Consider the following 144,179-nt stretch of genomic DNA (forward strand, 5'->3'; position numbering starts at 1 on the left):
ATGCCCACTGGAGATACAAAGTTTTGCAATTGCAGGCTTGCTGGTTGCAGAAGGCTGGTGCAACATTTATGTTCCATGCAGAGTTTCTACTGTGTTTGTTGTTTGTACTGTATAGGCCATATCATAATAACGAGGTATTTATAAATTCCTGCCTTCCACAATAACAAATAATCCTTTACTGATCCCAGCTGGTCCGAGTGATGGCAACTTGAGGAGTGTAAGTACAAATCAGTGTGAGTGGGCTTACGATAAACAGAATGTCCCAGGGAGCTGTCAATCTTCTGTCTAACTGAAACATCCAGACAACCATCTTTCTCTAATTCCATAGTAAATCAAATGTTCTCATGAATGGAGTTACGATGATGTAAAAACGCCATTAACTTATCATCTCCATGGGGCCACCCTATGAAAGTATCATCCACATATCTACAAACAACAGTTGGTTTAGTAGCCACTGATTCAAGTGCTTTTTACTCAAAATCCTCCATAAAAAAGTCAGCCACCATGGGAGACAAGAGGCCACCCAGGGCAATGCCATCAGTCTCTTCAAAATATTCTTAGTGATCATTCTTCCTGTACATAGTATCACTAAGTATGTCATACATCTTCCCCAAATACAAACTAGGAGGCAGCAAAACATTTGAGTTACCTTTATCAGCCTTGAGCATCATTATGTCCAGAACCTCACGGTGACAGTGCAGCCCCTTCTTCAGAGGTTATATTACTGTGTTGAGGAGTAACTTTCAAAAGAGCACAGTAAGTTTCCCTTCTCATTATCCTCAGCAACATCCATAGAAGGCATTGTACAGCTTCTTCAACACCACTCACGAAACTTATCAGAGGTAGTGCACTAGATATAGATGCAAAATTGAATCATTTACCCAATACAGACGTCAACACATTGTCCAAATTCTTCTCAATGAAGTTGACAACAGAAAGTTGTGCAGTTATTCCCTGTGGTGACAGTTGTTGTGGCACCAAATGATTGAATTTTGATATCAGCTGAGAACTTGATCCTTATATATTCAGCCAGACTTCTATTATATATTCAGTCACTCTATGAACCCAGTCCCATGATATCGACTGTACAACGTCTTCCAATGGACCCTGCTCAGGAAATAAGAAGGGAAACTTGCCATCCTCTTTGAAAGCTTCTTCTCAATGCAATAACATAACCTCTGATGAAAGGGATACATTATGCAATCACTGAGAGGATCTGGATATAGTGGTGCTGAAGGCTGATAAAGGTAATTCATTTGGTTTGTCACCTCATAATTTCTGTTTGGAGAAGATGTATGGTGTACTTAGTGATACTATGTACAAGGAGACTGATCACAATCCTACAATACGTGTGCAATGAAAGACGTGTACACTCCTGAATTCTTCCTCATTACCTCCAGAGATCAAGAGCAGTTAAGAACACATGGCAGTGTACCACCAAGACTGTATGATCTACCTAAGGTGCACAAAAATGGTCTTCCTTTATACGCCCTATATATTGACACCCCCACATGTGATTTAGTCAAACATCTTGCTTTCTAGCTGAAACCAAAATTTCCAAACCATATACAGAACTCAGCTGATTTTACCAACAGAGGGGGAGGCTCTCCACCTAAGTAGTTCAGATCTTATAGTGAATTTTGATATAGTACGTCTTTTAACAAAGGTACCTCTTACTGACTCCTTGGCATTAATTGGTAAACAGTTTCAGGTTAGCATCACTGCTTTGTTTCAGCATGTTCTTTCCTCAACCCATTTTATGTTTAACCAAGAATGTTTCCAACAGACTGGCAGAATTGCCATGGGCAGCCCCTTGTCTGCCAGGGTGGCTAACTTTTTTTATGCATGATTTTGAGTAAAGAACAATTGAATCAGCAGCCATTAAACAAAGTGTTTTTTGGAGATATGTGGATGATAGTTTCATAGTGTGGCCTCACAGAGACATCATCTTAACTCTATTCATGAGAACATTTGATTTTCTGTGGAAGTAGAGAAAGATGGTTGTCTCCCATTCTCAGATGTTTTGGTTAGACAGAACTGTAATGGCTTTCTGGGACATTCTGTTTATCGTAAGTCCACTCACACTGATTTGTTCTTAACTATTCAAGTTGCCATCACCCACCCCAAACCATGAATGTGCTTAAAACCCCTGCTCACAGAGTCCTTACAGTGTTAGATGAAGATAGTTTGCCTGAAGAGCTTGCACATTTAAAGACAGTGTTCAGAGACAATGGGTACTCTACCCAGCAAATTAACAGTGCATTCTCAGCTAAAACCAAGAACTGGGAAATGGATAAAGAGGAGAATGTGGAGAATGCACCAGCAAAATCCATAGCTTTTTTTCCCTTTGTTGGAAATATTTCCTTTAAAATAGCAAGCCTCCTTAGTAATTTTCAGGTGACAGTAATTTTCTGTCTACCATCTCATATTGTGGACCAGCTGGGATCAGTGAAGGATAATTTGTTATTGTGGAAGGCAGGAACTAATAAAATACCTTGCCAGTGTGATATGGCCTATATAGGACAAACAAAATGCACAGTGGAAGAACACTGCATTTGCCTTCTGCAACGCAGCAAGCCTGCAATTTTGGAACATTGTATCTCCAATGGACATTCAATGGAGTATGACAAAACATTAATTTTGCCCACAGCAACATCTTTTTGGGTCTCTATTATAAAAGAAACCCTTGAAATGTGCATCATGAAAAATCTAATGAACCGTGACAGTGGCTACTAGCTGGATAATGTGTGGAACCCCATCATCTCAGAGATTTGCTCCAGATAAAGACGCCAGAATACTCCAATGACTTAGTGAGTGGCAGCTGATATTTGCAGTTCCATCAGCGATGGCACTGCCACTGGGTTGTGTGGTCCTTTTATCACAGTGACTCTGACACATGCACAGCAATACTCTCAGCATCCTGTATAAGGTAGAGCAGAGAACCTCTTCGTCAGTTTTCGATGGCTCACCTGAAGATGACTGGCTGCAATCCAAAAATCTCTTTGAACATTTAATTTTCCAAGAAAATTTTTAATTTCACACAATTCGCAGTGCTAGTGTGAACATGTTAACATAACACATTCTCCAATATGTTATTTTGGGAGTGCAGTTTTCTTGGAATTTCTTAGCCTTTGCTGCTCCCAGATGGTATTTGTTGTCTTATAAAAGGCCCATATAGAGGAAAAGACTTCACCTGGAGATAGTTTAGGTAAATTGCAGGTTGAGTGCAAGTGGATCATTTTGTGGAGTGTGACTCCTATTTTCTCGTTCATTTTGGTTTTCTATTTAGCTACTACAGGAAGGAGAAATTCAGCAATTGATGAGCATTTTCACAATGGTTCAGTTTACTTACTCAACATGGATACTGCATTCACATTTGAGTTCAATAAGTAATGCTTTTTTTTTTTTTTTTTTTTTTTTTTTTTTTTTTTTTTTTTTTTTTTTTTTTAAAAAAAAATAATGCGTGTTGGTTTCATTCAGGATTCCAATACACCATATTATACCCTGTTCTCCTGGCTACAAAAAACTGTTTTTTTAACATAATCTACATTCAATGTAATGGCGTTATGTCACCTTACTGGAAGGGCCTGTATGATTTATATCAGAGTAGATGCCTTGCTACATCAATTACTTCTCCACCACCCATGTACTGCTTTCCTTTAGATTGCATCCTTTGTTGGGCCAAACAGATGGATGTCAGAAGGTGGGAGATCTGGGCTGTGGGTGAATGAGGAAGAACAGTCCAATGAAGTTTTGTGAGTTCTTTTCAGGTGCACAGATTGTGTGAGGCCCTGCATTGTATGGAGAAGAAAAACTTTGTTTGCATTTTTGTGGCGACAGATACACTGAAGCCATTTCTTCAATTTCTTGAAGGTAGTACAATAGACTTCAGAGTTGATCATTGCACCATGAGGAAGGACATCAAACAGAATAACCCATTCAGAGTCCCAGAAGACCATCGCCATGACTTGACCAGCTGAGGGTGCAGCTTTGAACTTTGTCTTCTGAGGAGAGATGGAATGATGCCACTCTGTGGATTAACGTTTTGTTTCCAGTTCTAAGTGATGAACCCGTGTTTCATTGCCTGTGACAATGACTGACAAAAATTGTCACAATCAGTCTTGCAATGGGCCAAAAGTTCTGCTAGATGGTCCTTCATTGCTCTTCATGGTTAGGTGGCAAGGAACCCAGCAGGTACATGCCTTTGACTACCACAACTAGTGGACAGGTGTGCCAGAACTATCATCAGAGACATCTAGTTGTGGTCCATGGATCACCTTGAACGAGAGTGTCTGAATGTTCCAACATTGCAGGAGTCACGGCCGGCTTGGGAGAGGTTGGACAGGTTTGCACGATCTTGTTGCAATGATAACAGATGCCTTGCCCAATGACTCACTGCCAGGTCTTTGTATATCTTATGCAAGTGCCTACGAATATCTGTAATGCCCTAGATTTCCACCAAAAGAAACTCAATGACAGCTCTCTACTTGGAATGCCCCTCTGTCTCAGACACCCTTTTGAAGTCTATTATAGCAGCACTGCCTATTATAACTTGATGAAACTATAGTGGCTGAAGTGATAATATTCCACAATATCCCACAACAAATTTTAAATCTTTTCAACTGAAATAAGCCATGTCGTGTGACTAGGTAGGCCATTCACCGGGTGCAAGTCTTTCAATTTGACGCCACTTCGGCGACTTGCATGTCGATGGGGATGAAATGATGATGATTAGGACAATACAACACAGTCCCTGAGCGGAAAAAATCTCTGACCCAGCCAGGAATTGAACCTGGGCTCTTAGGATTGACATTCTGTTGCGCAGACCACATAGATACCGGGGGCGGACAAATAAGCCATGAAAAAACGTATTGCATTACTTATTAAGGCCCCTCATGCATTTGTTGTTTTATTTCCCAGTAAAGTATTATTTTCAGACATATGTAACAAAACATGTTAATATAAATTGTTGCTGATGTGATATGAGAAGGGCAGTAAGTGAAGGAAACTCCCTTTATTAATATTTGTGGTATAAATCTGCTTCATATTGCCATCAAAGAACATGCGAGCCACCACATCACATCCTGAGAGATCCATCAAAGAACATGCGAGCCACCACATCACATCCTGAGAGATAGAGTACACAGAAACCAATGTTGTGGTGGAGGCATGGAATAATGGCCATGGAACAAGAGAATGGAGACCACAACCAGCCATTGTTTTCTGAAGAACAATGACTAAAAATTGTATGTGTTAATTCTGGACTGTCTAGGTTACCATTGCGTCAAGAGTTTGCTGGTATTCTAATCTGTTAAGAGTCAGCCAGAAGTTTAATAATATGAGATGCACTCTGTGTAACTTTAATCTAGAATATACCTGATTTTATTTTCTCAGATATTTTCTTCTTTTACCAAGTGATTATATGGGAGAATGTGTGTGTCTTATTTTCAATCAGTTTATGTAATACAGTTTTAAATTCCAGTCAGTGAAGCTATGAGAATTATTTATTCTCTGTTTTATGATAGAGTATTCTGTGGATTTGAGTCACACTCAGAATTTCAGGACATTATTCACACAATCAATGCGTATTCTATGGGCCCATCATGATTTTTTTGCCAGTAAATTAACATTTATAGGGGATTTTCCCTTTAAACCCTTATTTATGGTTCCGACCAAAGTCAGACATCATGAAACCTCCAGTCTTTGAATTTTAGCTGGAGTTATAAACTTTATTTCAAATTTACTGGAAATGAGAGTTGTCACACTGGTGATCTTTTTTGCCAGTATAACTGGAGTTAAACAGCGATTTCTAGTAGAAGTTTCTGGACTTGGATTAGCACTGCCAGTATGAGCTGCACGAGTGATGCAGGACTGCTGCTCAACTCTCACTGCATCTGCTGTGCATTTCACAAATCTACTGAATTATGCAAAACCAGCTGTTCAGACAGTGGCCTGGTGATGACTGCAAATAAATGGAGGTAGGAACCAGTGGCACAAACATTACATGCTCTGAGCTGGATGTGAGCTCATTGGCCTGCTCACATTGATGCGGTAAGAGGAGAGTTCTCATGTTGTCGATCAGGAAGGGATGTAGTATTAATTCTCACACTCATCAGCACATGAGATTGTCTGACAGATTGGTGCCTTCACAACCAGGGACACATCTTCAGCATCCACATTTAGCGGGGCACTGACAGTGGTGTTCACACTCCAGCCCCTGACTGATTCACACAATGGCTGCACCATGACTACATAGCAAAGTATAGTAAGTTGAGTAACTTTTTTTTTTTAAAATAGTAACCAATAGGAAATGTGAAGAGGGAAGAAGGCTCAAAAATAAAGATATCTGATTATTCAGTAGTATCAGAGTGGAGGGAAGTTGACAGTGATGAATATAAAGTTGAGGAAGCAATAGTGGAAAATAAGGAGGAGCCCAGTAGGATTGGTTCTAGGGATTCAGGAGATAGCGAAGCTTCACGTTGGTTCCAAGATATATTCAGAGATGCAAGTACCCAACTAAATGCTTGATTAGAGACTAGCAGCAGAGAACTGAAGTTGGAATTAAAGTCAGAGACTAATCTATTAGGATGCAACCTTTTGAATTAAACAGTAAGCTTGGAAAAACTAGGCAAAAAGTAATAAATACTTGTATGGAAAATCTTATTAGGTTGAAGGAAGAAACAATTGGATGTTTAGCAGTAGGATGTAAACGAATAAGTAACTTAAGTACTAAAACCTCTGTGGCTGGAATTAAAAGGAAACAAGCTAAAGCTATTTCATTGGTTAGGGAAGAAATCTCTAAGTTAAAGTGCCATTGTGAGACAGCTTACAAAAACCAAAGTATAACAGTTGAGAACATAATTATCTAGTAGTATAAGTCAAGTAAAATTTGAGCTGACTGAACAACTGGAGACAGTGGAAAAAAGAGGTTGTTTACAAGCTGATGGAATGAAATCCTGTTTAGAATTTATTATGTTAGACTAAGGGAATGCTCTCAGTACTTAGCGAATGAGTAAGAGGAGTGAAGAGTAATGTAGTTACTTCAAATAATGTTATGTTTCAAACCAAGCAGTAGGTAAGTACACAGTTAACAAGATAAAAGAACAAGGTTTAAATGGAACTACTGTGGTTAAGGGTGTTATGACAGAATAAGAGGAATTAAAATTACATAATTTTGCTCCGTATGATCCAGCTGGTGGTTTACAACCATTTATATTTTTAAAATCGTTTCACGGTGTATTCTCTGATGGTTTGTTAGATGAAAGGAAAATCAGATTTGTTGTGAATTATCTAAGAGCTGATGCTCTGCAATGGGGTTTCAATCAGATTTTCAAAACTGATTTTGTTTGGAGGGAGCTCAGAACAGATTAAATATAAAAATTCTGATTTCTGGGGAATATATTAATAAATACGGTGATCATAGCCCTTATTTGGAAACATATATGAATTTGGTGAAATATTAAGAGGGAAGTTCTAAACATCTTGTACGTATTCTAGTTACGTCGATTGCCATATTCAGTAAGAGAGAAGATTACAGATACCTCAGTGATATGTAAAGCTCACTGGTCTATTAGATTGACTAGATATGTTAGAAAAAAGCAGGCTAAAAGAGGAAAATTATGGAGGGACAACCATTAAGAATAGATATTTCCCAAACCCGGAAGGGAAGGGCCAGTGACCTAATAGAGAACTAAATGGGTTAATTAACAACAAGGAAGCCACACCTGACAGTGGCAATATCAGACCAAATAGCAGAAAACAGTAAAAGAGAAAGCAAGGGATCTAGGGGCAGATGAGGAAATGCCCCTGTTTGTGGATGGAAGTCATTTAAGGATTGCAACAAGGGAGTATAATATGTTGACTTATTCAGATATTGTTAGGGATTTATTGTTTCAGGAACTGATTTGAGAGTCTGAATAGATAAGGCAACCTCTAGTTATAGTTGACATAAATGAAACAAAGGAAAATGCAGTGCTCAACTTGGAAGCAAAATAAGACTCCTTAGTGGTTCCTTTCTCGAGTATCCTAAGGCTTTGGGAACAGGGCAGAATATCGGCAATGACAGATGGTTGTTGGTCTGATTGCAAGTGTGTCACTTCATATTTTCATTGTGACTCATATATTTTTCCTTATTGTTCAAACCTCAGTATTACCCCAGACATCAAAGTTATGGACCTATGATTCTGGAAAAAATGAATTCAGCGATGGTAAGTATACCCATATTGCGTATCTATTACTGAGAACTCAATTAAATGCCAGAAAATAAACATAGGTAGATCTCAGTGTCCCAATAGTCTAGATTCTGGACCAATGTCACCTCAGCAAATTGGCACAAATGCCAGTTTCCTACAGGCTAGTCACGTGGTTTGTGGCAGTCAGCAACTTCAGTAATGGCCCATCTGGCAGGGTTGACAATTTCTATGTGGTCGGCTGGCAATGTAGCCACGATGCTGAAATGGCAAGCACTGTCAAGAGTTTCCTGGTTTGCTGGTCTGATGGGCATCATATTCTGATTTGTTGCATATTTTGACAAAAGGGCATACGCCAGTTGTGCAGTTCTCAGTCTCAGTTGACAATAGACTAAACTGGTAAAAACGTATATTTTCTGTCCTTAGTATTATTTTTTAATTGTTGGGATGTAGATTATAATATATTTTTGGAGCAGCTTACCCATTTATTACATAAGTTTTCCACATTTACAAAAAATTATTGTTTTTGTTCTCTTCTTTTCTTTGTAAAATGTACTATCTGCTAAGCTAATTAGTTCAGTGCACATTTTTGCCTTTATCTACCCCATCCCTATCACCGATGAGATATTCCACTGTAGGGAGAATTGACATGTTCCACCATACCAACAAGAGTTTTAACTGAATGTGCTTTCTTATACCAGCACCTTTTATTCACACAGTTATGGTTGATACTTTGTTCCTTCATGTGCAAGAACAAGGCAAGTTGTAGATACTTGTGTTCCTAGTGTATGCTTACGAATGCTACAATTGTTTTCAGGTCATGTCTTCACAACAAACTTTATAAAACATTAAATGTATTGTGAGGCAGTTGTTAATATGCTCAATATTTTGAACAGTTGCTTACATGTTGACTGAGGGTGAAGAATAAATAGTAACCGAAAACTTTAGATAAAACCTCATTTCACTCAAATGTAAGTTCCCCAATCATACCGTAATCATTGGTGGAGATTTTAATCTTCCAACAATTAAATGGGAAAATTACAGTTTTGTTAGTGGTGGGCACGATAAGTCATCCTGTAAAACACTACTAAATGCCTTCTCTGAAAGCAACCTAGAACAGATAGTTAGGAGCCCCACTCATGATGGAAATATGCTGGATCTAATGGCAACAAATAGATCGACCTCTTTGAAGACATCCACAGCGAAACTGGTAACAGTGAGCATGACATGGTTGTGGCAACAATGATAACCAAAGTACAACTACAACAAGCAGAAAGATATACATGTTGAGTAAACTAGATAAAAAATCAGTAGTGTCCTATCTTAATGAGGAATATGAAACTTTCAGCACAGGACAGGAGCATGTAGAAAAACTCTGGCTCAATTTTAAAAGAGTAGTTGATCATGCACTGGATAGATATATACCCAGTAGAACAGTTCATAATGGGAGAGACCTTCCATGGCATACAGTCACTCTAAACAAACTTCTAAGGAAACAGAGATTACTGCATAGTACGTGTAAAACAAAGGGTAGGGCTATAGATAGAGAGATGTTGAATGAAACATGTTTGGCTGTCAAGAGAGAAATGCGTGATGACTTCAATAACTACCAATGCAAGTGACCTTTCACAGAATATTCAGTTGTAAATATTTGTCATGTATTATTCTTTTTCTGACGTGTTCAACATCCTGGAGGACTTTCTCACTACAGATCAGTTGGAATGAAAGTAAATCAAATCTAATCTAAAGAAATTCTGGCTGTATCTAAGAGCTGTTAGTGACACTGAAGTTGGTGTGTAGTCCCTAGCGAATGAGACAGGAACTGGAATTGAGGTTAGCAAAGCAAAAACTGAAATGGTTAACTCCATTTAACTCCATTTTTGAATGATCCTTTACATAGGAAAACCCAGAACAGTTGCCCCTGTTTAATCCTTGTACCACTGAAAAGATGAATGAAATAAGTGTCAGTGTCAGTGGTGTTGAGAAACAGCTGAAATCGTTAAAATTGAACAAAGCTTTAGGCCTTGATGGAATCCCTGTCAGATTCTATTCTGAATTTGTGGCTGAATTAGCATCTCTTGTCACTATAATCTATCCCTCGAACAAAAAACCGTGTCCAGTTCTTGGAAAAAGGCACAGGTCACACCCGTCTACAAGAAGGGTAGTAGCAGTGATTCACGAAACTACTGTCCAATATCCTTGACATAAATTTGTTGTAGAATCTTAGAACATATTCTGAGCTCAAACACAATGAGGTATCTTCAACTGAATGACCTTCTCAATGCCAACCAGCATGGATTTCAAAAACACTGATCATGTGAAACCCAACACGCACTTTTCTCATATGACATACTGAAAGCATTGGATCAAGGCAACCAGGTAGATGAAGTATTCCTTGATTTCTGAAGACCATTTGACTAGTACTGCACCTATGCTATTGTCAAAAGTATGATCATAAGGGGTATCAAGTGATATTTGTGACTGGACGGAGGACTTTTTGGTAGGGAAGACACAGCAAGTTATCTTGGATGGAGAGTCATCATCAGATGTAGAAGTAACTTGGGTGTGCCCCAGAGAAGAGTGTTGGGATCCTTGCTGTTCATACTTTATATTAATGACCTTGAGACTTTATTAATAGTAAAATCAGGTTTTTGCAGATGATGCAGTTATCTATAATGAAATATTATCTGAAAGAAGCTGCATAAATATTCAGTCAGATCTCGATGAGATTTCAGCATGGTGCTGAGATTGGCAACTTGCTCTAAATGTTCAGAAATATAAAATTTTGCACTTCACAAAATGAAAAAAATGTAGAATCCTATGATTATAACACCAATGAGCCACTGTTGGAATTGGCCAACTCATACACCTGTACCGTATAGGACTACAGGGAATAATTAATGTGTGTAGAGAACTGCGGTACGAATGGTCACAAGTTTGTTTAATCTATAGGAGAGTGTTGCAGAAATACTGAAGGAACTGATCTGAAAGGCTCTTGAAGATAGGCATAAGCTATCCCAAGAAAGTATATTAACAAAGTTTCAAGAACCGGCTTTAAATGATTACTCTAAGAATATACTACAGCCCAGTATGTGTCACTCAGATATGGATCATGAGGATAAGGTTAGAATAATTACTGCACACACAGAGACATTCAAACAATCATTCTTCCCGCACTCCTTGTATGAGTGGAACAGGAAACTCTAATAAGTGGTACAATGTGATGTATCCTCTGCCAAGTACCTCGTGGTGGTTTGCAGAGCATAGATGTAGATGTGGATGTAGATGTAACCTCACATTTCTATGTGATGAATATTTTTTTGTGTACAATTGGAATTGCTCCAGAAAATTTTCCAGTGGGAGTATGCAACATAAACTAATTTTTATTGTTTTCGACAACAAAATCAGCAGTTACACAGAGAGCATATGTTGCTGAACTCCTATTTCCAAGATCTATAATATGTGAGTTCCAATTCAAGTTCCACACCCATGAATCAGTTTTATGTAATTTTTTGCCTGTATTGTATTATTATTGATGAGGATATACACTGAACAGCCAAAGAAACTGGTACATCTGCCTAATATCATCTGGGGCCATCATGAGATAGCAGAAGTGACAAAACATGATGTGGAATGGACTCAACTAATGTCTGAAGTAGTGTTGGAGGGAACTGACACAATGAATCCTGCAGTACGAGAGGATCTCTTCTGAACTGCATGTTGCAATGTATCCCAGATATGCTCAATAATGTTCACGTCTGGGGAGTTGGTGGCCAGCAGAAGTGTTTAAACACAGAAGTGTGTTACTGGAGCCACTCTGTAGCAATTCTGGACATGTGGGGTGTCACATTGGACTGATGGAATTTCCCAAGTCCGTCAGAATGCACAATGGACATGAATGGATGCAGGTGATCAGACAGGATGCTTACGAATGTGTCACTTGTCAGACACATATCTAGACGTATCGTAGGTCCCCTATCACTCCAACTGCACACACCCCACATCATTTCAGAGCCTCCACCAGCTTGAACAGTCCCCTGCGGGCATCCAGGGTCCATGGATTCATGAGGTTGTCTCCATACCCATACCCATACCCATCTGCTCAATACAATTTGAAATGAAACTCATCTGACCAGGAAACATGTTTCCAGTCATCAACAATCAAATGTCAGTTTGACAGGACCAGGTGAGGCATAAAGCTGTATGATGTGCTGTCATCAAGGGTACATGAGTGGACCTTCAGCTCCAAAAGCCCATATTGATGATGTTTCTTTGAATGGTTCACACACTGACTCTTGTTGATGGCCCAGCATTGAAATCTGCAGCAATTTGCAGAAGGGTTGCACTTCTGTCACATTGAGTGATTCTGTCCTGTTCTTGCAGGATCTTTTTCCGGCTGCAGCGATGTCGGAGATTTGATGTCTTACTGGATTCCTGGTAGTCACAGTACACTCATGGAATGGTTGTAAGGGAAAATCCACCCTTCATCACTACCACTGATATGCTGTGTCCCACCACTCATGCACCAACTATAACACCACGTTCAGACTCACTTAAATCTTGAAAACCTCCCATTGTAGCAGTGGCAACTGATCTAACAACTGCGCCAGACACTTTTCTTATATAGGTGTCGCCAACTGCAGTGCCGTATTCTGCTTGTTTACATATCTCTGTATTTGAAAATGCATGCCTATACCATTTTCTTTGGTGCTTCAGTGTATCTTGATCGAACGGAATTGAATGAACTCTGATACTTTTGAATATTTCACTTATTGATCCTTCTGTTGGGCTTGAATATGATGCTTGGATAATCAGCAGAGACCACTATTCATGCCTTATCAGTGCAATATGGAAGGTCATTTATATACAGTAAGAAAATAAGTAGTCCCAGAATTGAACTCTATGGAACATCAGCAGTAACTTGACCTCATTCAGAAAGTTCATCATAAATCTGCACAAGTTATTTAACATGGTCCTTTACTTCCTATCAATTAAATGGGAAGTAATCCACAACTCATTGTATCCTGAAAGCCATAAATGCTCTCCAAAAGTATGTGACTGGAATCACATTCATTCGTTAGATCAAAGGTCTAATTTCAGTTGGAATGCACTGGAATGGCATTCCGGCAATTCCTGGGGAATTTTCATCAAGATGTATTACAGGGACATTCTTCTTCAGCTGTGTTGTTTATGTGTAGTAATGAATATGAACTTACATCAGTCCAGTTGTAACGCAATCAATGACCAGAAGACAAATGATATTTACACCAATTACAAAACATCTAAATCTGTGTCTCATGTCACGTCATGTTTTGTTTTTAATAACTCTTTGGGAAATTTATATTATACACGACACTGATGGGCCAAGAATATTTTCATTGTCATTCATCACTAAATGCTTTACTAGCTGATACAGGACACACAATCACCAAGAAGCTAGAATGCAACTGTTTGAATGTTGTGGCTGGCAGCAGTTGAAAACATGTTGTATCACAAAGACTACCAACTTGTGCAGATATGTATCGAGCATAACAAGGAAGCAAAGTGACACAGCTACAGGAAGAGCACCTGTCGTTTTTATTAAATTTTATGGTTTTATTATTTTGATTACAAGAAATTTCAGAACACTAGATTGTAAAAGAAAAGAAACGAAAAAAATAGGTTTTTATCGTAAGTTTTATCACAAGTTTTCAAAAATCTAAACTTGCGATTTTCATAGAAAGTATGTTGTATGTTTGACAAGGTGTGGTACAGACCTAAAATTTTAGAAATTAAGCACTGGGCAGATCATATAAATCTGGTAGGTGAAATCTTTTCATTTAGATATTTTTTTATCCCTCGTAGTACCATGTGGTCAATATGACCCCATAAGCACACTGGAAATATGTACCTCCCCTGTTTTCAGAACTATTGTTTTCAAAATGTATGACTTTCTCTCTGAGGTAATTGTATCCAATGATGGTGTGTCTTCATTTTTATATTTACTGCACATTAAAATTTAATTGTGGTTTTCTTGGCATTGATTACCACTAGGATCAATAAGGCCCCAACCTAAACTTCTTTTTCTTTCTTGAATGTAACATTTACGAAAAAAGGAACAACTGTTACACTGGATACCCGTAATGTATGCTTTTATGTTACTTCGTTAAAATACAACCAATATATTCTTTCCACATTATTTAGGGTTTTCATGACCTCAGTGAAACAAAAAACTCCTGGTGGAATGAGGTTAATATATGCTCAGTGAAATATAGCATATTCAGCTGAGAGGCCCTTCTGGTTCCAAATTGTAACTGATTGAGAATCTTGTGTCTGCAGATATGCTCAATCATGCTGGGATACATGACCTTTTCCAAACCTGTTGAAGGGGAAGCTATGGCAGAGTACAGTAGCTATAGTAGAGGAAAATGCTTTTAATATTTTGCTTAAAACGTTATAGAGTATATTGTTATCCTGGAATCTCAAATTGTTCTAATACTTTTAGTGCTGATCGTCACATACAGTGCAAAGTTTTTCCTTTGTATGCAGAAAATGGTTGCTAAAGAGGTTTGCTGTATATTTGATTTCATGGTACATACATTACCCTCTGATAACACTTTCCCGTTTCCCTTCTAAGTACACGCCACAGTGTTTTGATTTTATTTTCAGAATTATTAAATTCAGACATGACAGGAATAATTTTTGATTTCCCTTAATTCTTGTCAATAAAGAATATCTCTAATATGAAAGTAGTCATTCTTATAGTGACCATTATGCATAGTACTCTGTTTCTGGTGCCTGATATTTCACTGGCACCTTTTATTTTTTGGTACACTACTGATGAAACATTTCAGAACTTTCATTGAGAGACTATATGTTAAAAGCATCAGTACTTTCTGCCTCTGCCTGTAAATCATATTTTTAGATGTAGACAAGAAACATATATAGGTACCAGGGCAAGATGATGATGAGGTCCCATACTCCGAGGAGCGTAGGAAACGATGCGGGAGACCCGCACTGACGACTGGGCAATGTCCTAGCGGAGGTGGTTTGCCATTGCCTTCCTCCGACCGTAATGGGGATGAACGATGATGATGGAGATGACACAACAACACCCAGTCATCTCGATGCAGGGAAAATCCCTGACCCCGCTGGGAATCAAACATGGGACCCCGTGCGCGGGAAACGAGAATGCTACCGCAAGACTACAAGCTGCGGACCCAGGGCAAGAAGGGAACTTATTTCAACAAGTGAAATGTGGCAGTATTTGATCAGTACTGCTCTCTGCCTCAGGTAGAATGAGCTAGCCAGTGCTGCATCAGAAGAAAAACAACTTTTATTTACCCAGTTATTTTCATATAAGAACTTTCAGATACAAAACTTAACTTTCATTTGACTGCTGCCACTTTGTATGCTAATCAGTAGTTAATTACAATATCCACTGTATTTGTCCCTGAACTGATAAAACATTCAGTCGTATTTTAATTTCATATTGATGCACATTGATCCACTTACCTTTGCCCAGTATTTGGCAAACAAAGTATACCTGAAGTGAAACCAATGACAAGGTGAGTGCTAGGATTGTGACAATATGATCACCTGTAGCAACATTGGCTAGTGTAAAAACAACACATACTGTGTTATTTCTATTATTTTTTCTGCTTCTTGATTTACTCAGTAAGCAGACCTGGCAACATGTGGTAATGTTATGTCAACTCACATGTGTTGATATGAACACATTATGCATACATGTTTCTCTTGTTTTGCTATACTCCAAATCATTCTCCTATGATCTGTTAAAAAGAACAGAGATAGCAAAGCAGTGATCAACAATGCTGGCTTAGTGTATTACACAGCAGATTAGTCAAAGTTGTTAGCCCTCTTGTCTACTGAACAGGCCAAGGGTTCTGAATTGTCTGCTCATTCTGAGGCTTCTCGATCAAAGGTAAACTTAACTGCACGCCATTAATATGTTAACTGCCACGAGGCAACAGTCTTACACCTGATGCCGTGTGGCTGCCAGTGGCCACAGCAGAGCCTTGAACCATGGCTTGGCCAGACAGTGAAACATCCATCACCCTGTGTCCGACAGTCAAAAAACTTTGTTAACACGTGATGACTTCATTGTTATGAGAGATACTGCATGTGGGGAACTCAGTATACATTTAAAGTGCCACTTCCACTCAAAGCACAACACAAAATATCAATTTCTAACAAATAGTTTGAGAATTTTTTAATAGCAACTGAACTTTACTTATCTGCTTTGTTACTGTACATGTCAACAGTTTTCAAAACAAAACAAGCAACAATAGCAACTTGTAATGTTACACATATTCAGGCAAGCTAATCGGCCACCCAGAATTACTATGAGGTAAGATGAATTTGTTGTACGGCTGAACGCTAGCAGGCCCAGGACACAGGGCGCGCTGTGGCCAGCCCAGCTAGTTGGGCCTTTCTGGCAAGCCACATTCAGAGACAATAAGTTCATCATCATAAATGGGTAAACACCAGAGCTGAGAATTTGGACAGCTGATGCTCGCATTGCTTTTGTACAGAATATGCTCCAGGAAATGGTGGAGTATCAGTTACTCTTCAAGATGGCTAAGTTACAGCTCTTTGAGATTCCACAATAGCTCACATCAAATCTTAATGCAAATCTGAAAACACTGGTGATCTAGGATAAGTGAGGTGTATCCAATGACACAACAGCATTTCAAGACAGAAATTAATATTTCACATTGAATAAACATTTACACAGTGAGCCTCAATAACTTTTAACAACTTCATGTGATTTCAACATACAATATATCAGATCATAGCATTGTGCTACAGCTGTCATCCAAGCAAATGTGTCAGGACATCGTATTCTCCACATTTGCACAGCAAATGAACACGTAAGTACCTCACATATTGTTATACTTGTGTTATTATTCAACATTTTTATATAACTTTTTAATATTTTACCAGTAACTTTATTTAATTGTTGACTGCAAAACTGTGCTTATTTAAAAGTGGTCAAACACATGTGTTAGCAGACACCGCAATTGGAAAAAAAGTGTCAGAAAACGCTCCTGTCAAGCAGGCATAAATAATTGTTTAAGCAATATTTAGTGACAATCTGTTGTCATTTAACATAAGTGCACTTGCACAAGAATATTGGCTTTTTTATTAATGAACCAACTTTTATTTATAAGTATTGGGAATAATCTGAGGGGAACCGAATGTTTATGATATTCCTTTATTTAAATATTGTTGTAATGCATTAGTTTAGTTAAGAAAGTGGTTATATTGACTCAAATCACGTCTTTACAGCCCAAGAATGATGTATTTTTGGTGGGGACAGCCTTCAGCCAATGAGAGTTGGACAGTGGTGGAACAATGCTGGTATGAAGTAGAGACTGGTACTTTTTGAGGGAAGAGTTCAAAGGAGCAATTGTGGATACTTTTACATGATTTCTGGAAGAAGGCAGACCTGTTTGCAGTAACACGAGTGATTCAGTCGTCTATAGATGACTGATTCTGGGTGGTGAACAGCCAGTACCATACTTCAACTTCTGAAGGGACTTTGTATTTTGAGGGATCTGAATGTGCTCCAGAGTAAGAAATCTTTTTCCTCTTGAATTACAGAATTTAGAATAGAAAAGGATGGGTTACTATTCTTTGTATCGCATGTGATAATTTGTAAATCATCATACTGAACGCTTATCTTGAATGTAAGAGAACCTATAGAACTAAGCTTAGAATGGCAAAAAGAACAGCATACAAAAGATACATTGAAGGGGCTCCTACTAAGTGCAAAGCTGCATGGAATGTTGTTGCACAAGAGCATTGCAGGAATGATGAACATAGCATAGCTCTTGACCTGGATAAAGTTAATTGTTTTTTCATCGACTCTGTAAGTGATATTAGGAACAAAACTGAAACAACAAACACTAATGCAAGTGATCTACTTAAGCAACAACAACCTGCAAACAATATCTTTAAATGGAGGACAATCACATCCACTGAGATTACAAAGGTAGTGGCAAAGTTCTCAAACTCCAAGAGCATGGACTACTCTTGGTTGTCCAATTACATAATTAAAAAAAACAGTGCATATAATTAGTGAACCATTAGCATTTCTGTTTAATAGGTGTCTAGAGTCTGGAGTCTATCCTACAACTCTAAAAATATCGAAAGTTATCCCAGTGTATAGAAAAGGGGACAAACATGATCTCAAAAATTACCGACCACTAAACTACTACTTTGAGTCGCATAACTTACTCTCTAATAGTCAATTTGGCTTTTGCACGGGAAGAAATACCACCACTGCTGTTCTTTCAATTGTAAATGAAGTAATAACAGTCTTCGAGAATAAAAATAAAGCCTCACTTCTTTTAGGTGATTTAAGTAAGGCACTTGGCTGCATTTCTCATGATATCTCACTTGCTTAACTCAAATTCTATGGTGTACAAGACACTGTATTGGCAGTAATTGAATCATACCTAAACAATAGGAAGCAGTTTGCCTCTGTCAGAAACAAAGACTCACAATTAGAAGTTAAGACAGGAGTCCCACAAGGTTCTGTCCTTGGGCCCTTCTTTTTTATAATTGCAGTCAATGATTTACCCCATTTACTGTTATTTGTTATGCTGATGACACAACTTTGCTTGCTCAGCATGAGAACATGTAAGTTCTGCAAGATATGATGCAAGATGGCCTGGAAGCAGCATTAAATTGGTTCTCATCAAATACACTGCTTTTTCTATCCTGATAAAAACCAACAGATTATACTAGGATTGTCAAAAGAGGTAGAGGTGAAAGCAGTTAAAATTCTAGGAATTCATGTAGACTCTAACTTAACGTGGGAACACACATCAACCATACCTGCACAAAATTGTCTCGAGTTACGTATTTAATGTGGAAACTGAGAAGCCTGGTGACAAAAGAATATTTAAGAGTTATTTATTTTGGACTCTTTCAGTCGCATATAGAGTATGGACTGCTGATATGGGGACACTCTCTTCACATCATTGAAGTTCTAAAAATTCAGAAGAAAGTGCTATGGGCAATGAGCAATTCTGGTAGATCAGAGCACTGCCAGCCACTGTTCATTCAGCTGAAAATATTAACAGTTATTAATCTTTATATATACGCCTCAGCATTGTATGCAAAAAACAATATAGCAGATTGTGAAATGAGGGAGAACATACACCACCATAATACCAGAGGCGAAACAAAATTAGACATACCTAGGCACAGGCTGACAAGAACAGGGAATTTCCATCTAATCAATAGTCTAAAAATATTTAATAAACTTCCATTTTCTTCTTGGTCGGCTCACATAAGTAGCTTCAGGAGCAAGCTACTAAACTGCTTACTAATCAATCCTTTTTACAATATAACAGAATTTATGAATATAAAATCAACTCACATTAATTTTTAAGGATTTCATTATGTGATGTCACTGAATGTATTTATCTTATGTTATCATCTATGGGCACTATTTGCAATGTTCATTTAGCTTTAAGGTACTATTCAAGGAAAATGTTATATGATATCCATGTAAATTGCCTATTCCACCTCAGGTGGTCAATGGTGAATAAAGAATCTGAATCTGAACTGTTTTGCACTGAAGAATATCATGATTGTGAAATGGACTTGCCTTTCATGTATCTTTGATGACTATTTAATTTGGGAATTTTGCTGCAATTCTCATAATGCTCTCAACGTAACTTTACTGCATTTGATTGCCTGTATTTTTACTGAATATTGTAGGATCAGTTCCCGTTCTTTTGAGGTGTCCTTTCTTAAATAAGCATTATCCATCATAATTCTCTGTCACCTACATCAATTACAGATGTTAGAATACAACCTTTTTGTTAAATTATTCACTTAGATTTTATTTTTCTGCGTATTTTATTAATTCTGGCCAGCGCATTGACTATTTGACTGCAGGATAACAGCTACAGGTTATTATTTGCAGTAAATTAGTTGTTGGGCATGAAAGCAGATGTGCACGGCTTGACCCTATGACTACATTCAGCTATTCTTTTCGAACAGAGTTGTGCATAGCTCAAGTACCCAAAGCACAAGTAACCACAGGTAAAGATGCAAGTGGTTCGCTTGTATGAGAAGCTGTTTAGAAGAGCAACTACTTAGCAGTAACCATTAGGCACTGTCTCAGATTAATTATTGTAAGCTACTTTTAGGTTTATAAATCGACAAGCAAATCATTTTTCCTGCAAGACTACTTTATGGAATAAAGTTCGTAATTCACAATTGACAAATTGTGACATTGTGTTTTTCTAGGGTGTTATTACAGACTGTACTACCTGGATATTAAAACTCTCTGCCAGACTCTAACTCAAACCTAGGACCTCACCTTTCACAAGCAATGTTCTTTCCGACTGAGCTATCCAGGCACAACTAATAAACTGCCCTCATTATGTTACTTCCACAAGTACTTCTATTCTACTTTCCAAACTTCATAGACGTTCTCCAACATATCTTGCTACACTAAAACTTCCAGAAAAAAGGTTATTGCAGTCTACTTGCTAGGCCACAGCCTAGAGAATTGTCTCCCAATGAAAACAGCACGCGCGCACACGCACACACTATTGCAGAGCGAAAATTTCATTCTGGAAACAATTCCCTAGCTGTGACTATGCTATGCCTCAGCAATACCATTTCTTCCAGGAGTTCTAGTGCAGGAAGATATACAGAAGAACTTTTGTGAACTTGAAAGATAGGAGAGGTGTTTGTGGAAGTAAAGCTGTGAGGATGGATAGCTCAGTCAACAGGAGAACTTTTATGAACTTGAAAGGTAGGAGAGGTGTTTGTGGAAGTAAAGCTGCGAGGATGGATAGGTCAGTCGGTAAGAGCACTGTCAGTGACAGGCAAGGTTCTGTGTTCGAGTCTCTGTCTAGCACACAATTTTAATCTGCCAGGGAGTGCACACTGCAAAGTGATAATTTTATCATTGAGATTTTGCCATGTTTGTAAGCCACTGGAAACAACATATGTTATGGATATGGTTTGATGAACTTTCGGGATTAAGATTACATTAAGAATGCCACATATTTCCAATGTCTCATGAATACTATGTATGATTTGTCGAACCACTATGCTCAGTTATAAACAATGAAAATGCAATTGTCTAACTGTGAAGAACAAATTTTGTTCGACAAAATATGGCCTTGCAGGCAAGATGTTTTTTTATTCACTTCATTATTACTACGAAATTTAATCTCATACTGCTACCTGTATTACATTCTTGTTAATGTGCATTTTTTTTGCTAGCATGCATACAAGAAGGTAACCAAAAATGAAACTCTTGTTGCTTTATCATCACAGTCTTCTCAGTTGTTCCAAACTCTGTGCCGAACAAATTGTAACAAGAATATATCTGCACTAGGGATAAATATTAAATGTACTTTTGAGTATGAAGTTTATAAACTACTCTAAAATAGTTTTAAACCAATTGAAATGTGTGAAAGTGAATGCGCTTACGTTTGAGTGAGAAAATACAAGCATTATGAAACAAAAAATAGTAATTCTTAGAATTGATGGCCAGTCCATACACAAGCACACATTTACCATTGGTTATTCCCTTTTGCTGCTGTGGGCATGTCTACATGGCCTGCTACACCATTCTCCAGCTGCAGTGGATGTGTATATATGTGCTGCATGGGTTTTCCTACAGTGCTATAGACGGCTGAATGCGTCCTGGACTGCCGACCTCTCACTGCTGTGGACGAGTTACTCCCACAGGATGGCTATTCAAACTTGGAAAAAAGAATTCCCTGAGTATTCCAGGTGTGGGGAGGAAGATACTGTTAAGAAGCTCCTGATAAATTAATGGTGAGTTGGACAGGTAGGAAGGGGGGTCACGAGGGGCAGCATACCATAATAGACACACTTCTTCCCCATCAGCCTCCACTCACCAGCCATAAGCAGTAAATTAATTGCCGTTTTTAAACACCAATAATTTATATGACATAATATTCATATAAACAACACACATTGAAATATTAGGCCTCAGCATTTTTGAAATTTGTGGTTTATAAAACTCAATAAAATTTAATTTCAATGCTAGATTAAAAAATAAAGAATTCCCCGAGATTTTATGAAATGCCTGAAATTCCCTGATTTTTCCAGGTAAAACATAATCCCCTGAGAAGTCCCAGTTTTTCCATAATCACTATCCTGTTTCCATATATCAGTGAATAAAAACGTTTGGAGTATTTATCATAAAATGTATGTACCTCATTGTGTGCTATCATTTGCAGAAAATCTCATTTCAGTATCTTGACTCATATAAGAGATGGCGATTGTTATGACCGCAATTCACGGTGCACAAGGATGTGAATGGGGGCATTATGCACGATCATCCTTCGCACCTAGTAACAATTGAATGATAAATTTTTCATACCGGCTGGAATGCCATCTCTAAGCCCAGCCACCAGTATCTAGTGAGCAGCACAGTCATAACAAAAGCTGCCTCAGCACGGAATGTAAGGAGCACATCTGTAGCAGAGAAAGAGTTAACATTCAACATATTTTGCTACATCCTACACATTACAAAATGCTGATATCATCCTCGGCATGCTGCTTGACAGTACCTCTCCCTTGATGTCATGCAGTTAAGTGTTTCAGTTTGTCCTGAGAATAATCAACAGGGTTCATGTCAAAACATACCACAGGCCATTCCATTTAGTCAACTTCTGCCTCCTGAAGGAAGGTATGCATGAGATGTGCATTGTGTAATAGTGCATTATCCACTATTCCAGGTGTTCCCGCAACCACCTCTTGTGGGTTCGTACTGTCGTTCATAATGGAGGAATATCATATAAATTAATCAAGTGAAGACTTGCATATTGTGTGTGTCGTTATAGTCCTCCCAGTTGCCTCCAAACACACATCTCACAATCCTGTTGCATTCTTCTTGCAGTACCTACGAGCCGTATTTCACACCAACAGTCATCTGTGAGTAATCTCTACATGGCAGAGCGAATAGAGCATACAGACTGCACGTCCTACTCATGACTGGAGAGAGAAAAAAAACTTTAGTGAATTGCATTGACGCTGCAGATTTACTTTTACACAGCTGTAAGTAGCCATTTTTTATATGGTCAAAAGAGTATGCCGTGGTGGCATGCCGTGAGAGTGAGGCAAAACTTTTCAGTAACTTACTTTAATTCTCTTGTTGTGAGGCAGATAATTGGACTTTGTCCCTCCTCCCTTGTTCTGCAGCCTGGACTAAATTGACAAGTTCATTATTGAATTCTTGATAAAACATGACTTCTTTCTCTTTTTTTTCTTTTCTTTTTTACACTGTGATCAGGTAAATTACCATTTGCAGTATCTGATAGCCTTTTCAAAATTAACTGATGTCATCTTTTTTTTCAATAGCTGTATTGTATTTACTGAATGCAAATGTTGCATACGTACTCCGACAAGTCAAAACACTGACAAATGAGTTGCAGATGAGTGACAAATTTGAGGGGAGGAGAGACAAATGGGGAATCACTCTATCAATGTTAGAGGCCACAAATAAGTAAATCCATTGACGTAAGTGACTTACTCGAACTACGGTCTTGAAGATGATCAACAGACTGAAATTACTCGTTGTGGTCTTCAGTCCGAAGACTGGTTTGCTGCAGCACTCCACACTACTCTACCTGTGCGAGCCTCTTCATCTCCGAATAACTGCTACAATCTACATCCTTCTGAATCTGCTTACTGTATTCAACTCTTGGTCCCCCTCTATAATCCCCCCCCCCCCCCCCCCCCCACACACACACTTCCCTCCAATACTGTTGAATACTGCCCAAAATATGGGGTACCTAGGAAACATGTTTTCTTGGATCAGTAGACAATTCAAGAAAATCGTATTAATGAATTTTATTACAAAAGGAAATGATTACAATACTTTACAGATGTGCCGCAAGCAAAGGGCAACAGACAAAATAAACAATGGTTTTCAGTATATACAATGCCTAAGTCGCTGTTCTTGAAGTGCCTAATCTTCATGCTGCTGTAGAAGTGGTCTACGACCAGCCAGGGTGGCGTCTATGTCCTCGTCGTATAGAGGGTGCTGCCACGGCGTTATTGTCCTGGAGAGGGGTCAGTCAGCATGCAATTGGCTGACATCATCACAGCCTTCTCTGCTCTCTAATTTCTGACTGGCATGCCAGCACTAGACTTTAAGCTGGAACAAATACTAAATTGGTTATCCCTTGGTGTCTCCAAATGTGTCCTGTCAATCAGTTCCTTCTTTTGGTCAAGTTGTGTCATAATTTTCTTGTATACTCAATGCTATTCAGTACCACCACCACATTAGTTAAATGGTTGACCCATCTAATCTTTAACATTCTTCTGTAGCATCAGATTTCGAAAGCTTCTATTCTCTTCTTGTCTCACTGTTTATCATCCATGTTTCACTTCCATAAGTGCCTACTCTCCAGACAAATACCTTCAGAAAAGTCTCCCTAACATTTAAATCTACATTCAATCTTAACAAATATCTCTTTTTCAGAATTTTTTTTCTTGCCATTTCCAGTCTACATTTTATATCCTCTCTACTTCACTGTCATCAATTATTTTGCTGCCCAAATAGTAAAACTCATCTACTTTAAGTATCTTGTTTCCTAACCTAATTCTCTTATCACCTGGTTTAATTTGACTACATTCCATTATCCTTTTTTTGTTCATGTTCATCTTATATCCTCCTTTCAAGACACTGTCCATTCCATTCAAGTGCTCTTCGAAGTCCTTCGCTGTCTGTGACAGTAATAACTCGAAGTTTTTATTTTTTCTCCCTTGACTTTAATTCCCACTCCTAATTTTTCTTTTGTTTCCTTTACTGCTTATTCAGTGTACAGACTGAATAACATCATTGATACGCTACAACCCTGTTTCACTTCCTTCTTAACCACTGCTTCCCTTTCATGCCCCACAAGTCACAGCTGCCATCTGGCACCTGTTCAAGTTGTAAATGGCCTTTCGCTCCCTGTATTTTACCCCTGCTACTTTCAGAATTTCAAACAGTGTCTTTCAGTCAATACTGCCAAAAGCTTTCTCTAAGGCTGCAAATGCTGTGAACAGAGGTTTATCTTCCCTTAACCTATCTTCTAAGATAGGCTGTAGGATAAGTATTGCCTCGTGTGTTCCTACATTTTGCCGGAATCCAAACTTATCTCCCAAAGGCTAGCTGCAACCAGTTTTTCCATTCTTCTGTAAAGAATTCTAGTCACTATTTTGCAAACATGACTTATTAAACTGATAGTTTGGTAATTTTCACACCTGCAGCTATTTTCTTTGCAATTACTACATTATTCTTGAAGTCTAAGGGTATTTCATCTGTCTCATACATCTTTCACACCAGTTGGAAGAGTTTTGTCATGGCTGTCTCTCACAAGGCTATCAGCAGTTCTGATGGCATGTCATCTACCTCTGGGCCCTGTTTCGACTTAGATCTTTCAGAGCTCTGTTAAATTGTCCTCACAGTGTCATGTTTCCCATCTCATCTTCACCTACATCTTCCATTTCTATAATATTGCCTTTAAGTTCATCTTGCTTGTACAGACCCTCAACATCCCCCTCCTACCTTTTCCTTCTTTGCTTAAGACTAGTTTTCCACCTGAGCTCTTGATACTCAAACACCTGCTTCTCTTTTACTCAAAGGCCTCTAATTTTCCTGCAGGCAATATCTACCTTTCCCTTAGTGAAACTGCTTCTAAATCTTTACATTTGTCCTGTAGCCACTCCTGCTTAACCATTTTGTACTTCCTGTTAATCACATTTTCTAAATGTTTGTATTCCCTTTCACCTGCTGCATTTTTAAATTTTCTCTCGTCATCAAATTCAATATCTCGTGTTACCCGAGGATTTCTACTAGGCCTTGTATAATACCTACTTGATCCCCTGCAGCCTTCACTATTTCATCTCTTAAAGCTGCCCATTCATCTTCTACAGTATTCCTTTCCTGCTCTAGTCATCTGTTGCCTAATTGTCCCTAAAACTCTCCACCACCTCCGTTTCTGTCATCTGTTGCCTAATGGTCCCTAAAACTCTCCACCACCTCTGTTTCTGCCATCTGTTGCCTAATGGTCCCTAAAACTCTCCACCACCTCCGTTTCTTATCCAGGTCCCATCTCCTTAATTTCCTACCTTTCTGCAATTTCTTTAGTATTAATCCACAGTTCATAACCAATAAATTGTCAGATTCCACATCTGCCCCTGAAAATGTCTGAAACATTCCAGCATCTCAAGGTCTCTTCCACATCTACAGCATTCTTTTACAATTCTTAAACCAAAATTCAACCAGGTGGCTCTCTCTTTCACTCCTTTCCCCCAGTCCATATTCACCTATTATTTTTTCTTTCTCTTTCTTTAAATCAAATACCCGGTGTAAAATACTGTTGTCTGCAAACTGAATAAATATGAGAAACATTACCAAAGGACAGATCATTACAGCCTGGCATGTGGATATGGGCATGTCAAACATCTAAGCCAGTCAGCTGTTCACATACTACAGTTATATGAGACTCTGAAAAATGGTTTAAGGACAGTCAAATCATGACTTGGTGACAGAATTTCACAGCCACACCACATTACAGAATGTGGAGGTCCGAGGCTTGCTTACTCTAAAGGAGGGCAGGCAGTGTGTGTGATCAGAGGCAGATCTGACACCCAAGTACAGTCCTAGTATAGGCACAAGTGTTTCGGAGCACACCGTTGAGCGCACGTGGTTGAACACAGGACTCTGTAGTAGACAATCCATACAGTTCCATGTTGACCAAATGACATTGTCAATTATGACTATTGGGCAAATTATCACTGAGACTGGACTGTGGATTATGTTGTTTGGTTGGAAAAAATACTTTTCTTGTTACATCACATCAATAGCCATGTAGCCATTTCCTGATGAGCTGTCATCCAGGCAAACAATTCCCCGAAACATCATGAACAAGCTGCTGTAGCAGTATTACGCTGTGGGCGAAATTCACCTGGGCCTAAATGGGACCTATGGTAGAAATCTAAGGCGGCACGACAACTGTTGATTACGTGAATATGACTGTGGACCACTCGGTTCCTTTCATATTTGACATCTTCCTCAATGGCAATGACATCTTCCAGCAGGACAAGTATCCACACCATAAAGAAAGAACTAAATAACTTATTTCTAAATGGGGAGAACTCGTGACTGAAATTATTCAGGAGGAGGTATCTCAAACCGAATGACCACTGCCACAATAACCAACAAGGATTCCGAAAACATCGATCATGTGAAACCCAACTTGCACTTCTCTCATATGAGATACTGAAAGTTTTGGCTAAAGGCAGTCAGGTAGATACAGTATATTTTGATTTCAACAAAGCATTCAACTCAGAACCACACCTACGCTTACTGTCAAAAGTACGATCATATCAGGTGCCAAGCGAAATTTGTTACTGGATTGAGGACTTTTTGGGAGGGAGGACACAGCATGTTATCTTGGATGGTGAGTCGTCGTCAGGTATAAAAATAACTTCGGGTATGCACCAGGGAAGTGTGTTGGAACCCTTGCTGGTCATGTTGTATATTAATGACTTGGCAGACAATATTAATAGCAACCTCAGGCTTTTTGCAGATGATGCAGTTATCTTAACGAAGTACTGTCTGAAAGAAGATGCATAAATATTCACACAGATCTTGATAAGTTTCCAAAGCGGTGCAAAGAGTGGCAACTTGCTTTAAATGTTCAAAAATTGTGCATTTTACAAAATGAAAAAAAAAAAAAAAAAACAACATAGTATCCTATATCTGTTGGAATCTGTCAACTCGTACATGTATCTAGGCTTAACACACTGTAGTGATATGAAATCTAAAGGAGGTGGCAGACTTTGGTTTATTGGTAGAATACAGGGGAGGTGCACTCAGCCTACAAAGGTGATTGCTTAAAAATCACTCGTGCGACTGGTTCTAGAATATTGTTCAAGTGTGGAGGACCTGTACCAAATACAACTACAGGGGATATTGAATGTAACAGAAGGGCAGCATGAATGGTCACAGATTTGTCTGATCTGTGGGAAAGTGTCACAGAGATGCTAAAGGAACTGAGCTGGAATACTCTTGAAGAAAGGTGTAAACTATTCTGAGGAAGTCTATTAAAGTTTCAAGCACAGGCTTTAAATGATTACTCTAGGAATATCCACTACAACCCCCTATGTATTAATAACATGGGGATCGTGAGGATAAGAATAGAATAATTACTGCAAGCACAGAGGCATTCAAACAATCAATGGGGTTGGTAGAAAACTTATGTTATGTTTTGTTTTGTTTTAGGGTGTAAAAACAACTAGGGTCATATGCGCCCATGTCAGAACTGTAGGACACAAAGATAAAGAGAAAAGTTAAAAACGACTACACATTAATCCCAAATGATGGAAGAGAAGATAGGTAAAACGAGGGAAGTGGAGAAGGGTCTATAAAATACGCCAAAGAGAAACAGAGGTCCTGAACTAAAAACTGAATAACCTTTGCCATACTGCTACGGCGGAAAAAAAGGAGAACACCATAGACAGTCTGTGCTTTGATTGCTAAAACGGCTGATAACACAGACGGCATACACAAACAAGAACTTAAGGGGTTAAAGAAGGGCATTCTGCCAGGAAATGGACTGTCAAAGATTGGGCACAGTGATTACAAACTGGTGGGGGAGCACCACTTAACAAATGGTGACGGCTTGAAAGACATGACCTGACGTGCAACCAAGCTAAAATGATCTCCCCATGCCAATAGGAGTCATCCAAGCTGCTGGGAGAGGCTTGATAACCCGGAGCTTGTTCCTATGAAGGAAGGACCAATAGTGATGCCAAAGTGATACCACTTGTTGACAGACAGCAACACGGAGATCGTTGGAGGGAATGTAAGAACTAGTGGGCTGAGGTACGAGGATTATAGCCTCGGCAGCAGTGTCAGCTGCCTCATTTCCTGTCAGACCGACATGGCCAGGAACCCACATAAACATCACAGTGGCTCCATCAAGAATGAGCAAGTGCCAGCTTTCCTGGATCCTTTACACTAAGGGCTGGATGGTGTACAGCACACCAAGGCTTTGAAGGACACAAGAGAGTTGGAGCAGATGACACAATTGAAAAGCCTGTGTCGCTAGATGTACTGCATGGCCTGATACAGGGTGAAAAGCTTTGCTGTACATACTAAGCAGTGTTCCAGAAGCTGATACTGAAAAACGTCAGTGCCAATGGTGAAGACACCACCCTACACAACAGTCAGTCCCAGAGCCATCAGTTTACACAAAGGTACGCAGGAGGGTGGTATGATTTGCTCCCCCAGGAAGTAACACTGAGGACATGTAGGACATTGAGGGACTGCATACAGTAGGCTGCTGCGTAACGTGGGAGGACCAAGGAAGTTTCATATCGAGCACAAACACCAGGAACTTCATAGTTTCAACTAACAGAAAATCAACAGGCCCAAGATAATTGTGCTGCCAGAAATTCATACAAACAGTTTTGTCAGTGGAAAAAAGAAAGCCACTGTCTATGCTCCCTGGGTGAAGGTGATTCAGACATTGCTGAAGAATGAGAGAAGTCTGTGGAGAACTGCTATAGATGACAAAATCGTTAATCAAAATGGAGCCGGAGATACCCAGTCGGAGACAGGCCTTGATAGGGTTAATGGCGACAACAAAGAGAATGACTCTCAGGATGGAACCCTGGGGCACGCCATTTCCCTGAATAAAGGTGTCAGACAAAGCAGAATCCACAAGTACCTTGAAAAATGGGGCAGGTGGCCGCAGTAGCCCCATATGTAGAGTGTACAGAGGATACCAGTCCTCCAGCAGGTGCCATAGCCTTTCTCCAAATCGTTAAACAGAGCCATTCTGGGATTTCTGCAGAAAACCATTCATGACATGGGTGGATAAAGTGATGAGATGGTCAACTGCAGAACAGCGCGCTCGAAATCCACGCAGTGCAGTGGTTAGTAATTTGCAAGACGCGAGCCACCATACCAGCAGGGCATGAACCATACGTTCCATAATCTTGCAAACACAATTGGCGAGAGAAATGGGGGCAGTAACTAGAAGGAAGGAATTTGTCCTTACCAAAACAGATTGGGAAGAAATGCAAGAGCTCAAAGTGGCCATGAGAATGCAATTTTGTTTTCTGGAAGCAGAGACCAAGCAGACAGCAGGATTCTAAGAGCAGCTGTAAATCCATTTTTTTTTTTAACGAAGGCCACAAACGTTCCATTGAAGGAGAGCCATAATGCGGAAGGGGGAGAAAGCAAAAAATGAAGGTGTCACCTCAGCAGCTCCCGAGCGCCAGCCTTCGAAGACCCACTGTTACAGGGCGCAGAGGCTGGAGGATCCTGCTCCGCGAAATCTACAGAGGCATCAGCATTCTCCCTCTGTTGATCTACAGAGTCGGTGTGCACAAATAACATGGAGTTGGGCCAGACGAGGGTATCGCATGGCGACACCATCGAAGAGGATCTCAGAGTCGGCGAAGGAGAAGACTGTTTCCCTTTGTTTGACTTCTTGGAGCCTTTCTGGTTGGCAGAGGAAGACTCAGATATTGCTGGCCAGAGGGACATAGGAAGTCTTCGTGGAAGTGTTTCTTCTGTCCTTTCTGGCCTGCCGGTTGTGTAGCAGGTGACTACCCCAGGAGGCGAATGTTTGGTGGCCTGTTGCACAGCTGTACGAGCTGACGGAGATTTCACATCAGTGCTGATTTTGAGGACACACGTATGTGTGGCCATGTTCATCAGGGGAGATGATACAAGAACAGTACTGTAAGTGCCGAGCAGCAGGACGCAGGGTTTGCAACTACCCAATAATTTTGAGCGACCGGATAAGGCACTTTTTCCTTTTCCTGGATCTGGTGGACAGCCCACTCTTCGAGATACACGGGGACAATCTCGAAAGGAGGCGAAATGGTTGCCATTGCAGTTGATTCAGCAGGGAGGAGGAGAAGGAGGCAGAAAATCGGCGTCCTGAGCATCCCTACCAGAAGTTACACATTTGCCTGTGTGTCGACAAGACATTCAAGTGTGGTTGAATCGAAGACACCAGTAGCAGCACATCGAGTTTCGAATGTACAGTCAGACTGCAATAACTTCATAGCCATCTTTGATCTTGGTCAGAAGCACTATGCTTCCAAAGATGAGAAAAAGAGTGCATGTGGGAACTAATGATACATCTACCTTTTTCATCATCTGATGGACAGCAATGACATCCTGATCAGAAAGATATATTTTGATTTCTGCCTCAGTCAGACCAAGTAGCCTAACAAACGCCACCACAGGAAGAATTCAGAGTTCTACTTGCCTTGACACGAACAGGATAGTCATGGGAAAGCGAAGCGGCAAGCAGTAGTCGTGCTTGAGAATCAGAAGTAGTCTCCAAAAGCAAAGTAGTAGTAGTAGTCTTCAGTCCTGAGACTGGTTTGTTGCAGCTCTCCCTGCAAGCTGCTTCATCTCCCAGTACATACTGCAGCCTACATCCTTCTGAATATGCTTAGTGATTCATCTCTTTGTCTCCCTCTATGATTTTTACCCTCCACACTGCCCTCCAATACTAAATTGGTGATCCCTCACTGTCTCAGAACATGTCCTACCAACCGATCCCTTCTTCTAGTCAAGTTGTGCCACAAGTTCCTCTTCTCCCCAATTCTATTCAATACCTCCTAATTAGTTATGTGATCTACCCATCTAATCTTCAGCATTCTTCTGTAGCACCACATTTCGAAAGCTTCTATTCTCTTCTTGTCCAAACTATTTATCGTCCACGTTTCACTTCCATACATGGCTACACTCCATACAAATACTTTCAGAAACAACTCCCCGACATGTAAATCTATACTTGATTTTAACAAATTTCTCTTCTTCAGAAACGCTTTCCTTGCCATTGCCAGTCTACATTTTATATCCTCTCTACTTTGACCATCATGAGTTATTTTGCTCCCCATATAGCAAAACAACTTTACTACTTTAAGTGTCTCATTTCCCAATCTAATTCCCTCAGCATCACCCGACTTAATTCGACTACATTCCATTATCCTCGTTTTGCTTTTGTTGATGCTCATCTTATATCCTCCTTTCAAGACACTGTCCATTCCGTTCAGCTGCTTTTCCAAGTCCTTTGCTGTCTCTGACAGAATTACAATGTCATCGGCGAACCTCAAAGTTTTTATTTCGTCTCCATGGATTTTAATAACTACTCCAAACTTTTCTTTTGTTTTCTTTATTGCTTGCTCAATACACAGATTGAATAACATCGGGGAGAGGCTACAACCCTGTCTCACTCCCTTCCCAACCACTGCTTCCCTTTCATGTCCCTCGACTCTTATAACTGCCATCTGGTTTCTGTACAAATTGTAAATAGCCTTTTGCTCCCTGTAGTTTGCCCCTGCCACCTTCAGAACTTGAAAGAGAGTATTCCAGTCAACATTGTCAAAAGCTTTCTCTAGACTACAAATGCTAGAAACGTAGGTTTGCCTTTCCTTAATCTTTCTTCTAAGGTAAGTCGTAAATTCAGTATTGCCTCACGTGTTCCAACATTTCTACGGAATCCAAGCTGATCTTCCCTGAGGTCGGCTTCTACCTGTTTTTCCATTCGTCTGTAAAGAATCCGCGTTAGTATTTTGCAGCTATGACTTATTAAGCTGATAGTTCGGTAATTTTCACATCTTTCAACACCTGCTTTCTTTGGGATTGGAAAGTGCAAAGTGCCAATGCATAAATGAGAGCAGCATTTCACAGGGCCGCCAATTGGTTCTTCACCTTTGTGAATCAGAAACAGATTTACCGTTGCAAAGGACTGACGGTCTTAAGTACGTGAAACCATGAGGAACCGAGGTGCAGCTGGGATGGTCTTTGAATTGGGATCTTCATTCTGTTTACATTTGGTAGATGTGGACTGCAATGCTGATGAAAACCCCTGCCTTTGGTGATTGCTCACACCTCAGGTCACACCTTCCTAAAACCTGACAGAGGGACCAATTGCCGAACTGGGAAGGTAGCAGCACAGGCAGTCACCCCTACCTGGGCCTGGCCTGTACCAGTGGGTACGTGTGAACCCTACCTGTCAAACCCAGGGCTGGGAATTATGCATTACCCAGTCACCTGTTAGGTGTCAGATGCGTGGACTGGCCTTCAGGAGCACACAGGGAGGAAGAAGGAAACGAGGAGCCTCATATGCCAGAGCAGAGAAAGGATAGAAGAAGGTGAACAGAAAGAAAGAAAGAACAGTGGCGAGACTGTTCTTATGTCAGCTACAGAAACTGCGTAACGTTACCTGAAAACACCCCAGACATGTTCCCCAAGGGAGAGGAAAAAGAACAGGAAAAGGGTAGGCATGCAGCACAGAAGAGAAAAGATGCTGCAAAGGCTGGAGCCCCATGGCAGCAAAGCACAAACCCACCAAAGAACAGTAAGCCCACTGGCGGGAGGGACCGAGGTGTAAAAAAACTTGGTACCTGATACAATGGGATATACCCTCTGGCAGGCACATCAGTGGTTTGCAGATATCAGTGGAGAAGTAGAGGGAAAAAAATTCCGCATCAAATGTTTAATAATTTAATTGACTATTTCTTATTGTTCTATGGAACACTTTATTTCCTGGTCTGTGTGAGGCTAATATTGCCTTATCTGAAAAATATTTATAGCTGCTATGGTGATTATCACCTGGAGGTTTCCCCTTACAGCAATAATTACGGAAGCAAATATATCCTAAGAAACTTATAATTAATACAGAGTATTTTGAGCACTGTAAATGTAAGGTAAAGTAAATACGTCTGTCTTAAGTGTTTTATTACATAGAAAAATCCATCATTACTGTACATAATCATGTTATGAAACAGATTTAAGTAATAACCAAATAATGTAGATTCTAAATGGTTTTCAACCTAAACCACTCAATATGTGTTACACTAACTTTATACATCTGGCCAGTGTGTAGACACCCTGGGCCACATATGTCTGGAAAAACTACAAGCAACTTGTTGAGTGTCCAATGCAGTATCGCTGCTGTATTGCAATTCAAAGATGGATCAAAAGAATATTAAGTAGGTGGATATAATGTTTTGTTTGGTCAGTGCAGCACGCGCGCATGGGAGTGAAGAGGGGCAGGGGGTGAGGAGAGAAAAAACATTACTTGTACTACATGATGGCATTTCAGAGCTATTAGCAACAAAATGAACATTCTGCTTAAAGTACTTGCTGTGAGGACAGACATTGTGAAAAAATATAAATAGGAAAAGACTGATATGATGATATACATTTATTTGATATAACTAATGCATTATGAGTGGGCACTGTGATGGCCATTTAGATTAAACAGTTGACAAGGAAACAGAATAAATATAAGAAAAAATTTCACAAGTAGCTAACCTGAAAACTGTGCCCTGGACTTCGTTTGAGCAAAACAGTCAATATTTTTGTCTACTTAAATAATAGCAATATTTTATTTTTTGGTCTCACAAAATATGTTTATAACTGCCTTGTAGTTAAATTTACTGTGCCATCAATTATAGACAATGAGTAACCATTCACAATCTCGTAAATAATTCAATGACATCTTGACATCAACAAGCTGACAGACAAGTGTAACATTGCTATGCAATGAAATCTGTTAATGTGATTTTTTGTTGTTAATTTTTATCTTGAAAGATAATTCTGAGAATGACCAACAACACGTCGTCGTAAGAACTTTGAAATAAGCTTAGTTTGAAACGGAAATGTCAAGAAACTAATAAATGATAAACAAAATATCATAAATTCTACTACGCAAACCATTTACTGTAACCAAGTTTTTCTATCAATAATACAAAAGCTTTGGGAAAAAAAACCTTCCTGTATGGTAGTAATGGTGGACAATTCACACAGTCTTCAATGCAGACAAAATGATAGACAAATGAATATATATTAGAAATAAATTTTATTTTGTACATACAATATTGTTTATTTTAAATTGAAAATGCATGATTAGATTCAATAAAAAAATTTATTAAATTCATATCTGTGCATGTCGATGACATCTTTAATGGATGTGTGTCGATGTGAAAAGGGAATTTAAAATAGAGATCTGAACTTACTGCAGGTATGATGATGAAATGTTTGTCTGAATTCCATACTATGAACTGTCAAGAAAATATAAGAATACGTCATTAAAGCAGTATTTATAACAGTCAATCTGCAACACCTCAAACTGATTTTTTTTACAATGTTGGCTCACTATATTACAGGAAGAATGACACTCTGTAAACAGTCTGTACTCTCTCTGAAAAAACGCACGATACGAGTACAGCTTCAGTAGTAATTGTAATTGCCCCATCCCTGGTTGTAACCTCCATACCCAGTTTGTGAGTATCCCCAGTTCTGATAGTTTGCATAATTTGGGTCACCAGACTGACTATATTGCTGATTGTATGGAGGTTGGCTATAGGGCGTGGGCGGCTGCTGTGCAGGATATTGTCCCCCTTGATAGCTGCTGCTTGCAGCGGCACCTGTTGCTGTTGTTTGAGAATAGCCACCACTCTGTGCGTAACTAGACTGTGCGTACTGTCCTGTAGTCGTAGCTGCTACTGTCGTTCCTGCTGTAGTGGCCACCGCACCTGAGACTGCCTGGGAAGCTTGCTGTGAAGCCACCAATGCATCCCCTGTTTGGATCTTTGCCTTCTTTGCACTGTCACTGAAACATTAATATTTTACTTTAATTGCAAAAAACTACTAACACACAATAGGCAACAGATAAGAAAGGTTAAAATAAAGTAACTATCAAGGAAAGGTGTAAATCATTTCTGTGCTGTGTAATAAGTACAACAGTTTATGACAATGAATGATGGTATGCACAACCACCCAACAAAATAGTAATCCTGACTTCTTTCTTTTCCACTATACTGATTCACAGCTATAGATATGTGCCCATAAAATAACGTGAATATCCCTAAAGAGATGAAATAAAAAAAAGGGTAGATGGAAGTGAGACCATGTCAGGGGATATAAATATCTGGAAAAAGGCAAAGGCAATGATGTAACATGTAATGGGCCCAATATTAGTGCAGGCTGACAAGAGGAAGAATATCATCAGTAGAATTTGAAATTAATTTGGTACAGACAATCCTTCAGTGAATCCTGTTTATCTACAAATGCAGGAGAATTCGGCGTAGCATAATTAAAGATTAGTTTGTTAAAAATCACGAACTGCTGCATGCCCAAAACACTTTCAAAGTAAGAAACTTCCTGGCAGATTAAAACTGTATGCTGGACCGAGACTCGAACTCGGGTCCTTTGCCTTTTATTGGCAAGTGCTCTACCATCTGACCTACCAAAGCACAACTCACGACCCGTCTTCACAGCTTCAATGCCACCAGTACCTCATCACCTACCTTCTAAACTTCACAGAAGCTCTTCTGCGAACCTTGTAGAACTAGCACTCCTGGAAGAAAGGATACTGTGGAGCTCAAATGGTAGAGCACTTGACTGCGAAAAGGCAAAGGTCCCAAGTTCGAGTCTCTGTCCAGCATACAGTTTTAATCTGCCAGGAAGTTTCGTAGCAGCGCACGCTCCGCTGCAGAGTGAATTTTCATTCTGGAAACCTTTAAAATATCTCAATAGGAAGTCAAACCCATTAACATACAACCAAGTTAAATATTTTATTCTTCGAACATATATTCTGTGCATGAAAGGCTACAGTGGAACTTCCCGGCAGATTAAAACTGTGTGCCAGACCCAGACTCAAAAGTCTAGAGCTTTGCCTTTCGCAAGGAAGTGCTCTACCGATTGAGCTACCCGAACATGCATCACGACCTGTCCTCACAGCTTTACTTCTGCCAGAACCTTGTCTCCTACCTTCCAACTTTCACAGCAGCACTCCTCATTCTGAAAGACTACATCATCCAAAATGTCAATTGCACATAATATTTTAGATACTAGATCTTTTCCTATTAAAAAATACCAACTAGTACACAAATGCAAAAATACTGCAAGTGAACACCTGGTTAGATTTTGTGCTTGGATCACATTTCCTTATACTTTTCTCTATTGGAAGGACAAAACACTTTGCTCCATGAAGCCTGTCATTTATGACTAAGTTTGCACTTCCCATCAAATTCTTCCAAGTTGTTCTGAAAAAGACCTGTAAGAGCCTATCACGTTTTATAATTATCCACTATGAACGTGAATACCTTTGGAGTTGGATAATCAATTATGCACACCAGGACAATTGTTGGTCAACATAAAACATCAGTTTTTCCCTCTCATAAGACTTATAGGTGGGAACTGTTTATTAACACACGAGTAGCACAAACATAATTTTAAGCGTGTGGAAACAATGTTAATACAAGTCAGTGTGAATAATCCAGCTTCGCAAACATTCTTCTGGATCCAATACCTGCCATAAGCAACTTTTTTTTATTACAATGTTACAATTAATTTGTTGTTTGCCAACTTTCATAACAGTTCATCTAAGTAACGTTTTTCAACAATGATTCATTTTTAGTAAATGAGCTTCCAAGATAATAAAATCTTGGAAATCTGCATGGGGTGGCGGGAAATTACAAAAAGGTTGTTTTATGGAGACACCTGACGGGGGAGAGGACGGGCAAGAGGAGGCAGCTGTGGAAATTCTGAGAGGGGCGCAAGACTTGTATAGTGCTGTAAAAGAGATAAAATGATGCATCAATATTAAGAATGCACACCGTTTATGATCCAGACTATTGCCCACAAATTAAAACTATTTTTAAACTGACATGAAACACATCATTTTAAATTAGGGTTTGCAAGAAAATAGTCTTTTCCCACTAAACTCTGATGATATAATATATATATATATATATATATATATATATATATATATATATATATATATACATATATATATATATTAACCCAAAAAGTAATATTTTCTATAGGCATCAATCCTCTTGATGCTGTTTGCTTCTAGGCTGTTCCCACATAGTCTGAGACAGACTCTGCTTGTACAACTACAATTTGCTGCAGTCCACAAACACATCTTTACTAAAGTGATGTGCAGCTAACAAGATGGATGTCAGCAAGATGTGTGGCAGAGAGAGTCAATGCGCCACATAATGCAGCCACCAACAGTCGACATTTCGTGAATTTTCTAAATCACGAACATTTCACATTATGCACTGAACATTTATTGCTGAATATCAAGTAAGTGCATATATTATGACTAAAGTCATCAAAGTGTTCAAGATTAGTAGGAACAAAGGAAACAACAAAATTATAAGAATAATCAAGAGCAATGGTGTTCCATGTGTATCAATTTGTGGAGATGGAAGAAGAAACAGAGTCCTCATGGGGAGCTTCCTTCAGTGTCACCAGCTGAGTATGTGTAGCATGGAGTGTGGAGAAAATAAGTGAACTAATTAGTGAGACTGCAAAGTATTCTCAATTCCACTCTCTGGGAAAAAAGCACCATACACCTACACTGTTACATAAAAACTATTAACATCTTTTGCTGTTCAGGTATAAGGACTAATTGCACCATCTTTGTGCAGCACATTTCTTGAGCAAGTGATCATGAGACAAACTACACTTTTGTGGCACCGTATACATGTTGTGCTTTATTCTGGCACTGCTGCTAAATTCACAAGTATACAGTTCACTATTGGCCACATTTGTTTTCCCACTTGATTCCATTGTTATCAGTCCACCGATAGCTGTGTACATTTTAACTATAAATTCCTCCATTAAATTACTCTTAAGTATTTGCACAGAAAACTAATACTGCCACAAGTTTCAAAACAAGTAACCAGTGCTGCACAAGGTATTAAACTAATGTAGAAGTTAATTTGTAGCTTCACATTTGACTCACCTTTTGCCTTCTGCATCAGCAGATTTTTTCTTTCGATCCTTTGCCATCTTGAAGTACCTCTGGAACTCATCATGTGCTTTCTGAACACTGTAAAACAATGACATGACCATAATTAAGAACACTAAATATAGACAAGTGAAGACAGTTGTGTATAGAAGTTTTTGCATTTAACTGACAATACGTATGTACACAGTAGTGACACCTAGTTAAAAGACTGCTTTGTTAGAAAGGACAGGACCAACACAAAAAAGTTTTCATACTGGAGAAAGCAAGCAATTCATAACTGTAGGAAAATTCATAGTACGAACACTTTAGGTTTGAGAAACATTTATTTTGGTGCAGTTGTAGTACCAAGAAAACTTTACAGTCATAAAAAGTCATTTCTATGCAAAACTTTTGTATCTTTTATGATCGCTTTGTTAGATGTGATCAACTTAGAAAATTAAACAATGGAAAGTCCAGGCTGCAATACCAACAATATTACAAAAAGGATAGATAGCTAATCACTGTAAAGAGGACACAATGAGTAGCACGAAGGCATGATGAAAACTGTTACATATAAGCTTTCGTCCAAAGCCTCCTTCAGAAAAGAAACACACACACACACACACACACACACACACACACACACACACATTCACACAAGCAAGAACACCTTACACACACACAACTGCTATCTCTGGCCAGATTGCAAGAGAAACATGTCAAATGGGAGCATCAATTTGGGGCAGGGGCAGGATATGGCTGTCAGGCACGGCGTCAGGTGGTGGTATGGGGGAGGGAGCAGAGGGAAGGAAAACAGGGAGCAGAGGGGAGGAAAACAGGGAGCAGAGGGGAGGAAAACAGGGAGCAGAGGGGAGGAAAACAGGGAGCAGAAATAAGACATGCAAACAAGGGGAAAAGACACACATGTGCACCAGCAGAGAGCATGTACAATCAGGGTGAGTTGAGCCAAATTGTGAGGATGTGTCATGACAGGGGGAGGGGGAGGGGGGGGGGGGGGGAGGACAGTTGGGTGGAGGGTGCGAGGACATTGGGTTACTGTACACTGATGCCAGGAATGTTTTGGGAGTGGAGAATCTGTTGTAAGGATAACTCCCTTCTGCACAGCTCAGAATAGGGGATACTTGAGGGGAGGACAACATAAACCGCCACAAAGCTTGTTTCTCCCACACAAGACCATCACAAAAATGGTGAAAAATATGAAATGGCACACACTTTAAGGTAGACAACTATCATCTGGGAGCAAGATCACAAAGTTTCAAGGAGCATAATCAAGGAATACAGCTCTTACATTCCGCATCAGTAGAGCACGCAAACACAAGATTTCAGTAATTACAAAGCATACAGGGGCATTGAAGCAGCCATTCTTCCCACACTCCTTACACAAATGGAATGGTAAATACCCTATGCCATACTCTTCATAGTGGCTTACAGATCATGGAAGTAGATGAAGTTAACTAGAGTGTGGGTAATACAGTCAACTGATATACATTTTATGCATTTGTTTCTGTCAGATTCCGATTCATCATCATTTGTAAACTCACTATCAATCTTCTTTCATGCAGTCATAGTACTGACTGATACAGACAGGGCAAACACTTAACAGACAAGGCAATTAAAACACGAGTTTCTCAAATTGTCTAATTTCTGCTAAATACATACTATTTTCCTCATTGTCAGTTCATGATGTACAAACAAATATTACGCAAGCAGCCAATTTTCATAAAAAAGTGACATTTTGTGGAAGTCTGCCTTTAAGGTATGTTAGAAAGCATATAAGTAACCAATTCAAACTATATTTTGACTCCATGAGTGCAAAGAAAATCAACTGTTATTCATCTCTAAACTTCAATTTGAGAGAAATCATTACCTCTCATCAGAGACAAAAATTTCAGTTTTAACCAGATTAACACCCATGTATGGGGGTGGTTCGGTAAGTCTGGTAAACTTTCATGAAAGAATGAAACATTTTTGTTGTGCCTTCATGACTGGTAAGCTTGATTATTCCGAAGATTACATAGAGAATTTCAACAATGTACAGCAGACAGTTCACTGTTGAAAGCTATTTGAATTGGCCAGTGTGTCTACTGTGATTAAAAATGGAGACAGCAGAGTTTCATACTGTTACTAAACATTTTCATCTGAAGATTTGGACAACCGCATAAATCAAAACACAACTGGATGAAGCTCACGCAGACTCTGCACTATACCATTTACTTTTGGTCGTCCATGTGAGATCACATCATTAAAAAATATAATAATAAAAAATTTGTGAGATTGCTGAGACTGTAGGCATCTCAACCGAGTGAGTGCATTGTATCCTGCAACGGAGAATTGGCTATGAAGAAACTTTGAGAGGGATACGTGTTGTGATCTCTCAGTCGATCAAAAATTCATCTGGCACAACATTTCAACACTATGTCTGCTGATGTTTAATCGCAATCCGGACAAAGTTTTGTGCAGATTTGTGACTGATGAGAAAACTGGGATCCATCATTACACACCAGAGTCAAAATAGCAGTCAAAACTATGGACAAAGGCTGGTGAAAGTGCAATGAAGAAGGCAAAGACCATTTTGTCAGATGGTAATATGATGGCCACTGCACGCGCGCGTGCACACACACACACACACACACACACACACACACACACACACACACACACAAAACAACAACAATAATAATAATAATTTGCTCCTTCACCAGGATAATGCACCATTCCACCTATCAGCAATAACAATGGCAAAAGTGCATATATTGGACTTTGAACGGGTTCTTCATCCACCCTATTCACCAGACATACCCCTAGTAGCCTCTTCTTGTTCCCAAACTTAAAACTTTGGCTTACGAGGAAGGAACTTTCATTAAGTGATGAAGTGATATTTGCATTCAACAAGTATTTTGCAGAGGATATCCCTCAAAGGCGACTGCCACAAAGTACGGAGAGTTGTTTATGAAACAAACATTATTTTCCTTGCTTTTTTACCTGACTTTTTAAACCAACCTCACAACTTTATATCACAATAATCATGCATAGGAATGGGAGCTCATTATATACAACAGACATACATGTGGACAGGAGAACAGCTCTTTTTTCTACACAGTTTCATGCACTACCAATCATCTAAATTTTCTTTCATTACTACTTATGATGACAATAATAATAATAATAATAATAATAATAACAGAATTACCCCACAACATCTTTTCCAAAATCTTCAAGAAATTCAACTTTACGCTGAGCAAACAGAACTTTCTGCTCAGGGTCAGCATCTCCACTGAGAAACTGATCTATAATTGCAATTATCTCTTCTTCATCCAAGGGATTCTTCTGAAGCCCCATGTCAATAAGCTGCAAGTAAAGGCGAGGGTTTTCCTGAAACAACAAGGTTCCATGAAAGAAGTTTTTTAATGCCATACTACTGATTAAAAATACAACTGCACAGCAACAATATTTCAAAACTTAACAAATATCAACAAAACTGATTAATTGTACCTTACTGTCTAAACACAGTACTATGTCTGCAAGATGTCTTAAAAATGATTACTACACTGAGTTCTACCGAGGCTGATTCTATCACCTTAATCCGACTCCACTGGCAATAACCTGGCGAAGTGGTGACAAATCAATTTTCTGGATGTCATAGAATTTTAACAATGTATAATACTTTCCATACAACAAAATATCCAAAGATCGCTATCCACTAACTGCAAGGTGAAGGAGAGAGGGCAGGTGACAGAGAGGAGGCAGGGCGTAAGTAATAAATAGATTTTGACCGAATAAGACCCACAGGCTCCAAAGACACAGTCCAAATTTTACCTAAACATGACCTTAACACAGCTTTTTTGGTACTGTCACAGGACGACGTTTCAACTTATTTATGCCACTCAGAGACTGTTGTATATGTGTCTTGAAAAGAGGGGTACAAGGTACAAATAAAGGAAAGAAACTACGTCTTTTTTTTTATGTATTAAATCTGGTGGTGTTGACAGAATCAGTTTAGGAAACTAAACACTGAAAAGATTAGACAAGTTTTGCTATTTGGACAGCAAAATAACCAACAGCAGCCAAAGTAGAGAGGACATAACATGCAGACTGCCAATAAGGAGAAAGCACTTCTGAAAAAGAAAACTGTTGTTATTGAATCTAACTTTACAACGATAGCAAGTCTTCTCTAAAGGTATTTGCAGAGTAGCTCTGCAAGAAAGTGACACATGGGACAAAACATTTGTGACAAGAAGAGAATAAAAGCTTTTGAAAAGTGGTGTTACACAAGAATGCTGGTGATTCGATCGCATAATAAATGAAGAGATACTGAATGGAATCGGCGACAAAAATTTCTAGCACAACTTGACTCCACCACTATCACACTACTGTTCGCTTATTTAATAAATTATACAATTTCACAATCACAATACTATCATGAATTTCAAAAAGCACAACAAATTACAAATTTATGATTATCTGGAAATAAGTGACTAAGTCATTAATGGAATTTGCACAAAGCATGCAGCACACATTCCCACTAATAACTAGAACTGCTCTGTGCACTTTTCTCCTTCCTGCTTCACTTACTATCAAGACGATTTCAGTTTTTTCAAGACAACAGCATATGAATAATACACACACTTTAGGGAGTATAGGTGACCCTTCACCAAAAGGCAGCAATGTTGAGTCGCCAAGAAGCACACACAAAAATAAAGAAAACTTGCTAGCTTTTGGAGTAATTCTTTCTTGGGCAACTGCACATGGATCTGCACATGCTCATGCACTCTACACGATACCAGCCAGATGCACAACGTTGGTGCTGCATTTTGGAAGATAGGGTGGGTTGAAAAAGAGAGGGGGTGGGTGGCTAGGAGCTTTGAGAAAGGCAGCCAGTTTGTTGTAATGCACAAAGGGCAGGTACGTGGGCTATGCATGTGATGCATGGATGTTGGAGGCATAGGTGTTGGAGCCGCTTACACTGAAGGTGGCGTGTATCGTGAAATGGGAGGGAGTGATAGGATAAAGGATGGGAAACTGTTGGGCAGAGAGTGCGGGAAACAGTGGGTTAATGGAGATTGAGGCCACGATGACTATGGGAGTGAAGGGTGTGTTGCAAGGATGTGTAGTCCACAGAAGCTGGTGGTGGAGGTAAGGATGTAAATGGAAGTGACCATTGAAATTTAGCACGTTATGCTCAGCTGCATATTGTGCCACTGGGTGGTCAACTTTGTTGTTAGCAACAGTTTGACAGTGGCCATTCATCCTGGTGAACAGCTGTTTGGTAGTCATTGACATAAAAAGCTTGTTTGCAGTACAGTTGGTATATGACATGGCTGCTTTCACATGTAGCCTGGCCTCTGATGGGGTAGGACATGCTGGGTGGGTAGATTGGACAAGTCTTACACCTGGGTCTTCCACAGGGATATGTTCCCTTGCAGCATTTCCAAACTCTCACCAAGGGCTCATATCCCTGCGCAGGACTTGATCAATCCACCCACCCAACACTTCTTACTCCACACTCTTCACAGGCAGGGCCATGTAGCATAACAACTCTGCCGCCAACACTGCATAGCTTTTTGTGTCAGTACGACTACCAACCAGCCGTTAGCCAGGACGAATGGCCATCACCAAACTGTTGCCAAGAATGAAGTCTACCTGGTGACAAAAAATGCAGCTCAGGACAAAAGGCCCAATTTCAATGGCTGCATCACAACCCGGGCCATTGGGTTCCTTAACTCTTCCACCAGCTTCTCCGAACTATGCAAATGGGAGTTATCCTTGCAAGATATCCTTCACTCCTGTAACTGTCCTGACCCCAGTTTCTAGTAAATCACTATCCCCACACCCTCTGATTAACAGTTTCCCCTTCCACTATCCTTTCACCCTCTTCCAATTCACATCCCCATGCCACCCTCACTTGGGCAGCTCCCTAACGGCTCCAATACCAGTGCATCACATGCTTAGCCCGTTCACCTGCCACCTCTCCCTCACACATCCCTTGCCAGCAAGCAGGCTGCCTCCCTCTGAGCCACAAGCCGCCCACTGCCAGCCGCTCTTCCTACATCCCCATTTTGTGTGCATGTGCATCGACGTGAACGCGTGCTGCCCCACCCCACCAGACAACCTCCACCACAACATAGTCCATCTAGCAGCACCGGCACGTTCATTCTTTCTTTTTGTGTGCACACACTGATGACTCAAGGCTTTTGCTTTGCAGTGAGAGGTTTCCCAACAAAACTGAATATAGAATCACCAAGGGAAGAGATGACAGAACTTCACTTTTCACAAATTTTCCCTTTTTTATTTCCATCTTCAGTCCAACAGTGTAATCAAGACCTCACCACACTGGAAAGTATTACCACAAATACACGAGTGAAATATGTTCTGTAACAATTACCACAATGTTACTGAGTTGTCATTATTGATAAATATTAATACATAAAGTTTAATTTGTTCAATTTAAGACTTATGAATGGCAGTTTGTCAGAAAATTTTTGACATGTTAAACTGATGAAAACTGGTTGCATGTTTATCAGTTTGTGGTACTACGTTGATACCAAGCCATCAGTGAGTGAGAGGATACAATTTTTGAGACAGCCAGAGCATTCAAGTCATGCTATGATATTTGAACACTGTGCTCCATAGCAGATTTACGATATTTCAGAATTTTCTCACTAACCAATCAAAAATTATGTACCAGTCACAAAATACTGGTAGTAAGAATTTAACCATTATAATACATTATATTGTTACCTTATCTTTCTCAACTGCCTTATTCAGGATTGAAATGGCTCTGTCTGTGTCCCCTAATATCTGAAAAATGAAAACAGTTACATCAAACAAAACTCAAAACATTTCAACAATTCTTTGGATGTATCCAATGTGTGTGTGTGTTACAAATGATGAAACAGTGGCAGTCTGTTTCCCAAAGGGGGCATCTTACCTCGATGGTAAAGCGAATCAAAGTGAAGATGAGGGAATGCCTTTGCGCACTCGTCAAATCGCTGAAATAGGAATGCAGATTTAACAGTGTACCTTAGGAGTGTCAAGATGTTCTGGACTCAATATCCACCTGCATCCACTTTATGGTTTCATATTTAACTACCTTCTGCAAAGAAGCTGTGTACAGTACGGTGGATAAAGCAATATATATATCTTACCTTCCACGAAAACCTTGCATACTTTATTGCCATATTATTTGCAATGACTTTGCTTTTTGATGTGTTAATGTAGTGCTCGTACAGCTCAGCAACTTTATTTAAGTCATTCCGTCTCCTTTCCAAGTTTATGCGACGGTAAGCCACTTGCAGCATGTTTGGCACAAGTTTCTCCAGATTTGTCAATATTTCTGCTGCCTGATCATAATTTTCTGAAATTATGCCAGAATTATTAGCAATTTATTACTCCTACTCGGGACACTTAAAACAACAAAGATGTTAACAAACCTATTACTAACGCATAATCAAACAATAGAAAATCCAGGATTGGATAGTGACAAATTATAAAAAGGACGATTGCTACTCATGATACAGTGGAGATATTGAGTTGCAGGCAGGCACAAGAAAACAACGACCACCTCCTGAAATAGACACACACACACACACACACACACACACACACACACACACACACACACACACACACACAGAGAGAGAGAGAGAGAGAGAGAGAGAGAGAGAGAGAGAGAGAGAGAGAGAGAGAGAGCTGCATTTGCATGAAAAGTGGTGTGTGTGTGTGTGTGTGTGTGTGTGTGTGGTGGAGGGTCTATATTTCATAAGAACAACTTTTGTGGCCAAAAGCTTACATGTTCAATAGTCTTTTGTTGTTCCTATCTGCAACTCAACATCTCTGCTATACGGTGAATAGCAATCTATCCTTACTAATGGATAATACATCTAATTTAACAATTAACAAATTTGCTACATTTCTATTCCAACTGTAGGACTACATGAAGTAAGCTTATCTGTATGTTAACACTAAAAATGCAACGACATTCCAATTGGCTGTTTTGGAAGTTTGCATATCTGTTAAAGACAATAGTTTTCCTGTTGAACTTTGAAATTTTGTGACTTTTTGCCTTTCAATACAGGCACCACCATATTTATTAATTGTGTTTATTTCTCACTGCGCACATAGAAATGCAGCAGTGTATTTTGCCTGCTTAATGTTTCTTTAAACACCTATGCTGCATGAATATAGTAGATGCCTAGTTGTTTTACATGTGATGCTACAATTAATGTCATAGCTTCTAACCCAATTATTACAAATCACTATCCTAAATTGCTTGATAGTGTAAGTCACGATACAGAAATTGAAACTAGCTCATACGTTTCAAACATCTACAACATGGCTCAAAGTGAAAGTCCAAAGGTAGGGAATTTGCAGACAAGCTCAATACCCCCACCATGCACACTGTACCAACAGCTAGCAATATCCTGAGGTAGTCATGACTTAGTAGCAGGTGACAAGAGAGGAAATATCAGTTTTCATGTTTTTCGGTACAACATATAGTGTGAAGTGGTAGCACAAATCTGGGTTGTGTATTTGAAGTGGCGATACCTATGAGTGACATAAATCATGCCAAGTTTCAAAACAAAAAGTCTGACCATTCCCTAGTGAGAACAAGTACAACAATGTTTAATTACTTAGGGGAGAGACAGAGACAAAGGATGATAACCAGATTTAAGCTACAATTCATTATTACAAATAATCTAGGATCCTGTTGATGCTAAAAAGTTATTAATCTGCAGAAAAATGATGAATTATCCTTTCCTGTGTTATGATCAGTACAATCTCCCTCATCTATTACCATGCTGCCTGAACTAAAAACAGAACCATTGGTAATGCAGTACACACCTGAGCACCACACAAGGCAACTGCATGGTGACAGCTCTAGTGATTGTACATAGAAGCATTCCAGTGTGATGACTCATATACAAGTCATCGTACACCAACGGGTTAACAGACCAATGCCTAGTACAGCACTACAGTGTTGAAACTAACCTTTGCACTGACACCTGCTTTACATTTTCTAATTCAGGGAAACTACTCACAATCTGCAACTGGGTGAGAGAGGTTAACAGTTAACAGAGGCAGCAACATTACCTTATGTTTACCTTGAAATTTAACCTTTTAACAATGAACAAAAGAAAACACTACTGCATCCACATCAAGATGATATGGAATCTTTCAGATAAAAATTGTTTTCAGTGAATTAAAAAATAATAAACACGAAAAGGAATTTTATATACTCTTACATTTGTTACACACTGCTCAGAAAATATACAATAAGCAGATGCACAGATACTGCACTGATGTTACTCGTTAAGTGACAGTGTCTTCAAATTTAAGAATTCAAGGGCTGTAACTGGAAAGAAAATTTTGCATCTATTTTAATGTTTCCAACAAATTTGTGAAAGTAACATTGGACCATTAGAAGAATATAAAACTCACAACAAATGCATAGCAAAGCACTCCATTAAACAATGACCTGGTGAGAGCCAGGCAAGCGATTCATTACCCGTAACAACAACCATTTGCCATGGCTACTCAGCACAAAAGGCTTTTATGTTAGCACCTTTAGACCTTAAACAAATAACTGACCTTCATAAAGGAGATTTCAAAATTATAAAGTTGTCACTCAGATGTGTAAAAGTGGTACAAAAAATGCCTGCACAGAAATGGGATTTGCTGAAGAACTGCACTATCTAAAAAATGTAGTGAAAACAAAATGTAATGAGAAGGTTTTCTCCATTTAACAGCATCAAGTGTTCGGAAGTCTATTTTCAAATAATTACTGAAGATTACTTGGCATGTGGCTGACGTAATATTACAGTGATTGTACAAAATGTACCGAAGATGTAATATTACATCACACTAGTTACTACGATTTTCTATAGCGCTTATCAGATATATGACTCCCAGAAACATCTGTACTGTCTAGAGACTTTTTACTTTTTTCTACTGTGCCCACTTGGCGACAGCAGTTGCATCACTGGAACAATTCTTCATTACTGAGACCTTTGTTATTGAAGCTTGCTTTGTAGGCATAAGCTGACATTAGACTTCTCTCTTCTTCATGCATTTGGTTTGGTTTGGTGTTCGACATGTGCAGTGAACAGGAGAAATGTTGATAAAGTATTTGACGATAATTCAGATTACATGTCATCTGAAAATAGTTGTATGAATGATTCACCCACAGGCATGTTTTTAAAAAAACGGAAGACAGGGAAAGTACATCTCACATGGACAGAAAGTACAGTCTCATGAGCACAGCAATGTAACGTCATCAAACCATCTGTTCTTGCTTCAAGTTTTATCACACTGTACTCCAATATGAATACTAAATTTAACTTTGACTTTGTGTGAGAGGTTAATTTGTATGTAACAAATTTCACTAGAAGGGCCGCATGTTTGTTAACATATTTTAATACTCCAATTATTCTGCAATTTTGTTCTGTTAAAAATGCTACTGTATACGTTTCACCAACTATACCAAAATTAGTGTGTTTAAAGTAAAAACAAACCTAAAAGTTTTAAAATTCCAACAACAGCTTTTTTAAAATATCACAGACTAGCCAGTCCACAGATAATGATAGCTACCTATGAGACAAGCACTCTAATTGTTAAAAAGATAAATAAAGACTGTTAGGATGATGATAGCTTTTTTACAATCTTGGCGGCTACTCTACTGTCATTAACCACACTTGTCAGTAAAGGATGAGGACCTTCATACTGGATGAATGGTACGCTCAATGGCTCATGAAAAATAAACTGATTATAGACCTAAAAAAAGACTGTGTGTGTGTGGGGGGGGGGGGGGGGGTTGAGAATGTTCAAAACTGAGGATGAGAGAAAAGTTGATCATCTGGTTTGTGCATGAAAGTGGGAAAGCAGTCCACTAGTTACAGAATGAAATTTAAATTCAAGTTATCAGCTATGCAAAGAAACACAGTAAAGCAGGAAGCTGGATGCAGATTTCATACTGATTAAAAAAAAAAAAAAAAATATATTCATTGGTAGTGTGCAAGTGAAACTCAAACACTTCAAAAAATTGGTGAACATTTCGAGGGTGAAACTGCAGATGTGAAAGCAAGACATGCTTAATCTGTAGTTCAAAACAGAAAAGGATTCAAATTGAAGGCTACAAAACAGCACGTAAAAGAAACATTTTGCCAACAAAATTTTACATTAGCCACCTATATCACAAAATTTATCTACACCCCCAAAAGGGGGATGCAGACCAAACGTCAGTCTATTCTGATGTGCCAAACAGCACTACAGTAAATAATGTAGTGGAACATAGTGCGCAAATGTGTACATGTGGTGTGGAAATGCAGTAGTGCACAGTGACGTGAAGCATTATGGCTGACTGATGAAAACTGCCATTGTATGTGGTTTTTAATTAGAAAACACTGTCTGTGAGAGGAAGCTTCCCAGCTGGTATTACTGTAAGAGCTCATGGTGGTGAGTGGATGATAGAGGAACTGGTTCTAGACTGGATTTCAGCAGTGTAGAATAAGTGGTCAAGAGCTCTTCTTCACTCAGAATCAATGCTTCTGTTGGCTAGTTTTCGCACAAACACTGGCAATCGAATGAAACAAAAACTGAAAAAAGTTAACTGTGATACATGATTATTCCTGGTGGCATGATAAGTGATGTGGATTATTTAGGAATGTGTATGTGTGTCTCAATCATCCATTCAAAGCTAGTGGAAAACAAATCTATAGAAATTACATCAGGAACAAAGCAGCTTTGACACCATGAGGCTGTTTGCAATGCTTGTCTTTGTCAGCAGTGTGCCATTGGCTCTTGGTCACTTGGCAGTACCTAGAATTTCCAATAATCTTTATGGAATTGAAGATTATATTCTTTGCGATAGTGACTAGTAGCATTTTGAGTAATCTAGTGAGGGTGAAGAATCAGATGCTGGTGGTGCTGAGATGGAAGCAATTTTAGTTAACACTGCCACAAGGGTAACCAAGCATTCAGCTTCAGTCATTGATCATGTCCTAACTGACACAGAGAAAAGAAACTGTGAAATTGTTGTAGATAACCTTGGACTTTCAGACCATTTCTGTCAGATCTTAAATTTACACATCCCAGCAGAAAAAGAAACTAAACTACTCACATATAGAAGAGTTTTTTCTAAATCAAAAAGATCAGAATTTGCAATGCAGATTAACAAAGAAACCTGGAATGAAGTCTACACGGAGGCTAGTACGGATAAAAAGTTTGTAAAGTTTCTATCAATATTTAAATTTAGATTCAAAGAAATGTTCCCAAAAGTACTTAGAGTCATCAAACCTCTAAACAGAACCAATTGGGTGACGATTGGGATAAGGAAATCCTTCCTCACCCTCAAGCATCTCAGTAACAAAAAACCCAAATGATCATGCATCTCAAGAATACTACCACACATACAAAAGAATATACATAAAAGTGCTACTAACAGCAAAGAAGTCCCATAATGATAAAATTATAGATAAAGCAGAAAACAAGATAAAAGCAGCCTGGAATGTCACCAAACAGGAGACAAAACAGGAAAACATCCTCTTACATCACAACGGTATTATAATACAAGAGCCTAAAAAAGTAGCAAACTTTTCCAATCAAACTACAACAAAAATTTGACAGAAAACAGCATGTACAATCACTAAATTATGTTCCAAACACAATGATGCTGCAACCCACCACCACAGAAGAAATAACCAGCATTGTTCGGAACCTGAAAAATAAAACCGCAACAGGTATAGATGAAGTGCCTATGTTAAGGACTGTATACAAAGTGTCAAAGAGCCTTTAGCACACATTAATGAATCATTCATCACAGGTAACTTCCCAGATGCACTAAAATATGCAGAGGTTTTGCCCATACTTAAGAAAGGTGACCCAGAAAATACAGAAAGCTACAGACCAGTATCTTTACTGTCATCCTTTTCAAAAGTAATAGAAACCATTATGAAAAACAGACTAATGGGATATCTAACAAAGTACAATCTTCTGTGCAAAGAGCAGTTTGGTTTCAGGCCTAACAAAAGTACACAGACAGCTATAGCTCAATTTACAAACATTGTTCTTGAAGAACTAGATAGAGGGAACCATATAACAGGCATCTTCCTAGGCTTCACCAAAGCTTTTGATACAGTCGACCACACAATCCTGCTAAACAAATTGGATGCACTCGGCATAAGAGGAGTAGCAGACAGATGGTTTCACTCATACCTGAAAAACAGGGTGCAACAGGTAGAAATCTCTCAAACTAACAATCTCACTATAAAATACATCTCCGATTCAGAGTATATTAACATTGGAGCCCTCAAGGAAGTGTGTTGGGTCCGATACTCTTTCTGGTATATATCAACGATTTACCAAAGAGTGTTAAACTTGGTGAAATGGTACTGTTTGCCGACGAAAGTAACATTCTACTCACTGGTGCATCACAAATCATACTAAACAATAATGCTGAAGAAACACTTGAGCAAGTGTGCAATTGGATAGATAACAAACAAACTTACTACAAATGTAAACAAAACCAATACTCTATAAAAGTGAAATATGAAACATAGAATGTGTGTCAAAAACAAAATTTCTTGGGAAGCATATTGACACTCAACTAAAATGGACTGAACATATTAATGCCCTTCGAAAGTGAATAGCATCAGAATGCCATGCCCTTAGAATAATAAAATCGGTGGGTAGTAACGCATCCACCAGAGCAACTTACTTTGCATATGTGCACTCAATCATTTGTTATGGAATAATCTTTTGGGGAACAAATACTCAGAATATTCAAACAATCTTCAAACTACAAAAAAGAGCCATATGAATTATGACAAAATAGTAACAAGAGAATGCACTGCACCAAGTTGTTTAAATCTATGAGAATCTTTACTGTTCCCTGTGAATATGTTTTACTAACAGTGATTCACATGAAGAAAAACATCAATCGGTACCCAACGAACAGTTCCCTACATGAACATGAAACCAAATCAAGTCACCACCTACATCTGAGCAGAAAAACAAAACAAAAACACAAAGTAGTGTACTATACAATGCACAAACTATTCAACAAACTTCCACAAAATATAAAAGACAGAAGAGAAATACATGCCTTCAGACATAGCCTAGAAAGTTATTTGTTAGAGAAGTGTTTTTATTCTGTCAAGAGTTACCTGGAAAGTAGGTAAAATTTTGTCGACAATGTAACTGATTAAGTAATTTAACTAGGAGCTTGTTTTGGTATGTTCAATAACAGAGTGGTACATGATGTATAATCATGAAACACAGTAAGACAAATAATTGAAGTTTATATTTAGGAAATGCAATTGTACTTTTATATGCCCTTGTGTCTGTATCATATATATGTATTTGTCGACAACATCCACACAATCTATATTGTCTATGGATGGATAGAAAAAATTAATAAAGATTTGGGAAGGTGCACACAAGATGGCACAGTTTTTGGGAAACAAAGTTGTTTTTCTTTATTCAAGAACAGCTACTGTATTTGTGAACAAGATATAAGTTTTTCTGCTATTTTCTTGCTAAGCCTTTGATGTTTTATAAAAGTAACTGCAGTAACTTGAAATAGTATTTATTTCAACCCACAAGATACATGTACATATCATTCTGAAACTGATGATTTATGATCTGAGGGGAAATCAACTACAAAAGGCTACTGGCTGACCATTGTCTCCCTATGTAACTGAAAACCACTGTCCACACATGACGTGGACACACACAACATGCCTACACTCAACCACCATCATTCGTCACTCCAATTATAGTCGCCAGTAAGTTAAAAATATTGTTGTTCAGTCTGTCTTCATCTTATGTATGCGTCCATATAATTTCGTCTTTTTCTTTATAATGTCTTCAATTGTCCATCTGTTTGCACAGTTCTTCTGTCAGTCTCTCACCCAGATCTCTTTCTGAACTGGAATGTAGATTTTTCTCAGTTATTTTCTGATATTTCCGAATTTCACTGATTTTTATTTTTCCCTTAGTTGCTGCCTCTGAGGTGTACAGGCCTCTGTTAAGACTACCATATTATAGTGTCTTAATCTGGCAATGATGGAGATACTAATTTTGTTTTAGAGCTTCATATAAGTCTCGACACTTTCTGCAATTTTTTGATCATTTCGGCATTGGATATCAAGTTCAACCATGTTTTCTGTACAATGTTTTCCAAGGCATCAAACTTTTTACTTTTGTCATCCACCCATACATAAGTCTCTAGTGCATCTCTGGATTGCGTGTCCGTGTAGTGTACTTTTTCATATGATATTTGTAGTCCTGTTTTGGCTGAGATTATATGTATTATCTTAAGATTCTTTGCCATTATTTGTTGTTATCAATGAAGGCCAGATTTTTTTCCATTGATAGACTTTTCCTTGCACTTCCCCATCTTTACCCCACTGACTCCTTTGTACCATGTACCACCAGTTTTGTTCTCTAAAACTGGGACAGAGACATTCCATCTCTGACTCGGTCTTGATTTCAAATGGTTGCAAGTATCTTTACACCTAAGGAATCATAAGGTGAATGTTATTGTGGTGTTCCTGGACTCTCAAATTGTTGATTTTTTTTCAGGCACCAGATCCATTCACTGCACAATCTTTCCTTCCTGAACCCCGGTCAGTATTATTCTGTGCGTCTACTGGAGGCTCTAGCCAATTTAATAGAGCTTTGGATAGAGTATTACCGTATTTACCTGAGTATAAGATGACGTTGAGTACAATATGACTTGCGTCACCCCTCTACCCCATTTTTTTAAGAGCCTCCTTTGGAAAAATACATTTTTAACATATTCTGACTAATCAAAATTACAAACTTTTATTGACCCAAGGTATCTGCCTAAAAAGTTATCATACATATTCTAAACTCTGCCATTTGTTGAATGCCTATATTTTGATAATACAATGAGAAAACAAACAAAAATATATTGTTTACACTAGTTCTTATATTCACAGCCTTTTCTGTTTAGTTAGCCTGTCGTCTGCAGTACCAATATTTTAAACCACCACCACCCTCTTAACAGGAGAACTGCGAAACTTATATCTTTGTAGTCACAAATATTTGGCTGTTTCTTCCAAATTTGTTGCTATTTCTCAGTTTATAGTTATGGTGGTACCTGAGAACACAGCTGTTTTTTATGAATAAATAGAGGATTTTGCTTCTATACTGATGTGAGAATTTTACAATATCTCTTGTTTCTAAACATATTGTCTACCCACAGCTCTTGTGTAGAACCAGCGGCTGGCACACCCTCCTAACATTCTCATCATACCTGATGACGAGCGTAGACGACATTGCTGCATGGAACACTAAATATGCCACTAGCTCCAACCTAGACTTTTGCTACCTCCTGCAGAAATGTGTGCTATTGTTGATCATTTATCCAATTTTTTGATTCAGAGTACAAATGGACTCAGGTAAACTGAACTGCAGTTTAAACATGGCACATGTTCATAAAGATCCAAAATACGCAGCCCTTGGTTGGCAGCATAGCGAAATCTGTTCTGTGCACCACCCTCCCTCCTCACACTCTTCTTAGTTCTCACTTCTCAACCAAGCTGGTTTCACTGTTCCCCTTCCAACCATTTTGTAGTGCTGTGGTGTGGTGCTTTGGCTGAGCAACAGTGAAACACAGACAGCAACACCTTCTAGGGTGCAGGTAATATGTAACAACAGCAAATAGAATGTACATAAAAGACCGCAATTGCAATTCAGTCCAATTCTTGAACTGTCCTGTGATCTAGTGGTGTCTCTCAATATTATCTCCACAATGGGTCTTTCCGCTGTAATTTAGTCTTGTGATGACAATTTCTGTCAGTTTAATGGGATTTTTGTCTGTTAGATATTTAATCCTGGATTAATTTTCTTTCTCGTTTCGTGTGAATGTACCATCTCCTTCTGCAGCTGGTAACACCTTGCCCCCAAGTCCACGATGTAACAAGAGACAAAATTTCTTATTTGCAACACGCTTGGTAAATCATTACAGTTTCCCATAACCAAATAAAATACTGACTTGAGTTCAGAATCAGGCAACAGATTTTGAGGGACAACATTTTCGCCTTTGAATGTTAGCTTCACTTAAAGGTAGAATAAATGTCTATATATGGTATCCATACGGCTATGAGAACTTTCATTGGAAACCCGTTCAAATACAACGAAAGTTAGTAAGTTGATTGAATTTAATGCTAGCTCCAACTATTTCATGAAACTGTAATTGTTTTGTTTTGCTCTGCTTTGCTTTAGGGCACAAAAACATTAGGTGCCCATGCCTTAACTGTAGAACAAGAAGACACAGACAGGAGTTAAAAGCCACTACATGTCAATCCCAATTGATGGAAGAGAAGATAGCTAAAAACAAGAATGTGGAGAAGGGTCTATAAAATACACCACAGAGTAACAGAGATCCAGAAATAAAAATTAAATGGCCTTCGCTATATTGCTACAACGAGTAAAAAGTAAAACGCGGTTGACAGCTCATGCGTCGTTCGCTTAAACTGCCGATAACTCCAATGGCAAACACAAAAGAGAACGTGAGTGGTTTTTTAAAAAAAAGGAGCATTCTGTCAAGAAATGGCAAACCGTCAAAAGTTTCTCAATTATCTCTTGCAATACAGCCACCAGTCAAATGGCACATGATTGTTCAAGCAAGAGACATACTGTATTGAAAGTTTCGGCGAACAGCAAAATCTCAAGCCTACTTGAATGCTACGCCCTACTCTTCGTAAGTCTTCAAAATACATTTGTACAAAACTTCAATGGCCAAAGCCTCATCTGCGAATGTAAGACAACCCCTATAATAATCCATTAGACAATGTAAAAATGTCGATCTCAGCAGAAATAGTTAATCTGTGAATATAAGACATTGCCATATTTTTCTAATGACGAATTTGGGGAAAAAACCACATCTTACTGTCGCAGAAGAAGCTGAGTAGCACCGTGGTGTAGCGGTTACGATACTAAATGCACGGAGGGTCGCAAGTTCAAAACTCACCTGTACTGTACAATTTTAATTTCTATATTCGGTTCGAGTACATTCTAGAAGTATCCACAAATGTCATTGTACTGGAATGTTCTGTAGCTGTATGTGTTCTGACTGGAGGCAGTTCGCTCTGCACCCATGAATGTGCAAGTGCTGAATAAACCTTCGTTACGTGAAGTTAGTGTTCGTCATTCATCTAATTACACCTTCTTCTACATGACATTATGATCAGGTGAATACAGTATATGTGATGGACAGTAGTGAAGTTTCTCTAGTTATCAGCGACTGTTTTGTCTCCTTTCTTGTGGATGGGATGTATTAGGGTTGACATCCATTCTTCTGGTACCTTTAATGTTTCTTGTACGTTTTCTATCATTCTGTGTATTTTGGTTACCTCATTTTTGCTGTCTAATCCCTAAATCTTTTCCAGGTGCTGTGTTATTTTTCAATGATTTTATTATGTTCACAATTGTGTATTGGAGGTTTCGAATAAAGGTTAGATTCTAGCTTTTCAAACTGCAGTCTCCATATTGGTTTATTATAGTTTAATAGTGTGTCAATGTATTGTTGCAGTATTGCAGTTCTTTTTTGGGTTTGCCTCCAGTGTTCCATCTTGTCTTTTGAAGTATAAGCTCTGTGGTTGATATCGGTCATTTTCTCTAAGGTTCTGTAAAAATGACGTGTGTGTGTTTTTGTCAAAGTCCTATCTCCATAATCTCTCTTCTACAAATTATTTTCTTAAAAGGTCTTCTGTATCTTTATTTCCATTTTCTGTATGTTTTACAGCTGTTAAATTTTATTTCGAACTTGTATCTTGTCTTCTATGGCTCTGTTGCACGTGATGTTCCACCACATGTGTGTCTTTTTTCTCAGTCGTTGCCCCCAATTTTATCAGTTCTTTCATTTTTCTGTCAGTTCTGTGTAGTCACTAACTTTAATTTTTTAAATTTTTTCGAGTATATATTTTCTATTTTATTCATTTTTTTTAATGAAATCTGATTACTCGCTTGTTTAAGTAATCAATTTTATTCTGTATGGGAACTGTAAAGTATTTTGGTTCCAGCTATGCAACTACTAAAATGGGCATATTTCATCAATCATGTTTCATTTATTAGGATTAAAACAGTCCGTGGCCTGGAATCTAAAATTTATGATTTTGGTTTGGATGCAGATCTAAAAACAATATCATTAACAAGCTACTGAAGTATGATTCTTTTGACTTGTTGCATTTTTGAATGTTTTTTTGCGTATGTCTACATATTGTCTACATGCACATTTGTCATGTGATCCTGTCTTTGGCAATGGTCTTTTTCCATTTTCCCTTGCTGTACTACCCATTTCACGATGCAACACCCAACTTATTTACTGATCCACAATTGCACACAAATGTTTCAAGTTCCTCTTCCTAAATGTGAACTTTTGCAAGTATATTGTTGCCCAACTATCAGATATATGTATTAATATTGCGAAGTTACACAGATTAATACAAAATAATTCACATAATAATACAGCACCTAAAGACCATAGCTAGTGAATAAAAAATTACAAATAAATGTATGTTTCTGACACTTCACAGCGTGCAATTTAAATGGACAACAAGTGTAGGAAGATTAGCAATTAATTCCACAGTACTATCGAAAGACTTGTACTTCCAAAGATTACAGTCTGTCAACAACATAATATCTCAACTTTTAAACTGTACCTTATACAGTATCTCAGCAATAGCTCACCAATATTCTACACACAGTAGTATCAATACATTCAAAATATGGATTGAAGTAAGCCAACATTACAATAATTAGGTATCTAATTCTATGCCATGACATGCACAAGCTTACTGGGGAATAAAAAAAAAAAAAAAAAAAAAAAAAAAAAAAAAAAAAAAAAAAAAAAAAAAAAAAAAAAAAAAATGGTAGCACTAACTGCAATTTAAAAGCATTCAATTCATATCAGTAACAATTAATATGTATAAATGGTATGCTTTTCTGAAAATTTCTTTTTGCTGATCTTTTTACAATATGTTCAAGCATGGGAAGGATTAAAATTTCTAGTGAAATATTACAAAATTTTGTCTTAGGAGATACTCAGGAACTCACTTTGACTCTCCTCAAACACAGCCCAGTGAAGGTGAAGATTTGGTTTCTTTGTGTGGTGTATTGTACATGCCCTCTCATACACATTTCTTATTTTATCTGTCATATCTTCCTTCAGGCTTTCAAGATACCTGATGAACTGTGAAAGTATATCAAATTTGTAGTAACAAATTCAAACTATGATTACACAAAGATCAAAACAGCTATATTAATGGTTACAGATAAACATTTAGAAAATGAGAAATGGGGCAGATCTTTTAGCTATAAGAATTTGGCAATATTTCTCCAAAACCAGAAGACTAAGTGGGTACACGATATGTAAAAATCTAGAAAAAACAATGGAACAAGTAAATTTTAAATGTTCAGTTACCCATTACAAAGGAACTACAATAATACACAAGGAAATATGCGTAACAAATAAGACTGACATACCTGATTTGCTTATAAACAACACAATATCCATAATTACCAGTGTTCTACTTCACAGGACTGTGGAAATATCCTTTAAAAGAAGCCAAAGACCGGTTCCTTATGCTACACGAAGGTGGCAAGAAAGGGTTAGTGAAGGGAAAGCGAATAAAGCTACATGAAAACATGCACAGGGTAGAAAGAATGTAGTTCAAGGTGTCAGCACACCTCAATATACTGTTGCAACACACATTCCAGCTGTCATTAGTTATCACTCCTCTCAGCAGCATGATCCTACAAAATACTCTATTCCGTTTCTCTCTTAACACTGTGAAAAAATAAGTGATTGTAATTTACACTGTACATACCATACCTAATACAATCTCCAATCTACGAATTTTAAAAATATCTTGTTTTCTGCAGTTTGATTTACAAATTTTAACTGATGAAAAAACTCACTTTTATCCAAAATTCCTCATACAATGCACACGCTATGAGACATCTTTCAAACAGCACAATGATGCGAGTCTTGTCTCCTTGCTCTATCTCAAAGTCCAAGTACTCTTTCCAGTTTTTCAGCTGGCATCTTTCCAATGGTTTCACATGAAAGTACGGACGTTTTATCTACAAAAAAGAAGTAAGATTATGTTATGCAGGATCAGATTTAATTCAATAACAATGTTTTTATGAAGTATTTCCAATATAATGAAAATCCAGGAGCACTTACTCCTTCTTCATAGTTCCATCGATCTGCTACAGCAGCGACAGTGTTTTTGTGTATTTTCTTACGTATTGCAACAATTCTCTCTCTCAATGCCGTAGTCTCTTCATCAGATTTCTAAGGGAGGGAAGAGAGTCACAAACATTACCCATCTGTGTTCAGCTTTCTGACTTTTTTAATTTTCACCTTTTTCTTAGACAATTCTGACAAATTAAGTGCAGTAATGAGATCCAGACCAACAAATAACTTTGTAACCCTAGTAGTTAACTATTAAGCCACAGAGCTTACATTTTAAACTGATAGCAAATTAATTTTGAAGTTTTAAGACTGATTGGAAACACCACCATAATAGCAAAATTCAGCTATAGTAATTTATATATCATACGTGAAATCACAGATCTCATAATTGCCTTCCTTTGCCACCCAATAGTAATATCACAATGAAATCAATTACACATGTAAGAGACACTGACCGTGGTTGGTTGCTCTTCTGGTTCTTCCCCTGGTGGCGCTTCAGTCTCTTCACCTGGAACAGTGTCGTCACTGGCTAAAGGCTGATCAAACTGCTTCAGCATTTGGAGAACTTCACGGCGTAGAGTCAGAAATTCGTCTACGGACAACACCTTTTGAGGAGGATTGCTCGAGATGTGTTCCTGAAAACTAATAATAAGCACTGACTTTTAATGCTCAAGTCCATGCAAAATTGCAACTTTAATTACAGTAATTTAGAAGGCAGATGATTACATGCTTAGATCATAGAATTGCTACTGTTTGCAAAACAAAGTTCCTGTCTCATACCTGCAAACACTGAGATTGGCACCATTATCCACAATAAGGGGAGATGCTGCCCACTTTTCACCAAATCCCAGAGAAAGTTAGCCAGTGGATCATATGAATAAAAAAGGGAAGCTTCTCAGCAGAAGACTCAAAAAAATATTTTCTGAGAAAATTCTCAATTTCATACAAAAAAATTCAAAGCGTATCCTCTGAGGAGTTCGTTCTTATTGCCTCAATTCCACCTTGAGAAGGTCCGCAAATGGTTTGTTGTACAAATATAGAAATGGTAACAATGTGTTCTGGAAGAGTTCCACTACATTTTGATTTCACTTTTATGTGCGGCAACAAATTGTTAAGGTGATTACAGACAGTTTATGAAAATGCATTTTCTGATGATGTTACTGAATTTTTAACACGCGGGAAACTTTTTTGTTATTTAGTTACGTGAACACATTACACGAGTGAAAACTTAAGAATGCATCACATTTTAATTGACTCCAAAAAGGAACCCAGAGTTGTCTAACATGAGATAATTTAGGTTAATATGACACACAATGGTTCACCCATTTGCCAAGTACTTGATTGGTCACCCATGAGGTTTCATTACAAGAAACAGATCACTAGGTTTGTAATAAACTACTTATTAATTTTTCTGATCTGCCTGCTTATTTCTAACATAACAAAATATGATTTATTCTGTGAGAAACCATGATGATGAATAACAAAGTATCTGCGACACAGTTGTCTGGCGCATACTACTTCTACACCAGTCTGAAAACCTAGTTCAGCTAAATAGCATAAAAGTATTTTCATTTTCGCATCGTCTGACATGCCACCCCCTCGTGTTTCACGATTTCCCAGAAGTAAATTCATCAACTAAAGTGTATGCCTTTATTGTTAACCCTGTATAGGCATCTACAGCTTTTCTTTTCAGTATTTCTTTGAGCTATGCAAGTCTTTTTTGCCTTCTGAGCTGCATAAATTCTACCATTTTTACTAAAAAAAACTCTGTGAAACTTAACTTCAACAGAACTTAACACAGCTCGATGTATGCTACAGTGTTCACTTAAAAAAAAATAAAAAAAAAATAATAATAACAATAATAATAATATTGGAGAATGTTCTCCGCTTGTGAGAAACTTCTCTAGTTTTATTCCTATGAAGTGTGATAATGTACTTTACACTGAGCAACTTCCCAACCATTTTACTCAAGCTGAGATCTTTCCCAGGTAAGATATACTCTCTTGACTCCCTCTATTCACGCAAATGTGAGAATGTTTTATGAAATAAAGAGAATGAAGTACATCATCTGTTTTAATCATAAAATCTTGTAGCTCAGAACACAGAAATTTTGTGAGGCTGGGCATAATGTATTGAACCTATAAATAGCCACCAGAAGGCTGACTGTGTAACAGGGTGTATACAATGGCAAGAAAAAGGAAGTTCTCAGATTTCTCACTTAAAAACACACTTTGTACCAGATGAAAATACACTACACCCCAGGTGAAAATACATTTTTTTTCCATGTTAAGTGACAATATACTTTCCTTTAGAGCTATAAAACTTGCCACCTTTTTGCAGAACTTCCCTGCACTTTAGAAAACAAAACCCAGCAAAAAAGAACGTTTTGGAAAGAGCTTTTATGTGCAGCAACATATACACTACTTTTTATGTTTTATGAAAGAATAAATTTCAGCAAATACAGCATGGCAGCTTCTGAAACAATGAAATTGAGATTGTGCTGTGTGGTGCACTTTTGTCAGCCAATCATTGCTCATTACATGTATTCGCAATTGCGAGTATGGACAACCATCAGTTGTAGAATGGAACGACAATGAAAATTTGTGCAAGGGCAGGATTTGCCACTTATCACGAGCAGTCACCTTACCATTTGGTTATCCATGCACAACTCACAGCCGGACCCAAACTTCCTCATGTCGTCATTACGCAGTTGATGGTTGTCCACATTCCCAATTGCAAATACATTTGACATATTTCATAATGGCTGTAGTCACCACAGTGCCTATTTCTTTAGAAATGCATTCATGTCCAAAAGAACTTCGCATATTAATTCAGAATAACACAGGCACTACAAGATTACTACCATAACTCATGTCACATGATCTCACTAGCCAATGACAACTGACATTCAGTGGATAGGACTCATTATGTAGCCAGCCAACAGCAACATCACTTAAGTGGAGATATAAACAAATAGCTGAAGTTAATGGTTTAAATTAATATACATACAGCATATCTACAAGAAAAGCTATGTTTCCAAAAATAAAACTTGTCTTTTTTTAGCAGATGTTACCCTTTAAGCTATATAAAACACAAATGCACCAGTAAAATTGTAAATAATGGCATAAATAGCTGGCATTCTGGGTCTGAAATTACCCTAAGTGATTGGTCCTCAAAGTATTTTAAGTTTTGAATGAGATTCAAATGATCTGCGATTTCAGGAATTCACTGCACATTCTCACAAATAACGTAATCTTGCATTAAAAGGAAATTTACTTTGAAAATAACACTTCTCAAACCACCATTCGCACTATTTTCCCATGACCTGCTAGAAATGTAAACATTTGTGATGTCACACTCATCGAAAGCAGTTTGTTATTATGAAATACTGCATACTTTTAGTCCTAAGGCCTTTGACAATTTTTGCTGTCGGCAGATGCTCGTGTGTGTACTGTGCTCTGGTGTTGTAAATGGCACATTTTCTTTGTAACTTCTCTTTTTTATGTTTCATTGCAGCAGCGTTATTCTGCAGTAGTGGGCTAAAGTAAAATTCTATCTACATCTACAAGGATACTCTGCAAATCACATTCAAGTGCCTGGCAGAGGGTTCATCGTACCACCTTCACAGTTCTCTATTATTGCAATGTCGTATTGTGTGCGGAAAGAACTAACACCTATATCTTTCTGCATGAGCTCCGATTTCCCTTATTTTATCGCGGTGATCGTTTCTCCCTATGCAGGTCGGTGTCAAAATATTTTCGCATTCGGAAGATAAAGTTGGCGACTGGAATGACCTGTCAATAAAATGCAGTCTTCAGTTAGCCTTCCCCCAGAACATTTTCTGTGTATTCCTTCCAATTTAAGTTGTTCATATTTGTAATTTCTAGGTATTTAGTACTGGAGGGCAGTGTGGAGAGTAAAAATTGTAGAGGAAGACCAAAAGATGAATACACTAAGCAGATTCAGAAGGATGTAGGCTGCAGTAGGTACTGGGAGATGATGAAGCTTGCACAGGACAGAGTAGCATGGAGAGCTGCATCAAACCAGTGTCAGGACTGAAGACCACCACCACCACCACCACCACAACAACAACAACAACAGGGAATTTAGTTGAATTAACGGCCTTTAGATATGACTGATTTATAGTGTAACCAAAGTTTAACAGACTCCTTTCAGCACTTATAAGGATGACCTCACACTTTTCGTTATTTAGGGACAACTGCCAATTTTTGCAGAATACAGATATCTTTTCTAAATCGTTTTGCAATTTGTTTTGATCTTCTGATGACTATTAGTCAATAAACAACAGCGTCATCTGCAAACAACCTAAGATGGCTGCTCAGATTGTCTCCCGAGTCGTTTATATACATAAGGAACAGCAAAGGGCCTATAATACTATCTTTGTTAGAGTATCAGTTTTTACAAGCCAAAATTACAAAAGTTCAAAACTGAAAAACCACAAAAAAGGAAAATTTCTGGAATTCTAAAAAATTGCCGCCAGATGAAAAAATCTCATTTTTTCCAGGGCACATACACCCAGTGTAGCCACTTTTGGCCCAATAATTAGCTGAGAATTTGTGACTGTTGAAGCATCTTGAAATTTTGGTTACATACTTGAATGAAGTCAATTCATCCCACCTTAACTAATAATCGCACTCTTACCTTCAAGTTACAAAGGAACTCTTACACCGAATATGGGTGAGGAAAGTTTGTATGAACAATTTACAAGGGATGTTAAAGTGGCATAATAAATACACATGAATTCTACTCATAAAACTAAACTGAAAAGGGGAAAAAAAAGAAAAAAAAAAAACAGGTAGCATATCAGGTGATATATGTAACAGAATGAAGAACTTTTTAAAAAATATTTTAAATGACACTTTCGTGTCTGGGATCTGTAATGTCATATTACTTGTAGTAATAACAAACAAGTTAATCAATTGGGATGGAAGTATATGTTAAGAGGAAATTCAGTTTGGAGAAACATCTATTTTCCTTTCATGCTGCATCATGTCTCCTTACTCTCATTCTGAGTAGATTTCTTACTTAATCCTTGAATAGCATTGTTTGCTCAAGTCCTTTCCCCTCTTGTTCTGATAGCCAGTACATAGATGTAAAACCATGTTCAAAAATTTCTTCATTCCCACTGAATTCTATTTTTTCCTGATAATATCTTTTCACAAAAAGCTGAGTGTTTTCACACCCTGACAAGTAACGTACCTTTACCTATGGGATCCTAAGCTCTTAAACCCACAAATACATACAATGACTAAATGTCAGTCTTGCTAGATGCATACAAAGTACATTAGGAGGATTTCTTAACAATTTTTAATTTTTTAAAAGTTTACTTTAGTTCCAGATAGATTCAGAAAGCTTAATGTTGCAGTGATAACAACAGAGCACTATAACTTTATCTAGTTTCACTTAACTATCCACGAGATATGTGAAAAGATGCTGCACCTCCTGCCTTGCTTGTGAGAGTCTGTTGGCCATTTTAAATTGCATTTTTTATTTCAGTTATTTTAACAATGAAATTCACATGACAGGAGCTGAAGGGTTGTTAAAGGTTTAGTATTAAGAGTAAAATGTAGAGCTTAACACTTACTTGTCAAAATGATTTGTATAGCCTTGTGTTGGGATCAAGAGTAATCTATCATATAATGCTGTAACATTTTGCAGCCGTTTGCCTTCAGACTCCCATTTGATATAGCTTTCCCAAAGGCGATCAGACCTGTAAGTAATTAACGAATTTTATTTCCATATTTTAACATGAGATTAAAATGATGTATCATTTAAAAATGATGTTTAAAGGAACAAAATAAGCATTTAACCAGATTTACAAAAGAACATTTTGAAGCTTAATAAAGAGAGACTGATTCAGAAAGAGTTATTGTAAACATTGTCTTCATCATCATTTTTTAACTGTACTTGATAACTGATGTTAGGTCACTCATTCCCACGTTATCAAAATGTCTATGGGCATTGTACTATCCCAAGGACCAACATCATGATTACATATATTTACTGTAATAAATAAAGTTATTACCAGGGGCAAGCAAACACTATATTACTTTAAATATTTAGTTACTAGTCTAGCACCACGTATATGTCTTACTACAACAGACGATGGTCAATCCACAGCTATCTGGACTAGCTATGTAAGTAAACTGCTACAATAGGATATTATAAAAACAAATTTAAATTCTGTTAGTGAAAATAAGTTTTTCAATTTGAAGTTACTAATAAATGTGATGTGTAAACAGCAAAACACAGCAAAATATATCTTTCAAATTATTTACACACATACGAGGCTTACTGCTAGGGACCCAAAAAAATTCACATGTGTGACAAATGTGAATACGAATGAATTCTGCCTCAAAAAATGAAACCACAAAATTCTTAATAAATGCTATTTCAAAGAAAATTGTATTGTGATGAACTATTTTATTGTAGTTAGTTGCTTTATTTTCTGTGTAGTTATATTGAAAATTTTGCCAATTTTCAGCTGCTGGTATTGATCATCATCTGGTGAAGTTTAACAGGGAAAGATAATGCCCATAAAAATGTGTTTGCAATATAAAAAGCGCATGAATGCAATGATGTATCAATGTGTTTGGTGCTCTGGTGTCACACCAGTTGTGGGCAGTTGAATGGCCTGCATAAGCCAGACTCCACGTAATGCAGAGTAAGACTCAGCCATGTGACCTAGCATTTTAGTTACCTCAGAGAAATGTACAGCAAGATGGCTCAGTGGTTAGCACACTGGACACACTGGAGATCAATTCTACACCTGGCCATCAAGATTTATGTTTTCTGTGATTTTCCTAAATCACTCCTGGCAAATGCTGGGATGGTGCCTTTGGAAGGCAAGGCCTATTTCCTTCCCCATGCTTAACAAAACAATCTAAGCTTAGGTCCCGTCTTTAATGACCTCACTGTCAAGGAGACATTGAATCCTAATGTCCACACCTCCCCCTCCCCTTCCCCAGAAAGTTGTACATTTGTGCACTAGGCGAAGTTCAAAAGTTGGTATAATGTGGCCATTTCAATGTGGCCGTATTAGGTGGCTGGCATTCTGAACTGTGGTTCCATCAAATACTGGCATAGGTCAAACCTGAGTAATCTCATTTATGACACTGCCAATCTGCTTTTCTTGTTTTGAAATGAGCAAAGTGACTAATGTGTCCACCATAGATCTGGTTTAGAAATCTTCATACCACCACTCATCACTATGATCATGTTTCAGTTCTGCCTTTGTAGAAATAAAAAAACAAGGGTGTTGACTGGCTGCCCTGTGACACTGTGGCAGAGCTTGTTTCCACAAACACCACCTCTCCACACTGGTGGTTATGATTTTAGTTTTTTTTATGCTCACAGCTGACTGCAAATTAACAAGTCTTACCGTAACATATAAGCTATTTTTGATTCTACTTCTATGTTGAGTACCTGTAGCACTGTCAAATACATGGTTTGCACACTTATGAAAGCCCACTAAAGGTCAAAATCAGTATTCTGCAGATTTTGTATTTGTTGAATAGGGTATGAAAAGAAAAATGATGAAGAGAAAAACCAAAACTCTCAAGTACTCTATTCATCAGCAGGAAAATGTTGATGCTTCTCAATAAAAACCATAATTCGTTGAAAGCCTTGAGCCAAAAGAAGAAAAAACAAACACTAGTTCAGGAGAAAATCTGCAAGTTTATTCAAAGCAAACATTCCACTCAAACAGCTCCCTAAGTACCACTTGTTTTAAACAGTCAATTACAAAGTAATACAGGTTTGTCCACTCAGATGTAGCATGGAAACCTTTTAAATATGTACACCTGATCACTTACAAACAAACAAAATTTACATACAAATATTGCCAAAAATAGATGCAAACCAGTAAACCCCTGATTTTTTAGACAAACTGCCATGTATAAAACAGTTTCAAAAATCTGATTACAAACAGGTTAATATGCTAAATACTTGTTTAAACAAGCAGAAAAGTTTTGGAAAGGCCTGAAATTATGCTTAAAGTCTGTTTTAAGTCATTAAGTGCTCCAATTAGGAAATACTAGGTGAATATAAGCTGGGTAATTCGCACTGCATTTTAAGCAAAAGTAGTTTATCTGCATCTCAATATTTATTATGCAAATATCCTGATCTGATCATCATTTCATAATATAATTTTGAAGGGACAACCAGTGGTATAAGTGGATACTGTCAGCAAATTTTGTTGTGAATAGAGTTAGTAGTAAGGAAGTAATAAATTAAAAGCCTTGCCCTATGCTGCTGTTTTACTGCATGAACAGGAGAAATGTAGTAAGCAATAAACTTTTTTTCTTTTATAATTTTGTGGCAGTGTCAGCGGGAGGATGTTTTGAACAGATCTGAAATTGTGTGTAAAGTTTGCTGGAAGTCACCACGCGCTCTCATTCTCAAATACTGGGTGTATAAATTCCAGGCATTTGCATGCCATCAGTCACACTGCCACAAGATAAACACATAGTTTCTAACTGCAGTAGTTATTTCATTAAACTTTGAAGATACGGTTCATTGATTTGAGAGAGGGGACCACACAGCGAGTGTCATTGGTCCTGTCAGATTAGGGAAGGAAGAAGTCAACACTGCCCTTTCAAGCAAATAACCCCAGCATTTGCATGAAGTGATTTAGGAAAATCACAGAAAACCTAGGTCAGGATGGCCGGACGAAGGTTTGAAGTGTCACCCTCCCGAATGCAAGTCCAGTGTTGTAATGTATGATTATATCTCTTAATTAGTTGTTTGTATTTTAAACCTTTAAATTCACCCAGTAATAATGCAAAATACTGAAAATCAAACTGCTGTTGCCCCAGGAAGACATTAGGCAGGCAACCTGCAAATGGATCTGGTTACCATCTGCCCAATTGGGGGGATAGTCTTATTAATACAGAGTTTGCCAAAAACAGAAGCGAATTTAGCCAGAAATAAATGCTAGACCTTCAGGCCCCTACATATTACTTATTTAGTAACAACCAAAGTTTCATAAAGAGACAATAAGAAGATGCTAATTATTTCGTTTCATACACAATTAACTTACACCAAGGCAATTAAAGCCAATGTGTGTGGAAAAACAATGGGACTAGTATAAAGCAAACACACACACACACACACACACACACACACACACACACACACACACACACGAGGAGTTTTAAGAATATTTTTATTCTGAAGTCTTACCTAAACTCCATCCCACATGCACTTATAGCTTTTTCGAACTGACATCGTAAGTGGGTTTCATCATCTGGGTATGTAGCCTTGCAGTAGTTTAGGTAATGAATCCACAAATCTACACTCAAAGGAATTGCCTTCAATCCACGTTCAAATACCTACAAATATATCAGCAAATGTTAAAAAAAAAATCCAGTTTCCACTTTTCTGCAAACATCTAAAGAAATTCAACATAGCCTAAACCCATAAAAATTGCATCCTTAATCAAATTACGGTATCAGCCAGATTAGCAATACAGTATCAGCTTACACAGTTTGGCCAGCTCCTGTACTGGATGTTCTGAAGACAGTCCTTGAAAACTCTTCCTGTCCAGATCTTCAGTTTGCTTGGCTCGATTCACGAGACTTTGAATGCTTTTATACATACATTAATTTGTACAAACCCAACATGTTTAAGAAATATAAACTAAGAGATGCCATATACAAACAACATACATTAATATGATGCATTTTTACTTATACCCGATCACCTCAAAAATACGTACTTCAGAGGTTATTTCACACAATGCCAACACATAACTTACTACAAAGATTCAAAATTTTAGTTATGCAATTATTTGTAGATCTTTAAGCCAAGTTATTATCTTCTAGACAAATTAATGTTACTCGCACATTGCACAGTGTGCGAAATTCTCTGGCTTTTTTCATCTTCAGTTCTTGCAGCTCTTCTACTCTTAAGCAGCCTGTTGAACCTAATTCCACTGAAGAGTTAACGAATAAAATTAATGTATGATTTTATTTAAATTTAATGTAAATCAAATGAGAATTATCTGTGCCAAATATTTCCATTTACCATCGCATATAACAACAGACATCCTCACTGCTTTATTGCCATTCAAAAGCAAGAAATCGGTTGCCAATGCTGGGCACGTACTGCTGAAGCTGTTGGAAAAAACATGGCAATTTTCAGACCAGTAGTTTCCCACTTCTTCTCCACACCTATCTTGTCAAACGAAATATTTCTTTTAAAATGAGCTATGTAGTTCATATATACTCAATACTTACTTTTTTTCTTAGCAGTACAATAACTGCAAAGGAATCCCTTTACCATTCAGCTTATTCCTACACCAGACTACTGAAATATTAAGGCAAATATAAGGTCCTCTGTGGAAAAAGTCATTACAGAAATTCCAATGAAGTTTACATCTCCAGGATCACTGAATCTGAACAAACAACTTAACAAACAACTTACTTCCTCACATTTCCTTTTATTTCCCTTTCTCTTTTCATAGTCAGCATATTTTCGCCAGTATCCGTAGCAGTAAGGATAGTGAGAGAGAAAAGCATCATATGCTTCCCGAGCGGCTTCTATGTCATTCTGGAATCAAAATAAACAACATTTAAGACACTAATAATGTATGTCTCTAATTATAAAATAGGCTATTGAATATTTTATTAAAATACCTCCTGATCCACATACTGAAGTAAATACGTCCACCCAGTGAAATCTGCAGGATCTTCTTTAACAGCCTTCCAATATTTTTCCAATTCAGGCAGTGATTTTCGTGATTTAGCGGCAGCCTTTGGCACAGATGACGACCCTGATGACAAAGCAGCTCTCTTCGCAGCAGGAGTCTCATCACAACTATTTTCAGAGGTAGGTGAACTGGGATCATATGTATCACCATCAAGTAATTTGCGCTTCTGGGATTCCGAGGAACGTTTCTTCTTTTTTCCACTCCCTGCTTCTCCCATTCCTGTAATAATTAAGCCAATACATAGCTTGTTTGAAAATGACAACAAATGCTCCATATAGTTCACTAAATTACTGCCGATTATTTCAAAGGACACAGTCATCATTTAACAAAATGAATGAAACTTCTTTGTGTGTTAAGACACTTCCCACACACTCTGTATGGAAGGGAGAAAATATCAGTGAATACTTAAGATGATGTGCTTGTGTGTAGAATACAACACTGAACTGCCAATACTGCAACAAGAAACTCATTCATAAATGTAGCAACCAAGTTCACAAATATAAAAACTTCAGTGAATTAATGTGTAAGGGTTCCAAATTAGAAAAACACTAGGGTAAGTATTAATTGCTTCATTCTGGTCACAACACATCTGCTGCCTCCAACATATTGTACTGCAAGACTCATCTCGAAGCTTTCACTTTATTTAACCAAATTTTTTCGTTGCCCTATGCAGTGGAAGGAACCAGGCAGCAACTATAGTTCTCACACTTTAGTGAACATGAAGTCAGCAGATGGCAGGAGGATATTTTTCATATAAACATAAATAAGGGAGAGGCAACCACTTGCCTGTAATGGCCTGATATGTGACACACAGAAACACTTAATAGAAAAGAGTATTCACACTAGAATTTGAGCTCATGCTCTTTCTCTGGTCACCTCAGTCAACCTCTCAATCATTTCTTTCAGTCACTTCTTACATCTCCTGAACATCTGGCCATGAATCGCTGCTCATTCTACCTCCACCAATTCTGAAAACACTCTTTCTGCTGACAAAACACCAAGCATGCATCTCTTTCTGAAATATTGTCTGGTACACAGTCTCCCACCTAATGGGCTTACAATTTAAATTCACATATCCTGCTATCACTCATCCTACTTTAAGAACCTTAACCTTCTCCAATTCTGCCAGAAACATCACCAGTCTCCCTCTCCCTCCTGTCCCTTTCTTCCTCTACAACTTTCTCTCCTTTCTCCCTCATCTTCTTACATCTCTTTTAGCATTTCTCCCTGCACTTTTCTTATCTTGTTGTGTAGTCACAGTCATCTGTCTGAAAACTTGCCACTTTCTCGTTGCCTGCATCAGCTCAGGCAACTGCTTTCAAAAACCAACTATCAATAACTGGTCTTGCTGCAGCCACAGGAGTGAATGTTTGGGATCTGTATGGTCATGTGTTTGAATGCATGTACTTTTGCTAGAAAAAGAGCTAGTGTTGGGTTGGGTTGTTTTGGGGGAGGAGACCAAACACCAAGGTCATCGGTTTCATCAGATTAGGGAAGGATGGGGAAGGAAGTTGCCCGTGCCCTTTCATTGGCATCATCCCAGCATGTGCCTGGAGCGATTTAGGGAAATAGCGAAAAACCTAAATCAGGATGGCCGGATGCAGGATTGAACCGTCGTCCTCCCGAATGCCAGTCCAGTGTGCTAGCCACTGTGCAACCTCGCTCAGTGAGAGCTAGTGTGACTGCTGTTTTCTGTTACAAGTTTCTGTGCTCCAAGTATTGATTTTCTACAGGTGAGTAGTTGCCTTTTTAATATGTTCACACACACACACACACACACACACACACACACACACACACACACACACACACACACACAAGTATAGGGGGAGAAAACCTCAAATTTGTGTCTGGGAAGAGCTGATGGGACAAGAGCTGAGGGGCCTCCCACCTGGGACAAATTTTCTCATTTCAGACACATTCTGGCTAATCAAAATAACTTCGTCACACTGGTACAAAATATCCTAAGTGGGGAAAAAAGGTTAACACTACCTCTTGTAAACAAAAGCAGATTTGACGATGTGGTCTTCAGTCCAAAGACTGTTTTGGTGTGGCTATCTGTGCAAGTCTCTCCTGTGCCAGCCTCTTCACTACTGTGTAACTACTGAAGCCTACATACATTTGAACCTGTTTAACATTTTTGCTGCTATTGATATCGTCACTGCCTTCCATGCTGACAGCAGCTTTTGTTTTGCCTGTACTGCTCACCAAATACTGGTGCCTGCACTGAAAGGTAGCATTGCAGCCAATATGAAATCCTTATCAAGCGATTTGCAAAAACTGTTACATGAATAAATTTGATTTTTGCACATCTTACAGTTCGATATCTTTACTCGGAGAATTGAATTTCTTTCCCTTATCCATCAAGCTTACTGTGCTGAATCAAATGAAGTAAAGTACTGCACAAAATTTTGAAGAGTTTACAGAAGTAGAAATGCATCTGATAAAATTTGTGAATGGCTGATTTTAGTTTATACATTGCAGTGAATGAAATGTAGACAAGATATCGAAATTTTATTTCAAACAGAGAGCAGAATGATATATCGTCTCATTCTCAAGTAACTGCCTTTACATTCGATGCATGGCCGCATGTAAGGCATTCCTTCACATCCTTACACATTGCAAATCATGTGATCATAACAATCATCATAGCTCATAAGCAATTCAAGACACAGAAAATAGGTTTTTGCAAATGATAACACGCAATAACAGACTTAAGTTTTATGATAAATAACCGAAACTTCTTATTCACAGACATATGGAAGTAACATAACCAGAGCAGTGAGACTTCGGCAGATCAGGATACATACAGATGTCCGTAGCACATTAGGAAAATCCAAGCAGCATGCAATTACACTTTCACAACATCTGGAGAATAGTGTAGTATGAAGTGTAGACATGCTCACAGGATGAAAAGGATTAATGAAGTCAAACACTGGTGCCCCCTAGTTCCACACATACCAAATAGAAGATTCCTTGATGCCTCAGATTTAATATTCCTGTATATGGTAATAACATAAAACCTGTATATGCCTTATTACTTTCATAATTTTTCACCACTTAAGCCAAAAATATGTAGTATCACTTTCTCCTCCTCCTCCCCTCCCCTCCAAACCATTGTTTGTACGAATATTGTCACTGCTTCCTGTGCTACAACTCACTTATAATGTCTTCTATAGATTCATTAAGGATGCTTGATATGCTGCAGTTTCCGAATTCAACATGGACTCACTCAAATCCTATTCCATGCAGTAAGAATATACTGCCCTGCCATAGATATTGAGGGAGGGCATCTGTAACTTTTGCCTTTGAGCAGGAACAGTCTTCTATAAAAAAATCAGTCGTAATATAGCATCAGAGATAACTCTTGAAATACATTGTGATGTCAAGTGTGTAAAGTTATGAGATAATGCCACTGGAATTACCATGAGGTCCAAGATCAAGCTTCTCTTACCCCAGGCAGAATGCCCCTCTGAAAAGTGTAGCATCAATATTCTCTTCCTGTTTAGTTAAGGACACAGGGTACTTTTAAAAGACAGAAAATGAAATCTCTTATAGAATTATTAAATTTATCACTTTATTATTAAATTTATCACTTTATTATTAAATTTATCACTTTATTAAATTCTATAGCCTTTACAGGTTATACTGACTTACTGTATTAGTTTTAGAATAAAAAATGACCGCCACATACTAAATATTAGAATCACATCCACGTATGCTGCCACACTCCCATTATTTAAATTACAGAAAACCGTTAGTATTTCAGAAAACTGGAAAATTTATGTGTCCAGTGACTCTTTGGGATATATTGTACATACTGATAACACTGCTGGTTTCCTGCATTTGTGAATGATCCTCATCGCTCCTGTTAGATGTTTTGGTAAAGTGTTATGCCTACGTCCTACTGATAGTCTGTTGCCCAAGTGCTATAGATTTTTACAACTAGATGTTCAATAATGCGCAATAAATACTTGCAGTGCCTCATATCAATAAAATCAATAAAATAAAATAGTTTACAAACAACTTAGTCCCTGTTACTTTGTTCTTCAGGGACGATTCACATTTAGGTGTTGACAGTCATTCTGTTTCTGGTGTATCCTAAATCCTTACTACTGGTTTGTTGTTGAGTTACTCTCAGGCAATCTGCAGCATCACATTGTTTACATTCTGCCACTTCGTTTATCAAAGATGATGCTTTAATAATCAATAACTGATCATGAAATTCTATCACAATATCTTCTAGAATTTTACACACAATGATGAGTTAAATTAAGAATTCTATTTCCTTTACTGAATTATATATTAATTTATGTAACAGGTGTTCATTCAGAAGTAACCTCATGCAACAAAGAGAATTTAATGATTATTTTTGCTCAAGTATGTGGACATATTAAAAAGAATCATCCGATTTGGCATGTCTATGTTTCTGAAACTAATAAACATATAAAATGAATTTTGTTTTTTGATGAACAGAAAACTCAAAAAGCTTTTTCATCCTTTTCATAGATGTTCAATGTGCAGTAAAGGAAACAAAAGAAAAATTCGGAGTAGGTACTAAATTCCATGGAGAAGAAACAAAAATTTTGAGGTTCACCAATGACATCGTAATTCTGTTAGAGACAACAGAGGACTTGGAAGAGCAGCTGAACGGAATGGACAGTGCCTTGAAAGAAGGATATAGGATGAACATCAACAAAAGCAAAACGAGAATAATGGAATGTAGTCGAATTAAGTTAGGTGATGCTGAGGGAATTAGATTAGGAAATGAGACACTTAAAGTAGTAAAGGAGTTTTGCTATTTGGGCAGCAAAATAACTGATGATGCCCGAAGTAGAGAGGGTATAAAATGTAGACTGGCAATGGCAAGGAAAGCGTTTCTGAAGGTGGCAATGGCAAGGAAAGCGTTTCTGAAGGAGAGAAATTTGTTAACATCAAATATAGCTTTAACTGTCAGGAAGTCGTTTCTGAAAGCATTTGTATGGAGTGTAGCCATGTATGGAAGTGAAACATGGGACTACAAATAGTTTAGACAAGAAGAGAATAGAAGCTTTCAAAATGTGGTGCTACAGAAAAATGTTGAAGATTAGATGGGTAGATCATATAACGAATGAGGTGGTATTGAATAGAATTGAGGAGAAGAGAAATTTGTGGCACAAGTTGACTAGAAGAAGGGATCAGTTGGTAGGACATGTTCTGAGGCATTAAGGGATCACCAATTTAGTATTGGAGGGCAGCTTGGAGGGTAAAAATTGTAGAGGGAGACCAAGAGATGAATACACTAAGCAGATTCAGAAGGATTAGGTTGCGGTAGGTACTGGGAGATGAAGAAGCTTGCGAAGTATAGTGTAGCATGGAGAGCTGCATCAAATCAGTCTCAGGACTGAAGATCAAAACAACAACAAAAGTATTTCGTATGTGGAACTGAATATATTATCTCAGCCAAGAAGTCATACATATGTGGTAAAAATGTGGTCTCCTTCACATGTGATTTTTTGAATAACATGGTACCTGAATATGAAAAAGCATTTTAGAGAATTCTGTGTGCCACTTTTTTAATCCTTGTTCTTTCATAAAGATCAATACATCCTAAAATGTTCAAATTATTTACGAACTGTTTGGAAAGTACTGTGCATTAACCATGATCAACGAAATTGTACTATACACTGAAATGAAACAGTGTATGAAAGAAGTAGGTGCTGATTTTTTTAAAAAAATATGGAGCCAACAAAATACCTTGTGTCCTTAACAACTTTGTCTTCTGTTCCCAACAACTTTGCAACTCATCTCTATCATCATCGATATATACCATCTGGAAACTAATGACAGGGCCACTGTGGTGTTCAGGCATATTCTTCCTACAGAAGCAGTTATCTTTCAGTGCCCTCAGCATGACTTATTCTGGTCTTTTCATTGCCAGTTACTACTATTTATGTCACTGACAGGATTCCATGTGTCAGAATAAAAAGGCACCAAATCAGATTTGTCAATATGTGTAGGAATTTATTACATTAAATCCTTATATTAATTAGATGACTGTTAGTTTACTCACAACATCACTGAGATAGTTCTGTCTTCCACTATAATATTAGCCCTACATCATCTGTTGAAGTAGTGACTGATAGCTTTATTTTACCATTTAGTAAGAACTTCTTTTAGTTACATAACTAATTTTGTCTTAAATGCCATTTTCAAGTCTAAAGCCAGAAACCCGAGAACATACTCGCAAACTGTAAGTATCTGCACTGGCAGTGATTTGACCAAATACTTGCTTGATGCAGTTTTGTAGATAAAAATGTACTACTCAGCCACCTGTTGGTGATGGGCAACATTACTTCATCAGCTAGATGTAGAGGTAATCTGTGTTGATGCACAATTAAGAACTTTGTAGAACGTGGGAGATCCTGAAGACACCAGGTACTGCAAAGTGTCCTCCTAGAAAGAAAAATAACGTAGTATGCGAAAATACAGTACGTTCCATTTATCTGATGATTGCCTGGTCAAGGTGTTGCAGGCCAGCCATGGAAAGCCACGCCTGCCAGTCAAGTGGGTCCCACGGGACCGCACTATGCCCCCCCCCCTTTTTTGTAGGTTTTATCCTGAAGGTGGTACAGACATATGTGCCTTGTCAGCCAGTGTCATTCGAGCAGTGAAACAGGCATCACGAGTGTAACAATGAAGTCTGAACGTAACAATGGCAAGAGCAAATAATTCAATTCCACAACAAGTGTTTATTTACGATTTGTATGTGCATACAGAGTCCATTTGTATTGTTCACAGATTGTTTGAACAGAAGTTTCCAGGTGTTCGAGTTCTGCGTCGTGGTGCATTTCACAAATTAGTGAACAAATTTCGTGAAACAAAGTGCTCAAGGCAAGAAGCGCAAACGACGACATACAGCTCTCACAGAAGCTCGTCTATGACTTCGCATGCCACCTGGAAAATTCTCTTATACGTCTTTCGCAGCAAACACATGTACAGTATAACCCTGCTTTTATGTTACCGGAATTAACATTTTCTTGCCGTTCACAATGTCTTATCACTCCCGTCAAATTTCCTATGTCCACAATGCTAATTTGCATCCGATTTTGCATCAACATAATTTTCCCACCATTTACACATTATGAAAAAAATTTTCCATGAAGAAAAAATTATGCTGGCATGATGTTGGTCATGAAGCAGTGTTTACAAATATTACATGGTAAGTGTTTTTTAACAGGGCACTCTACTCAGCGAATTTGAACCAGTAAACGTGTAAAGTTGGAACAATTCGTGCTTTATCTCCAGCTGCTGCCAAGCTCTATTTGGCGTGGTGGCTGATGGAAGTAACTAGGTTCATTCGAATAAATATGTCATGACCAATCACAACCATTTTCAAATTGTCTACTGCGAAAACGCAGTTTCGTGACTTGTCATCATGACACCTTTATCGTGCCATATTTAGTGCGTTTTGGCTTATGACCACTTCGCTAGTAGACAACATCATTCACTTTGCGTTGCTCAAATGATTTTAGTTTAAACACACTGCCGGTTACGTATTTTTCTTGAACAAAACGGATTTGGAGAATGTATTCTCGTTGTCAAGTGCAGTATTTAGGTACATATTTCTTTTTGTGATGTTACACAAACAAACAATGTGAGAGTAGTTTGCGTGTGTGTGGTTTGAGACATTACTGAGGAGGCACAGTACCTGATAACCTGAGGCACAGTACCTGATAACCTCAAAAAGACAACTGCAGTGCAAGAGATGCAGACTAACACACATTGAAACACCACACAAAATACTTACGTACATATTTGCACTTGACAACGAGAAAAAAATTCTTGAAACATGTCACGCTATGCAAACTAATGCAGTATTTCATTACTTAAATAATGAATGACAGCAGCACGCTTTACAAAACATCAATTATGATGTATGTAATTGAGCCAAACGTTCCTACTTCCCAAATAGTTACCAGTTCCAGTTACATCAGCGGTTCTTATTAGATAATAGACCTTTATTAGATAATAAACAATACAATGACAAGTGTTGATGCCTGTTATGTACATGTCATACATCAAGTGCAAAAATGCAAGAGGGGTATCCCACAAGTAACTTTTATAGCTTAAAACATTATTTCCCACATTTTACATTTTCTTGCATTTTACACAATTTGTTTGAAGTCCCTTGAAATGTGTAAAAGTGGGGTTTCACTGTACTGTGCACTTCTGTACAAAGAGGTGCAAAGCTGCTTTGGCTAAGGCCCTATTAAGTATCAGTAGTGCAAGAACTTTAACCTGGCGATCCTGCACACAGGGTTAAGCTTTGCAAATGGGTTTTAACACAAGTGCATGGCAGTGAAATTGATCCTTACCTCATTCTGTTTTCAGACAAGGCTTGGTTCGATTTACAAGGACATGTTATTTCCGAAAACTGTCAACACTGGAGTGCAGATAGACCTGTTTTGCTTCAAGGGAAAACCCTTCACTATCAAAAAATAGGGGTGTGGTGCGCAGTTAGTGGTGACAGAATAATGGGCTCATATTTTTTTTTTTTTTTTGTTAATGACACAGTTACAAGTGAAAGATACATGCAGAACATTGTGTGATCGTTTAATGAACTGAGCTGAAGCTTTGCATTTTTTCGACAGGGTTCAGCAAAGGCTCATATGGCCAATATTTCTTTGCATGCAATTTACAATGTGTTTGATGAAAAGGCAGTTAGTAACAATATCTGGCCCACTGGAAGTCCTGCTCTGTGCAATTTTTATTTGTGAGGTGCACTGAAGGGGAAAGTGTACACATCAAATCCGCACACGATAAAGGAACTCAAAAATTACACCAGGGAATCAATTAATTCGATATCTCAGAGAGAAATCATGTGATTAATCATTCCTTGAGTAGATGTCAGAAATGCCTGGAAAATAATAGCAGACAGTTCCAGCATCTCATTGTGTGACACGGGTGAGTACAAAATTTATTTGCTTATATTTTAAATTTTGTCGTACCGCAGCATTAGACGGGCGACACGGCATCCGATTGCTGGGCAACAGAACGCTTGCTGCCTGGCATCTCCAGTACCACACAGGCAGTCATCAGATAAATGGAACACCCTGTATTTAGAAGGTTACTACACATTCCAGTGCACAGCAAATTCTGTTTGTCAAGGCACTGAAAATGCAAAGGAAAATGCATGCAGTTGTTTGGTCTTTACCTCATGACAAACGTTGAAACTTGAAGGAAGAGATTGAGATGTAGGTTTGTTCCAAAGATTGCTTAGATGTGTAACACACAGTTTATTTCAAGTGATCATTCACATTCTAAACGTAATGAAGTCATGCTTACAGATCAAGCCTATACTGGGGGGAGGGGGGAGGGTCGGCAGAGGCAGAGGGAATGTTAATTATTTGTTTTGGGAGAGAAGGGACACACACGATAATTGCCCTCACAAAATCACAGTTGATACAGTCATTACTGCGAACACATTGTCCGAGATATTTTGAAACTCCAACTTTGAATATTACATCACTAAATGAGCTTTTCTCAAAGGGATTCTTGAAACTACAGCAGAATCTTATTAGTGTGTTTTGGAAGGATCACAGATTTTGCATGTAATAAGTGTGAAAATGTACTACCGAAAAACAACTAATTCGGTAACGAATTTATTTTTTCGGCATGGAAAATATGTAATTAAAAGTAGCTCTTTTCGGGTAATATGCGATCTTTTAACACCACACTTCCTGACATGCTCTATCAAATTCTAGTTCTAAATGCACCTTTTTAAGAATAAATTCAGTATATCAGATCCAGGAACTCAAAATTATGCATTAGTATATCATATGCAAAAATATTTTAAATATAGCAACACTGGCAACCTCCAAGCTGCTAGACATGTACACTTAAGCCAACAGCCAAATGGAATGGAGGTACATTATGTGATGTAGGAGTACTGCCTCTAGCCTCCAAAATATGAACCCCTATTTTAAGAACACACCTAAAAGACTCAGATATAAACATTTGATTTCAATTTGAGTTTTTCTTATACGTGACTATGTACCTGTGTACACACTAAATGTTAATGTGATTAACATCCAATTTCAATTTTAATGCAGATAACACCACCAATACTCGTATGTAACTCGTAAATCATAACATTATGTACAAACAAAGTAACTGGTTAATACAGAAAACTATGAACCTGGCATGTGATGATTTTGTTGATTCACAAAGCAAGGCAGAGTTTAAACAGATGTTATTAATAAAGAGGAACATCATTCATTTTGCTTAATCCCCATTTGTGAACCATTGCTGACAATATTTATTGTCACTGCTAAAACTGTTGATATATTTTACGTGTTCTAACGACACTACACTGCATAGTTCTGTCTTTCTTCTTGAAGGACATTTCAATTGTTTCTTGTTTCTCCTGTCCCAATTTTAATATCATACTGACCATCTTTGTTAAAACATTCAACACTTCATCAACTTCGAAGTTTAACAGATAATGTTTAATTGTGTCCACAGCTTCAATGGTTTTCGACATTGTACGAACTGAAGAAGATTATGTTTCATCCTCATCTTCTATTAGTTTCTCTGCCATCTGCTCCTGCAACACTTTATCAACTGTCCTGGACTGACAGATGGCGACACAATCACACCAATATAAGCATCGAAGGTAAGGCATGTGGTATTTTCATCTTGCCCCATTATCTGCTGCTGCTGTTCAGCTGCAATTCCATTGTTTTCTGACATGATGTTATCTTCTGCAATTTCAGTGTTTTCCGATGAGATCTCTCTCGGTTCAATTAAAGTCAGCCATCTGAAGACAGTTTGATATTGTGCTTTCTCACAAAGTGCATAACATCCATCATCGTCACTTTTCTTGCATCATGAAGACAGGCCAGCCTCTTCTGTACAAGTATTTTTCTGTATTTTTGTTTCATGCCTTTTATAAGATCTTGGTCAGAAGCCTGAAGGTGGCTTGTACAACTGGCAAGCAAAAACCCTACATTTGTATTACAAAGATACAACGTATCTCAAGAATGTGCCACATTAATCAATAAAAAATGATTATTTACCCGTTTCTGACTCCCAACACTGCACTCCAAGCACACAAATATTTTTCAAATAAACTTGTTGTCAATCATGCTTGATCCTATCAGATGCATACTTGCAGCAGGAATGTCCACATTTGTATTTCTGAAACCTCAGGGATTTTTCACGTTATCAATGTGGAACATGACAGAACAGTCATCAGCCTTTCTGCGCCAAATCTTCTACCATGGCATTTCTCTCCTCTGAACTCAGTGGTTTTGTCAGGCAGAAGATGTAAAAAAAAGTCCCATTTAATCAGCATTACAAGTTCCATTTAAACTGTACCACTCAATGATAGATGGAAGATTATTTTACCATAACTCAACAATTTCAATATTAAAACTTGCAGCCCCACCTCAAAACAGATTTATACACCGAACTGTGTTGGCTCTTAAACCTTCTGATCCAACCATTGGGTGCCTTTAGATCTTCTGAGTCCCAACTTTCATGCCAAATATGTAGCTTTAGCATAAATCACAATACCATCAACTGGAATGTTCGCTGTGCGAGCTTGCTTAAATCATTTCAGTACGACATTTTAAATTTCTGAAATCGGACAATCATACACACATTCTTGTTTGCCGTTTCCTCCTTCCATGCATGCAGCTTCAAATATTTTTCGCTTTCTCATTATCATGTTTAATGTCAACGGAGGAATGTTCAGTTTTCGCGCAATATCAACGTGTGGATTTTTGTCCACATCCTGAATACTGTTCCACTTTTCTTCATTATTGACTGCCTCACTACCTTCTTATCCGTGGCATATCTGTACACTTATTGACACAAAAAAGAAAATCGTCCACTGAGATTTAATCAGACACTTAAGTCATGTTATAGTACACATGATTATATAGCACCTGAGTTACATGTGGTTTATCATTTATGTTGGCTGTTACAATATTGCTCCTGCTTCTGATCAACACTTGACAGGTTGAAAGTCATTGGAGCTACTGCCAACATACAAGAACAACAGTACTGTACTATACTACACTTCCATGTGTTAAATTGGTTATTTCTACCATAGCTTATGGTGGGCACAGTTGCTGGAAAAGGGGGGGGGGGGGGGGGGGAGAGAGAGATTAAATTTGAACACACTAAGTGGGGAGGGGAAATGTATAAATGAGACACGTTAATATGCGTTTAATGCAATTGGGAGAGGGACGTACGGTGCAGGAAAACACAGTAATGAGGAACATATTAACAAGATTCCACTGTACAGCTGAAAAGCTTAAAATGAGTTATGGAACCTATTTTAAGCTACACTGTGACTACAGCTTCATAAAAACCAAAACATGTCTGTGACTTTTGCACAGTTTCTGGTAGTAAAAAACTAAGCCAATAAAAAAGACCCTTTCGTAGCAAAGTACTTAAATCACAAAAAAGGGATTCTAAAACATACCTTACACTCAAGAAAGACTCTTCATGTAGATGAGGTTGTATGGGACAGGCCTTGCATCTACGTCTATTACAGGGGTATGAACCATGAAGTAAGGGATTGGGAACAGGGGTTGTGTAAGGATGAATGAGGATATTGCATAGATTTGGTGGACAATGGAATACCACTGTCGGAGGGGTGGGAAGGATAGTGGGCAGGACATTTCCATTGCAGGAAACGATGAGAGGTAATCGAAACCCTGGCAGAGAATGTAATTCAGTTGTTCCAGTCCTGGGTGGTATTGAGTTACTAGGGGAATGCTCCTCTGTGGCCTTCCCAGTCTCCCACCACCTCCCGAAGTCCCACCGTCCGGCCACCCCCACAATACTATCCTTCCCCCTCCCCACCCCAGCCTCTTCCTTACCAACACCCAATCGCCACTCCGATCATGCATGATGAGGCTGCTGCTGCTCGCAGTGTGGTTTCAGTCGCCTGAAACTGCAGTCGCACGCGAGGGAGAGGGAGAGAGTGTGTGTGTGTGTGTGTGTGTGTGTGTGTGTGTGTGTGTGTGTGTGTGTGTGTGTTTGTGGGGGAGCGGTCTATTGTTGACGAAGGCATTAATGGCCTAAATCTTACTTTGTTACAGTCTTTTTGTTGTGCCTATCTGCAACTCAGCATCTCTGCTATATGGTCAGTAGCAACTTTCCTTCTCATGATGATGTTAGTTGTCTTTTCCCAAGTCAAGAACATTCTTTTGGGCAATATGAAAGGAACTGAAGTCTGATTAAACCAAAAGGAAGAAAGACGAAACATTCCCACTGCAATGCCCTATTTACCAGTGATGGCGATGTGCAGAAGTCCACGCCTTTTACTGTTCTTAAGGACAGAAGCAAAAGGAAAAAGGTCTTGAGAAATATGTCTTCAAGAAATCTATTGCCAAGAGAACTGTTTAAAATTCAGAAGTATTTTATTCTGAAATAAAAAACAGATGATTCTGTACTAGGTTCACTAGTGTACAAAGGTCCACAAACTATTCTGACTTTGTGAACAGAAATGAAGTAATGGAGTGTTGAAAAACCCAGTCTACCAACAGTGGTATTTAATCCACTGAAGCTAGAAAAAGGGCAGTATTGTCAGGGATTTATTTAAGCACATTGATAATGGAAGTAGTTCGTGCTTACACAATATCCTTGAATATAGTCGCCAGCAACCAGACATTTTGAAAATAGACATTCACGTAGGGCAAGAAGAAGAGGTCCTTCAGTAACTAGAAATTATGCCAGAGGTACTGTCCATCATAATGTGTGAATCAGAGGACAAAACAGTGGTATTTTATTTTTATAATTGTGTTTTGTTATCAATTTACTTTCTGCTGCTTTATTTTTGCATGTTGCTGAGGGTTTCCTGGTTGAAGGTATTATTAAGAATAATATTGATGTTATGAACTAATGTTTTTAGGGTAAAAATAACATCTGATGGAAAAAAAATATTTGCTCACTGTAACATACTGAGTTATGAGAAAATAGCCAATCAATTTTTATCAGAAATATTTTTTGAACTCGGTTAAAATATCTAGTATTATGAAAATATAACAATGAAAACAATTTTTGATGAAATCTGCCCTATGCACCCTCTCACCACCACCTATAGCAGCCCTGTAATTGGCAAAACATGTACTATCAAAGGAAGAGCCACCTGCGAAACAACATGTCATATACCAGCTGTTATGTAAACACTGTTCAGCCTTTTACACCAGCATAACTACCACCAAATTATAAATTAGGATGAATGGTATAGTTGGAGGGTGTATACTGGTAACACTTAATATACAGTTGCAGAGCATGCTCTACAGCATGACAATCATGACCTCTGTGCCTGTTTCACCACATGCTCCATTTGCATTCTTCCTCAAGACACCAGTTTCTCAGAACTCCGCAGGTGAGAGCTAGTGCTACAACATGTTCTTGGTTTTTCGCCACCCACCTGGCCTTAATTTACATTAATATGTTCTGTCTCGGAATTTCTACACAGTAACTACTACTTTCTTCACTCCATTTTAGTTTTCTACGTCTTTCATTGTCTTACCCATCCATTTTTCAGTGTCAGATTTTGTCAGTTCCAAGCGATGTATCTTGACACTGACAAAGCACTGCGAAGCTCCCATGAACTAAAAGCAATGTTGCATGATAGAGAGCCACGTGCATGGAAGGATACCGAGCAGCAATAAGTAAGGTATTTCCAGTTCGGGAAATGAGGATGTGAATTACTGCAAGTGGACACTCAGCAAAGTGTGCCGCAAAACATGCAGCAAGTACCATGGGATCAGTGCAGATCATTCCATTGACAGGGGTGCCAGGAACCGCCCTGGATGGTCGCAAATGCGGGTGACTTTAGTCCATACTTGGTACAATGGGATGTGGGATCACAGACGACAGATATTGCTCCCAACAATCCGGCTTCCTTTTCTTTATTAACAACCGAGTTTTCCCCCAGACTCTATTGAACACTATTAAATTATTCATAAACAGGTGGAGCTTGTGCCATTGGAACACCCTGCGGCATTCCATGATAGCTATGGCTGTATCTTCAGACAACCATGGCAATGGCGGGATGAGCTGGAGAGTAGAGTATCGTTGCTCCTGCAGCATGAATAGTAGTATCCCATACCACTTTGTCGATATCAGTCACAGGACTGGCTACAAATGTGGCTGTAGAGGAGAGAGCCTGCCAGTCAGCTTTCCAAAGTGACCAACATGGAGCATGTTCCAGATGTCTGAGTCGAGAGGGGAGAGAACAGCAAAATGGTCACTGTCACAAAGGTCGTCAGGGATGCATCAATGAATCATGGGTATGATATTTGGGCTGTAAACTGTGAGATCAACAGATGAGTATGTTCTGTGGGCCACACTGGAATGTGATGCAGCTCCAGTGTTCAGCAGGAACACTTCCCATTGTGAAAGGAGGTGTTCTAGTACTCGACCTCTGCGAGACATTGTCATCACCCCACAGAGGATTATGGGCATTACAGTCCCCCAGGAAGAGGAAGTGGAGAGAGAGCGGTCCCACTAAATCTAACAGTTCATGATATTCGATAAGTCAATCTGGAGGTAGATAAACATCACATATTGCCATCTGAACTGAAAGGTTCCAACGGCCAGTCTCTACTGCAGAGGTAAGGGGCACCTCCTCATTGGAAGTATCAGAGCATATGACTGTACAGACCCCATCGTACACACTCAACATTAACCCTCCTATTAGAGCAGGGTTTGTAGTTTCTCAGAGCAGGGAGAGGTGTGTCCATAAATGTTGTTTCCTTTAGTGCTACACCAATCAAAGAGTAAGTAGCCATTAAATAATGGAGTTTTGTCAGATGGCGATAACAGCTCTTAGACACTCAAGGAGCATTCGAGTCAGATCTGAGAAAGTGGCAAATGGTAAAGGTGATTATGATTATTTCGCTACCAAGTGGTAGTCAACACCTGATTATGTAATCCACTGTCAGAGTGCATAAGCTAAACCTCTGCAGAGGTGGATAACGGAACATCCGAAGCATCAGAAAATAGTTTATATTTCTGCTTATCCTTCTTATCCCTGTGAGACTGTTTCTGTGAAGTTTTCCCATTTTATCTTACAGGGGTGAAGAGGACCGCACTTTCCTTTCCGCCCATGGCTGCTGTCCTTGTCTTGAGAGGGGCACTGTGACAGCTATCCTCGTCTCTGACGACACCAGAGGATTATTAGGCATCTCCAGCCGCATCAATCATATGGGAATCACCAGCACTATTGGTGTAGGGGGTGAGGGAGCTGATATTCCATCCCCCAACAGTAGGGCAGGCTCTGGAATACAACCATGCAAGGTGTCATGCAAGACCTTGTGTGAGGTACGGACTGTGACAGGACAGTCACAAAATTTGAGACCATATCAGTCAGATGAAGTCTTTCAAACATTTTCTTTGTGTTTTGACAACATGGGCTATCAAGCATTTTATACTCTTTAATTTTCTTCTCCCTCATGAACACTGAGCATCACAGTCAACGAAGAAGGTGCGGTTTCGGACAGTTGACCCACTGATAAGGTTGGTCACAAGGGCTGCCCTCGTGGGACACCTGTCCACATGCCTTATAGACAGCCTCATTAGAAGAGCTGGAAAACACTTGTCCGAACCTTTGGCACCTAAAACATCTCATGGAAGGAAGAAAATAAAGCATGACACCATCACACCTATAAACCAATACCTTAACCTTCTCAGACAAAATGTTGCCTCTGAAGGCTAGAATAAAAGCTACAGTGCCCACTCTATAATCCTTGGGTTCATTCTGGATGCAGCGAACAAGATCGACTCCACGCTGCTAGAATGCACCTCTTCATCAGTTTGTAGCATTAGGTCCCAATGGAAGATAACACCTTGAATTCTATTTAACCTGTTATGAGGAGAAATGGTGACAGGAATATATATGGTGGCTTTGTTACAGCGAAAGATTTGCCTTCAGTCTGGGAAAAAACCAAGAACTCAGCTAACTGTCCACTTCCATTTCTCCTTGCCTGGCTCCCAATATTACTAACTCCAATTGGAGGCTCTCCCCATTGGCACCACCCCACCAATCAAAGGCCTCCTGACATAGCAGCCACTACCCAGAGTCCTGATACCCTGAAGTGGATGGGCACCTACTCCTTGGCTGACAGGCTCAGGTTACAGTTCAGGACTCAGCAGTGCGATCCCTGCGTTGTCCAGGTGCTACCACCGAGAGGGTGCATGACAACTCCCCAATAACAGACTGGCTGCTGCACTGGATATCAGGTGTAAAGATAGATCCACTTGATTTGTAGGTGCAAAAGATAACAGTGCACAGTGGAGAGCTGGTGCACCTCCGTAAGGCGACCTTCCCCAAATGACCCGCACTTCTGTAAAAGTTGGAAAGCGGAGGTCAAATCCAAAATAGGGACCAAAATTTAAAAAGCCAGAACAGGTGAGGGGGGGGGGGGGAAGCATTAAAGGGAAAACCTTCAGGAAGTCCAAAGAACAGTCAAAACACCAAGGTAAAAATACTACCAAATAAGACGACTCCTATTTGTTGCCTCATAAAACAGGCAAGAAATTATCGCAAGTCTATTCTGGCCCCCAACACTGCAGGGGAACCTTTCTTCCATAAAATTCCTCAATTGTATGATGGCTCCACAACAGTTAAGTTGTTAAACTATGCTTTGAGTATTTTTGTACAAAGCCCTAGGTTTTGAGCGTCTTGTTACTAAGTAATAGGATTCTACCTAAATTATTAGCCCCAATTATCTTTGTATTGCACTGAAAATATCTGCACAACAGCAAAACCAACAGAACGTGCTGTTTGTGTTGTTTGGAAATGAACTTCTTCCTCTCAGTAACTGTACTTTCTACTCACAATGCTAATGTCCATTTTACCTTTCAGCCTTAAATTTTCTTTCAGTACTACCTAGTTCTGCTGCAGGTTTGTTTTTCTGACAGCATTAGTTATATGTTAACAGTCATACACAGCTCATCTATGTGTTCAATGAATGAAATGGAGCAGCAGCACAACAACACTATACTGAACTACTGCCACAATGATGGCAATCACATCCCAGTGCTTCTGCATAGGTATGATGGCTCCTACAGGAACTATTTTTGTGTTTTTTGTTTCAGTGGTTGTGCGTATAGATTTTTCATTGTTGTGAAGGTATTTTCACATAAAAAAATGGAGTAACAAACAGGATAAATCAACTACATTATTACTATGTAATGGCGTCATTGGAGGCTATAGATCACCAATATCGAAACATTCAAAAATTTCCCTTAACAACTGGCAAAATTTTATCAGTGAGGTTTGGGTTCACCTCATTACTAAACATTAACTTAAACTTAACATCATATTACCTGTTTATACTGGCTGGTAAGTGAATCCTGACATCCTAAGAAACTCAAAAAATAAGAACTATTACAGGGTGTATTCATGGACGAGGAAAAAAAATTCCCGGATTTTTTCCTGAGTTTCCTGGTTAAAAATACGCTTTCTCCCAGATGAAAATAGATTTTCATTTTGTGGAGCACATCTTTCTGAACAGTCTGATACATAAAACAAACATTTGAGGGAACGTAAGACATGTTATTTGGTCTATGTGCCGAAGTGCAGTGCCACGCCTCTTCATACAACATTCTTCCATTGCACGTCTCTGTATTTTGCTCTGTGGAATTCAAATGTGTAATATTTTGTAATGGGTTCCATCAAAATATATTCAGGCCAGTGGAAATTAAACTATCCTGTGGTGCCTCTCCTGCACGCAGTCGGCCAGTTTGACACCCTGTCCTCTTTAAAAATCTTGCAATTAATACTGGCTGGGATTATTTGTAACTGGCAGAACAAGAACTCTTCAGAAAATTTGCAGTCTTTACTGCCTATTAGCTAATAACTTGCTGTTTTGTGTGACATAAAATTAAATACAGGATACATAAAACTAATAAAGACAAGAGACAAGCAAGACAGTACACATTTCTTCAATCCTTAAGTCCTAGCTTTTTTTTCTCTCTAATCTTGCCACAGCTTTGTATGGCATACTTTCCTTTCTGGAAAAGAATGTAGTTCGTCAACGTTTTGCTACATGAAAACCGAAAGGTCTTTGTTTAATGATAGAAAAAGCTGTTTATACAAATAGTACCCAAGGCTGGTGTGGTTTCTCAATCTGATTACGTGTATTTTGTCACTGTCTGCTAGACAAAACAAAATAGGCCCACCTAATATTGCAGCAATTGTTACACACACCAAATAAACGAGACTGTTTTGGCACAAATGGTCATTTTTATAACACGACAGAATATAATTCATGAAATACCAATATCAAATGCCTATTAGGCCTACTACAAGCAAAAAGTTTTATGTTAGGAAAGCTTCACATTTCATTCATACTCTCTAGCTTCTGAAGCATGAGATCAAAAAGTAGTAGTACGAAATTTTTACATAAATTTGGAATGATCGTATTCTTCCATAATTTGTGTGAGCCCCGTTTCTTCTCCTTCCTCATTCTAACAAACAATCTTGTCATCACTAATTCTGTAACTATTCCTGTCAGTGTCAAATTTATTCTCTGGTTAACTTCACTAACCTTGCCACAATCACCGGTTTAGTTATCCCACATTTATACTACAGTTCGGAGTTATTACATGCTCGTACAATGCGTTTTCCGTGCTACCCCCAGAATAGAACTTTCGCGGCTGTTAGCCAGGGACTGTATAACTGACCCTCAGTAGTATAGTGGTCTGGCCAAAAGGTTTTTGCCAAAATTTCGTTTTCTTGGTTACACGGAGAAGACAATACGTAATCTTTGTTGCCTGTTATTCCTGTTCGTCGTTTATTTCCACTCTTGTAGCCTGAATCTATGGAATTCGCTAGTAATTACAACAATGCTGATAACTTGCAAACCACATAAACAGCGATTGTCATACACCCTTTCGGCTTTATTCGCTCGGCTCGAATATACCCGTCCATTCTGTCTACAGGAAAGTTTATTTATAGATGCGACGGGGATTCCCCTGGCAGAGATATCACGCACACTATGCACACATTAAAAATCAATTTACGATTCATTTAGAAATTAACTTAGAATTTGATCAAAAATGTTCAAAAACCAACAGGGATGAGCTCAAAATCATAGGAGTAATCGATATACCAACGTGCACTGGTTGCTAGGCGCTTTGTGAAACAAGGCCTTTTCCTCGATAAAATGAATTTGACGCCCCCCCCCCCCCAAAACTGCCGCCGCGGGCAGATACCCCGGTTTGTCCCCGCCCCCTAGTTCCGGGCCTGTTGCGCATACATGGATCTGGCAGCTTAAGTGCACCAGCAAAATTTTTCGGAAAGCATCTGGCTGCTTGCTGCTATTGCTTATACAGCTAACTGTCGCAACACTTATGCAGCCAGAAGTGGGAGAAAGTACTACTCATACGCGACTCAACTGCACAAGCGCATAAGCTCGCTTGCAACCGCTCAAACGAATCTGATGTAAACAGTTGTGGTGTCATGCTCATCAGATGAAATTTGTTGTTGTGAAACATTGCATTGTCTTCCTAAAGCCTTTGACACATTTTGCTGTTAGCAGACAGTTGTACGAGCACCGTGTTTTGTTCTTGTATATGGTGCATTTCCTTTGCAACTTAAGTTTTATTTTAGTTTTTTATCTCTCTCTCTCTCTCTCTCTCTCTCTCTCGTTTGTGTTTTATTGTTGCAATATTACTCTGCAGCAGCAAGATACAGTAGTACTCTTTCTTAGAGTATTGTTTCTTACCAGGCGAAGTTACAAAAATTTAACTGAAAACTAAAACAATAAAAAATCCCCAGAATTCTAAAAAATTTCTAGGTTTTTCCACGTTGGAAAAATTCTTGGGTTTTTCCCGGATCTTCCAATTGTCCCGGCTCGTATACATCCTGTATTAACACTCAGTCAAGTTTTACAGTCAACAATCCTTACAGCTGTGATAATGAAAACAGAATTAGTGCTGTGATTTATCACAAAAAGAAGTGCTAGTGTAGTAAGACATCAAATGTATCCGAACAAGTGCTCCTTATATTTACTGCAAAAGTGAAGCTCATTTACTCTTCATTTAGGAAGTGGAGTTAGATTGGTTAAAAATCTGTATGTGATGTGAAGTATTAGATGTCTACTTGACTCAATGTAATTAGTTCACATTGTCTAAATGACGAGTGAATCAGCATTACTTCTGAAGTATATATAAAAAAGTGCTTCTCACTGGCATCATTTTAGCTTCTAATAATGGAGCCAAAATAATGAGTAATAAGAGTGAAAATGGAATGTGTAAATTCATAGTCAATCATAATACAACATATATGTGAAACTCGAGAACAAACCTGAACCATCGATTTTCTTATTTGTGTCTATTTTTCTTTTGCGTTCTGTTTTCTCTGGGGGAAATTCATCCTCTGAGACAGCTTCAGTCTCTGGTAGGTCTGTGGTGACTGTTGGTTCTGGCAGCTCTTCATCAGAGACCGCTTCTGTCTCTAAAGGTTCTTTTGAAGTCTCGTTTGGTAGTTCATCTTCGGAAACCATTTCAGTGTCAGGCTCAGCAGGGAATTTACTCTGTAATGTCATAAGCACATTTTATGAGACCAGTAACACATGATATTTGATAATCTGATATTGAACCATCACATGCAACTGCTCATTTAATGAAAAATCCATAGCCAAGGACTGGAAGTAGGTCACACCAAGATGTACAGGGCACACCAGAGGAAGGGTGCGGGGGGGGGGGGGGGGGGGGGGGGGGGTAGAAGTAACCCATGGAATTACAAGTCATGTTACTGCCATCACAATTTTTGAACATAACTGTGTCTGAATGTTATAGAATGTCACTAAGAAAATGTCTATTGGCAGTCAGAATAGATTCAGACAAAATTACTCTTGTGAAACACAACTAGCCTTTACTTACACAATGTAATAAGTTCTATAAACACGATGTCTCAAAAGTTGATTTCAACTTCCTAGATTTCCACAAGGCTTTTTACAATTTTCACAACAAATGGCTTCCAGTGAAACTGCACACCTATGGAAGATCGTCTCATTTGGGCAAGTCAGTTTGTGATTTCTTGTCAGAAGGGACACAGTTCGTAGCAGCTTACAGGAAATGACTGAGTGAAACGTAAGTGATAGATGATGTTCTCCAAGAAACTTTTACAGGTCCTCCCCACTCCTAATCTATATGAACAATTTGGCACACAATGTGAGCAGCCGTCTTAGATTGTCAGCACACGATGCTGTCATTTACCATATAGAAAAGTCATCAGATGATCAATATGAATTAAAAAATGATGCAGAAAAGTTGTCTGCGTGGTGCAAAAAGTGGCCACTGACGTGAATAATAAATGAATAGTGAGACATACCCCATATAAAAACTAAAAATACTCCATTAATTTTGGTTACATGACAAACAAACAAAAATTATACACTGTTGATTAAACTAAATACATAGGGCTTACGGTTACAAACAAATTAAATTTGAACCATCACACAGAAAATGATGTTTGTTAAAAATGAGCAAAAAACTGCAATTTATTGACAACACTTAGACAGCGTGTATACGTGGACAAAGAAAAAAAATTCCCGGATTTCCCGGTTGAAAATACACTCTCTCCCGGATGAAAATACACCTTTTCCGTGTTAAATGACAGTATACTTTTCCTCGGCACTGTAAAACTTATCAACCCTTAGAATGTTTATGGTTTTCTACACAGACATAGAATTTGCCGGCACTTTAGAAAACGAAACACCCTGGGAGGGGGGGGGGGGGGACACGTTTTGGAAAGATCTTTGATGTGTAGCAACATGTACGCTGCATGTCTTCGTTTTACGGAGGTATAAATTCGAATTCCACCAAACACTGCATGTTACTTTTCGAAGCAATGAAACCGAGATTGCGATGCACTTTTGTAAGCCAGTCATAGCTCATGTCACGTGGTCTCGGCAGCTGATGACAGCACAGGACACTTAGTGTAGTCAACCAATAGCACAAAAAGAAAATTTAATGGTTTAAATTAATATACATAGTTTTGCTAGAAGAAAAACAAAGCTTTCACAAATAATATTGGTCTCTAAGATTAATAAGCTGCAAGAGAAGCTAAGCTTCCACATATAATGTTGATCATTTTGCGTGTGTTACATTTTCAGATACATCACACAAATGTGCCAGTAAAATTTTTAATAATAACGTAAATGTCTGATCTGCTGGGCTCGAAATTCTTCTAGATGGTCGTCCTCAAAGAGTTGATTTTTAAATTAGAGTCAAACACTCTGTGATTTAATAAATTCATCGTACTTTCTCGCACATAGTTCATCTTGCGTAAAAGGAAATTTACTTTGAAAGTAACACTTTTCAAACCACCATTCGCAAAATTTTCCTGTGACCTATCAGAAATTGGTTCGTTTCAGCAGTTGCCAGAGAGCGCCAGATAACGAACGTCACTGCGCCTGCGCAGCTATGATAACGCAGAAAGCCCGCATGTTCGTACGTGTAAAATATTAAAAGATCTTGCATTATGTCATAAAAGAAACAAAACATCAAAGGATACTTCAGGAGCATCGGAATTTCGTGAACTATAGTAAAATGTATAATTCGGCTTAACGTGCACAATCGTATGTCCAGATTCGGATGTAAATTTTCTTGAGTACCAGTAATGTATTATCTCATGTTTGGCTCTTTATTATGGCATAATGCCATACGAGTTAGAAGATGGAAAACGTGCACTTTAAATGCAGCGAACAGTTGAAACTAGCCAACAGTGTGAAATTAAACACTTCGTTTCAAAGAAATTGACTGCCTCAGCGCAAAATATTAATAAAAGCCAAATCTCTTTAGCTAACCGACAAAAATAACTTCATTGTTCTGCAAGGTGATTAATGCTTGACAGTCAGAAAGGTGGAAATAAAACCAGAAACTATCAACATATTTTAGCCTTCCGTAATTATGCGAACGTATTTTAATTCATTTGGTAGCTCCCGGCCACAGAAATCAGTTTTCTTTTCATTTAATGTGAGAGCAATGAACGAAGGGGAAACGGCAAAATCACTAAACGTAAACACAGGTCAGGTGGAGACTACCCACCTCCCCACTACAACTCAGACTGCTCTGTGTATCAGCCCTGGATCTACGATATTTCCGAACCGGAGCAATTTAGATACTGGCGCCCAGCCACACATCTGTAGCCAGAAGCGGGAGAAGGTACTACCCATAAGCGACTCAACTGCGCATGCGCAAGAGCCCGCCCACAACTGCTCAAATGAATCAAATGTAAACAGCTGTCATGACACGCTCATCGGAGGATATTTGTTGTTAGGAAGCACTGCATATTCTTTCTAAAGCCTTTGACACACTGTTGGCAGACGCTTGTATGAGCACTGTGTTTTGTTGTTGTATATGGCGCATTTCCTTTGCGACTTAAGTTTTATTTTAGTTTTCTTTTTTCTCGTTCATGTTTTTTGCTGCAGCATTATTCTGCAGAAGCGAGATACAGTAATATCCTTCGTCAGAGCCTTGGTTGCTAGCAGCCAAAATCACAAAAATTTAACAGGTAACTAAAACAAGGAAAAGTTCCCGGAATTCTAAAAAATCCTCGGGTTTTTCCCGATTTTCTCCCGGACGAAAAAATTCCCGGGTTTTTCCCGGATCTCCCGGATGTCTCTGGTTGTATCACCCTGCTTAGAGGATGCAAGAAATCTACTGAAGAGACTGCCTACACTACAATGCCCATCTCTTCTACAGTGTTGCTGCACGGTATGGGATCTTTACCAATAGGGTTGATGGTGGACATCAAAACATTCAAATATGGGGTGTTCATTTTGTATTATTTTGAAACAGTGTAGAGAGCATCACAGATGGGATACGTGAGCTGGGAAAGCAATCACTAAAACAAAGGCGTTTATCACTGCCGTGAGATCTTTTCACAAAATTTCAATTATAATCCTCTTTCTCATCCAAATGCACAAATATTTTGTTGGGCCCACCTACACATGGAGAAGTGATCATGTTGTTAAAATGAGACAAATCATAGCTCACAAGGAAAGATTAAGATATTTTTATTTCCCCGCAGGTTGTTCTATTCGAAAGTTGAATGTTCAAGAAGCAGTTTAAGTGGTCCTGTGAACCCTCTGGTAAACACTTGGATGTGAAGTTCAGAGTAATGACATAGACACAGAATTTAAGTGCTTGTAAGTTCTGTGCTAGCACTTAGTCTGATGAAAGTAGTATTACACATGATTTGGTAATAAACATCAGCTTTCTTATTTTTTAAACCAATTTGTTTTACTGCTATATTTTAACATATAACTTTGTTAAAATGATGTGTTGCCCTACATCTACCTAAGGGACGAGTGGTGACTCCAACATTTGAAGGTATTTTTATTAGATAAGAAATTTAGGATGGCAGACCGTATGGAAGTTTTTGTCATTGTGTCTACATGGTCAGTGATGGGACACTGTGCATCCTCAGGGAGGGGCAGCAGCTGCAGCTTTACAACATTGTGGAACCTACTGGTCATTCAGTTATTCTGTGCTGTCATGGCTTAGAGATGGGAGTGCAGCATGGAAAAGAGTGTGCTGTGACAATACTGCTGCTGCCAAGTTACAACAGAAAAATCTTATTTGTCGAACAGCTATTCATTCTGTGTTTGTATCTCGAGTTGTCAGTTTTGACATTTCACAATGAGATTATTGTGGTGCTCCACATTAAGTGTGTTAATATGAACAATCATTGTATTTGAGAGTATAAGTCACATTAATTTGAAGTCTCTTTTATTTTCGTCATTGGATATTACACTGTGCGCCTGACTTCCAGCAACTACTGCAAAATTTGGAAAACAAAGAGTTTTCAAGATAGGTGGACATGAAGTAACAATGTGAGCGAATTAATATCCTAAAATTATTGTTCTGTGCAAACTAGGCATCTAAAACCAATGGGAACACTGCACCGACAATGAATAGACAATACCAATTAAAAATAAGTAACTTTTTGTACTCTCCTCCCAGTGATAAGATTTCTGTATCTATACTTGTGCAGTTCACATTGCCACACACAACTTCAAATCCTTAACCTAAAAGATACCTCATAACTAAAATACACTGAATATGTAGACTTTATCTGAATATCACTAACCTCCTTCTCTTCTTTTACTTTTTCTTCTTTGGAATCAGGTTCCAGCTGCTTGTCCACTGCCAAACTAGCAGTAGTGTCTGAAGTTTCTTTAGTTGACTCGTTCTCTTTCTTGAGACTTTGAATCTTATTAGCAATTTCTGCAGGAGTTACCTTTGAATCTGATTCTGATGGGCTGTCGTCTTCAGACTTTATGTGAGCAGGCCTATCTGAAGTGATATCAGGTTTTGAGTCAGTATTGGTTTTTGAATCAAGTGGACCTTGGCTCTCTTCATCACTCGACAAGTTCTCAGTCTTTATCTCTGTGGTGGAACGAGTAGATGACTTTTTCTCAGTTTTTATATCTGAATTGGAACGAGTAGATGACTTCTTTTCGGTCTTTACATCTGAAGTGGAACGAGTAGATGACTTCTTTTCAGTCTTTACATCTGAAGTGGAACGAGTAGATGACTTCTTTGAGGATAGCTGTAAGTTATCCTCAGGTTCTGTAGCGTCTGCCTTCCCATGTTTTGGAAATTCCGACTTTGAAGGTTTTGGAGCGTCCTGCTTTGCAGGCTCTCGGGTATCTGCCTCCAAAAGCACTGGAGCTTCTGCCTTTGCAGGTTCTGGATCTTCTGCCTTTGCAGGTTCTAGAGACTCTGTCTTTACAACTTTAGGCACTTCCACCTTTGCAGTTTTTGGCACTTCCAACTTTGCAGGTTCTGGAGCATCTCCTTTTGCAGGTTCTGGACCATCTGACTTTACAGGTTCTGGAGCATCCATCTTTGGAACAATAGCCTCTTCAGTAGCTGCAACAAAACAGTCTATTGAATGGTCGAGTTCCCAAAACCTGGCTATGATTTACGTGCAACTCTTGTGTGGTTCCACTACTTCAAATAGTTTTATTCATGTATTTATACAGATGGGATTGAAACAATATGATTATTAAACTGTCCAAATCTGCAGCTGAAGAGATGTGCGTAAATAAAGCCACTAACTCGTGTTTCAAAAGCCAACAATATTCCAACAATTTGGAATAAAAGTATGCACATAAATAAAATATATTTAAATTACTGACATGAGTTACATGCTAAATATTTGCAGAATCCTAGTGAGTCATATGAGAGGCTGCTATACATTATCAAACTACCTGAATAGTTGCTGCCTTGAGAAATGTAACTACTGGGGACATAATCAACCCTCCACATTTGGGTACACACATGGGGATAAGGCACAACTAGGTAAATAGTACAAAAATGAAGTTGAATTTTTAAAATGGCTCAAAATGTTCATTTAAAAAATGACACGATTTGTTTTACAGCACAAAGCTAGCTTCTAACTTAAGCTATGCCATATGTGATTTGTGTAAACAGAATTTTGATGAACACTTCACTGCCCCTCCCTCTCCCACTCCACACACACACACACACACACACACACACACACACACACACCTCAACTTTTTAGTTACAGATGAGTCATTCAATGACAAGTGGTCTAGATGTTCCTGCAGGACCATGGATTTTGACAAAATTTTGAATGAACATTCGTACACATTCCCAACAAACACTGGTAAAGTTCAATGATCCTAAATTAAATACTCCCACAGACTGAGTCATTTGTTTGACTCTGCAGTGCAGCTATCGACAGGGCACTCTTGAGTTTTCGGCAACTGACACAAAATCTCCAGCAATATTTTCTTGAAAGAAAACTATGCCATCTTCTACAACTTTTTGCAACATTAACCAGATTTCCAGAGGAATTTTCATATGGAGAATTTAAAGCAAAGTTGTCTAAAATAATAATAATAATGAAGTTCCACTTTTTGTATCTCCAGAAATAATTGTGGGATAAATCAGAAACTTTCTACACAATAACTAGCCAGTAGCAGGTCTTAGGATATAGAATTTCATTCACCTATTGCTTTCCAATAGTTCATAAATGGAAGACAAAGTTCATAATTTTTCTCAAAAATGCCAAAAAGGGATGTTTTTCACCAACTTTTACCCAACTGTCTTCTGCAAACTCTTTTATGCCATTTTTCATTAGAAAGATCAACCATGTAAGAACTAGATCTAGTTTTTCAATGCGAGCATGTAAGGTCCTAAAAACAACTACATGGCGGAGGTGCATTGAAAATGGCACATATTTCCCTGTTACTCAAATCTGACACCTTTTATTACATTCTACAATTGTTTAGTACTATCTGCGGAAGGCAATACCAAAAACCTTGACGCCTATGAAGCAAAATAAAGTGCGAATAACTCGACAAACTTAAAAAGAGAGATGTCTCACGAGTCATTGCGGCATTTCAGTCTGTTGTTCTGCTATAACTAAGAAACAAACTGGTTATAAACTTCACAATTTAGGGCCAAGTTCTCATTCAAAATGGTCGAAAATTCGTTTTTTTAAATTAATTTTCGAAGTGTATATGCGCCTATAATGCCGGGATGAAAAGGTTTTTTAATCTTAGAGTTATAATAGTTTCTACAGCCCTTTGTTTCAAAGAGTGTCACAGCTGCCGTGGGACAATCTCAGCTGGAGAAGCCCAGCTCTGGTAGAAAACGTGTGTCATGACACACAGTCACAAAATGATTTATATTGCAGTATGCATGCAAACATATTCCAGATTGGCTTCTCTCACCAAGAAGCACGAGGGAAATGCTTTCCACGAACAATGTGAGTTACAGGAAAGACTGATATTTCCGACTAAACATAACACAAACACCTTTTTTCCATCATATTTTGGTCAAATTTGGTCTAAACATTTTTTTGCCTGCCATATTGGTTTAGCAGTTTTGAAAATTAACTTCAGATTTCCATTCAGTGACATCAAAAATATATGACAACATGTAGTTTTATGCTAACTGAACTAATAATACATACAAAAGTTTTCCCTAAACTTTAAACAGGCTTTTCTCGAGAAACAATTTTTCAAAACTGTGTGCAGCATAAAATATGAACAGTTCAACCAACTAACTTCTACCTTTGACCCCCGAAAAGTAAACCCTTTCCGTGGGAGCTTATACCTATGATATATGAAATTTGTTAATATTAACTATTTTTTGTAAAGCCATGAAGAGTGAAATGAATCCCCAAAAATCTAACTAAAATTAAAGTTAGCACCATATCATTAAATTTAGTTATTTCATTGTGGTCAGGAATAAGCTTCCATAAATTTAATGCATCGACTGATGGTATTCATTTTTGATTTCAGACATCTCCTGATAGGCTACACTGCACGCAGTGTGTGCACCTCAAAACTCTCAAGCCCTGGATCAAACCCAGATTATGGACACCATTCCTTTATTGAAAAATCTAGAATAAATTTTAAAGTTTGACCAACCATAATCCTAAAACAAATCCTTTGTACGTTTTCACTGTCCCCATGAAAAATAAAAATAAGAAATCCAAACTTTGCCTATTTTTTGTTAGGCTAGAACCTGGCCTTAAGTGTGCAATCTACATCTACATCTACATTTATACTCCGCAAGCCACCCAACGGTGTGTGGCGGAGGGCACTTTACGTGCCACTGTCATTACCTCCCTTTTCTGTTCCAGTCGCGTATGGTTCGTGGGAAGAACGACTGTCTGAACGCCTCCGTGCGCACTCGAATCTCTCTAATTTTACATTCGTGATCTCCTCGGGAGGTATAAGTAGGGGGAAGCAATATATTCGATACCTCATCCAGAAACGCACCCTCTCGAAACCTGGCGAGCAAGCTACACCGCGATGCAGAGCGCCTCTCATGCAGAGTCTGCCACTTGAGTTTGCTAAACACCTCCGTAACGCTATCACGGTTGCCAAATAACCCTGTGACGAAACACGCCGCTCTTCTTTGGATCTTCTCTATCTCCTCCATCAACCCAACCTGGTACAGATCCCACACTGATGAGCAATACTCAAGTATAGGTGGAACGAGTGTTTTGTAAGCCACCTCCTTTGTTGATGGACTACATTTTCTAAGGACTCTCCCAATGAATCTCAACCTGGCACCCGCCTTACCAGCAGCTTATTTTATATGATCATTCCACTTCAAATCGTTCCGCACGCATACTCTCAGATATTTTACAGAAGTAACTGCTACCAGTGTTTGTTCCGCTATCATATAATCATACAATAAAGGATCCTTCTTTCTATGTATTCGCAACACATTACATTTGTCTATGTTAAGGGTCAGTTGCCACTCCCTGCACCAAGTGCCTACCCGCTGCAGATCTTCCTGCATTTCGCTGCAATTTTCTAATGCTGCAACTTCTCTGTATACTAAAGCATCATCCGCGAAAAGCCGCATGGAACTTCCGACACTATCTACTAGGTCATTTATATATATTGTGAAAAGCAATGGTCCCATAACACTCCCCTGTGGCACGCCAGAGGTTACTTTAACGTCTGTAGACGTCTCTCCATTGATAACAACATGCTGTGTTCTGTTTGCTAAAAACTCTTCAATCCAGCCACACAGCTGGTCTGATATTCCGTAGGCTCTTACTTTGTTTATCAGGCGACAGTGCGGAACTGTATCGAATGCCATCCGGAAGTCAAGGAAAATAGCATCTACCTGGGAGCCTGTATCTAATATTTTCTGGGTCTCATGAACAAATAAAGCGAGTTGTGTCTTACACGATCGCTGTTTCCGGAATCCATGTTGATTCCTACAGAGTACATTCTGGGTTTCCAAAAATGACATGATACTCGAGCAAAAAACATGTTCTAAAATTCTACAACAGATCGACGTCAGAGATATAGGTCTATAGTTTTGCGCATCTGCTCGACAACCCTTCTTGAAGACTGGGACTACCTGTGCTCTTTTCCAATCATTTGGAACCTTCCGTTCCTCTAGAGACTTGCGGTACACGGCTGTTAGAAGGGGGCAAGTTCTTTCGCGTACTCTGTGTAAAATCGAATTTGTGTCCCGTCAGGTCCAGTGGACTTTCCTCTGTTGAGTGATTCCAGTTGCTTTTCTATTCCTTGGACACTTATTTCGATGTCAGCCATTTTTTCGTTTGTGCGAGGATTTAGAGAAGGAACTGCAGTGCGGTCTTCCTCTGTGAAACAGCTTTGGAAAAAGGTGTTTAGTATTTCAGCTTTACACGGGTTATCCTCTGTTTCAATGCCACATCCCGGAGTGTCTGGATATGCTGTTTCGAGCCACTTACTGATTTAACATAAGACCAGAACTTCCTAGGATTTTCTGTCAAGTCGGTACATAGAATTTTACTTTCAAATTCACTGAACGCTTCACGCATAGCCCTCCTTACCCTAACTTTGACATCGTTTAGCTTCTGTTTGTCTGAGAGGTTTTGGCTGCGTTTAAACTTGGAGTGAAGCTCTCTTTGCTTTCGCAGTAGTTTCCTAATTTTGTTGTTGAACCACAGTGGGTTTTTCCCGTCCCTCACAGTTTTACTCGGCACGTACCTGTCTAAAGCGCATTTTACGATTGCCTTGAACTTTTTCCATAAACACTCAACATTGTCAGTGTCAGAACAAATTTTCATTTTGATCTGTTGGGTAGTCTGAAATCTGCCTTCTATTACTCTTGCTAAACAGATAAACCTTCCTCCCTTTTTTATATTCCTATTAACTTCCATATTCAGGGATGCTGCAATGGCCTTATGATCACTGATTCCCTGTTCTGCACTTACAGAGTCGAAAAGTTCGGGTCTGTTTGTTATCAGTAGGTCCAAGATGTTATCTCCACGAGTCGGTTCTCTGTTTAATTGCTCAAGGTAATTTTCGGATAGTGCACTCAGTATAATGTCACTCGATGCTCTGTCCCTACCACCCGTCCTAAACGTCCGAGTGTCCCAGTCTATATCTGGTAAATTGAAATCTCCACCTAAGACTATAACATGCGGAGAAAATTTATGTGAAATGTATTTCAAATTTTCTCTCAGTTGTTCTGCCACTAATGCTGCTGAGTCGGGAGGTCGGTAAAAGGAGCCAATTATTAACCTAGCTCGGTTGTTGAGTGTAACCTCCACCCATAATAATTCACAGGAACTATCCACTTCTACTTCACTACAGGATAAACTACTACTAACGGCGACAAACACGCCACCACCGATTGCATGCAATCCATCCTTTCTAAACACTGTCCGTGCCTTTGTAAAAATTTCGGCAGAATTTCTCTCTGGCTGCAGCAAGCTTTCTGTACCTGTAACGATTTCAGCTTCGGTGCTTTCTATCAGCACTTGAAGTTCCGGTACTTTACCAATGCACCTTTGACAGTTTACAATTACAATACCAATTGCTGCTTGGTCCCCGCATGTCCTGACTTTGCCCCGCACCCTTTGAGGCTGTCGCCCTTTCTGTACTTGCCCGAGGCCATCTAACCTAAAAAACCGGCCGACTTTGCTTCAGCCTATCCACATGAAAATTGCTCAGAAATTTTATTCTTTTGTTTAAGAGAGCACAAAAAGTTGTAAAGATGTCCTAGTCTTCTTTCTTGCAAGAAAATATTGCCAGAGATATGACTGAAAACTGCCAAAAACTCACAGGTGCACTGTTGATAGGTGCACTGTGCGTCAAACAAATGACTGTACCTCTGCAAGTATGAAACTAGGAAAAGTAAAACTTTACCAAAGTTCATTGGAGACATGTGCCAATGTTCACATGAAAATTTCAGGCAAATCTGTGATGGTTATGAGGGAACTTTTTCCGAAATTAGACCGCTTTGCATGGAATGGCCCAGATATAGTTGGCAGAAAGTGAAAAACTTGTAGAAAGTAGAAAATAAACCAGTAGTTTTCAGTTTATGATCTAACAATGTTTGCAGAAACATATGAATAATTAATAAAATAGACGAGGACGGTGGACTTCTATTCCACTGTATATTACAACTTCTAAACTATGCCCATGTATAAACATAATTACTTTGGACAGTTATAGTACAGCAAGAATTTAAAAAAAGACAAATGTTAATTTATTGGTGAGAATAACGTTAAAACAGTTTTACATCCGTGTAGGGTTAAGAAAAATACCCTCTTGTAAGTGAGAAGAGGTGAAGCATAATTCAGCTTATTTACAAACGAGCAGGAAACTGCTTCCCAATACATCAGTCAGCAAGTAAGACTTTCTCGACTTATTAATGTACAGCTCACCGTGCGTGGAATAAATAAGGCCAAGGATAAAATTTGCCCACCTGACAATATGTAAAAAGCATTCTTTTCTGAACTGGACCCTCTTTTGATCACTGCAGTCAGTCTAACTTCCCCCCCCCCCCCTAACTCAACCAATCATGCAACATGATTTTGCGTACGTTTCTATGGGAAAGCCTTACTGTTATTGCTGCTCTGAAGATAACTGTTTTCATCTGCAGACATTTAGGCTTTGCAGTCAAACGCTGACAACAGTGGTGTCAGATGACGGGGATCGCCTTTCTGTCTGTTACTACATAATTTCAACAGCACAGGATGAAATACTTAGTTACTGATGTGAAACGGCATAGTACTTAAAAATAAAGTTTGCGCATGCACCTACCATTCTTTCCTGAAGAGGGAAAAATTTCATGTTGGGAACACTCATCATCAGGTTCTTGCAATTCTGTGCATATTTCTTCAACAATACAGTTGCCATCAGCATCATTGAAGACAACTCCATTTTCTTCTACAATGCTTTCTTCAACAACAGCTTCTGGCACTTCTGTCACAATGGCAGGAGCAATTTCATCCTCATCTCCAATCTTCTCCTCTGTCTCCTGTTATAAAAATAAGGTTTTTTTTTTAATCTCTCTCTCTCTCTCTCTCTCTCTCTCTCTCTCTCTCTCTCTCTCTCTCTCTCTCTCTCTCTCACACACACACACACACACACACACACACTATACAAAGCAGTCCAGTCAACAACAGAATATTAGGGGAAACATTTTGTGTTGTCTTACAATTTTTGTAGAGTGGTAGGGGAGGCCCATGAACAGGATACTAAAAATTCCAACAAGTTGGGTGTGAACACTGGGGTGCTGGGGTGTTTAAAAGTCACTTTACATTCTTCTGAAATAACTTGAACACTGCCGACTCCAGCATAAATGTTTCCCAGAACAAAATTAAACTACAATAAATTTCCTACAAAAGAAAGAAACCTTTACATAAGGCCTTATTCATTTTTTGCTCTAACAGTTTCCAAGTTGCAGCAGATGAAAAAATTGGAAAATTATTAAAAATACTGCCTTAATGGTAAAAATTAATGTTTACTATTAAATAAAGTGGGTTCAGGACAAACATTAAAAGTGTAAATGAAATCTAAGTGCAGTTGAGCCTTATTAAGCGATAAATTGTGTTTTTGTGGTTGCACCAGGGAGGGGGAGGGGGTAGAGGTGGACAGTAGAAGCGCAAGGGAAGGCACGTCGTCACCACACAGGTCGTGTAGTTCCCTCCATCAAAGATCTACGAACTGAACAGGGGGTAGGCAATTCTCCACAATCTACTCCCACTGCACACAAAATGCAACTACATGGTAATTTACAAAGTTACATTGGTCCTCCACAACACACCTTATGAATCAATGGGGGGACACTACATGAACATGGCGGGTGGGGGGGGAGGGAGGTGTTTATTTTCCACAAACTGTATTCACACTGCATGGAACACACACGAGTAACTAATACCACAAATGCAAGAAAAATATGAACAGAATCTACATATATCTCTACACATTGTTAGAGGGTAAACTGACTCAGTCATTCTGTACTGCAGATGTAGCATTCTTCCAGAAAGGCTACCTTCCCCACCAGGACTACTGCTCGCTTTTCACAATACTGAGATTGTACCTCACCAATAGTTCCTATCCAGGTGAGTAGACAAAAACTGAGCTCACCTACATAGAGTGGAGTTATTTTCAGTTTATTACATGTGTATTTATTTGCAGTTGTTACGTGAGCTATTGTTTAAGAAGTTCAACAGGTGGAGCTCTCCACAGTTTACCATTTCGAGGGGCTTGTCCCACAAAGGGCCTGTCCTAACGTAAACATGCTGTTAATATGTATTAGACAATGTTGATTTCACTGTCTCTACTAACACTGGCAAAAATACTTTTTACAATATGACGCACATCAAATGCATTACCCCAGCCTCAGTATATATGGAAAGGCCCAGAGGCTTGAAATTGTCTCCTCTGCAACAGAAGTAATTCAGCTATGAGTTATGGAACTTCTTCAGATATTTCAAAGCAAGCTGAGCAATACATTACAGCAGATTACTATTCTAGACTAACATGATAGATACCATTCCATCAGACATATTACACCCACCTTGGAAGATTTACTATATACAGGTATTAAGTGGCTTCATTAAAAGTCAAGTGACGTAGCATGAATGGTTGGGAGACCCCGAAGAGCACGTTCATCTGTCTAATTGGAAACATTTTCCTTGTCCTTCGCACCTGAAGGCACCTTTTCTTCACGAAGTAAAGAGCTGTGTGTATAAGTGCATTTGTTATGTATAGATGACTAATTGTGTGTGTGTGTGTGTGTGTGTGTGTGTGTGTGTGTGTGTGTGTGTTTTTCAGGAAACACTGGCACAAAGACTGGTGATAAGGTACTTTACACCACCAACTCCTCTTATCCATTCTGGTGTAATAAGGACAAGAAAAATTGTGAACAGCGTGCCGCGTACCCATACAGCCACCAATAGAAGTACTAGCCACATCCAACACTGCTGAACTTCGGTGATCTAACAGGAACCAGTGTTTGTTTGCTTTGTTTTAGGGCACAAAAATAACTACACTTATATGCGCGTAAGTCTGAATTGTAGACCACAAAAAAGTTAAAAACAATTATATGTTAAGCCCAAGCAAAGGAAGGAAAGACAGCTAAAAACAGGGACTTGGAGAAGATAGGTAGGTAGGCAGGTTTGTTTAGAGGTGGGAGAAGGGACCGAACTACAAGGTCATCGGTCCCTTGTTTATAATAAAACAATGCCACAAGTGTGAGAATAAAAACAGACGAAACATATAACACAAAACGGAAAGAAAGGAAAAGCCACAAGACTGAAGGAAAGGCAACGAACACTAAAAGGAACAAAAGAGGACAAGAAAACAAAGAGACACTAGAAACAGAAGAGAGTAAAACATGAAAGCAGATTACAGTTGCTGACCAACCATGAGAATAAAAAGGGAAAGCTAGCCACTCTGCAATACATTAAAACCTCCACCCAAAAAGCACTAGGACGGAGGACAAAGAGGGACAAAGGACATGCGCTAAAACCTAGATAGAAGTATACAACCCACTCTCCAAGATAAAACATAAAACTAAAGCTGCTGAGCAGGCATTGTTGCCCAACGCCGAAGGCAGGGTGTTGAGAAACTTAAAAAGTCTGGCACAGGGCACCTAAAAGTGGGCAGTCCAGCAAGAGGTGGACGACTGTCATTTGGGAGCCACAGCGACACTGAGGTGGGTCTTCGCGACAGAGTACGTAACCATGCGTTAGCCGCGTATGGCCAATGTGGAGCCGGCAGAGAAAAACTGATTCCCTGCGAGAGACCTGCATGGAAGGCGTCTACACATTCATAGTCTCCTTAATGACACGCAGTTTGTTGTGCATGCTGTTATGCCATTCCGTCTCCCAAAGCCAGAAAACCCCGTGGAGTAAGACGGGACGCAGGTCAGCTTCGGAGATGCCTATCTCCAGAAGCTGTTTCCTCGTTGCCTGGTTGGCCAGCCTGTCGGCAAGTTCATTGCCGGGGATTCCGACGTGTCTTGAGGTCCACACAAAAACCACGGAACGGCGGGACTGTTCCAGGCCATAGATGGACTTCTGAATGGACGCTACCACAGGGTGGCGAGGGTAGCACTGGTTGATAGCTTGTAGACTGCTCAATGAATCAGTACACAGGAGAAATGACTCACCAGGGCATGAGCGGAGGTGCTCAAGAGCATGAGATATGGGCGCCAGCTCTGCAGTGAAAACACTGCAGCTAGCTGGCAAGGAGTGCTGCTCAATATGTCCACCATGAACACATGTGAAGCCTACATGACCATCAGCCATTGAGCCGTCTGTGTAAACCACTTCAGAGCCCCGGAACATGCCAAGAATTGAGAAGAAGTGACAGCTGAGAGTGGCGGGGTTAACGGAGTACTTAGGGCCATGCAAAAGGTCCAGACGAAGCTGCAGCCGAGGCATACACCATGGAGGCGTACACCATGGAGGCATACATGAACAGACCGCAAGTAGAGGTGGTAAGGGGAAGGACTCCAGTTCGGAGAGAAGGGACCGCACACAAACCGCAATCGTTAGCCCCGATATGGGCCACCGATGTGGGAGGTCGACTGCCGCGGGTGGGAAAAGGTGAGACTGTAATTCAGATGCTCAGGGGAACTATGGATGTGTGCTGCGTAACTGGCAAGCAGTTGCACACGTCTGATCTGCAGCGGAGGGACACCAGCCTCCACTAGTACGCTGGTCGCCGGACTCTTCCTAGAAGCTCCTGTCACTAATCGAACCCCACAGTGTTGCACAGGGTCGAGTAAATGCAATGCAATGAACCACACTTCCATAGTCAATTCAGGATTGCAGAAGGGCTTTGTAGAGCTGCAACACCGTAGAGTGATCTGCACCCCAATTGGTGTTGCTCAGGCAACAGAGGGCATTCAGGTGCTGCCAGCACTTCTGCTTAAGCTGACGAAGATGAGGGAGCTAAGTCTCATCGAGTGTCGAAATCCAGTCCTAGGAATTGATATGTTTCCACTACAGTGAATGGATTGTCATTAAGGTAAAGTGCGGGTTCCGGATGAACGGTGCGACTCCGACAGATGTGCATGACACATGACTTTGCGGCAGAAAACTGGGAACCGTAGGCTACAGCCCATGACTGCGCCTTGTGGATGGCTTCCTGGAGACGCCACACAGCAACAACAGTACTGGAGCAGCAGTACAAAATGCAGAAGTCGTCTGCATACAGAGAAAGTGAGACTGAGGGCCCGACAACTGCTGCTGGACTGTTAATGGCCACTAAAAATAGAGACACACTCAATACAGAGCCCAGCGGGACTCCATTCTCCAGGATATGGATAGAAATATGGGAGTAACCAACTTGGATACGGGAAGTACGGAGAGACAGGAAGTTTTGGATAAAAATCGGGAGTGGTCCCCGGAGACCTCACTCATACAATGTGGCAAGGATATGATGGCACCAAGTCGTGTCGTATGCTTTATATAAGTCAAAAAAGATGGCAATCAGGTGTTGCCGCCTGGAAAAGGCAGTTTGGATGGCAAACTTGACAGACACAAGATTATCAGTGATAGAGCAACCCTGGCGGAAGCTGCCCTGACATGGAGCCAGCAAGCCACGTGACTCCAGGACCCGACCCAACCCAACCACCGACATACCATACATTCCACCAGCTTACAAAGAACGTTGGTGAGGCTGATAGTTATCCACATCAAGCGGGTTTTAACTGGGTTTGAGTACCGGAATGACAGTGCTTGCCCGCCACTACAATGGAAAGACGCCATCGCACCAGATCTGGTTGAAGATGACAAGAAGATGTCGCTTGTAGTCAGATGAGAGATGTTTAATTATCTGGCTAGGGATGCCATCAGGCCCAGATGCTGTGCCGGGGCAATGTGCAAGAAGCACTGAGGAGCTCCCACTCTGTAAATGGGGCATTTATAGGATTCAATGCAGCATGTAGTGAATGAGAGGACTTTCCCTTCCAGCTGCCGTTTGGGAGTGTGAAAGGTTGGGGGGTAATTCTCCGACGTAGAGGCTCGAGCTCAGTGCTCGGCAATCACGTTTGCGTTGGTACATAACTCGCCATTTATAGTAACACCAGAGACAGCTGTTGGAGCCTGGTACCTGAAAAGACATTTGATCTTTGCCCAGACTTAGGAAGGCAACGTGTGACACCCAGCACGGAGCTGTTTAAAGGCGATGACGTGCTCCAGGGAAGGGTGCCACTTATGCTGCTGTAGAGCTCGCCGACACTCCTTAATTGCTTCAGCAACCACCGAGGGACTGCCCTACGCCTCGGGCACCCTAAAGAGCGAGGGATCGCGTTTTCTGCTGCAGAAACAATTGTGCTAGTCACCCTCTCAACCATCACATCAATGTTACCGTGTGGGGGAGATTCCGTGGTGACAGCAGATGTGAAAGTTCCCCAGTCTGCCTTGTTCAAAGACCATTGGGCAGGCGTCCGTGAGCCTGATGCGGGGGCAGTGACAGGAAGATGCGGAACAGGTCACTACCACAGAGGTCATCATGTGCTCTCCAGTGTATAGATGGGAGAGGTCCTGGGCTGCTAATTGATAATCAATGACCGAGTAACTACCATGAGCTAAACTGAAATGTGTGGCAGCCGCAGTATTTTATTTAAGAGGCAGAGGTCGAATTGCGACAGTAAAGTTTCGACATCTCTGCTTCAGCCAGAAAGTATGGTACTACCCCCCAAGGGGTTATGGGCATTAAAATCTCCCCAGGAGATTAGGGAGTTAATCAGTGCAGCTAATACATTCAGGGGTACTGCACCATCTGGAGGAAGATATACATTGCAGACAGTTATTTCCTGCATCGTCGTCATTCTGACAGCCACAGCTTCAAGAGGGGTTTGAAGGGGTACATATTCACTACAGACCGAGTTTAGGACATAAACACAAACTCCACCTGACACTATTATAGTCACTACGGTTCCTGCAATATCCCTTATAGCTGCGGAGGACAGGGGTCCACACTGCTGGAAACCAGATTTCCTGGAGGGCAATGCAGATAGCAGGTGTAAAGCTTAACAGTTGCTGTAGCTCAGCCATGCGGTGAAAAAAAAACGCCGCTATCCCACTGGAGGATGACACTGTGAGACTGGGAAGGCATGGAACATTCAATGAGGCAGTTTACGCCTCAGAGTCACCTGCTGCCACCAATTTATTGCCCGAGCAGTCTATATCCATCCTGTCTGAGGGGTCTGGCGAGATCTAGGTCCTCAGCAGACACCAAAATCTCCATCCCATACTCAGCCGCAGAGCTTATAGGTAAAGGTGGTGTGGGTGCCACCGCAATTTCCTTGGTCTTGGGAGTTTTCTTTTTGGATTTCTCTCGCTGATCCTTGGGTTTCCCTGGCTGGGAGGACTTCACTGGCTCAGTCTCCACGACTGAGGACGAGTGTGAAGCCCTATGACCAGCTGTTTTTTGGGCTCTTCAGCCACTGGCAGGTGTCTTCTTTCCCACTAGAAGAAACCTGGGAAGGGAGTGACCCAAGAGACCCCTTCCTAGCAAGAGAAGCCAAAGAAGACTTACGCTTCTCCGGCTTAGAAGTGGGGATGGACTTCCCTGATGGTTGGGGGGGGGGGGGGGGGGGGTGTTGCCACCGAAGTGGGTGGTGCAGGAGCAACAGGGAGGGAAATGCCCCCCACGATAAAGGGGGGAAGGGGTAGTCTTCCGGCTCTGAAAGGTGACCTGTGTTGGCGGAGCTGATGGTACCAGAACTGTCGTAGCAGCGGTGTAAGACGATGTCACATGCATAGGATGCAGGCGTTCAAATTTCTCTTAGCCTCAGTGTAGGTCAGTCTGCCCAGGGTCTTGTACTCTGGTGGTGGTTGTTGGGATGTTTAAGGGGGAATAAACTCTTGTACTCTGATTTTCCTTTCTTTCTGGAGAATCCTGCAGTCAGGCGAGCAAGGCAAATGGTGCTCTCCGCAGTTGACACAGATGGGAGGTGGGGCACATGGAGTATTGGGATGTGATGGGCATCCGCAATCTCGGTATGTGACACTAAGTACAGCGGGAAGACATATGGCCGAACTCCCAGCACTTAAAGCACCACATCAGGGGAGGAATATAGGGCTTTACATCACACCGGTAGACCATCACCTTGACCTTCTCAGGCAATGTATCAGCCTCAAAGGCCAAGACGAAGGCACCGGTGGCAACCTGATTATCCTTTGGACCATGGTGGACACACCGGACAAAATGTACACCTCACCGCTCTAAATTGGCGCGCAGCTCATCGTCGGACTGCAAAAGAAGGTTCCTGCGGATTGTCTAGCCAGGTCTGCAGTAAATTTCTCTGAAGGGGTTATGCTGATCTCATTTACTGGATCTGCATTGTCTTTGTTGCAACATTTGTCAACGTGGCTGCACATACAAGAGGCTGTTGGGCATTATAAATTTCCTTTGTATTGTTATACACTGAAGCATCAAAGAAAATGGTATATGCATGCATATTCAGGTACCGAGATACGTAAACAGGCAGAATTCAGCACTGTGGGTGGCAACACCTACATAAGACAAAAGTGTCTGGCACAGCTGTTAGATTGGTTACTTCTGCCACAATGGCAGGTTATCGAGATTTAAGCGAGTTTGAATGTGGTGTTATGGTCAATGCACGAGCAATGGAACTCATCTCTGAGGTAGCAATTACATGGGGATTTTCCTGTAGGACTATTTCACAAGTGTACCGTGAATACCACGAATCCGCTAAAACATCAAATCTCCAACTTTGCTGCAGCCAGAAAAATATCCTGCAAGAAGCGAACCAGCAACGATTGAAGACAATCATTCAACATGACAGTGTGACGCTTCCACAAATTGCAGCAGATTCCAATGGTGGACCTTCAACAAGAGTCAGCGTGCACTCTTTCAACGAAAGATCAGCGATATGGGCTTTCGGAGCCGAAGGCCCACCCGTGTACCCTTGATGACTACACGACACAAAACTTGACGCCTCGCTTGAGCCCATTAACACAGACATTGGACTGTTGATGACAGGAAACGCGGATGGACGCATATGGATATAGATAAAACCTCAGGAATCCATGGACCCTGCATGTCAGCAGTGGACTTTTCAAGCTGGGGGAGGCTATGTAATAATGTGGGGCAAGTGCAATTGGAGTGATATGGGACCCCAGATACGTCCAGATGCGACTGACAGGTGACACACACGTAAGCATCCTGTCTGATCACCTGCAGCCGTTCATGCCCATTGTGCATTCTGACAGATTTGGGCAATTCCAGCAGGATGATGCGACACCCGAGAGAGTGGCTCCAGGAACTCTCTTCTGAGTTTAAACACTTCCGATGGCCACCAAACTCCCCTGACATGAACATTATCGAGCTTATCTGGGATGCCTTGCAATGTGCTGTACTGAAGAGTTCTCCACCCCACTGTACTCTCATGGATTTACGGGCAGCCCTGCAGGATTCATTATGTCAATTCCCTCCAGCACTACTTCAGACATTAATCGAGTTCATGCCATGTCGTGTTGCGACGTTTCTGCATGCTCGCAGGGGCCCTAGACGATATTAGGCAGGTTTTCAGTTTCTTTGGCTCTTCAGTGTATTATACAATACTGCACAGCACTCCTCAAAAGCAGTCATTACCAAGCACCCAAAAATTTCAATATAGGCTCCCTTGCCCCACCCAACTCTGTATTAAAGTACTTCCAAAATCATAAATAATATAAAAAATCCAGAGCATACACAGGGTATGTACGTGGAAAAGAAAACAAAAATCTTCCCACATTTCCCGGTTAAAATGCACTATACAACTGGTGAAAGTACCTTCTTTTCTACGTTAAGTGACAATATACTTTCCCTCAGAGCTGCATCACTTTGAATGGTGAATGTCTTATACACTGACATAGAACTTACCGGCACTTTAGCAAATGAAACCCATTGGCTGGGGAGTGCGGAAAAATTTTTTTTTTGGAAAGAGCCTTGATGCACCTCAACATTTACAGTGCATATTACAGCACATATACAGGGCATATGATACATGATGTAGTCAGCCAACAGTAACATCACTTAAGTACTGCAAATGCACAAATAGAAAAAATTAACGGTTTAAATTAATATCTCTGCAGTATAGTTAGAAGAAATGTTAAGCTTTGACTAACTATCAGTCCCCACCCCAAGGCTGTGGTTAGGCAGGTCCCCAAGAGCACAGATAAAATTGCACCAGCTAAATGTTTCTGATAAACACTATTATAAATTCCACAGCTGTGCACCGCAAATTATGTGGGCTACCTGGATGAATGCCTGTTCTGTTTAGTACATCGACTTTTCCATAGAAAAGCCAATTACATACGAAACTGCTCAAGAATTCACTTCACACTTTTGAAGGATTATTTTGCTTTCTGCCATCATTATTTGCTATTCTGTAATCTATGAAATAACTACAACAAATATGAAAAATGACCTTGGAGCTTTTATCTTTTGTAGTGTGTTTTATCCTACAAGATATCTAACACAAACATGCCAGTAACATTTGAAATGAACGGCTGGGCTTCTGGGCCTAAAGCTTTTCTAGGTGGGTAGTCCTCAAAGTTTTGAATCAGAGTCTAACACCCTGTGATTTAATTTTTTTTAGCACATTCTCATTCCTCTCGAATAAAAGGAAATTTACTTTGAAAGTAACACTTCTCAGACCATCACTCGAGACATTTTCCCAAGACCTGTTAGAAATGTAAACAGTTGTAACTTCACACTCACTGAAATGAGGCCTGGCATTGAAAGCAGTTTGCTGTTATGAAGTACTACATAGTCTGACAATTTGCCCTCAGCAGGCACTTCAGCACACACTGTGGTTTCAATTGAAAATGGCACATTTTCTTTGCGACTAAAGCTTTATTTGGGTATTATTCTCATGTTCATGTTTTACTGCTGCAGTAGCTGGGTAAAATAAAATTCTTTGTTAGAGCATCAGTGCTTACTAGCCAAAATTACCTAAATTTAACTGAAATCTAAAACAATGAAAAATTTCAGGCTTTTCCCGTATTTTCTGGGTATATATATCTGGTAAAAAATATTACTCACAGTAATACAATAACACACAATATGAATCTTCAAGATCTCTTATATCTCAAGTACTGCTTGTTTAACATATAGTACTGTGTTACATATATGAATATAAATTATGATGGGAGGAGACACCTCTTCAGTTTGAGTACGCCATAGAGTAAAGATTGAAATATGTATTCTGTATGTCCTATTATACTACAGCCCACAAGAACCAACTAATCTCCTTCTTGCAAAACCCATTTCAACAAATTTCAGTGACCTGTACCACTTACTAAGACATGTACACGCGAAGTATCATGATGAATTCACATTTAATGTAGGTGGAAATACGGAAGCGTCCGATCCCGCCTGTCTGCTTTGACCCATGACGTCACAAATACGGCAGAAACAAAAACAAACACACACACTTTCCACAAGAAGCCCAATGACACTAACGGGACAAGCACGGGAAATGGGGTGTTTTGGGTGGGGGGCAAACGGAATATAAACAAATTTAGATGCCTTGCGTAGCTACAACGTGTAAGTGAAGACAGCCATGCATGAATACCCACCCACCTCCCCAGGGGTCGTAACCCCTGCAACCCATAGAAGATAAAGATGCTTCAGTAGGTGATTAGTGTTTTTTGTCTTTAAAAAAAAAAAAAAAAAATCTCTCAGGATAGAACGACCAGATCAGAAAGATAAATATAATAAACTAAAGCAGAAATTAGAGAAAACATAATTAAAATAAGTAATAAGTGGTTTAAAAAAAAAAAAAAAAAAAAAAAAAAAAAAACCCTCACAAGATAGAACGAACAGATCAGAAAAGTAAATAAAATAAGATAAAACAGAACTGGAGACAGCCACACTCAAACCAAACTCCTCACCGTCATGACGTCACACACACGACAACACCCTTACGTCACGGGTCAAAGCCGACGCGTGGGATCGGATGCTTCTGTCGACCCAATGTAGGTTTATCATTTCAGATTTCTCTCTCTACAGATACATATAAATTAAATGTCTCTCACAATAAGCCTACCACAGACTTCTGCAATATCAACATATGTAAGAACAGCAACTGTACAACACCATGCTTCTACATGTTGCACAATATTAGACACTGCATAGACCAGTAGAAATTAAGTAGTGGACCATCATCGATTTTTTAAAAAATTAAGTAGTGGACTATCCTTTAATTTTTTGTAGTTTATATGCATATTATGCACCAGAGTAATTTGAGACTCATCCATTTTCCCACACAGCTCCTGCATTTACTCGTTTTAAGATGGAAAGCATATTAAACATGACAAGCAGTGTGTAATTAAGGCAACACTACTGGTCATATACTTTATGGAAGGTCAGCCAAGTTTATGCCACCCTAGAATATTTACACTCATTGCCAACACTAGCTACACAACAGTTCTGTGCACAATAACAATAAGTAACCAATGTAAATAAAGGGTTGCTGCATGTGCAGTGTTGTGTGTAGTGTTTGCTAGCATTTTGTTTATAAATATGAGTTTAGAGGCTATAGCTGGTTACTGTAGTGATTAGCCATCAGCTCCCTTGTCAGTTCTGCAATGCATCAAACCTTACACGTTTGTCTCTTTTACAAGCCATGAGCTGGCTGCTCTAGGACATGGAGGCAGGACTTGTCCCAGTAGCCAGTGTACTACGAGCCAATCACAAGCTTCCACTATCAGCTTCCTCCACTCAAGGGCTAAAAACTGTACGGTCGGCATGCGTTATTCTATTTGGTAGCCACATTCATTTGCTTTGGCAACTCAACCAAATTATCTTTAAACCTAACTTAACCTGGGGCAACACTATAGCTGAAACTGCCACCATGAACAACACACTATCATACAGGTTTGCAATCTTCATCTACAACTTGGTTAACATGTCTGCACAAATTTTGTAAGTTCATTTATATATTTCTGACAAAAAAGTGAAGACTGCAATCTTACCTCCACGGCATCATCATCAGAATCTGCATGGGCAGCTGCCTTTCTGGATCGGGTTGACCTAGTCCCAGAACTAGACTTCATCTTCTTAGTACGAGTCTTTTTGGAAGATGGTGTTTTTGATGCCCGTGTTCCACGTGCAGCTACCACACAACAAAATGTCACAATGACAATTGTGTAGAGAAAATAGTTAACAACATGAACGAATTCACCGAAAATTACGTAACAGCACAGAAAATATAGAATCCTTGCATTAAAGTCGTGATGATAATGATTGCTAGTTGACAAACATTAGGCAAAGACGACTCTGCTGTACTTTAAACAGTATACGCAATTTCTTCTCTTACCTGCATCGGTTGCCACCGTACCCTCCTCGTCTGACGCCATCTTCCTCTAAGTAAACAGACAATGTATTACAGTGCTATGTCCGCTTATTTTTTTCCGCTATCAATGCAACGTTAGTAATAAAACGTCCAGCACTTAGTTACACGAAAAACTTCCCAAGCTTTGCGACCTAATAAGATTTTAATAACAACGAATCACAACTCTATAGCCAACGGCGGAAAATCTTAGCTCATGAGGTACAGTTCAAAGATTCTATAAAACACAGTCATTTACGAAAGAAGTGTAACTAATAAAACTGCGTGTTAAATAAGCTAAAGACTGTGTCACAGTATATATTTTATTACGAGATACTTTCCAAAATCATTACCACAACAATGTATTATGCGAAGCCGTGTAAAAATTAATAGTAAAGACAGTTTTCCAAAAATTCGTTTTGGGGAAATGTTCGAAAATAGGGTAAATATCGAACGTGTAAAGATTTATGTCCTTTTCATCAGGAATCAATTCATAGCTAGATACATTTTTTTTAAAATTACAGATAATTTCAATCAGCAACGAAAGTAAGTATTTCGAAGTGTGATCCCTGTAATTTATTCAACTGCTTATCGACTGGTTTTTCTGAAATTACCAACGACGCCAAATGTGTTGTAGACTTGTTTTACAGTGTGTTCCGGGAAGTCGCTGCATCTTTAACCAACGTATAAAGCTGGCCTTTCAGAAGAATATAGGATCACAAAAATGCAAGATTTGATTTAAGGCCGTCACGCCACGGAACCTTTCCGTCAGGGAGTTTTCACGCTGTTCGTCACGACCCTTCATGTCAATTCGCTGAAGCCAGTACAGACAGGTCAACATGAGGTTATGAGTTGCCATCAGTGATACAAAAAAGTTGGTGTATAGCACGAGAATTTAGAAACTAACAACAATAAAGTTCCTTAAAGGACAAAGCAAACCTCACAACGTATGTTCTTGATCAGATTTTGTGTGGTGCAGTGCTAAGAAGAAAAATAAAATTTTAAAACATTAACATTTTATTTTCTAGCGAAAATATCTACTTACAGACACTTCAAACAATATATATAAGGGAATAAATAGAGACTTGTTACCTTAACCATTAAGTTTTTCTCTTACACATCTGAATATTAATGTCATAAAAACTGTATTTTTCTCTATCATTAGAGCTGACTTTTTCACTTACAGCGTTGTTAAATGAAAATTGGTTCACATGCATATGTTCTTATTTATATAAAATGAAGGTGTCAGCTCTGTTTTGTTTTATATGTACCATTGGTGATCTTGCAGCTCTCGAAGAATGAAATTACAATGAAATCAGATCTTTAGCTGCTTACAGGGGACAGTTGAAAATTTGTGCCCCGACCGGGACTCGAGCTCAGGAACTCTGGGTTACATGGCGGACAGTATATCCAACTGAAGCACCAAGGACACGGAAAATAGTCCGACTGCAGGAACTTATCTCTGGCACCCTCCCTGTGAGACCCACATTCCCAACTTAGTGTCCACACACAACGTTTGTAGTGGCCCTGCCCACAATACTCATTTCTTGCGGCAGTAAATCTACCGATTCCCGTAAGAGTTTGGGCAATATGAGTGCATCCACACTGCAGAAGATCGTCGGCCAGTAAGCCTTATCTATATGAAGATGGGATGTATTCTTTTGGACATGTCCGAAAGATTTCTACAATTTCGCTCTTGTGTTTGGTCTACAGTTTGTCTGTCCTGTTGCTTGACTCCAGTATGGGTTTGAGACCTAAATGTAGGCTATCTTCCTGCCATGCATCATCATCTTTTCTCACCTGTTTCTCCGACGTGTGCACTGGTATACGGCGACTTGCAGACATAGCAATGAGTTACTGTAATGTTGCTGTTATCAGTAAACAGGTTTTTTTTTATTGCGAACATTGCTGGCAAAGTCATTGATGTATATCAGGATCAGTGTTAATCCTAAATGATAATCCTGAGGAACTATATATAAACATATCTTGACTGTGATGTGTGTTTCACTCAATTTCAGCCTTACTTGATATTTTTGTTATTTCTAAGCTTTGTATCTGATTTGTGAGGCACGACTGAAGCTAGTCATTAGCTAGACCTCTCATTCCTGTTTAGGCAGGAGCCACATGTGCAGCTCCACATGGGGGCAAAATTTTATGGATGGCAAAATGTTGTCACTGAGAAAATTTTTTAAGTATAATTTTAATGCTCATTGCATCAGCATTCTGGTATTCAAAAATTTATTGGCAAAGTATTGACAAATATTTCTACCTGTCATGAAATTTGTATTTTACTACTAGATCATCTGCACAATTCTTCCATGTACAAGTGGATTAAGGCTCTGTCAAACAGAGCGCGCGCAAAATGCATGGGAACTCACAGTGGTCTACGTGCTACACATTACGCTACGGCGCCATCCCAGTCAGATAGGAGGAGGGCGCTCGTGCTAGACCGCCCTTGCCATCGGCGTGCATCTGGCTGGTTGCGATTTTCTACACAGTATGTGGCGGGCAAGTGTGTGCAAGACAGTGGCAGAAACAGAAAGACTGACAGGGCTGATGCATGCAAATGTATTTTTGCACAATATACAACACTGTGATTATAAAAACTAAACTAAATTCCATCTGAACATACCATGAAGGCCCAATGGTACCGACCGACCGCCATGTTATCCTCAGCCCACAGTCGCCACCGGATGTGGATATGGAGGGGCATGTGGTCAGCACACCACTCTCCCAGTCGTTTTGTGAGTTTACGAGACTGTGTGATTATAAAAATGTGATGAAAAAGATGACAACAAGGAAGAAAACTGATGCAAGTTTATATCAAATAGATCTTTTCTGTGTTCATAAATAAACATGCAGTTGCATGATATAGTACCATACGAATATTGTAGTGTACAGTACGGTAATAGTGTTCTTGCACAACCAAGTAGTGCCCCTGTAGTGCAATTTAAGCTACAAATATGCTTCTTTGACAACAGCTTCTGCAGTATCGATTGTACATCTGCTGGCCTTAAAAAGACTCATCCTCTTGAGTAAGTAAACTGAAGGTATTTGTCACCACATGATAGCCCCTGCATATTTGTTTATTGAAAACTGCTTTCGAAGTGTCTTCCAAGCCTGCTAATTTGGGGGAAGGGGTCACCATATAGGTTTTTAATTTAAGCCCTTTACCACCTGTCACCACATGAGGGATGGACATATTTATGCCTGGCAATAGTTTCGGAACCAGAACACATTTTCGTGGAAAAATGCCAAGTTTTCAAAACTTGTGCTGTCACAGTGTCTGCCATGGCTGCCTTCATCAATCACCACGGATTTGTAATCATCATCCATAACTGTAAGCAGGAAAGTTGAAAACAAGTTTTTGTAACGAAAATAATTTGAGCGACTGTTTTTAGGATACTTCAGTCTAACATGCCTTCCATGTATGCTGTCAGTGCAGTTAGGAAACTGTAACCATCCCATTTGTCCCACCTCAATTTTCATGTAGATTTCCTTTTCTGGCTGAGGTAAATACAGTGCTCATCAAACGTTGTACAGTTCTTGACACACATAATTGATTAAACTGGAGATGGAATTAAAAAAAAGCAATGATGTGGTGTGAATCACCAGTGGCCAAATATCCGGAAAAAAGGTACTATTTGTTAGTAATAGTGGATCATATGAAATAAAATAATTTGCATACAGCTTGATTGGAATGTGAGATCGTTTGAGCAAAACAGAAGAATCTGCAAACCCATACAGCAAATACCTAAAATTTATAATGGAGTCACAGGTCCAGTCAAGAAGTATCAGAATTGGCACAGACAGGTCATTTGTAGTTTCTTCCTGATACACTGTCACCAACTCATACATCATCAAATCTTGAAGAGTTAGAAGAACCATTTCCTGACGATGGGGATTGAGAGGAAGAAGCATAGTTGAATCCATAATGTCAGTTCATCAGGCAAAAAGACCAAAACGAAATAAATGAAGATACACCTACAGTCACAAATTATCAACACACCAGAGAGAGTAACAGTAGAGAGAATCATGGGCTTGATCAAATGGTACCTTATTTTTGACTGATGCACACTCGTTCAATACATTTCTAGCTCAAATACAAACTAATTTAAAAATACAGTTGGCACAGTATTTGAAGAGATTCAGCTTGAGAGATTAAACAATGATACACCACCACACCTATCCCCTTCAGTCCTAGTGTCACTTATCACATGGTGTCACAATATAACGATCATACTACATTGTAAAATGAAGTGATCATTGCAATTTTGGAACCAGGGGAATCTTACAATGACTTCTCTAGCGACAGATGAATGTATGAGAAGGTAAAAATTTGTTTCAGTTTAGATGACTGACGATTGACCTGTACCTCACGCTTGTTGGTACACAGTATTGACAATATTTTTCAGTTTATATTTTATTTATATAGTTCCATGTTTCATGATTATTACTATTTCTGAAAATATATACTTACAGTAAATAATTAAGTGAAATAAATTATTTATACCATAAATAATGTTCTATCATAAGTAATAATCTACCAAGCAGCGACAGAAGAACCAATTAACATCATAAATAATGTACTTCCCTCAGTTCTCTAGTCCATTTCAATTTTTGAGATTTTTGGTTAACTCACACTGTATAACGTTTTCAGTTGTTCATGAGACATTCGAAAGTAACTGAAGAAACAGTCTTCACAAGATAACAGTTCCTTTCAAAGATAAATCCCCTGTCAACTTGTTGTGTAGTGTTATTTCACACTTTCATCTTCTATGTTCCCTAGAAGCCGTGGAAAATTAAGGCACAGTTGATCGTCATGAGAGCTGCTACTCATGTTTACTGGACAGCAGCTGTCTTGTTCTCAATGAGCGCCATTCGACAACTGGATCGCTGCGTCCTGCCGTCTGCAGTGGCCAACAGAGCATTGTTGAGTGCATGGGCAAGCCGTTCTCTGTAGGGCCTACCCTTACTCTCCACATAATCATGTAGCTTACGACATCTTGCATGTAGCATGTGTTCAATTCATCCATTCGTGGTTATGTAGCCATTGTACACAACACAATGTTTCACATTGTTCTCCACGAAGTATATAATTCGAGTACTAACTGGTCATAGTGATGTTGATCTGTTGCATTTGTTATTATAACCCAAGTACAGTTGACTCTCAACTATCGGACTCGTGACTGTTCAGTGTGTCGACTATCTGACCTACTTAACTAATATCATAATAATACTTCTCTGTAATAAAACGAGGATTAATTTGTTGTGTATGCTGTACTTTTCCAAAGATTTAGCAAGCAGGTGGTGGCTACAACGCTGCATTGTCTTTCAAAATGTGTTATACGTCTTTGGTGCTTCTAATGCATCTAGAATCATAGTTACAATACTGAATAAATTAAGGGAACCACGTTTCAAAAATGATGCTTAGAAATGCACACAATTAACAATGAACACACATCGAGAGCAGCCCTCTTGGCAACCCTGCGTCTTTGTTTCGGCAGTTGCATATCAGCTGGTCAAGGTGAGTGCATTGTTAAGTTGTTATTTTATGTGGTCCTTTCTGTTTTAATTAAAGAGTCTGAAATGGATGACAAACGAAAAATTTGAGCGATTTTGGAAGTCAGAAAATGCTAATAAAATCGGGTTTTGGTATAAAAAAGGGTTTTGTACTGCTGAGGTCGAAAGAGATAATTTGGAAAACTCAGGCCCATCCATTTCTTTTTTTTTTTCAGCTTGACCTTCAGCCACATTAGGCTGGATAGTACAAAGTCCACTGTACGGTCAGTTTCCAACACTCTACACAGAAGATTTTTTTTTTTTCATTTCACTGTGGCGATATGGATAGCCAGTCTAGGTTAAGTGGTGCTACATATCGAAAGAAAGCTGAAGAAATAAGACCGAAGGATAATAAAATTTAAGACAAAATATCGCGATAGGATTCATATTTTAGTGGTAATAGTGAAGTTCCAAATAAAAACAGTAATAATGAACAGTCTAGCTCTGTAAAGCAGATGAAATTTGAGTTCTAAACCATACACAGAATGCATATGTTCTAACTTTCAGAGTTCTGGAAGAATGTCTAGACTCCACACACTCTAAAACAGAGATTTTTCCTGTTCCCAGTAACGGCCCATTTTATTGGGATAACAATGATCAGACATTGGACTATATAGTTAAAAGTAGTGCTGATCAGAATGAAAGTGCTAATTTTTCTATTGCCTCATTGTGATACGTCATTGTGCTCAACGATTTTAAAGTAAAAATTATTGCTTCAAAGGGTTTTCGTGAATGAGGAAGTTGTAAAGTGTGAATATATTCTATATTCTCCTAGCCAAGGATCATGTTCTGTGCATGCTGTAAATTATTCGGTGGTGCATCCCAGTGTGCAACATCTAGTTTCAGTGACTGGATAGCTGAACAGAAACCTTCTACCTTTCGCAAAGACTGCTTTTTAAAACTGAAAAACAGAGGAAATAAAATGAATGGAATTGACAAACGCTTGCTCATCCAGTATGAACATGAAATGACATGATGGAGAAATGTACTAAAAAGAGTAGTTTCACCAATAAAGAAGCTAGCTTCTACGAGCCTATCGTTTCATGGAGACAAAATGGTGTTTGGCTCTGTGAAAAATGGCAATTTCATGATGTTTCCGAAATTAACTGTGGAGTATGATTCCTTTTTGGCTAACAATGTCTCAAGGTTTGGTATCCACGAAAAAGGATTTATTTCATACTTGTCACCAGAAGATTTAATAATTTTGTGGAGAGGTCAGTGACCCAAAAATCTTAGCATTGATCAAGTAGGTAAAAAGACGAGGGCTAATAGAATTCCTTGGGTAACAGAAGAGATATTGAATTTAATTGATGAAAGGAGAAATATATAAATGCAGTAAATGAAGCAGGCAAAAAGGAATACAAATGTCTCAAAAATGAGATCGACAGGAAGTCCAAAATGGCTGAGCAGGGATGGGTAGTGGACAAATGTAAGGATGTAGAGGCGCATAAAACTAGGGGTAAGATAGATACTACCTACAGGAAAATTAAAGAGACCTTTGGAGAAAAGAGAAGCGCTTGCATGAATATCAAGAGCTCAGATGGAAACCCAGTTCTGAGCAAATAAGGGAAAGAAGAAAGGTGGAAGGAGTATATAGAGGGTCTATACAAGGGCGATGTTCTTGAGGACAATATTATAGAAATGGAAGAGAATGTAGATGAAGATGAAATAGGAGATATGATACTGCGTGAAGAGTTTGACAGAGCACTAAAAGACCTAAGTCGAAACAAGGCCCCAGGAATAGACAACATTCCATTAGAAATACTGACAGCCTTGGGAGACCCAGGCGTCACAAAACCCTCAGACATCAAGAAGAATATAATAATTCCAATAACAAAGAGTGCAGGTGTTGACATATGTGAAAGTTACCTAACTATCAGTTTAATAAGCCATGGCTGCAAAATTCTAACACGAATTCTTTACAGACGAATGGAAAACCTAGTCGAAGCTGACCTCGGGGAAGATCATTTTGGATACCGTTATAAATGTTGGAACACGTGAGGCAATACTCACCCTACGACTTATCTTAGAAAATAGATTAAGGAAAGGCAAACCTACATTTCTAGCAATTGTAGACTTAGAGAAATCTTTTGACAACGTTGACTGGAATACTCTCTTTCAAATTCTGATGGTGGCAAGGGTAAAATACTGGGAACGACAGGTTATTTACAATTTGTACAGAAACCAGATGGCAGTTATAAGAGTCGAGGGGCATGAAAGGGAAGCAGTGGTTGGGAAGGGAGTGAGACAGGGTTGAAGCCTATCCCCAATGTTATTCAATCTGTATATTGAGCAAGCAGTAAGGGAAACAAAAGAAAAATTCGGAGTAGGTATTAAAATCCATGGAGAAGAAATAAAAACATTGAGGTTCGCCGATGACATTGTAATTCTGTCAGAGACAGCAAAGTACCTGGAAGAACAGCTGAATGGAATGGACGGTGTCTTGAAAGGAGGATATAAGATGAACATCAACAAAAGCAAAACGAGGATAATGGAATGTAATCGAATTAAATCGGGTGGGGCTGCGGGAATTAGAGTAGGAAATGAGATGCTTAAAGTAGTAAATGAGTTTTGCTATTTGGGGGGCAAAATAACAGATGATGGTCGAAGTACAGAGGATATAAAATGTAGACTGGATATGGCAAGGAAAGCGTTTCTGAAGAAGAGAAATTTGTTGACATCGAGTATAGAATTAAGTGTCAGGAAGCCGTTTCTGAAAGTATTTCTATGGATTGTAGCCTTGTATGGAAGTGAAAAGTGGACGAAAAGTAGTTTAGGCAAGAAGAGAATAGAAGCTTTCGAAATGTGGTGTTACAGAAGAATGCTGAAGATTAGATGGGTAGAACACATAATTAATGGAGAGGTTTTGAATAGAATTCTAGAGAAGAGGAGTTTGTGGCACAACTTGACTAGAAGAAGGGATCGGTTGGTAGGGCATATTCTGAGACATCAAGGGATCATTAGTTTAGTATTGAAGGGCAGTGTGGAGGGTAAAAATAGTAGAGGGAGACCAATATATGAATACACTAAGCAGATTCAGAAGGATGTAGGTTGCAGTAGGTACTGGGAGATGAAGAAGCTTGTACAGGATAGAGTAGCATGGAGAGCTGCATGAAACCAGTCTCTGGACTTACGACCACAACAACAACAACATATTCAGTGCTGGATATATACCATAATGACTAGTTAAGTATAATAATTAGATACATAATGTTAGATGGGCTCTCAGCTGAAAGATTCTTGTGCTTTATAAAAAGTTCAGGTCACACTGGGGAGAAGCTTTCTGAAACAGTTTCGAATTTTTTACGAAGACATGGACTGAAATTTGACAACTGCAGCGGTCAGTCATATGATAATGCAGCCAACATGCCTGCGCATATTCAGGCTTGCAAGTAAGACTGAAGAACCGAAACTCCCTAATTTTCGTCGTTCCATGTTTAGCTTCCTCACTGAGTCTCGTTAGTTCACGAGCTGCACAATGATGCACAGCTGCAATACATTTCTTTGAGTTAATTCAAGGTTTGAACAATTTTTTTGCAGATTCTATAGGCAGATGGAACATCCTGGCAACATTGTTTGATCTTGCAAGTATGACACTGAAGTCATTGTCTAATCAGGGTGGTATGCACGTGAGAATGCCACTGAAGATGAGACAAAGAAAAAACTATTAATGAAAACTGAGGAATCTTCCAAAATGCAAGAGAGAATTATCATCAAAAATCTGTGAAAGACGAAACAGCCAAGAGGCTTATGGAGAGAGATAAACAAATTAGTGGTACTATCAAACAAAAGTTTTCCTGTTGGGAAGAAGAACTATGGGGGAAGAGTTAACTATGCTCCAAACTTGTAAAAAATGAAATTGATAACTGTGCAAGTCAGAATGTTACTGAACAATTCAGTTAAATTAAAAATCTGTGCACTGATCATGTGCGAAATCTTAGTAAACATATTGAGGAAATTAAAGATTCTGTGACCTCTGAATTTAAACAGTGGTGAGAATCAAAAGTTAAAGAGAGAACTGTAGTTAAACTGGCCATTATTCATAATAATCAAGAGATAAATGTAGTTAAACTGGCCATTATTCAGAAAAATCAAGTTACTGAGACAGACAACTATACCAACAATTTTGACATAATGTCTGGTCCAGATTGCATTATTGTGTTGTGATCCTGCAAGTGCTTAGAACCGTGTCCTAATGCAATAACCAATAATTTAAGCTAGGCACAAACCCCTTAATTGTTGACATGAGAAAGGAGGAGAATATTATTAACAACCAAAAGGCTGACACATTTATTAAAGGCAAGAAATGTATACAGTCTATGGTATTTATTCATATTGTCAAGGGGGTTTTGTGTCATTCTTGGAACACAATCGAAAGATCAAGTTCGTCAGTGGATTTTTGCAGGATGATCCAGCTCTCTGGGCAACAAATGCTGCAAAGCTATACCAAATGTCTGAAAACTTTAAGAGGTCGTCCTGACCAAGAATTGATGAACAGGTATTCAGGAACACCTGCAAAAAGAGGTATTCAATCCTGACTAGTATAATGAGTGCCAAAGTAGCCTCAGGAGCTGTTTTATGAAATATACCAATAAAACAAAAATGGGTCAAGGCCATAATGAACATCGATGCTCTTCACATATAGAAAGAGAAACTGCCTGTTCAAATACGTGAATAATTAACATGCCACACGAAGATGCAAATGCATTCTTGTCTGTGACAGAGAACATAGATTTGATTCATAAATATGCTAGGGCTGCACGTAGCATGCATCCCTTCACAGTCGAACCACAACAGTTGGTCACACGACTGTAATAATAGACCAAGTAACCATTTGTGGTTGCATAATCATAGTCCGCTGAATGAAAAGAGTTTTGTGTCATTCTTGGAACACAATCGAAAGATCAAGTTCGTCAGTGGATTTTTGCAGGATGATCCAGCTCTCTGGGCAACAAATGCTGCAAAGCCATACCAAATGTCTGAAAACTTTAAGAGGTCGTCCTGACCAAGAATGCTGCAAAGCCATACCAAATGTCTGAAAACTTTAAGAGGTGATAGTGACATTAGGTGCAATCGAACGAAATTGTTACCAACTGAACCATCAATGGGAAAACCGACACAATGGCAGATATGAAGAGTGGTCCAGGAGCTGTGAACAGGAGGTCATCACTATAGAAATCCTCTCTGACACTGCTCACAATAACTCAAGTAATTAATTGAGACTGGTCTCAGAGAACACTAGGAGTGTACAATGTACTATGCATTTCGTAAATGGTTAAAATGGCTCTGAGCATTATGGGATTTAACATCTGAGGTCATCAGTCCCCTAGAACTACTTAAACCTATCTAACTTAAGGACATCACACCCAACCATGCCCAAGGTAGGATTCGAACCTGCTACCGTAGCGGATCCAGACTGTATTTGGTAAGATACAACGATAGTGTGAGCATGTGGAATGAGTTATGCTGGTAGCACATCTAATGTGAGAAGCACATGGAGCGTTATGTCCAGTAAAACCTCATTACTAGCTTCCGTATGATGGTAATTCTTCATACCAGAGTGCAGCTAAGCGGTGTACCTACTGGTCTGTATAAAAGTATCAGTGAGCACCAAGATACACTGATATTCACTGTAGTGGATGTAAGAGTGTTGGAGCACGTAGCGCAAAAACCAAACCTGTCAAACATCCCACTTTACTGCAAATCAAATCAAGGAAGTGACGGTGTTATGCAACAAATTTCATTGTAGCCGGTCTGACCACTGACACAAGTCAAGGTTCTGATTTGTTGGACGAGGGGGACACAGTGATCGAACTCTAAGCTGGCAAACTAAAGTCATCATGACATCATTGTGGATTTAATCACTCTAGTAAGGCGATGCGGTTAGTTTTGTCAGGGGGTGAAAGTATGATTCCTTGGTGAGCTCATAAGTACTAGCAAATAATGGGAGAATAATTTTAAGGCAAATGTCTCTGCATCATTCGTGAGAAAGTTCAGGACTCTTACTGTCTTCGTGCTTCACAGCGCTTTTAACTAGAGCAGGTGCTAAGAACCTATATCACTGTTTTTGTGGACATGAATGCAAACTCGACATATTTTCTCCTTCCGCACTTCCTGCAATGTTCCCTCAGTCAAGCAACCATCAATTGTGAAATCGATGTGAGAAATTATTTTCTGGGGCGTTACTGAAAGCAATAAGAGCCCCTAGTAAAGCCCGCTGCTAAATTCTGGGTCCAGTTGTAACTCGGCTGAAAAGTCTTGCAGAAAGAATTCAGAGCTTTCATGGTGTGAAGCGTAGCAAGACATAGTAATATGCATCCCTAGTGTGGAGAAACTACTGAAAGACTTGAAGGCAAATAAGTCGCCATGTCCTGGTGGAATCCCAATTCGGTTTTACAAAGAGTACTATATAGCATTTGCCTCTCACTTGGCTTGCATTTATTGTGAATCTCTCGCCCAGCACAAAGTCTCATGCGACTGAAAGTAAAACGCAGGTCACTCCTGCATATGAGTAGATTAAAAGAACAGACCTGCAGAATTACAGACCAATATCTTTAACATTGATTTGCCACAGAATCATTGAACATATTCTCAGTTCTTATATAATAAATTTCTTTGAGAAGGAAAAGCTTCTCTCTACAAATCTGCATAGTTTTAGAAAACATTGTTTGTACAAAACTCAAACTTTTCCTTTTCTCACTTAATATCCTCTGAACCATGGATGAAGGGCAACAGGGGATTCCATGTTCCTAGATTGTCATGAAGCATTTAACATGGTGCCACAATGTTGACTATCAACAAAAGCACAAGCATACATAATAGGTTCCCAAAGCCCTGTATGGTGTCCTTAACAGCGAGTGTTCATCAAAGACAAAGGTGGCATCAGGAGGGTTACTTTCTGTATAGATAATGATCTGGCACACAGAGTAAGCAGGAATCTGAGACAGTTTGCTGATAATGCTATGGTGTATGGGAAGGTGACTGTAGTAGATAGAAGATGACTTGGACAAAATTTCTAGTTGGTGCAATGAATGGCAACTAGCTCTAAATGTAGAAAAAGGTAAGTTAGTGCAGACGAGTAGGAAAACCAAACTTATAATATTAGAGTAAAGCAATAATATTTGCTGCTTGACACAATCACAACAATTAAATATAGAGGTATAGCGTTGCAAAGAAATGTGAAGTGAAATGTGCACATAAGGATTATAGTAGGAAAGCCAAAATGACGACTTTGGTTTATTAGGGGAATTTTAGGAAGTGAGGTTCATCTGTAAAGTAGACTGCACATAGGAAACTAGAGCAACCCATTGTCAAGTATTGTTCGAGTGTTTGGGATTAAAGACTTAAAAGTAATTCAGAGGAGGGCTGCTAGATTTGTTACTGTTAGGTTTCAACAACATGCAAGTATTACGTAGACACTGGGAACTCAGATGGGAATCACTAGAGGGAAGTAGTAGAGTATTATTGAGAAGATTTAAAGAAGCAGCATTTGCGGCTGACTGTTGAGCGGCTCAACTGACACCAACATACGTTTCACGTAAAGACCATAAAGATAAGATTAGAGACAGTAGGGATCGTATGGAAGTGTATAGATGGTCTTTTTCCCTTCCTCTATTCGCTAGTGCAACAGGAAAGGAAATGACTAGTAGTCTTACAGGTTACCCTTCGCCATGCACCATGTGGTAGCTTGTGGAATAAGTATGTAGATTTAGATCTAGATGTCAAGTATTGACTGAAGAGGGTCATACTGGCAGATTCTACTGGCTGAAGAATCACACATGTATAATGGATTTAACTTTGCTGGCAGAAGTTATCAGTTCAAATAATTTCGCTTTTGGATTAAGCACAAATTCCAGTGTATTTATCTCTGAATTTCATGTGGTATTAGCACCTGATGCACTTGACAGAGTCATATTATTTGTTGATGACCTGTTAGCAGGTACCTGCTACTCCTAAGAGATATGATAAACTTATCTAACAACTCTTAAAGCTTATGCCAATGTACATATAAACTGATGGAGTTGAGGGAAAGGCAGTTAAATGTCATTAGATCCTTCCATTCATTATACTACATAAAAATATACGTCCACGCCACCATCAGTGTAATATCAAAATGATAATTTGATATTTTTCATGAATATTAACACATTTGAAACAGTTATTGATCTTTGAAGCATGGAATTTTCTAAAACCTTTTACATCACATCACTGATCGAATTTCGTTTATTATTTGTCTATCATGATATCAGACATTTTAATCTTCTTTTTTTTCATTCATTTTTGGCACTGGCGTGGCAATGAGCAGGACTAAATTCTCGATTGCTCCTATTAAATATGCATTATATGCCTAAAAGCTGTACACGGCGGTGTACAATGCTCAGAAATGTAGTAATTCATTGTACTGCTATAGAGGAGAATTTATTGGATCGTCAAACTGTGCAAAACCAAAACAGAGGAATTTCTCATTTGTATATATTAGCCTGATCTGCATTCATTGTTTGATATCGATATCTTTCCTGTTTGAAAGGTATTTTTATACATTGTGTAGCTTTCTACTATAGTACCAAATCAAGCAACTGTGATAGCTGATAGATAAAGTACACTGATGTGGTTCTTTATCCTCATAGGTTGTCTGGACTGTTATGAAAGTGACTGTATCTGCAAAGTAATACAGCTGAGGTTTGATTAAATCTCACTGAAGATAATTAACCAAAACAGATTATTATTGTTATTGTATTAAATCCATTAGATATAACCTATGTCTAACCAAAACGTTTGGGTCAAATTGAAACAGGTGACAGTAGGTCCACATCCTATTATGTTGAGATGGGGAACCAAGAGTCGGAAATAGATATTAATTGTGTTATGGACGTACACAGTGTACACTGCATGACAACAACATAGTTCATAGTAATTGTTCAAAGTGACGACTGCCATCTCAATGTATGCATGGCATCAGTACATGAGCTCTGTCACACTCTCTCAAAGAACCCTAGTGTCTGTTGTACAAGGAGCCTGGACTCTAGCCAGCAGATCTTCATCAGTTTCTACAGGGCTTTCACACACCAATGTCTTGAAATCTTTTTGAAACATTTTACGTTGTTTCCATTGGAAAGACAGTGGCTATAACAAATGTTAATTTTTTAAAATTAAACAGTCCCAATACCAGCAAATAAATAAACATATTTATACAGTTAACCAGTAAAAAAATAAACATTTTTACACAGTTAACTAGTAAATCAATAAACATCTATATGAGATTAGGACCATTTATTATAAAAGAGTTTAACCAATATCTTGATGTAGTCCCAGAGGAAAAAGTCCAGGGGTATGAGATATGACGATCTGCAGCCCATGGGACGTGATCTCCTCTTACAATCCAAAGATGAGGGTACGTGTTGTGCAGGTGCTCATGGCCATTAACAGCTAAGTAGGCTGGTGCACCATTGTGTTGAAACCACATCCTTTCTCAGATAAAAAGGGGTACAGCCTTGAAAAACTGTGGTAGCGTGTCTCGTAGCATCGCCAGGTATAATGTACCAGTCAAACAGGGAGCCAGGTCCTACTAGATGATCTTGGACAATGTCCACCCACATGTTAACAGAGAATCGCAGCTGATGGTCACTGACGTGGATGGCATTTGGAATGTCCTCTCTCCAGACAGGGCTGTTGAAAACGCTATCATGGGTGAATTAGACCTCATCCATGAACAATTCGAGCTGTACAAAGTACGGCTCTGCAGCACTGCATTAGATAATGCATTGACAGAAGAGAATGCAGGCCTCACAATATGCTGGTCCCAGTGCTTGCACACAGTCTTTGTGATAGGGGTGTAGTACCTGTTCCGCCAATACTCCCCACACTGTATCATTCAAAGTGTACAGCTCACGGGGAAGTTGATGGATGTTTATTGCTGGATGGTTGGCCACATAATCCAACATAATCTCCTTAAAGTCTGATGTTTTTACATGTCTTCAGCATGAAGCTTGACTGACTCTTTGTGGCATGAACGAGCGCATCTCTCGAAAGTTGGTATCCACAAGGATGAACTTCTTTTGGTTAGGATGACAACTGCTGGGAAAGTGTTCTCTGCTACTGCTGCTTTGAGAGTGCTACTTACTTCTGCATCACACAGTAAATCCGTGTATGCCAATTCTCATGGCGAGTAATGTTCCATCTTTGACTGTACATCACACACTGTACACAATAAAACACCTCACCATGGACACATCACAAGCTATCTGATGCAATTTACGGCTGACACCAGGATGTCTATGTGCCACAGGTTAATTAGTGGTATGGTGCATTCAGTCGTCACATTACACATGTGTTATGAGCTAAATTGTTACAGCGTATCTGTATGGTGATCGAGGGTATGCTGTTTATCACCCACTACCTGTTCCAGATACAGACACCTGGTATCTTTGGGAGAGTGCAGCAGAACTTCATGCACCATTGCAATACATGCACTGAGTCTGATGGTCGTCGGTTTGAACAATTGCTATTAGGTATGTTGTTGTTATGCAGTATATGAACATAATACAATGAATATCTAAATCTGAACACTGTTTCCCCCTGTCTAGTTAATAACTTGTGGACCTACTATCACCTGTTTCAGTTTGACCCTCAATGTGTCAGAACTCAATGTGTCAGAACTCTGGCGCACTATGACTCTTTTTTCTAGGGTGGTTTTTCTTGATTTGTATCTTCCTGATTCCAAGTCAAGTGTACTATTGATACTATAAAAGCAATTACCTACCTTATCAATAAATTGAAAAACAAAACAGAATAGATGCAGTTCAGGATCTGGGATGGTTTTCTAATATGTTTTGGTGAAATGTTACAACTGAAATGGGTAGCTTTGGAAATATATTTTCAAAGTTCATTTTTCCGGCCAGTGTGTCTGGGCGGTTCTAGGCGCTACAGTCTGGAACCGCGCGACTGCTACGGTCGCAGGTTCGAATCCTGCCTCGGGCTTGGATGAGTGTGATGTACTTAGGTTATGAAACTTCCTGGCAGATTAAAACTGTGTGCCCGACCGAGACTCGAACTCGGGACCTTTGCCTTTCGCGGGCAAGTGCTCTACCACCTGAGCTACCGAAGCACGACTCACGCCCGGTACTCACAGCTTTACTTCTGCCAGTATCTCGTCGCCTACCCTCCAAACTTTACAGAAACTCTTCTGCGAACCTTGCAGAACTAGCACTCCTGAAAGAAAGGATATAGCGGAGACATGGCTTAGCCACAGCCTGGGGGATGTTTCCAGAATGAGATTTTCACTCTGCAGCGTTACTTAGGTTAGTTACGTTTAAATAGTTCTAAGTTCTAGGGGACTGATGACCTCAGGAGTTAAGTCCCATAGAGTTCAGAGCCATTTGAACCATTTTTGAAAGTTCTTTTTAAATAATGCTGAAACTGAGAGAATTTCCCATAAAGATTAGTTTCTCTATGTACTTCAGTCCACCTTTGGTTTGCTAGTTCTTGCCTTTGGATTTCTGATAAATGTCTTTTATAGGCCAACAGTTTAAAGTTCTTTCCATATCTGATTTTACTGTTATTGTTAGGCAGAAACGATATGAGAGTCCAAGATCTTTTACAGCTACACCACACAAATTCCTTTCCCATCATTGTGGTCACACAGTTAATTACCAATGAGCTCACAGTTCCATTTGCCTTGTTGACAAGAAGGGAAATGTACTTTTTTTTACTCTCCATATTTGAATAAAGAAGCGAAATTTGTAAAAGTCATATTGCTAAAAAAATTTAGTTCTTTTGTCACTGATTAATGGAGCAATGGTCATAGTTGATGGTGGTGAAAATTCTTCCTACCACATCTCAAATGCATCTGAAAAGAATGCAATGATTTCTGTATAAATTTGACTCCTGAACTTTTTACCATTTAATAGCCATTATAATTTAACACCACCATTACTTTTGTGGGGCTTGTATTTGACAGAAGCGAGAGCAGCCGAATCACAGTCTGAAGACAGTGGCCAGATCACACGTAATTTATGCTTGATCAAAATAATCTCAAGTCACTGTTAAATGATCTGCAAATAATTTCAGAGACATGTGCTGCTTATGGCAGAATGAAAACAATGGCTGAACAGGAATTGCATACAGCATATTGTGTCTCCTTGCCATGATGTGCTAGGCTTATGGTTCTGGCTGGCTATTCTGAAACGAATATTCCAAAATCATAATTCATGAACAAATGAACAATTGCATGGAGAACTTTTACCTATAAGTGATAATAAATATGTAAATCGTTTTTAACATATTTAATTATAAACCAAATCTATATCTACTGCAGAGATACTTACACAAAATACGTGTGGGGGGTCCAATGGATACAAGAGAAGTGGGGAGATTCCATTTGCTGTATGAAAATAAAATTCCTCTAATTCGTTGCAGCCATTGATGATTTCTCTTATATTGTTGAGTTTACTGTTCATACACGTTTGATTACATTTTTCATAGACAACTTGAAATATTTATTTAATAAAAAAGCACACATTCATACAAGGAAAATGCTCTGAAATATTTCATACGTAAAAAGGGATGAGATTCTTCAACTAATGCTTCAATGTGAACATAATGGAGCCGCCGCCACCTTGTTTCCATCTCAAGTACAGGTGTTAAGGAGCTGTTCCTTTGGCAGAAGACAGATTCGTGCCCTCTCATCAGCATGATGACGAAGGTACCAGAACTTGTCAGATCATGCAACTCTCTGCCACTGTGCTTATGGACACAATTCCCTTTCAGTCTTACTTTCCGATGTTGTGGTGTTAACATTGGCACATGCATGGGTCATCAGCTGTGGAGGCCCATTGTTAGGAGTGCTCAGTGCACTGTGTGTTCTGACACACTTGTACTCTGGCCATAATTAAAGTTTGATGTTAGCTCCACCACAGTTCGCTGCCTGTCCTCGTTTATCAGTCTGCCCAGCCTCCGAAATCTGACATTTGTAATGAGGGGCGGTTGCCCAACCCCATGACGTCTGGATGTGGTTTCTCCTTGGTTTCGTTATGTTTTTAAGACATGCACCACAGCACTCCACGAACACCTAAAAAGTTTCGGAAACGCTCATGCCGAGCCTCCAGGCCATCACAATCGGCCCTCAGACAAACACAGATAGATTGTGCACCTTCTCCATTCTACACACGGACAGCATCCTAATTGATACGACAAGCACCATCCATGTGTCTGACTAGCAGTCATTCCTCGCAGTGGTGTAGCTTGCCTTAGATGGTCCATGTATTAACATATGTTGGAGGGCCCTTTCACCTGAATGTGGTGAGTCTCAAATGGAAGGTATAGATTTTTCGCAAAAGAAACAACACTCTCATTTTGAATAAAATAAATATTTATTGATGTTCTGCCTCTATAGACAGCACTGACAAGTCTGAAAGCTGTTCTTGGCTCATTGAAGTCTAAAGACAGTTTTTGACCAGTTTCAATTTCGAAAAACTTCTTTCAGCTGTTGCAGTTGTTACAAGAAGGGTCAAAAATAGGAAACATGCTGTTATTACCTCTGGAAAACTGGATGCAAGGCTATTGAATTTAATCAGTAGTAATTACCTGAGTTCCTTGATGAAATGTACTTTCTGAATTTCAATTTTTAATCACGTTTTCAAAGAAATTATTTGTTCATACAGATCAAATGATACGTCTTTACTGTATTTAACAGTCATTTTTCCCACTTCCTTTTTCCTTATTTCATGTGGCAATGATAATTGTTTCTCTGGTTGTAACACTTCGAATGTATTACTAAGGTCACAGAGGCTTTGAAATCTGTGTTAAGTTTGAGAAATTAATATATCTGAAAGCAAATGACTTTGAAGTACGGTTCTGGGTCTAAAATTGTCTCATCTTCTGATAACTCATCAAAATTTCACATCATCCTCTTCAGTCTTTTATTTTTGAAAACAGTTGTTAATTCCCACTCTTTTGCTAGTAAAATACTAGCTTTCTGTAAGTCATTATTTTCATGCTGTAGAGCCTTAGAAACTGGATTAATGATTTCAAATAATGAATTTAAAAAGGCGACAAGCACTATAAAATCGTAGTTCTCTGAGATATTGATTACACTTTTACATTCTTCACACTCGTCTTTTTTAGTGGAAATTAAATTTATCTGGCACAAAGTTTTCATTATTAATGGATAATTTTTCTTTAAGGCCAATAAAGCGTTGTGTCCTGACGACCGTAAAGTAGGGCATACCGTCTTAAGCATAATTCTATATTTTAAATATTTATCGTTTCTCATCATTGACCAGCGTTTTATACTATTGCCAGAAAAAATATATATATATTTTCCAAAATTATCGAAATAATTAACACTTCAGGAACACGTTTCACAGCATCATTTAAAATTTAATTTAATGTTTGTGTGTCACAATAAATATAATCAGCATTTGGTGCACATTTTTTTGTAAGGGCTTGTAATTCTCCATGCGCACCCAATGTCACATTTGCTCCATCGTAACCATGCCCTCTACATTTGGACAAATAAATTCCATATCCTTTTATAGCATTAAAATTTTCAGTTTAAAGCCCTTCTGCACTTCAGTCAGCTACTGATATAAATCCCAAAAAGGACTTGCAAATTTTTATTTCTTTAGTCACATCATCATCATTTTCTCCTATCGAGACGTATAGAAAAACTACAGGAAGTAGGTCAGCTTTTGACAAGTTTGAGTTGTATCCAAAATAATCGCCAAAAATTGAGTTTTTTTAAATTTCTAAATCAATATCTTCTCTAACTGTGGTAACAAGTAAATTAACAATCTCATTCTGAGTCACGGGGCTCAAGTAATTTATTCCACCTATTGGCTTAAAACGAAATTCTTTTAAAATTGAATCACAATTCGAAAGTAAACATAAAATTGGAATGAACAGATTCAGAATTATGGCCTGCTAATGGTAAATTGCATGAAGCTAAAATAATTATGACATTAATAACATGATGCAATAAATGTCACCAGAAAGTAATTTTACTATTGATTTCACTTTGCAGTAAAGTATCGATGGTATTAGTTTGTGACCAATTATTAAACGATAGGCTGCTGTGATTTTCATGGTGACATATACATTGTGTGAAATTGTTTCTAACTGAAACACTGTTAACACATGCAGATGAGTATGATTTGCTGTGACAATCTGCAAACAACCACCAAAAGTAACAATATGGTTTGTTTAAAATTTTAGAATAACATAGATATGGCCTTGAAATTTTTATATCAGTCTTAGTGAAATATGAGTAATGATAGACTGAAAAACATTGCTTTGTTTCTGGAATCTTTGGAAACGGTCACATTTTTCCTTCACATTCAGCAAGGTTGTCGCCAAAATTTCCTCTATCTGCACGGACATGTATTATGAAATTACTCGGACTTATTAAGATCTTTGGTATGTATTTCTTCTATTTCCTGAACCTCCAGCAAACAATGTGTTCCAGTTGAATCTAGAAATAAAATTGTTAAATCCTGCCTAGTTGTCAATTGTGAGGTTTCTAGGAAAGCTGCTTTCTGCAATAGCTAGACAAACGATTCAAACAAATTGTATTAATGAGTTTTATTACGAAAAGTAAATGACAATACTGAACTTTGAGAATTACATAGATCTGTCGCAAGCAAAGGACGACATACGAAATAAACAAGCTTCTTCAGTATAATAATTCTAATACAAGAGAAGTGATACAATCAGTGCTTCTATTTAGGTCGCTAGTCTGGAAGCTTCTCTTCGGCTGGGCCGCGACCAGTCATGCGCGGCGCTGATGTCCTCTTCACATAGAGGCCCCTGCTATCACGTTGTTGTCCTAGAGAGTGGTCAGTCAGCGTGCAATTGGTTGACGCCTTCGCACAGCCCTCTCTGCTCTGTCGTTCCCGACTGGAGTGCCGGCGCTTGACTTCATGCCATAAAAAAATGAAGTAAAATTAATATCGAGGATTTCTGGAAATTATTCAAAAGCGTAGGGTTAAAATGTGTGAATGTATCTTAGCTAAATGTTCAAATCTGAATCAGCTTCCGTGGCCTGTGCAATTTTCCTATAGTTCAGAGGAAAGGATTGAAGCAATTCAGAATGCTTAGCATCGATGTGACAACAAGATGCAGCAGAAACGACTAAGTCTGTATCAGGGCCAATCATAAGACGTGAAAGTGCGTCCGCATTGCCGTGTTGAGCTGACGGACGATACAGAATCCCGTACTGATATTGAGACACCAACAAAGCCCATCTTTGTAATTTGTGGGCGGTTTGTACATGAACTGGCTTCATCGGATGAAACGAGGATTGCAAGGGCTTGTGATCCATTATTAAGTAGAATTTTCTGTCATACAAATAGTGGTAGAATTTGGGGATACCATACACAATAGCCTATATCTTCTTCTCGACTTATGAATAGTTACACTGAGCTTTAGACAACACTTTTGGTGCAAAAGCAATAGGCCCATCTTTATCACCAAATCTGTGCAAAAGCACTGCACCGATTCCGTAAGAGGGAGTGTTAGCTTGCAACACAACTGGTTTTTCAGGATCGAAGTGAACCAAGCATCGACCTCTGAGCAATGCATCTTTAAGTTTTTGAAAAGTTACTTGGCACTCGTCTGTCCAAACAAAGGGTACATACTTGCAACGCATGCGATACGATGGAGTTGTGCAGCATTCGGTATGAACCGAATTCAGTAGTTCATTTTCCCTAAAACTGACTAAAATTCTGTGACATTGCGAGGAAATGTCAGGTCCCGTATGGCTAACAAATGTGACTGAAGAGAATGTACACCCTGACTGTGTATGACATGATCAAGATACTGCAACTCAGGTTTTAAAAAAGCACATTTGTCCAGTCTACACTTTAGTCCTGCATCATGTAACACACGAAACAAAGCACTCAAATTTACAATGTGTTCTTCAGGTGTACGACCTGCTATGACAATATCGTTTGAACAGTTTGGTACTTGAGCAGTCAGCTGTTCCAAATACAGTTGGAAAATGGTGGGTGCAGAAACACTGCAAAAGAGCAAACGCAAATATTTAAATAAGCCCAAATGTGTGTTGAAAACACACACGTTTTGAGATTCTTCATCTGGTGGTATTTGAAGATGTGTTGCGCAAATCAGTTTTTGAAAAGTAGCAACTAGCACCTAATTTGTCCATGAGATTTTCTGGGCATGGCAATGGATAAGCATCAATCACAGTATGTGGGCTGACTGTAGACTTAAAGTCAACATGCAGGCTAATGGCGCAATAGCTTCGCTAGCTTGCAATTCTTCAAGTTAAGCAGCGACTTTATCCCGTAATGCAATGGGAACTGTTGTGGCCAAGCAAAATTTCTGCTGGGCATTGTCTTTCTTAGTAATATGTCCAATGAAATTGTTAGCCATGCCTAGAACTTCCGAAAAGAGTTCTGGCAATTCTTTCAGCAAATTAGCTACACTGTCTTTGGCATTGAATGCAGACACTGACAGCACATTGTCTTGAATTGTGAAATCAAATAATCAAACAAATCAAGTCCAAGTATGTTCTCACCATCGTGTGATTGTAGCACAGTGAAAGTCACAGATCACATAAGTGAGCAATACATGGCAGGCAAAGTACACTTGCCGAGAACAGGAATGTCTAGTCCATTATAAAGTGTCAGGTGAGTGCTAGTTTTAGACAGGCGTGGGGAACCTAAAGGTTCATATGTGATACAATTCAGCAATGTAACTGTGGCACCCGTGTCCAACTGAAATTTCACACGTTTTCCACTATTATGTGAATGAACAAAAAGTTGGTTGAACTTGTGTAACAGTGAAGAAACCATTTGCTTGCTAGATTTGCTAATGCCTAAAGCAGTCTTTAAATCTACAGCATTGATTACATGGGCCTTGTGACTAGATTTTTGTGAGTGGGTACAATTCTTATGTTTGTTTTATTGCAAACATATGGATTATACGTGACTTTTCTTGCCACAAGCGTAACACAGAGCTTGTCTGGATGGGGAATCTTGACATTTGTCCCATGAATAGCACCAATTATTCTGTTCACCTGTGCAGAGAACTGTTTAGGTGGTGTAGTGCAAATGGGCTGTTTCTGCCTACTGGCCCAGTCATAAGCAAGGTATGACTCAACCCAACCAATTGGCGGCTGCTCAAATTTATAGGCCAACATGGCACCTGAATCATACTGATCTAGTATTTGCACTACGTGTGAAACGATGAATCGGACTGTTTCGAAATCTGTTCTCTAAGTCTGATCAGTTACATTGTACACAATCGCATCACGCAACATAACATCGAAATACAAAGCACCACAAGCACATTTGAATTTGCATTTTCTCGTCATATCCTGCTAATCTGTAAACCACTTGCGATAATTTTGTGTGGGCCTTTTCTTGCTATGAAAGACTTGGTACCTATCTGCCACCACATTCACTTGTTGGTGATAATAGTTAGTTAGCGACTCTACAAACTGATCATAAGAAAGTTTACTCAGAGTACCGTTAGGGAATAATTTCTGAATGAGGCGAAACACTGCACTTCCTACCACTGACAAAAAGTAATGTAGTTTCACAGTACCTGGTACGTTGTGAGCAATTACGCGGGCTTGAAACTGTTGCAACCACTCGAACCACACTTCTGTTTCGTTAAACTGGCGAAAAGGTGGTATGGCACTCGCAGCTACATGTACTGCTTGTTGTTCTGTTGGGCGAGCAGCGTTGGCCAGTAGCTGCTGTACCGTGTTTAGCAGCATTGCAGTTTGCTGAGTCTGAAACTGAAATGGCTGTGTTAACTACGTTGCATCTATCGCTTGCAGCTTTGGCGCCTGAGTAGCGCATTGGAGAGGTAGGTTGGTCATTTTGGAAGAGGCAAATGCGATAAACAGACAAGGCAAACAACGTAAACAAGCACACAAGCAAAGAAAATTTCTGAAACGCCCACCTGAAGACACTGAATAGCAAAAACACTATAAGAGATAAGCAAGTAAACACACCCCTGCAATGAAAAGAACAAGTTATAATTAAGACACCAGCAAATTACAAGAGTCGACGAGAAACTGTGACGGCCAGGCACTTGGCTGCTGCTATGTGATCCGCTGACCTTCTTGTCGGCAAATGTTAAATCCAGCCTAGTCGTCAATTGTGTCGTCTCTAGGAAACCTGCTTTCTTGGATCGCTAGACAAACGGTTCCAACAAATCATATTAATGAGTTTTGTGACTAAAAGTAAATGACAATACTTAACTTTGAGAATTACAAAGATATGTGGCAAGCAAAGGGTGACACACGAAATAAACAAGCTTCTTCAGTATAACAGTTCTAATACAAGTGAAGTAATACAGTTAACGCATCGCTAGTCTTGAAGCATCACTTCGACTTGGCCGCGACCAGTCGGACGCGGAGCTTATGTCCTCTTCAAATAGAGGCCGCTGCTGTCATGTGGTCATCCTGTAGAGGGGTTGGTCGGCGTGCAATTGGCTGACGCCTTCACACAGGGCACTCTGATCTATCGTTCCCGCCGGCGTTCCAGAGCTTTACTTTACGCCGTAACACAAATGAAGCAAAATTAATATTGAGAATTTTTGGAACTTATTCAAAACTGCAGCATTAAATATGTTAATTAAGCAAATGTTTAATTTTTTAAAATTAATCTTTAAACCAAGCCCAGAGAACCAAAATTGTTTCAGGGGCCTCCTTGATGATGTGCAACGTCAAAGCAGGCCATATTTTATAGGCTGTTCAGTCTTAAGATCACTATGGTGCAGGGGGTGCGAGGTGCAGAAGGCAGATGAACCACGGAGCGGTGGAAAGAGTGAAACAAATACGTCTAATTTGCGCCATCTTATTCATTGCAAGCTAAACACACGCATGCAAATACGCACAAACACACACATACACAGGCGCGTGCGCACGAGCTAGCGCACGCAAACGCGCACTACTTTCCTGTCATGACGCTCGACTGCTATGGTGGAGATTTGATATTCACATGTAGTACAATTTTCTACCAAAGAATATGACATTAAAGTAAACCGGTACTGATACCGATATTTCATGACCAAGAGAAGATTGACATTTAAACTATGGTACTTATTAAACTTATGCGATCCTGTTACATGCCCTTGAGGCGATGAAAAAGTAATAGATGATGTGCCAGGAAAATTCTCCTCACCCATCCAGCAATATTAAAAATTCAACTTTTCGTTCAACAAAGTGATAATAGCAACAATGCAACATACATGGCGTAACTGATACTGCAGCACAACACTAATGATCAATGCATAGATTGGCTGATGTTTCAAAGTATCACGAAAAGTTTTAAGCATCATGGACAACATTCCTTCAGAACATAGGCGAAGCATCAAAATGTGAATGAGATAGTGGAGTACAGGGCTGCACCTACAAGAGAAATTTTTTTTTGGATCTGAGTGGACCCGATCCACACCAGAGATTAAAAGTACACTTATTTTAAAACGTAATGTGTAATAGAACTCGCCGCTATGCAGACACTGGTGAAGTAACAGTGATTGCCTGTGTGTTACGGAAGAGTGTTAGTGAATTGTTTGCAAAAAACATTCCATGCAAATATCAGTTTGCAATAGCTGGAAAACTGCTATGTGTGTTGACTGACCTCTCTGTATTTGTGATTTTCTCGTTTTTAATCCTCTGTGGGTTTGGTGTACATCGAGAGATATTTCTATTCGTTCATGTTACACTTTTGCAAAATGTTAGTTATTTACATATAGAGCAGTGTTCCCGTTCGTTTTCGATGTAAAATATCCCATTCTTTACTTTGCTGAGCTATTCTTTCATAGTCTCCATTCGTGGTAAATGAATGTTGTAATAAATACTATGTAAGCATATTGACCTATGATGTTTTCCAAGGCGAATCAAGATTAGAGACAAATATTTGTAGCAGCTCTAAGACGAAATTAATGGTCTAGGGGAATATGTAACCAGCAAAGTCAACACATCGAACATACTATCTTGGAATTTATATCGCTGATTCAGATGTTTTCGTCTAGCCTATAATCTATAAATTCATTGATCTTACTCTAAAAATTCGATAATTATCATTACTTATAACGATTAGTCAGCAATGGGCAGTTAGGTCTGTATCTACATTTCTTCCGTTCATTTCGGAAAAAGCTATTGTAACATTGAAAATTTGTGTTAAAATTAAATTTAATACTGCTTGAGCCTGAAAAAGAGTTCGTAATCCGCCTTAACCTAAATTCTTGTTAAGTGATAAAATTTACTATTAGATCTAATGTATTCCTGCCTGGAGAAAATTTTTTTTCACGTTAAGCATGAGTTTGTAGTGAGAAATTTTGGACTAATGAGGTTAAACAGTATTGCCGCACTATATTGATTAAAAGATTATTTTATTAAATGTGTACTTACTAAAATCTACATTGACTGATTTTATTTTTAATCGTCCTTTCCACAGCAGATGAGTCGGCTGGAAGAGATCTCTTCCTGATATAAGCTCACTGTTGTAAGCTAATTTAATTTATCACCATCCTGTTAATTGTGTACAATAAAGAATTTATTTAATTAA

The 144,179-nt window shown here is 39.1% G+C and overlaps 1 protein-coding gene across 1 annotated transcript; it reads right to left on the reverse strand.

Moving 5' to 3' along the window:
• Window positions 1-35,076: 35,076 nt before the first annotated feature.
• LOC124550941 (pre-mRNA-processing factor 39) lies at window positions 35,077-117,322 on the reverse strand. Its single transcript, XM_047125752.1, has 18 exons — window positions 117,067-117,322; window positions 116,723-116,862; window positions 104,535-104,751; window positions 97,076-97,860; window positions 92,282-92,510; window positions 70,886-71,178; window positions 70,674-70,799; window positions 69,432-69,580; window positions 65,833-65,958; window positions 60,683-60,869; window positions 60,216-60,326; window positions 59,948-60,112; window positions 59,084-59,219; window positions 46,150-46,358; window positions 45,743-45,802; window positions 42,195-42,376; window positions 38,999-39,085; window positions 35,077-35,848 (listed from the first exon to the last, which is right to left on the reverse strand). Exons 1-18 carry the CDS (start codon window positions 117,104-117,106, stop codon window positions 35,467-35,469), a joined length of 3,624 nt encoding a protein of 1,207 aa, XP_046981708.1. The 5' UTR covers window positions 117,107-117,322; the 3' UTR covers window positions 35,077-35,466.
• Window positions 117,323-144,179: the final 26,857 nt, after the last annotated feature.

This window comes from Schistocerca americana, chromosome 1, assembly GCF_021461395.2.
Source record: "Schistocerca americana isolate TAMUIC-IGC-003095 chromosome 1, iqSchAmer2.1, whole genome shotgun sequence".
In the NCBI taxonomy this organism is placed as follows: Eukaryota; Metazoa; Arthropoda; class Insecta; order Orthoptera; family Acrididae; genus Schistocerca; species Schistocerca americana.

Coding starts and splice junctions, on each gene's coding strand:
- LOC124550941 (XM_047125752.1), bottom strand. CDS start 117,106: ATGGCGTCAGACGAGGAGGGTACGGTGGCAACCGATGCAG. Junction 65,959..69,431: donor GCATGTGGGATGGAGTTTAG/GTAAGACTTCAG, acceptor AATTACTTACAG/GTCTGATCGCCTTTGGGAAA. Junction 39,086..42,194: donor TTTGGAAAAGATGTTGTGGG/GTAATTCTGTTA, acceptor ATTGTTTTACAG/TGTTCAGAAAGCACATGATG.